The following is a 140644-nucleotide window of genomic DNA, read 5'->3' as shown; positions in this document are numbered from 1 at the left end:
AATAAAATGAGTGAGTAAAATTGCTGAAGGACTTTTTATATGACCTTCACATATAATATGATTTAAAATAGCCAGCTCATAAATATTTTTATAACTGTGTAATCCGACTTTCCCTTGCAGAAGTTAAGTGCTGCACAAAACATGTATAAATGTAAGATGGAACATTGTGTGCTGAAAACTAAGCTACATTATAACACTTGAAGCAAGGGGTCCTTTCATAAAGCTCTATAGTAATCTGTCTGATAGCTTTGTAGATATATATATATATCTCTTATCATCAGTTCGATAGGGTATAATTACAGGAAGAGACAAAGCGCTAGAAACCTTATATTTCAAGATGTCAAGTGTCACCTTCTTCATCTTTCACTCCGGCTTATTATTGAGAGGCCTCTTGATGGAATATGAAAGAAGTCAATAAATTAAATCAAGACATTTTAGGCATAAATTCATATCTCATTTAATAATCTAGTGAAAGTACACATCTTTTATTTGCTTGAGTGTAGGTTCATTGACTACTGTATATACTCGTATATAAGCCGAGTTTTTCAGCACAAAAAATGTGCTGAAAAAACTCCCATCGGCTTAAACACGAGTCAAGTAAAAAAAAAAAAACGTAATACTCACCCTCCGGTGTCCGGATCGTTGGCACGGGTCCCGATGTTCAGCGCGCCGCTCCCGATCTTTGGTGCGGGTTCCGGCGGCTCCTCTTCTTTCTTCTCTGCTCTCTCGCCGGCAGAGTCGCATCCATGCGATCTGCGGGGCCGCACACTAGGATGCGGCGTTGTGTGTATCACAGTGTGCGCCCGCCACAGATCGCATGGATGCGACTCTGCCGGCGAGAGAACAGAGAAGAAAGAAGAGTGAAGAGGAGCCGCCGGGACCCGCACCGAAGATCGGGAGCCTCGGGCCTCGGGCCAACGATCCGGACACCGGAGGGTGAGTAATAAGTTTTTTATTTTTTTTGGCAGGGGGCTGCCTGGCTGTATACTATATTGGGGGGGGGGGGCTGCCTGGCTGTATACTACATTGGGGTGGCTACCTGGCTGTATACTATATTGGGGGGGGGGGTGTATACTATATTGGGGGGGCTGCCTGGCTGTATACTACATTGGGGGGGCTGCCTGGCTGTATACTACATTGGGAGGGCTGCCTGGCTGTATACTATATTGGGGGGGGGGGGGGGGCTGCCTGGCTGTATACTATATTGGGGGGGGGGCTTCCTGGCTGTATACTACATTGGGGGGCTGCCTGGCTGTATACTATATTGGGGGACTGCCTGGCTGTACACTATATTGGGGGGCTGCCTGGCTGTATACTATATTGGGGGGCTGCCTGGCTGTATACTACATTGGGGGGGGGGGGCTGCCTGGCTGTATACTATATTGGGGGAGCTGCCTGGCTGTATACTACATTGGGGGGGCTGCCTGGCTGTATACTATATGGGGGGGCTGCCTGGCTGTATACTATATTGGGGGGCTGCCTGGCAGTATACTATATTGGGGGGGCTGCCTGGCTGTATACTACATTGGGGGGCTGCCTGACTGTATACTACATTGGGGGGGGGGGCTGCCTGGCTGTATACTACATTGGGGGGGGGGGCTGCCTGGCTGTATACTACATTGGGGGGAGCTACCTGGCTGTATACTACATTGGGGGACTGGCTGGCTGTATGCTACATGGGGCTGGCTGGCTGTATACTACACCCTCGGCTTATACTCGAGTAAATAGGTTTTCCCAGTTTTTGGTGGTAAAATTAGGGGTTTCGGCTTTTACTCGGGTCGGCTTATACTCGAGTATATACAGTAATACACAGTCAATAATCTGTTGTCACTTTTGTCTCAGGTCTTTCTTAGTATATAACATTTCCCATTCCTAAACCTCTGCAGCTTGGAGTCCCCTTCATAGCGTATCATAGCCTTCACTTGTCTTGGAAAACTTACCTAATAATTTTATAGTGTGTCAGTAAAAATGTGTCCTTTAACCCCTTATAGGTATTTAGTTCAGCCACCCAAATAGCTTCATAACTAACATTTCCTGTATGTCTGATTTATGAGGACACAGTTTTTGTTCATCCTCTCATTTTTCTAGGTGTTATGAGGCTGAGAATTTTAGGCGCTATTTTTCTCATTTTCATTAAAATCCCTCACATTTTGAGGGACAACTCAGCTTTCAAGTGAATTTGAGAGGCCCAAATATAATATACACTACACACATAAAAACAAAACCCCTTAACATATGTAAAACAACCATATGTTTGGTAATGCAAACATATGAGGACTTATTATTCACGGAATGAGATATACTGTTTAGATCATTCATTTTGGGGGTCTAAAGCATATTCATGGAATTTCATTAACTATTTCCAGAAAATCATTAATAATATAAAAATAATATTTTATCTTTATTCTCTGATTCACTACGATTACAGTTATAGCTCATTCTTATATTTGATCAATTTTACTGAGCAAAAACCAATATTGGAGAATTTGTTTTTGTATCAGGAATAACTTCCGTAAACCAGTTGAGGGCTTTTTTTTTGGAAAAAGGCTTTTTTTCAGTAGTACCATTTTGGGACACGTAACTTCTTTTATCTGCTTTTTAGGACATTTTTTGTAAGAGTATTTGATGAAAAATTATATATTACAGGAAGTTTTTTGTGTTTTTTTATGCTGTTCACTAGAGATGAGCGAGCACTAAAATGCTCGGGTACTCGTTATTCGAGACGAACTTTTCCTGATGCTCGAGTGCTCGTCTCGAATAACGAGCCCCATTGAAGTCAATGGGAGACTCGAGCATTTTTCAAGGGGACCAAGGCTCTGCACAGGGAAGCTTGGCCAAACACCTGGGAACCTCAGAAAAGGATGGAAACACCACGGAAATGGACAGGAAACAGCAGGGGCAGCATGCATGGATGCCTCTGAGGCTGCATAATCGCACCATTATGCCAAAATTATGGGCAACAGCATGGCCATGACAGAGTGACAGAATGAGGCTAGATAGCATCTAAAACATGCAATAATTGACCCTGACACTATAGGGGACGTGTTGGAAATATGACATGATGTGGCTTGAGACAGTGTTAGGGTCTTTGTGGACAGAGGAAGAACTAAGCCATAAATGCCTACATTGCCCCTAATAAAGATTGTAGAGACAGCTGCATGTGATTACAATGGACTGTGCTATTACACCTGGAGGCTGGGGCTATCCTGACAACACTGAGGACAGCTGCTTGTCATTGCCCCTGGGGATTCTTGCAGATCTTGTGGGAAACAAAGACTCAAGTTACTTGTCCTGCAAGTTTGTGTGATAAGAATATATTGACTCTACATCATCATTGGATTGGCCAAGACAGTGGTGGAGGTGGGATGATGGGCAAGTGTGTGTGGGATACGTTTGTATGTATATAAGATGGTATACAGATCTTAAGTTAGAGCACTTCCTCCCCTACCATCGCTCTGTCCCTTAATTAGTTTACCCTCTATGTGTATCCCCCTGTATTGTACCCTTAATAAATCCCCTATAAAGATCCATTGAATATTGTTGTTAATTTAATATTAACTGGCACCCCAAAACCAAGAAGATTTTACAGGACGGCATGCAGAGGCAGCGGCAGCAGCCGCAGGCTAGAGAGTGTCATGGCGACACACCCTAAATGGACTCAGGCTTCAAACGAATGGGTGGCAGAGAGGAACCAAAGGAGGTGAGCAAGAAGCGCTGAAATGATTTCCTATGTGAACAAAAGGTTGACGGTATATTTAGTCGATAACACAGCATGGTGGCGACATAGTGACCAAGTTCCATAACGTATCTGGTGAAACACCCGAAAAATGAGCCTGACACAGCTCTTTTGATAAGGGGACGACATGTGGAGGCAGCCATGGAGACGACTTCCATGATTAAGAGCGACAGTATGGGGCATCCATATTGCGCTGCTATGACTGCAACTTCAGGTCTCCAGCATGGCGGCGACAGATGGGCCGAGTTCCACTATGTATCTGGTGAAACACCTGAAAATTCTGCCTGACACAGCTCGTTTGATAAGGGGACGATGTATGGAGGCAGTGAACTAGTAGTAGATTAAAGGTGCTGCAGTTAAAACTATGTTAGTTGGATCTGGGGATGGAGCTGGCGCTCCGCTGCCAGGCGAGCTTGCACCTATCCAAGCCCCTGTCTCTCGGCTACTCCCCAAACAGCACTTCTAAGAACCTTTTGTATAAGATCAAGTGTAGTAGCGTTCTTATAAATTTGGGTTATGGCGGGTGAGGGGAATGTAAACAGATGCGCAAGAAGTGCTGAAATAATATCGGTAAATGATAAAAGTTTGCCAGTATATTTTGTGGATTACACAGCAGGGTGGCGACAAAGTTAACAAGTTTGATGTGGAATCCATGAAAACAACCCAAAATTCTGCCTGACACAGCTCGTTTGATAAGGGGACCATGTATGGAGGCAGTGAACTAGTAGTAGATTAAAGGTACTGCAGTTAAAACTATGTTAGTTGGATCTTGAGATGGAGCTGGCGCTCCGCTGCCAGGCGAGCTTTCGCCAATCCAAGCCCGTGTCTCTAGGCTACTCCCCAAACAGCACTTCTAAGAACCTTTTGTATAAGGTCAAGTGTAGTAGCGTTCTTATAAGTTTGGGATATGGCGGATGAGGGGAATGTAAACAGATGCGCAAGAAGCGATGAAATAATATCGGTAAATGATAAAAGTTTGCCAGTATATTTTGTCGATTACACAGCAGGGTGGCGACAAAGTTAACAAGTTTGATGTGGAATCCATGAAAACAACCCAAAATTCTTCCTGACACAGTTCGTTTGATAAGGAGACCATGTATGGAGGCAGCTATATGGACGACTTTTGGAGGCAGCTATGGCGGTGACGTGTGGAGGTAGCAATGGAGACAACGTGTGGAGCCAGCTAAAAAGACGACATGTGGAGGCTGCTATGGAGACAATTTAATTTGGATAGTGCCTGTATGTGGCCATCCAAAAAAGTTTTCAAACCAGAGGAGCAGGTAGGTGGTCCTCCAGAAAAATTAAATAAATTGAGTGCCTGTATGTGGCAGTCCAAAAAAGTTTTCAAACCAGAGGAGCAGGTAGGTGGTCCTCCAGAAAAATTAAATAGATTGAGTGCCTGTATGTGGCACTCCCAAAAATTGCTTAAAACAGAGGACCGGGTAGGTGGCCCTCCAGAAAAATTAAATACATAGAGTACTATAGCTAGAGCCAGTTGGCCCTGGCAAAAAATAGCCAGTTTCCTCTGCTTTAGTGTACAAAGAGGAGGAGAAGGAGGACAATGAGGAGGATGAGAAGAATACATTATTCAGGTTGAGCTTCTTTCACCTGGTGGAGAATGAAAATCCGGAGAAATCCAGGCTTTATTCATCTTGATAAGCGTCAGCCTGTCTGCGCTGTCAGTCGACAGGAGTGTACGCTTATCGGTGATGATGCCACCAGCTGCACTGAAAACCCACTCGGACAACACGCTAGCGGCAGGGCAGGCAAGAACCTCCAAGGCGTACAGCGCCAGTTCGTGCCACATGTCCAGCTTTGAAACCCAGTAGTTATAGGGAGCTGTGTGATCATTTAGGACGATGGTATGGTCAGCTACGTACTCCCTCACCATCTTTCTGTAAATATCAGCCCTACTCTGCGGAGACTGGGGACAGGTGACAGTGTCTTGCTGGGGTGACATAAAACTGGCAAAGGCCTTGTAAAGCGTACCCCTGCCAGTGCTGGAAAAGCTGCCTGCTCGCCTACTCTCCCTTGCTACTTGTCCCGCAGAAGTACGCCCTCTGCCGCTAGCGCTGTCAGAAGGGAAATACTGTTTCAGCTTGTGCACCAGGGCCTGCTGGTATTCATGCATTCTCACACTCCTTTCCTCTCCAGGGATGAGAGTGGAAAGATTTTGCTTGTACCGTGGGTCCATGAGAGTGAATACCCAGGAGGCATAGTATGCCTTTGAGACCTGGACCGAGGTAGGCCCCGCAATCCTCGGCCTCGGCAGTATATGACCAGCCCCAGAGTCAGACTCAGTCCCAGCCTCCACCAAGTTAACCCAATGTGCCGTCAGCGATATATAGTGGCCCTGCCCAGCAGCACTCGTCCACGTGTCCGTGGTCAGGTGGACCTTGTCAGAAACGGCGTTGGTCAGGGCACAGATGATGTTCTCTGACACGTGCTTGTGCAGGGCTGGGACGGCACATCCGGAAAAGTAGTGGCGGCTGGGGACCGAATACCGAGTGGCGACCGCCGCCATGAGGTTTCGAAAGGCCTCGGTCTCTACCAGCCTATAGGGCAGCATCTCCAGGCTAAGCAACTTGGAGATGTGGACGTTGAGGGCTTGGGCATGTGGGTGGGTTGCGCTATACTTCCTTTTGCGCTCCAGCGTCTGGGGTATGGAGAGCTGAACGCTGGTGGATGCTGTGGAGGATCGTGGAGGCGAAGATGGGGTTTTTCGCACAGGAGGTGTTTGGGCCGTGGTCCTGGGCAGGGGGCTGACTAGCAGATGACACAGGGGAAGGAGCAGTGGTGTGCCCGGCCGGATGTGAACGGGCTTGGTGCCATTGAGTGGGGTGTTTAGCATTCATATGCCTGCGCATACTGGTGGTATTTAAGCTAGTAGTGGTGGAACCCCTGCTGATCCTGGTTTGGCAAAGGTTGCACACCACAGTCCGGCGGTCATCCGGTGTTTCTTTAAAGAACCTCCAGACTTCTGAAAATTTAGCCCTCGCCACGGGAGCTTGACTACGGGCAACATTTGGCGCTGATGCACCAGCTCTGGCCCTGCCTCTCCGTCTGGCCCCACCACTGCCTCTTCCAACCTGTTCTGCTATAGGACTCGCCTCCGTCTCAGAAGCACTGTGTTCACCCGGCCTATCAACCCAGCTTGGGTCTGTCACCTCATCATCCTCCGATCCCTCAGTCTGCTCCCCCCTCGGACTTCCTGCCCTGACAACAACTTCACCACTGTCTGACAACCGTGTCTCTTCATCGTCCGACACCTCTTTACACACTTTTTCCACTAAGTCAATAATGTCATCATCACCCACAGACTGCGACCGGTGGAAAACCTGGGCATCGGAAAATTGCTCAGCAGTGGTTTGTGACATGTGGTTTGTGACAGTGGGAAGGGTCCAGAAAACAGTTCCTCAGAGTATGCCGGTTCAAATGCCAAATTTTGCTGGGAGGGGGCAGACTGGGGGGAAGGAGGCTGAGGTGGAGGAGCTGGAGGAGTGCTGATTTCGGTGACATGGGTGGACTGCGTGGAAGACTGACTGGTGGACAAATGGCTAGAAGCATTGTCCGCAATCCACGACATCACCTCTTCGCACTGTTCTGGCCTCAACAGTGCTCTACCACGAGTCCCAGTAACTTGAGACATGATGAACCTAGGGAGTGTAGCTCTGCGGCGTTCCCCTGCTCCCTCATCAGCAGGTGGTGTCTCAACCCGCCCAGGACCACGGCCTCTGACCCCTGCAGTAGTTGGACGCCCACGTCCACGCCCTCGTCCTCTACCCGTAGCCCTCGGGTTAAACATTTTCAAAATTAAAGTGTAAACTTCAAACTTTTTTTTTTTTGTGTTTTTTGTGTTTTTTTTTTAAACAAAACGATGCTATCCTATTGCTATGGCTAGTTTCTAACCTACATTGACAGCACACAACTGGATTTTGTGCTGTGCCAGATGACTTTGAGTTATAAGAGAAATAAACGTAAAAAATAAATAAATCAGCAGACTGTGCCTAATTCAAATCAAACCCCTAATAAATTGTCCCACTTCGATGTTTGAGGTGGATATGTGTGTCACTTAGAGCTAAACACAACGGTCGCAAGTCTCCCAGCAAATTCCTCACAATATGGTACTAGCTGCACTAGTAATGCCAGCAAGCCCAGCCACAAGCAAACCAAAAAAAAAGGAAAATATAACGCTATTGTAGGCCTAAGTAAGCCGTTGGGGTTCTCCTATGGCTATTTTCTAGCCTACACTCAAAGCACACTGCTTTGACAGATAACTTTAAGTTCTAAAAATAAATAAACGTAAAAAAAATAAATCAGAAGACTGTGCCTAATTCAAATCAAACCCCTAATAAATTGTCCCACTTCGGTGTTTGAGGTGGATATGTGTGTCACTAAGAGCTAAACACAAGTCTCCCTGAAAATTACTCACAATATGGTACTAGCTGCACTACTAATGCCAGCAAGCCCAGCCACAAGCAAACCAAAAAAAAAGGAAAATATAACGCTATTGTAGGCCTAAATAATCCGTTGGGGTTCTCCTATGGCTATTTTCTAGCCCACACTCAAAGCACACTGCTTTGGCAGATTACTGTGAGTTCTAAAAAGAAATAAACGTAAAAAAAAATAAATCAGCAGACTCTGCCTAATTCAAATCAAACCCCTAATAAATTGTCCCACTTCGGTGTTTGAGGTGGATATTTGTGTCACTAAGAGCTAAACACAAGTCTCCCTGCAAATTCCTCAAAATATGGTACTAGCTGCACTCCTAATAGCAGCAAGCCCAGCCACAAGCAAACCAAAAAAAAGTAAAATAAAACATTATTGTAGCCCTAAGAAGGACTGTTGGGTTCTTGGAGAATCACTCCTGCCTAACACTATTCTAATAGAACACCCTAACGCTTTCCCTGACCAGCAGCAGCTCTCTCCCTAGCGGCATTTAGACACAGAATGATCCGAGCAGCGCGGGCAGGGGCTAGTCTATTCCAGGGTCACCTGATCTGGCCAGCCAACCACTGCTATCGACGTGTAAGGGTACCACGTCATGCTGGGTGGAGTGCAGAGTCTCCTGGCTTGTGATTGGCTCTGTTTCTGGCCACCAAAAAGCGAAACGGCAGGAGATGCCATTTTCTCAAGCTGGCGAAATACTCGTCCGAGCAACGAGCAGTTTCGAGTACGCTAATGCTCGAACGAGCATCAAGCTCGGACGAGTATGTTCACTCATCTCTACTGTTCACCATACAGGTTCAGATTTATAGTACAGATTGACTATATATACCAAATATATATATACCAAATATGCATGTTTTTTGTGTTTTATATACTTTATTTGGTTTTTAAAAGTAACTGGGGTGATTAGGGGACATTTTTATATATTTATGTTTTATTATAAAATGTTTTTTCCTTTTTTTTTGTAATTTTTAACTTCCACATATGGGCTTTAACAAGAAATTCATCTGGTTGCTTGTTCAAGCCCTTGCACTGCAATACACTTGTGTTGCAGTGTAACATAAGTAATTCTGAGCATGATCAGGTAACTACAGCCTGGTCCTACAGAATGCAGAACCCTGTGTGAAGAGGAGCCAGCAGCCTGAGGGCACAAACCGGACTCCGGGGCTGCAGCATAATGGATCGGATTCTATGGTAAGCTCACGGGGGGGGGGGGGGGTTGTCCAATCCACTCGGCATACATTTACTCTTATGGATTATTTTAGCTTTTGTCTATTACAGATGAAAAATAATTACAATAAAGATTACTGACCTATCCATTCTTTGTAAGTACAAAATTGGCAGTGTAGAAAATACTTATTTTCCCCATTGTATGTACTGCACATTTCTATGAAAAATTTACTTAAACCACAAACTTGGTGTACTTATGCTTACTACATAAGCAGGGAGAAAAATGTGGATTTCCACAAGTCTGGTTCATCCTTGGGTTCAATTTCCAGAAGCCTCAAGGTGCCTTGTTCATCTGTACAAACATTTCTAAGTAAGTACAAACTAGATGGGAATGTCCAGCCATCATACTGCACAGGAAGTACAGGTTCTCTGTCCCAGAGATAAATTCCCTTTGGGCCAAAACGTGCATATCAACCCAAAAACAAATGCAAAATCTGTATTGAGACATCCTGTGGTCTGACAAAACTAAAACTGACCATCATTATGTTTGGAGGAAAAAGGGAGAAGCATGCAAGCCTTAGAACACAGAGTGCAGGAGTGACTGGTGCACTTCACAAAATAGATGCATCGCGAGGAAAGAACTTCATGTGGAAAAACTGAAGCAACATCTCAAGAGGTCTTGAAAATTGACAATGACCAGAAGCATACTGCCAAGCTGGTTTTAAAGTAGCTTAAGGATAACAAAGTGAATGTTTTTGAGCGGTCATCACAAAACCCTGGTCTGAATACTATTGGAAGTCTATGGGCAAAGGAGCAAGCAAGGCAGCTACTAAAATGGCTCAGTTACACCAGTTCTGTCAATACAGTACCAAATACTAATGTACTGAAATGTATGTAAACTTTTGACTTTGAAAGAAAGTAATAAAAATACATTAAAAAGTATCTCTCTCATTATTCTGGAATCTGGAAAATATAAATAATTATAGGGTGGAATTACACCATCTATCCCAAATTTTACCAAATTCTTTTGGACGTTTTCTATTTTTGTATACAAATTTTTCATAGGGGACTATGCCATTAACCATTTTTTCCATTGGGAGCATTTAGGAGGGTGTGAATCCATCCATCTGACGGCTTTGACCTTACGAGCCATGAAGAATGTCTCACGAAGGAAAATTATCACCACCTAGTACATCAAATAGACATATTGCAGGGGTAAAGTCTATAGGGGCCTCCACAATATCAGATAATGTGGATATAATTTCTGACTAAAACATTTGCAATAGCGGACAATCCCACATCATATGCCAAAGGTAGCAAGGGTGGTCCTACATCTATGGCAACTAAAATCTGTAAAAGAGTCCATTTTAAAGTAAAATTAATAGTAAAATGGCATTCACCAAGTTATTCCTTCTTAATCCATTTATTGCTGTATACTCACAAAAGTTTTACAACAAACACGTCCATGTTGGGGAGGGACAACATGGACCTGTTCGTTGTAAAACTTTTTTGAGTATACAGCAATAAATGGATTAAGAAGGAATAACTTGGTGAGTGGCGTTCTACTACTATGCATATTTCTATTGGGACTATCTGCTTATTTTCAAAGAACCAGAGCACCATCACATTTCCAATATACACAAGTTGGCGACCTACAGTATATGAAAACAACAATATTCACATATGCCATATGTCCAGAGTAGTGCCACACAGTGTATTCACTCTTTGTATTGTTACAGGGTGAGATCACATTGGTTAACGATGAACAATTGTATGAGTTTATTATTAACGGCAGGTGACACGTATCAGTGGGACTCCAGTAAATCAAAGAAATCCTCCTCACGTAGTGCTGGAATCAATGTTCTCCAGTCCTCAAGGGCTTTAGATACTTGAGAATTAGGTTTGACCTGGATAAGGAATTAGTAGTGACTATGCCATGCCTATGTTGGTTTTAGTGTTGTTTTAGTCTGTTTTTGTAGTCTACTCTTTGACGTGTTAAACTTTGATCACTGGAAGAAGCACTTTTATCTATTTCCGTTGTATATCTGTCTTTTGCTCCTTTAATAAATGAGTTAAAAAATATAAATCATTTTGGTAATCCTAGTTGTCCTAAAGTGGGAAAGGTTTATTCTAATTTCATGTCAGAAAAACCTGCAAATGTGTCTATTTATATAGTATATAAAAACTTCTGGTTTCAGTTGTATGTTGCAAATAGGCGCCCACCACAATGAGAAAGTTGCCCCCTCTAACATAATCTGCCAAGGACATCCACCAGCTAGCATTTGCTATGAGCAGTAACAAGCTGATGAAAAATAAACATGATGGTGTCCGGATACCTTTTTGGCACTCATTGGTGTCATTTAGCATCATCCATTCTAGTTTACTGAACATGCCAGATTTATTTCAAATGGTGAATTAACATATAAATTACTGAATTACAAGATAATAACATTTCTTTCTAAGGGCTCTTTCACTTTGGCTTTGTTTTTCACATCCGTGGTGTAGTGTTATTTTCCATGGATGCCACACTGAGCCATTGATTTCCATGATTGTTTCCACATTGGCTTGTATTTTCACTGATCCGCTGTCCTTGGAAAAAATTATGAAACATGTCCTATTTTTTTCACTGTTATGGATCACAGAAGTCTACAGGTCCACAAAAAACCTAAAAAAAACAGGTTTGATGTTTTCACAGCAATGTTAAACCTTCAGTTCTTTTTGCGGACACGGAGACAAATCTGATGCATCACGGAGACAAAGCGAAAAAAAAACAGACACAACGGAGAAAAACTGCAATGGATAAGCAACTGAAGCTGATCATCAATGCCAATGTGAAAGAGTGCTTAATTTTGTATTTCACAAATCGGAGATGTAAACAAATCAAACCATGGCATGACATTATGATTTGGCAGCATATTTTATCCATGAATACTGCCTATGTATACTGTTTTTAAGCAGCTTGGCAGCATGGGAGAATTTCACTCCAGCAACCACCCTTGGATGCTTTTTTGTATTCTCTACGGAGGCACATACAGGCCAGTTTTGGGAGGGGTGTTTTTTATTCAGGTGCAACAGAAGGCATTATTAGTACTGTAAATACTCGAGTATGAGCTGAGTTTTTCAGCATAAAAACATTTGCTGAAAACTTCCCCCCAGAGGTCCCCTTCTATCCATCGCGGCTCCGGCATCGGCTCCGTGTCCCACACAGTCCGTCGCAGGCATTTTGAAGTTAGACGCACGCTGACATTCTACTATGTGCACCGGCGGCTGTCAGTGAGTGGCTGATGTCATGGTGCCTGCGATGGGCCATACGGAACAAGGAGCCGATGCCAGAGCCACGATGGATAGAAGAGGACCTGCCTGAGTATACTTTTTGTCTTTTTCCTACAGACATTATATTGGGGGCAGAGGCTGGCAGGCTATATAATACAGGGGGCTGGCAGGCTATATACTACAAGGGGCTGGCAGGCTATACAATACAGGGGGCTGGAAGACTATATACCGCAGGGGCCTGGCTGTCTATATACCACAGGGGTTGTCAGGCTATTCACCACAGGGGCTGGTAGGACTATATACTCCAGGAGGCTGGCAGCCTATATACCACAGGGGCTGGCAAGCTATATACTGCAGGGGCTGGCAGGCTATATACTACGGGGGCTGGTAGGCTATAAACTACAGGGGGGTGGCAGGCTATATACTACAGTGGCTGGCAGGCTATATACTACAGAGGCTGACAGGCTATATACTACAGGAGGCTGGCTATACACTACTGGGGGCTGGCTGGCTATTTACTGGGGAGGGGGGCAGTGACCAGTGCATTTCCCACCCTCGGCTTATACTCGAATCAATAGGTTTTCCACTTTTGTGTTAAAATTAGGGGTCTCTGCTTATACTCGGGTCAGCTTATACTCAAGTATATATGGTATGTTTAAGCAACATTATTGAGTGTGCAGGGTGCAGCAGATTATTGAAGACTGGCACATGGTCTTCAATATTCTGGCTCATGCTGCAGTCTTTGGGAAGTGTGCACCATAATTTTTTAGGTGCACCTTTAATATACAGTGTGCAACACAATTCTATTGAACCACTGTATTAAATGTGTCACATACTTCGACTAAGCACTTACATGCCCCTTTTAGAGCACATTTTTTCTGCCTTGTCGGCACAGCGCAACACAAAACCGGTGCAAACACTTTATACAATGTGCAAGCTCCAAAGACCTTCTTTCTAGTGTAAAGTAGGAAATAAAACTTGTGCAGCCACTTTAATAGATCTGGGCCAATGGGTTCTTGTTGTAACTTGACTGGATTCTATTAAAAAAGATACAAGGTAATCTCTTTCCCCAGCCTATTTTTGAGCCTCCCTTGCGAACACTGGTTCAGTTTCTGAAAGGGTCTACAGCACAGTGTCCATAAATCTGACATCCAAAAAAAAACAATTTATATGTGAATCTAACATTCCAGTTATTAGAACATACAATAGGAAAAAAATGAATACAGCTCACCAAATGCCTAATAGGAATTAATGTCAAGGACACACATGGCCTGTCAAACACATGGGGGCACATTTACTTAGGGCACTAGTTTTATGATGGACTTTGCATGTTCTTTTAGGTGTAAACTGCTTGCACAGGTATTTAAGAAGTGTCTGCTCCACTTTTGCGTCGCCCATGACCTTTTTGTGGCGCAGGTGCGCTAGTCTCCATGCGACACAAATTAGGTCGGACCGTGTGCCGTTTTTAACATGCACCCCCTATATTAAAGATGCAGCACAAAAAAGTTGGTGATTTCTGCCAGGCCACTGCAGGAAAGCGACAGTTTCATGATTTCTGGCGCACGTTCTTAATGAATTGGTCGCACCCAGCATTATACATGGGCAGAGCACATTTAGTGCAGTTTCCCTCATTCTCAGTAAATGTGCCCCATGGAGAGAGGAAGGTGGGTGGTCCAGGAGTAGTATGCTGTGCTTTCTCTGAAGATTGGTTGGATTGTAACATGGGATATATAGACATTTTATTTATTTTACAATCTTGTTTTTGAAAAAATTGTAATTCTGCAAAAGTCCTACAACCCATAAATTACATTTCCCATTTCACTAAGTAGTAATACAGTTGAAAAGAGAAATATAAATGTGTTCAGATGAAATTTTGATGTTTGCAAGAACGAAAGTTATTGTTCTTTACTATCAGGAAATTTCTTTCATGATAATTCATAAATAATTCATGTAGAATTTTCTTTGATGTCTCTGAAGAATGAATTTCCGAGTTTTATGTGACCCTGGAGAAAGAAGGCTGATCGAGTCATTACTTCACATTTTTTTATTTCCTAGACCTTACTGAAGAGCATCCTCTTACACTGCAGTACATCTCATTATGCAGTTAATTTCTTCACCATTTCATCTCAGAATTTTTACCTGCGGTCAGAGGTTGGAGCTATTTCCAGTCTATTCTGTTAGTTTACAATTACGCTATAAAAGATAATAAAATATTCAGAGCTTCAGAGAAAATTAATGTCAAATTCTAGGAAGTTTTGCCCCTTGAACCCTTTCAGGACCAGGTTTTTGAGTTGACGGTTTTCACTCTACCCTTCCATAAGCCGTATCCTTATATTCTGTGCACTGTACCGGGAAGCTGAAAAAATAATTGCAAATATTTTATGATTGACAAAAAACTTGCAACATACTCTTATGGGCGTTGTGTTTACAGCTTTTAATTCTTTATTCTTTTATTCTTTGGGTCAGCGCAATCACAGAGATATCAAATTTATATTGTTTGGTTATGGCTTAATACCTACTTTTTAAAACTTCCAACTATGGCTTGTCTGGTGCCTGGCAATAGGCCAGCACTTGGTGAGGTAGAGATCCTCCATGGTTAGTTAGTGCTGAGAGGCTTAGGCTTTATTTAGGTAATTTTGTTTATTTTAAATTACTGCTGAATAAAACTGGCTGAGGTAAGTTGTACCCAAATTGTATAGTGGGGACTGAATTGCCTGTATGCTGGTGAATTGTGCTTGTCTACCCAAGAAGATGACAATAGATCCTGAGCCTAATCCCTTACACTATATTTATTGGCCTATGCCACAATCAGTAGAGGACTGTAATACAGGCAGTTTGGGTGGTAGCCCTGGCCCAAGCCTGCTAGGGGGCACCATGGCCCCCAAACCACCTCCAAATTTTATACTGATAAGGACCTTCACCAATGAAAACCTTGTACAGCTGATTCTGCTCTCAATACACATGTACACAAGAGCCATTTCAGGACCTTTTAAGGTTCTCCAAAGGTCCTGAAACTGCAGATTGAATGCATTCTCCATTACCATTCTAGTACCAAATGTAGGAAGGGATTCCAGAATTGTAGGGGCTACAATATACAGCCCAGGGCCTATGGCAGTTATAATCTGCCCCTAAACTGTCATAATCTGTATCCTCTCCTGACCAGTTACACTGCCAAAATAATTTTAGATGCAACTTTTTTTATTATAGTCTATATTATATTATTGTTCTCATGCATATCACCACTGTATGGCAGTGCTAAGATAACACTATGGCACAGAATCTGATAGCAAAAAACTTTTTGCCTTCCAATGAAATTAGTGGGAGTTAAAGTATAGGGATGGCCAACCAGGGGACAACTTCCGAAGTTGACCAGGGGACACTTCTGTAGCTGACCAATCCATGAATTGTATCACATCAGCCCCTTCATACAACATAACAGTCAGGACTATTAGTATACAAAACAAGAGAAAAAAAAAAAAGGAAGAACAACCGGAGGACGGCGCCTCGTGTGATACCGTTGGTGTAAAGTATAGGCAAAGATAAGCAATACTGCTCACCTGTAAACCACTTGGTGGTATGCAATGTATCTTTCCAGAGAGGAATCCTCAGGGTCTTGCAGCTCCACAGTCCCCAGAGAGGCCGGTATCCATGGAGGTGGACCGGTATGGTTCAAGTAGTGAAAGCAAAAAAGGGGGGAATGGGACTAAGGGTGGGCGCTAGACTAGCCTTATCTCGGTGGAGTGTCTACACCAGAAATGCCAAAAATTAACTAGTTCGACTCACACCATAAGGTACAGGAAACTTTAATTAAAATGAAGTTAACAATTACAATAGATAAAATGGAATACAAATATAGAACTAAATGTCCAGAAATGACGCGTTTCGGGAGTAATCCCTTCATCAGAATAAAAAATGAACCATTTTTTATTCTGATGAAGGGATTACTCCCGAAACGCGTCATTTCTGGACATTTAGTTCTATATTTGTATTCCATTTTATCTATTGTAATTGTTAACTTCATTTTAATTAAAGTTTCCTGTACCTTATGGTGTGAGTCGAACTAGTTAATTTTTGGCATTTCTGGTGTAGACACTCCACCGAGATAAGGCTAGTCTAGCGCCCACCCTTTGTCCCATTCCCCCCTTTTTTGTTTTCACTACTAGGACTATTAGTACGTAGTTATGGGGTCCTGGGATCCTGTACATACTATGTTTTCCCTGCTAAAATGTATTAGATTTAATCTGAGTATAGCAGTGTGCGTGGGGTTCTCATCTCATGTATACTAATGGCCTAGTCAGTGTACAGGATAATAAATCATACATAAACATTATAGCATTAGAAACATAGCTTCTATGGGCAGCATTAATAAGGAACAGCAAACTCCTATATAATTAACTCATATTTAATATATGGAGAAGTGGGAAGAGCTGTAATGAATTAACATTTTGAATTTGATTTTTTCTCATCAGTATTATTAGTGGTCCACTTTCCTAATTACACGCATTAGAGGAAGAAGAATGGGAGGAAAAGACAAAGTCAATGAGAAGACATGCATGAAGTATTATTAAACCCGATTAAGCTATTTACATATCACAGACAGAAAAGCCCAAATATATTTTACCATACAACCAAGGCTGCTTTTACACTACCGTATGGAGAACCCCATAGACGGCAATGGCCACACAAATCAATATGGCATCGAACTGCTACGTACACGAGGAAAAGATAGGACATGTCCTATCATTCCCTGTGTTACCAGCCCATACACAATGCATTTGCATCATCTCTACTGCTCTCCATGGCGCCGGACGTATGCCATAACCATAGTCATGCAGACATACATTCTTGTGAATGAAGTCTATCCATGTAGTATGATACATGTCATCATGTTTCTGTTTTCCCTATATCAGTGGTGGCGAACCTTTGGCAAGGGTGCCCAAGGTGGCACTCTGAGCCCTCTCAGTGGGCACTCAGGCTGTTTCCCCAGCACATAATTCATCAAATAAGACTTAAGAGATCTTCCTACAGGCCCATGACGTGGCACACTCAACGTTATTTTAAAGGGTGACAGCAGGAAGAATAGATGTGGACATGGTCAGATTTTTATTGGAGCCTTTGAAGCTCCTGCTCTTGGCCCTACAATTCTTCCTGTTCAGTGGGTTGTCAAGGGAAGCTCCAATGCCAATCCGAATTTTCCCTCCTTCTGTCAACGATATTGGTGTCCTCAGGACCATTGAAAGCTGTGCTACAGCACGGAGCAAGAAGACTTTAATAAGTTAATGCTAGAATTGCTGTGTTGGCACTCGGTCTCTTAAAGGTTCGCCATCACTGCCCTATATACAGTATACTGCACATTCAATGATAACAACGTTTTCTAGACAAGCAGCCTCCATATTAGTGTGATGTGATACTGTTGATGTTGTTTTCCCTTTATGTAATAGTAGTGTTTCATTCTAAGAGCTACACTAACAATAATATACATAACAAAATACATTATTAGGCCTCATGCACATGACCTTCACAAACAATGGCTATTCAATTCAGACACCATAGACTTCCATTGTGCATGTTCAGGGTGTGGTGTGGCCCAACAAGATTTAGGATTTTTTTTTGTGCAACTGACCATAGTTGTAACAAGTTAAAGAAAACCTGTCAACAGGAATGTAATTTTTAGCTCCTGACAAGTTCCAATGACCTATGCATGCTGATTTTAAAAATGCCTTTGTCAGCGTTGTTAATACTTCCACTACTTTATAAAACTTTATTTCACATTATACAAGAAAGGATCAAAAAGCGATCCTGGAAACTACAGACCTGTGAGTCTAACTTCTGTGTTGGGGAAAATATTTGAGGGGTTTGTTAGAGATGCTATCCTGGAGTATCTCACTGTGCATAACCTTATAACCCAGCATCAGCATGGGTTGATGAGAGCGGTCCTGTCAGACTAATCTGATTGGTTTCTATGAGGAGGTAAGTTCAAGAGTGGATCTGGGGGATGCTGTGGATGTTGTATATCTGGACTTTTCAAAGGCATTTGACACCGTGCCGCATAAAAGGTTGGTATATAAAATGAGACTGCTGGGAATAGGGGAAAATCTGTGTATTTGGGTAAATAATTGGCTTAGTGATAGAAAACAGAGGGTCGTCATTAATGGCATATTCTCAGATTGGGTTGGCGTTACCAATGGAGTGCCACAGAGGTCAAATGATACTAAGCTGTATAAAGTAATAAATACTGAGGTCGATTGTTTAGCATTACAGAGGGATTTTTGGTAGCTTGAGGAGTGGGCAGAAAAATGGTTGATGAGGTTTAATGTAGAGAAATGTAAAGTTATGCACTTGGGCCGTGGAAACAAAAAGTATAATTATGCTGTAAACAGTCAATTAATTGGTAAAACTGGAGCTGAAAAGGACTTGGGGGTATTGGTGGATGGTAAACTTAATTTTAGTGACCAGAGCCAGGCGGCTGCTGCTAAAGCAAATAAAATTATGGGATGTATCAAGAGAGGAATAGATTCTCATGATAAAGACATAGTTTTGCCCTTATATAAATCACTGGTCAGACCACACATGGAATATTGTGTACAGTTTTGGGCACCAGTGTATAAAAAGGATATGGTAGAGCTGCAAAGGGTGCAGAGGAGAGCAACCAAGATTATTAGTGGGGAATGGGGGGATAAGAATACAATGACAGATTACAAAATTTGGGATTATTCAGTTTAGAAAAAAAGACGACTGAGGGGAGACCTCATTACAATGTACAAATACCTGAAGGGGCAGTAGAATGATCTCTCCAAAGATCTTTTTATACCTAGGCCTGTGACCAGGACAAGGGGGTATCCTCTACGCCTACAGGAGAGGCGATTCTACCACCAACATAGACAAAGGTTCTTTACTGTAAGAGCAGTGAGACTATGGAACTCTCTGCCGCAGGAGGTTGTTATGGCAGACTCTATGTACATGTTCAAGAGAGGCCTGGATACCTTTCTGGAGAGAAAAAATATCACGGGTTATGGGGATAAAACATTTATTTAATTCTTAAAGGTTGGACTTGATGGACTTGCGTCTTTTTCCAGCCTTATATACTATGATACTATGATTACCTGGGTCCCTGCCAGCAGCATCTGGTGAGTCCCGCAAGGGTGGATTGAGGAATTGTTTTGTAGAATTGGAATTTCGTTCCTTCATCAAACTGCAGTACAGTAAAGTAGGGACATGTCTATTATTGCAATTACATGTTTTGGTTGATTAGTGAGGTCATAATAAGTGATATACGGTTCGCACTCCTGTAGATTAGGGTGCCTGGGATAGGGATCCTACCTCACAAGTATTGAAAAATCAATCCTGGCACTCCCAGGGTAAATTGCTTGTGCTTTTTATTTTAAAGGGGTTTTCCCATGAGGGCCTAACTTGCTGATAGTCGCATCCCTCGCCGCTCAGACTAATTGAGCAAACGGCCGCGCATGGGCGGTCTGCTCCATTAACCTCTATGGAGCTGGCGGAAATTGCTGAGCAATTTCTGTACGAAACACCGGAAATTGTGATAATTCTTTCCGTTAAGCCACCTCCACGCTAAGGGGCTGTGGAATGGTTTTGAAGGGGTGTGGTAAGTGGTGGATGGGGCTGGAGTTGGGCATTCCTGCCCCTCACCTGCGCACTCATAATAACCTGTAATGGTTGCAGATAGGGCCAGATAGGGCCTGGTGTATAATTGTACACCATCACAGCATCCTGATGTATCCTGGTGCATCGGAGGGGCAGGGCTTTCATCATGCGACAGCACACAATGCACTCTCTATATGACTTCTCTTAATGAAGCCATGCCTTACAAATGCCCCAGTGTTGATATGTGTGCCTATATAGTCATACCAAAAGTATCGGCTAAAGCTTAAACATCACATTTTTTACAGTGAAAAGGTTGGTCCATTCAGAAACACAGAATTGATCTGATTAATAAAGTTGGGGGTAGGGGGAATCCAGTGCCGCTGAACCTTATACTTTATTACCTTTCAAATGATTCTCTCACACCCTGGAACTAAATAGATGAATTTGTATTGTTTGTATTGTATTTTATTCAGTTGATTATATATCTTTTTCTATAGGTATTTCTTTATCTGGTATAAATGTATCGACCAGTTCACTGCAAAGAATGAGTTAACTTAGAGAAGATGAACTGTGAAAAAATACTGGAAGAAATTAACATTTTGCAGTTATATTTGGGAGATGTAATGATATTGTGTATCTGAGCTAATTTTCCTGCCCTTCAATAATTCCACATTGCTTCTATTACCCCAGTGCCCTTTACATTATCTTGCCTTTCCCATTGTATTTCTTTGCATCGCTGCCATGACTGCTTTGAAAAGCCTGTGAAAAATGAAAAATGACGTACGGCTCCCAAAGCATTGAACAATTATTCCATATACAGTATGTCAGAAATGACAAAGATATCTTTACATGTTGCAGGAACAACAATTTTCTACAATTCTAGCTATAACAATATTTGTGAAATATTATGAATAGTCTTGACCTACAGAATATAACTGATTTGTATTTTATAAAAAAAAAATTAGCAAGTCGCATCTATGAAATGAGTCACATAATGCCGTAACCAAAATGAAATGCATAGCGATACATTCATCAACAATTTGCTGGTATGACACGTTCATTCCTGTCGAAATATCAAGTACAGATTTTGTCTACATTAGTTGTAATTGAAACAAGACAGAGCCAGACATGCTCTGATAGACAGACATTTTGGTGGCAAAAAATGATTGCTATGCCGTATTATACATAATGGGCAGTTTGCCTGTTTATAGTGCAGAGTGTGCCAGATTCAGGAATCCTGGTGCCTATTTTTCATGAATCTGGCACTTCCTGCACTGCCCCGACAGAGTGCACTTTTTTTTTTGGTGCACCTTTAACATAGGGCATGCAACACAATTCTTTGCATGTTAAATATGACGCACGGTTCACCTGAGCACCGGAACATCCCCTTATTTGTGTCACATGATGACTAGTGCAGCTGCTGGGCCACAAAAGGGTCACGTGTGTACTGAAATCACAACGTTCGCTGGGTAATTAGCATAACACTCAGTCCGGCCCCCACTCATTGATATTCAATTTCTTCCCCTCCCACATCCTCCCTGCGACTAACCCTCCCGTTCTGACGTTGGCTCACCGAACAGGCAACCTCGCGTCTGCGCGGTGAGCTGTACACTCTGACAGCAAGCCTTGTTAGAAAGCTCAGAGATGGTGCGCATGCGCAGTTACCTGCGGGGCACGTTGAGTCACTAAGCAGCTCACTGGGAGGGTGTACGGTTCACCGTGCAGTGGCGAGGTTAGTCACAGGGAGGATGTGGGAGGGGAAATAATCGTATATGATCAAGCAGGGGCCGGACTGAGTGTTATGCTAATTACCCATCGAATGTTGTGATTTGAATAGTGACATCATTCCAGGAATTCTTGGCAGGGAGCCCGGTCAGCCTTAGCCATGGATATTACACGAATGGAAGGGAACTGAGCTTGGCACATCCTGGGCTGTATTGGACCACAGGAGAAAGCCTTGAGCCGTATCTGGCAAACTATGTGTTGGGGTGAAGGCCGGGGTGCCCACAGAAAGAGCTCTGGAGTGCCATCTCTGGCACCCGTGCCATAGGTTTACCACCACTGTCCTATACCTTCCTGGAGTCAAGCTCCTCGCTTCAGGGCCTGCACAAGGTATAATTTAATGAATCAACTGTGACTGCAGTGTTCCCTATCATACACACAGTATAATTGCTCCCTGTAAGCTGTTAAAAAACAGCTTGTATTTAGTTATTTTGACCATTGGCGGACCTTTTCTGTGTATGTTGTCTTTTAAAATGGATGTGTCATTTTATGCTTTCTACATTTTGGTTTTTGTTTCCTCTTTTTTGTGGTGCTACCGTATGAGATGAAAAACAGAAAAAATAGTTTTCTGGGATTAGAAACACATTTTAGACACACAATCTGGACTTTATGGAAGAAAACATTTGTAACATAGGCTGATAGTTGTATCCTTTGCTTTCAATGGTTTAGATGTTGCAGACTTTCAGCTCTTATCTTCCTTATATAATAAAATACAGCATTTACAAAAAAGAATTTGGTGTATGTATCATAAGGTTTGTTGCTATCTATCTCTAAGGTTTTGGACCTAAATAAATGACATCTCTTATCTCACAATGCCAGACATCTTACACTTCGGGAACCCTCTTTACAGTATTATGATTCTTTGTCTACAAAGGCAAATCCTGGTTCTACTGTAGAGCTACAGTATATAAAAAAGACATAAATGATATATTTGTGTGCACTAGTTTCTACACCACCTATAACATGTTGTCTGTGCCATTCCTTGCACCCTGCTATGTGTATATATAAAACCTATAGGGCCATTGTAATTATATAAATGTATTGTTTTTCTTTAGGGGTAATTTACTAGAAATAGGACTCACACTGAGAGGTAGACATTTCTATGGCCTTGATTTACACTTACAAGTGTATAGCAGTCAGTGGCAGCGTCATCAGATTTTTCAAGGAAAATGGATTTGTTAAAGAAACACTCTCATCCCTCATCTTGTAGACAGCACAGTGCATATTCCATCTATTGCCTGACTGTCCCCTCTGGATGAGCTGTAGGACTGGTCTGGAATCACAATCCTATGCATCATTATTTCACAGATAGGAGTGTAAATAATGTATCCTGTTATACGGGAATGATACTATTAGGAAGCGTTTATCAATAAGATTTATATAAACTCTCCAAAAGGGCTTGTCCCAAGTTAAGAAGTTATCACTTATCCACAGGTTGATCAGTATAGGGCCCCAGGGACTGCTAGGACCCCTGTGATCCAGAGAACATAATCACTTCATGGAGTAGTTACCATATTTTTCGTACTATAAGGCGCCCTGGATTATAAGGCGCACTTGATTATAAGGATGAATGACCAGCAGGTGGCAGACCTGTGCACAGTTCAAGGCAGCTGTTGTCTGTAAGTACAATTCATATATCAGGCGCACTGGACTATAAGGCGCACCTTTGAACACAACGGGTAGTTGTGTTCTTGATTATTTTATGCTCTACGTACAGCTTTGGAAAAATAATGGGACATGCATTTGCATCCCATGTACTTGCACTTTTTTATATTATATTGTAGATACATTTAACTTTAAAGAAAATCTACCATCAACATCCATGATGAAAAACTAGGGACACTTACTCATAGATCCAGGCACCGGGACTGTAATAATCTTCTTATATTTGTTAATCATGCCCTCCTTCCTTCTAAAAATAATTTATACATTATGCTAATGAGCCTGAAGGGCTCCTGTTTCACTCTATGTTTTCTGCTTGGCAACCAGAATGCAGGGCTGAAGGCGGAGAGGCTGAGGCAGGCAGAACATTCATTTTTCAGCTATTGTAGCTATAAAAAAATATTTTAAATTTTATGGTTATGCTTTAAAGGGAAGCGGCCATCAGGAACAGGCACTATAAACCTTACCCCTTACTGTGCCTTTGTTGAAAAGTTTAGTAAAGTCATCCTTGCCTAAATCTGCCTCTTCTCACCAGCAAAATCGCTTCCCAAACTTTTTCTTCCTTGGTCTATGTTGGCTCCGCCAACTGTTGTATTATTGTACGTAGGCTCAGGAGGTAAATTCCATCATATATTAACCCACAAAAAAGAGACATTCCAGAGGCGCAGGTACACGTTTGTATTTGGTCCTTTATTTAGAGTTAAAAACTTTTGACAACGCATGTTCATAAAGCTGAATGGTAGATCCAGAAACGTCAAACCATAGACCCGATGAAGCACCCTTTTATGGAGGGCCCTGTATATAAGATCATTAGGTTGTGGTCTATGTAGATATCCATTAGTATGGAGGGGGAGGGGGTAAACAGAAGCATGCACATATATATTAAAGGACACCTGTCATCAGGTCTGTGTCACTTGTCCTGTCACTACTACCTGTTGGAGCAGCTCACAAGGATCCCATCACAGCCTTTATCTAGTTATTTCATACATTATTCATTGTAAAATCATCTATTTTTTATCATGTAAATGAGGCTGGTCACATGGTCAGAGCAGTGATGTCACCCCTGTTAACCCTCCCCTCTCCCCCCCCTGCTCATGTCTGTGTGTAATGTATAGTAAAGCATGGCTAGTGTATGCATCTGCTGACATGCTGCATCCTCCTAATACACAGAGACACAGACATCAGCTACACATGAATCTGACATGTTCTGCTGTAACATGGCTGCCTGGAGCTGCTGTATCTCTCCTATATAAACACAGGCTGCAGGGGGCGTGGCCACCAGCACCAGGAAGCACATCATTATACAGGCTGTCAGTGATGCACTGGGGGTGTGGCTGTGCCTCCCACTCATGAATAGAGTGGACAGCTTGAATATGCTAATGCTTCATTGGACATTTCACAGGTCATTTGCATACAGCTTTAGGACCTCATTGCTTAGGTTTACAGGCATGTAGAGGGACAATGAAGGGATAGAGGCAATGCTCTCTAATGGCAGTTTATGAAAATATATTTAGTTTAGGGGGGTTATTTTGCATGACGGGTTCTCTTTAAGTAATGGAAATAGAAAGTTTGCTGTAAACCATTAGTTTTTGGTTTCAGTTATTGGAGTAAGGGATACCACTAGGGGCAATGTACAATTAGCCTTTCAGTAGTGCTCCATTTAAAAAAAAAATAGAGGGCACTGTATATAAAATGACTGAGGCGGAGGTTTATTTTAATTAAAGGGAACCTGTCACCAGGGACATCATTTTCACTAAAGACAGGTTACAGAAGCCCATTACAGCTGTATTGCAAATATGTCTTTCTGCCTTATCTTAGCATTTGCATTACAATATAATTGTGTGTTGTCACTTACCTTGCACCCTGACAGAATCCTCTGTGTAGTCCCTGGGTTTGGGCTTTGGTTTGGATACTTTTCAAAAAACAAAAAAATGATTTGTCTGTCCTGCAGACTGCTCAGCTCTTGACCCCCACCTGCTCAGCTCTCAGCCCCCACCTTTGTGCTCCTGTACAGGAGCACAAAGGTGGGGGCTGAGAAATGAGCAGTTTGCAGCACAAACAGGTCACATGTTGTTTTTTGAAATGCATCCATGTATGTATTTAAATAAGTAAGAGACGCACTATATATATTAATGCTAATTTAGTTGGTAGAGTATATTGATAGTCAGGAGAGGGAACTATATACTAATTTCTCAGGACACTGTCTATGTTGTGGGGATCAGCATGAACATTTGTGTTGTAATGGGTACAAATTATTTAGAGGTACAATATGCAACACAGTTGTTATCCAGGGGAAACTTTGCTGTAAGTGAATTAAATATTATTAGAGGCGTTCTATGGAGATGTGCAAGAAAACTAGAAAACATCTGAAGTTCTGCAGTGATAAACCGTGGCTGCGAGAAGTCATCTGTATCCTTTGGCGCAAAAACTTTACCTTTCCGTTGCAAGATGCCACTTCTATGTGAGTCTTATCAGTACTGTAGTCAATGACTGTCATTCTAGTAGCGTTCATTGTTATAAATATACTAAATATGAAACAAAATTGTACAGTATACTATTTCTATGTGGTTTCTAAAAGCCATGAAAAAATTCAGTTTTTATTGACCCAAATCACCTATTAAATTGAACATGTCCATGATAAAGCAGAACTCCAAACTGGCTGATTTCTAGTTGTGAAAAACATTGCTGAGCTTTTGTGATGGAATCATAGGGAGAGGCTTTATAATCAGTGGGGAGTACACAATTTCTATGCTCTCCAGGGTCTATTGTAGCCTTACTATGCCACTGGCTGTACATGTCTGATAGATCTTGGTTTTATCTCCTAGTAAATGAATGAAATTCTCAATAAGTTAGATGTGTTACATGACCCTCTTTCCATAGGAAAAAAAAAGTCGGATCTAAAATCACTGACTTCAAAATGGCCATCATGGTCAACACCCATCTTGTTGCCACAAACAGGAAGTTGATATCACCAACCATTCCCATTTTATTTAGGTGTATCCATAAAAATGTCCCACCCTGTAGTTACAATTTTATGCACATCTTGGTTTGAAAAAGGGTTCCCCTAATGTACGACAGGTCCTACATCAGGGGAAACCATGACTATGGTCTAAGGCACTGTGACTATGGTAGTCTTCTTATAATTGTTACCCATGGCCTCCTTTTCTCCAAAATCAACTTTTAAAATTATGGTAATGAGCCACAAGGGATCTGGTGGACATTACAAGAGCTGTGCTATGGCTTTGCAGGTTGTTACACTGTCTTCCCTTCCCCCTGCTTTCTCAGCACTTCCCCCCTGCTGTAATCTTACTGCAGCAGAGGAAATTTCAGCACACAGTGGGAGGGGAAAGTGCTCCCTGCACACTGTAACAGACTGTGAAGCTAGCGGAGGGGCTCTGGTCGCACCCCAAAGCCCATCTGGAAGAAGATAACCACAGTCACAGTGTTTGGATGTGCATGTGCTTGGTTTTGATGGTAGACTTCATTTAAAGAGGTTGTTTGGTTTTAGCAAATTATGTTACTGTTTCTATAATGGAAAGTAATACTATTTTACACTATACTTTCCTTTAACGAATGCCCTTCCAACATCTGCTATGGGTTATGATGGAGAGGAGGGAGGTGCAATCATTGATGTCTGCATGGTCCCCTCCATCCGCTGGAAGGCAGTAGGATGCTGGATGTCACAGGAAGTTGTAATTACTATGTGGGTGACCAAATTAGGGTCTTATACTTACCTTAATAAAATGTTGCAATTCTAACCAATCCCTTTAAGTTGTTTACACAAATGTAAAATATCATATTATGGTATTGACGGACAACCCCCATAACGTATACTTGGAAACAAAAGCTCAGCTAACTGAAAATGACATTTTATTAAATTAAAGAACATATAAAACACATAAAAACAACATTTCTGATCATAATAAAAATATTACTACAAATACAATTTCATAGAAAACAAAATAATCCCAGTTGAAATTCACATCACATATTATTAACAAGCAGTCACATGCCTAAAAGTCCTGCTTTTTGACATCTGGAGGCCATTTTCACCAAGTTTGGGATATTTCGGATAGTGATACTCGCAGTGATCTCCCAGCTGCCACTTACTAGGAACTGAAGTCACTGGTGCAGTGGTTATACAATAAAGTGGCAGTGATCTAGGTGTATCCATAAAAATGAAGTTCACTTTGAGAAGTGTAGATTTAGGTTTCATTTGAAACATAATATCACTTTTTTTAATGACGGGAATACCCTTCTTGGATCCAGGCTTCTGGCTTTGATCTAGTGAAATTCCCAAAATTGTAGGTTTGTTCTATAAAAACAAGTACATGATTATAGGTAATCGTAGATTTCAAGATGAATTTTTACAGAAATTTCAAAAATACTCAAAGTATTAGTTTTAAGGGAGATGTCAATTTTCTTTTTGAAATGGAAGACTATGGCCGAACACGTGGGTCGGAATTGGAACAGGTCAGTCCATCTATTTGCTTCTCTAAAAATGTCAACTGCTTTGCATCCTACGTGTCATTGGCTCATGAATTTTAGAATCCATGGCAATGAGCCTATATAAATAAATGGGGACCTGTGCTAGTTGTAGAAAAAAACATCTGGCACCCTTCCTCTATTACTAGTCGTCTGCATGGGCCCTAAATCCGTAGACTTTCCAAGCCCCTAGAAAACTGGCCATTTTGAGCGTTTCTGCAGTGGGATGTTCACACCTATTCTAAAGCAAATATTACTGTACACTGCTGACACAACCTGTTTGTCCCAAGCCTAAAAAAAAATCTATAAAACTGTAATAACCCTTAGCCAATATTGTATATTTACAGATTTCAGTCCCATGGACAAAAATTTCCATGTAAAAGCCTATAGTATTAAATAATCATGTACGCAACCCAGGGACTGCCTGTATATCTTATCAGAGCAAAGGGCCTCCTTCTTCCATCTCTGTCTCTCATCCTTCCACCTAATCTGATTTTCACTCTTGATTCCTTGCTGAATTCCATCTTGCTAAAAGATGGATAGAAACTGAGGTAATGATGAGTTACAGCAGCTAGGTCTCTGTTCTAGGTCGTCATTCCTTGTACACAGACTGCATGACTGATTTCAGGCTTCAGAGTTTCAGAGTTTACCTCCTGCAAAAGTGCATTTTTTTGTTTGTCGCACTTACAGACCCATTTTCATGTCAATTTTATCTGGATACGTTGAGTTTAGACTTAGAAATGTAAACCGATGCATTCTGAGGCAAATCTTCAGCATTTTCACATCAAATCCTAATGCTATAAATTTTATTTTTCATCCATATAGAAGCATCAGCTAAGTATTTTTAACCATTTTTATAAAGAGGGGGCTGTATAAAAGGGTGCATAATAATAGGGGGCATTATGAGAAGGAGCATTATAAATGGGGCTGTAAGAAGAGGGGGCATAACAAAAAGGGGTATTATTAAAGGAGGTGTGGATTATAAGAAGGAGTATTATAAATGGGGGCATAAGAAGAGGGGGGTATTATGAGAAAGAGCATTATAAATGGGGGCATGAGAAGAGGGGGGCATTATGAGAAATGGAATTATAAATGAGGGCATTATGAGAAAAAGCATCATAAATGGGGGTATAAGAAGAGGGGGCATTATGAGAAGAAGCATTATAAATGGGGGTATAAGAAGAGGGGGCATTATGAGAAAGAGAATTATAATTGGGGGCGTTAGAAGAGGGGGCATTATGAGAGGGGGCGTAATAAGAGGGGGCATTAGGAGTGGAGGCATTATGAATAGAGACAGAACTAGAAGGGACATTATGAATGGGGCATATTGAGAGGGGCATTAGGTATTGAGGTAAGTATATTAGACCTTCCCTCAAAAACCATTACAATTTCTCATGTGGCCCCTTGTGTAAATTAATTGCCTGCACTAAACAAAAGTCCAGTAATTGTGGAAATGCTACAAAATGCAGACAAACTGCAGTGTAAAGTGTGAAATCTAGCCATGTTTTCTGTGCAGAATTTCTGTAATTTGTAGCACTTCAGCTGGACATGTGAATACTGTTATGGAATATATGAATAAAAACACTCTGAAACTTCGCCTGCCAGAGGTCTCTATTTCTTATATTAGAAAATGGAAGACAGGTCCCATCAGCCACTAATATTGTCACACATCATTTACAATTTTGACTCCTTAGCAAAAGGAGCAACTGAATATTCAATATCAAATCTTGGTTAAAAGGGAACTCCACAGCTCGGCCAATGCCACATCACCACATAGTGCAGGAAAAATAATAATATAAAGAAAAACTGTGACTAATCAAACAAAACTGTGTACTGCCCCAGAATACAGTAATAGTGTAGTGGTATCAATACATGTAGCAGAGCTGAATTTGTCATCTGGTCTGATTTCACAGTCTAGTATTCACTGAGTTAAGACAACAATAACCTGAAATGCTGTGAAAATGACTGATAAAATACTGAAATACTGTAGAATGAAGACATGTGGCAAATGATAACCTCGCTCTGCTACACAGCAGAGATGATCTGGTGTACAGAACCCATAGATACAAGCTTGTTACAATGAGTTTAGCCAATGTCTGCCTGATTATAAATAGAAATTTAAGTGTCAATTTATTCACGTTCCAGGAAAATAATACCTTCTCACAGTGCAATTACATCCACATCGAGCAAATGCCACATTTTTAGATTAATACCATAAAAAAAGATTATAAAATGTCAGAATAAGTGGCACTTAACGTGATGTGACATAAACAGTGATAGTGCCGTAGTGCCATCTACTGGACAATGGGAGACATTGCAAGTTACTCAACAGGAATACTTTCTTAATACTTTGAGAGTAGCATATTTGGTTAGGTGGGAAAGGCCTAAAATAGCAATGAAGACAGCTTAAAACCACTCCCAACGCAGATTTACTAATGTATCTGCAATAAGAAAGTGGCGTTAAATGCGCAAAACTCAGTCAAAATGTCAGAGCTAGTCTGAAGCTATTTTGTGCCATCACAACAGAAAGGTGTGGCCTAATATAAAAGGGTGTGGCTTAATACATTTGCATCATGATGTACCTTTGTCATTTTAACATGGAGGAAATGAAATGTAGTTTTACTTCAATGGACACGAGTGCTGGATCTATTCTTCACATGGTTTGTCTCATTTCGCAACATAAAAATGTAAAATTTTGCACACAACTAGGCCAAACAACTGCAAGATCATCAAGTGGATACCATTCATATGTATGTATATATATTAACAGGACGATATGGCCCATCCAAAACACTACCAGACACACACGGACTGTAGGCCCAGCTACTCTCCTATACTTGTTCATTGTGGATATATTATATGCCGCAATAATAGGAATCCGTCAAAATGCAGAAATAACAAAATACAGCATTCTTCTGGACCAATTCATGGATCCTCTGAAACAAAGGTGTTAATTTTGGAGGGGTCTGAGTCATCCCGGCAGCGAGACCACTGCAGCCTCAGATCCTTTACTAATCACTCAGGCTTCATTCCAGCAATGTGTGGTAAATCATAATGACCCCACACCATAGACGCAGCCCGTCATGGATATGTACCCAGTACTGCTTTCCAGGACCGCAGGCCACTACTGACTGAAATGTGAGCAGATTAAGGCCAAGGCGTCCCTGCGCTGCAGTCTCTGTAGGGTCTGCACCAGGTGCAGCAGTGTACATGAGATGTTGGAGGACAGGTGATCATGCAAGGCCCTAAATCCTGGCATGTGATCCAAAAGATTTGGCGGGACCCCTAGGGCAACTCCGATATCCCTGAAATCCTTCACTCCGGGGGTTGTAATGTCCAATTTATGTGCAAGTAACACAAGTAGAGAATCTGGAATTTGAGAGATGGGAAGACCTGGAAGAAAAAAAGGATTCAATATCATTTTATTTCTTTAGATTCACAGCTTTTTTTAGAAAACTGAGGGAAACATTATGCTCTCATTTATAGGCCAAGATCAAATTTCTCCTGCTGTATGTAAAAGTGCTGTGACACAGGAGACAGAAAACTACTAGGCCCCTGAAGTGCACCATTAGGAATAGACTTCATGAGGCATACATCCCAACCGTCCTGGATCTATTGGGACCGTCACGGATTTCAGGCTCTGTCCGGCTGTCCTAGCTGGCCAGAGGTATGTATCGGTGTCCTCTAGGTGCCAGGGGGGAAGGGGGAGCATGGTGAGGTGAGTATCTGTGTCTGATATATAGGTAATATAAGGAGGACCTTCTATAGGTGTGTGTGTGTGTGTGTAGAGAGGGTGGGGGGGGGGGGTTATATGAGGTGATGCTGTTTGGGGAGGTTAATATGAGTGGGAAGCTGCTGGGAGGGGTTAATGTAAAGGAAACCTCTGGGGGGGGCATAATATGATCAGAGCTGGTGTTTGGTGCATAAAATGAGGGGGAAATGTCAGGGGGCATTATTTAAGGGGGAGTTTCTGTGAGGGAGGCATAATATGAGGGGGAGTTGCTGTGGGGCATAATATGAAGTGGGCTGCTGGGGTGATAATTTATGGAGGCCCCTATCGAGGAAGAAATGGCAGAGGCACAATGTGACTGAAAGCTGTGGGGAGGGCACAATGTGGTGCGATACACGTGGCACATCTTTTGTCCCTCTTTCTACACTGCAGAAGTTGGGAGATATGCAGGAGTTATTACCCAAGCATCAAATAATATAGTCTGAAGGTTATAGATATAAATGAAGTACCCAAATACCCAACTTACCCAAAGACGCACTGTTCAATCTGGCAACCAGGTCATCACCAGTCTATGGAAAGATAATAATTGATAATAAATTTGTTGAGGCCTTTATAAATAAAATCAACAATTCTTTATCTTCCACAAGGTAATAGCCTAAAGTGAGAGGCGCTATTGTGTCCTGTAGGTATAAGACATCTTCATGTAACCCCAGCCTAGAACCTTCCTCGGACTGAGGCGTTCTACCTTCAGGTGACACCACATTTGGCTTTTTTGAGGACATAAAAACCAGTGATAGTATAAACTATTGTATGTAATTAGAACGCAACTTTTTTTCATTCAAAGCCCCTTCAGAAAATGAAAGCAGGGATCTGATTGGTTGTAAGAGGAAACAAATTTTCTTTGTACCATCAGTGAAAAACATCAACCAGTGTTCCATACAGTACAATATCACACAGAATACTGTGACACTTCTGGTTTACAGATGGCACTGTATAGGCAAATAGAAACACATACATCATAAAAGCCCTTTCTTAAATTTTTTCTTGGCTTGGTTTACCCAAATATGTGTCCTACTATTTTTATTTGGGGATGTACAAAGCAGAGACCTAGCGGTTCCATCCTATTAAGGTTACATGTCTTGGAACCATAATAACTCCTTCCAACGGTTATCCTGTAATATAATTCACCCAACCCTATTCACTAATCTAATCTTGGTTACAAATATGGTTAAATAATAGAATAGTACAAGATCTAAAAGACTGGAGTCAGCAATTTCCTAAGTATATTATTTTAGGCTTTCTTACTGAAGTCAGTTTTACATACTTCATCCATCCATGACAGTAAAATCATACATCCATGACAGTAAAATAATCGGAAAAAAAAAATTATACCATCACTTTTATTAGTTCCCATTGTTAGATTAAAGGGGTTTTCAAGCCCTAACATAGTAATAGGATACATTGTTATTATGTGATTGATGGAGGAGATTGTAGCTTATAGCAGAAGTGTTTCTCCTCACTGTATAGACCAAAAGTTTGGACACACCTTCTCATTCAAAGAGTTTCCTGACTATAAAAATTGTAGATTGACACTGAAGGCTTCAAAACTATGAATAAACACATGCGGAATTATATGCTTGCTGGAAATGTCTTAAATTCTAGGTTCTTTACAACAGCCACCTTTTGCTTTGATTACTGCTTTACACACTCTTGGCATTCTCTTGATGAGCTTCAAGAGGTAGTCACCTGAAATGGTCTTCCAACAGTCCTGAAGGAGCTCCTAGAGATGCTTAGCACTTGCTGGCCCTTTTGCCTTCACTCTGCGCTCCAGCTCACCCCAAACCATCTCGATTGGGTTCAGGTCTGGTGACTGAGGAGGTCATCTGGCGTAGCACCCCATCAATCTCCTTCTTGGTAGAATAGCCCTTAGAATTTGAAGGTGTGTCTAAACTTTTGGTCTGGGCTGTATATGGCAACAGACAACTCCCTTTGTATTGTACAAATGGGGCCAATGAGGTGAATAAGTAATGTGTAGCAATGCTGCCATCAGCTTACCTCATCCTGAGAACTTGTGCTGGAACCAGCCGGTGTGTTGCAGGAGCAGGTATGGGTCCTTAATCCCTTTTGGGGACTCTTGGCTATTCTTAAGTGAGTCTGGTTGGCACTTTCTGAAGAAAAGTTTTCTAAGTCCAGCTCTGTGCACTCAACGGGTGCGTGGGACCAGTGCTGCTTCTCTGAGGCACAGGAATGGGTTTGTGTTGGTGGTGGTTCTACTAAACCCTGGTTGGGCTCAGAGGTAGGTGCACAGCCAGAGAAACAGTCACTGCAACCTGAGTTTCGTATCAATGGCTGAGTTTCTGATATACTACGGGCATAGTGAGGCTTTACAGGTGGCGGAGGTATGGCGCAGAGCTCCACAGATGGCGGCAAAGAAGATAATGCAGTGGAAACTGTGCTGGTAGTGGAGGTAACACTCTTGGAAATCACATGTACTTCTTCTGGTGGCCCTGCTGGAGAACACACAGATCAAATAAGATGCTATCATCAGATTGCAAGCTAAAATTATTATCTATAGGACTAAAACTCATCACTGTCATGCACGAAATGTCAAGCGTTTGTTGCATTGGGCTCTTGGATCATCTAATCTTCATGGGGAAATCTCAAAAACCTCCCAATTGTCAAGAATGAGGGTTTACTGCTTGTGCACCAGGGATGCAAAGTCTGGTCAGGGTGCGATCAGGGTTTGGTCAGTGAAAAACTGTCATTTTTCATCAGAGTTCAATCAGTTTTCAGAGTTTGTTCAGTGTCTCAGTATTTCATGTGCGTTTTTTTGGTGTTTTCAATGCATTTTCAGTTCGTTTTTCACGCACAGATAACGCAAGTGAAAAGGACTCAGGACTGAGGTCTATCTTTCTATGGCAATTGATCAGTGAAAAACGCATTGCACTTGCGTGTGTCTCAGAGTGCAATGCGTTCTTGATGCATCTCCATAGACTTGTATGGTGCATTTTTCATGTGCGTGACTTGCGAAAGTAGAGCATGCTGAGATTAAAACGTGCGTTTAAAAAAACGCACATGTGTGCCTGAAAAAACCCATTGAATACAATGGGGCACATTTACTTACCCGGCCCATTCGCGTTCCAGCATCGGCTTCTCGGAGGAGCGTTCGGGTCTTCCGGCGATTCATGACGGTCCTGCGCCCTTTGTCCACCAGGTGTCGCTGCTGCGCCGAGGTCCGCCGAGTTGCGTCGGAGTTCACTGATCTCTTCCTGGTGCATGTGAGTATGGCCCGTGCAACCAATTTTTTGTTTTAAATGCGGCGGTTTTTCCGAATCCGTCAGGTTTTCGTTCGGCCCGGCCCCCGATTTCCGCCGCGTGCATGCCAGCGCCGATGCGCCACAATCCGATCGCGTGCGCCAAACACCCGGGGCAATTCATGGAAAATCGTCGCAAATCGGAAATATTCGGGTAACACGTCGGGAAACCGCGAATCGGGCCCTTAGTAAATGACCCCCAATGGGTTACAGTGCAGTGCAAGTTCTGCACGTCAAAAGTATGCGCAGAACACGTGCGTGAACAATGCAAGTCTGAAAAGGGCCTTACTATTGTAACAATTAAAATCTTACCTTTTATTTTTTCAGAAATAGCAGTCGATCCAAAACAGCATGGAGGGACTTGTTGCTCCCTATGGGAAGGGTGTACCATCTCCCTTCGTCTTTCATCTACCCTACCAGGCTGACCTTCAAAATCTTGTGATCTTCGGAACGCTGCAAAATAATTTATTAACTCTAAGATTGCATGTTCATAAAGGTTACTCAATATAAAAATAATTCTATAAAAGAAGCAAATCATATAGTAATGGAGAGGTCATTCTGGAAGGATTTAGAGCTCAGCTTCTGTGTCTCTGCTTCCACAATATTCAATATATGTCGCTACTCACCTCTCTGGAATTGGCTTTTCAAAAACCGTCCACAGCAAATGACAGAGAAGGTGACTACGGTGACTAAAACTAATGACAGGGCCACCATAATAACAGCTACTAGAAGTACGGGATCCCGAGGAGGGGCTGTTGTACTGCTCGGCTGCCCGGGCCTAGGGTAACCTGCAAAATCAGAAGAATATTCAGAATTCAGTATGTAAACGGAATTAATTTGTATTCCCTTATGATTAGAGAACTTACACTGACTCTCCGTCCGTGGTGTGTGCGCTGTACATGGGAAGCACTCAAGCTCACGATATCCTCCTATCTGGGTTTTACTGTAATACCTGAAAAGAGGAAACAACCTTGAAATTGAGACCATACAAATAATTCAGGGCCTGCATAGTTTAATCACCTAATATGACATTACCAGACCATTATTCATACCTTATTCAGAAATTCTGTACAGAATACTAAATGGATAGAAAACTATAGGTGTTTAATATTAATAATTCTTTATTTATAGAGCGCACACAGATTACACAGCGCTTGCCAAATTGGTCCCTGTCCCCAATGGGGCTCTCAATCTAAACAGCCTACCAGTATGTTTTGGAGTGTGGGAGGAAACCCACTCAAACACAGAGAGAACATACAAACTCTTTGCAGATGTTGACCTGGGTGGCACTCAAACCCAGGACTCCAGAGCTGCAAGGCAGAAGTGCTACCCACTCAGCCACCGTGTATGACGGATCATCACCCATTTATTACTTCTGAAAGCATTGCTGTTACCCTGTTTCCCCCAAAATAAGACCTAGTATAATTTTTTTCAAACTAAGAATATAAAGTCTTTGCTACAGCTCCCGCCCCCACACCATACATTAGTATTCGGAGATGAATTAGATACTTCAGAAGGTTGTGACATGGGGGAAGAATTCATGGAATAAATTCTGTGACTGTTGTGTTGCAAATATGATACAAGGAGCTACAGGAACAAGAAGTTTCATTGAGCTAAAGTGCTATTGCTAAACATGAGAGATTGGGGCCAATGATTCCAATGGAAATGTAGTCACAAGAAATTCAGCATAAAATTCAGAGTTAGGAGAGTTATTTGGGTGTTGGCTTTTTGTTCATAAATACAGGGATCATTAAGTGTACCATAGATTGTTAACCATCTGAATAGAGTCTTGTGGCAGGAGCGCTAGCGTATGAAAGTGGCCACTCCCCTTTTGCCGCACCTAATGCATCACGAGCAAAACATGCGATTAAAATTGCTAATGCTCATTTTCAGGAATGAAATGCCACGTGTCCTTTGGAGAATGTTGTATGAGTAAAGGGGAGCTGGGTGCAAAATAAAAGAACAGAATTGATGCTGATTTTTGGTTAACAGGAATCAACCACCGAGAAAAACAAGAAAAGGCTAGAAATGTTGCTGTCCTTCGCTAAGCTTGACACGCTGGGATTACCTAGAAAAGAAACTTATAATTATCAGCATAGAGAAGAGGGACAAGATGTACGGCGCTCCAGGCTGCTAATTATGCATTCCCCCAGGCACCTCCCTCTTTCATTCTGGAAGATGGAGGTGACGTCACGTTGCTCTCCCATGCTTCCAGCATTGGAGAGGGAGGTGTGTAATTAGCAGCCTAGAGCGCCAGACATCTTGCCCCTGAGCTCCGTGCTGCTAATTCTACATTTCTTTTCTAGGTGATCCCGACGTGTCAAGTTTAGTGACAGACAGCGCCAGGATGAAGGTGAAGAGGAGCAATGGTGAGTATTTCTAGCCTTTTTTGGTTAGTTTCGGTGGTTTATTTCCTTTAAAGGAGTTTCCATGAATATATAAAATACTCACTGTGCAAGAAAAAAAAAAAAAATACTTAACACACTCCAGCTCCTGGTACCCAAATCGCTCCCGTACTACTGATTTCAGGCCCTGCACCCTACTAGGTGTTTGGGGAGGTGTGTATGTCATGGAAGTGGGGCTTGGTACAAGAAAACTTCAACCATTTATTGGCCTCCTTGAAGATGTAGCATCATTCTGTTGTCCTCTGGTCTAAGTAGTGGCACTCATTGGATGAAGCAGGTTTCTGGACACCCCAGAATTCTGCTTGGGTACAGGTTGCAAAGCAATGAGAATGGGAGCCAGAACAGGGTAAGTATGTGTTATTTCGGTGTGTTGTTATATAAAAAATGTTCAATAAAACTATCTGATTAAAAAAAAGGATGTGTTATTTCCCCAGCCCTCGTTCCCTGGAGGTTTGTCACATTCAAGGAAAACTCCTTTAACTATACATCTCTAAGTTGTCCATACATATGTTCCCCTCTGCAAAAACAGGTATTTAAATGATATGGGAATATGAGTCACCAATAAAAGTATTACATTTCACATGAACACATACCCAGGCAGACAATCGCCACATATGGCATTAGACGTCAAAGTGCAGTTAACTTTTAGACTGCGGTTTATTACTGCACAATTGAGGCAACGTGGGCAGTGATGGTATCCTCTGTCTTCTTTGTATCTCCCGGGTCTACACGGCAGACACTGACTTTTTCTTCCACTGCCGCAGTCCTACAAGGAGACAAGTTACAGTAATGTATTAAAGTAAAATATTAAATATACAACTTACAAAGGAAATGCAACAACAAACAAATATACATACAAATTGTAATTCATTCATTAATTATCATGAAATGTAACTGAAGACACAATCGGGATACAAGATAAAAAGACAAATACATATTTTAAGGACCCATTTGTATATGGATTATGGTTATTCCTGGAATACCCCTTTAACTGTAGGTAGATCTAAATCAAGTATGTAGCCAAACAGCCTGCACTCATATGTAGCACATTAGAGAGAATTAAAAATCCAGCAGAATGTACTAGTCCCATAAATAAAACGTAACTTTTAATAATTACTGACAAAATAAGTTCACAGTGAACCACAATAATATGCACATAAACCATCTAGTCAGCAAAAACACATCAGAAAGGGAGCTCGTTCAGACCTCCAATAAGTCTCGTCTGACACGGTCCCCAGTAATACCTCACCGTGCCTTAGTGCATTCCTGTATAGCATATGACACGGTGCGTCATCTCAAAACCACAGACCAACATTAATCCGGACAGTAAGGAATAACGGGCCACTGCTTGTTTTTGATTCATTAAAGGGGTTGTCCGAGTTCAGAAAAAAAACTAAGGGAGGCCGGGAGGGGGCGCTGCTTAAAAAAATAAAGTTCTACTTACCTTCCGGTGTCCTCCGGTATCCAGCGCTGCTGTCGCTCCGGTCCGGGCGCCATGTAAACAAACATGGCCGCCGGAGCAGCGCTGGATTCAGCTTCCGGCATCCTATTCACAGCATTGCGAATGCGGGCCGGAAGGTTGTCGGGTCGAGTCCAACGGAGGGCACCGGAAGGTAAGTAGGACTTTATTTTTTTTAAGCAGCGCCCTCCCGGCATACCTTAGTTTTTTTTTCAGAACTCGGACAACCGCTTTAACCCCTTGATGTGTAACTTTTGCAGCCATACGAGACTTATTGGAGGTCTGAACGAGCTCCCTTTCTGATGTGTTTTTGCTGACTAGATGGTTCATGTGCATATTATTGTGGTTCACTGTGAACTTATTTTATCAGTAATTATTAAAATTTACATTTTACTTATGGTACTGGTACATTCTGCTGGATTTCTTACCGATTTTTGGATGTATTTTTCTTGACTTGGAAAGTGAGTTAGCCAACTAGGCAACCTTTTTCTGTCTTGTTTGGATTTAGAATGATTAGAGAGGATTATAATGAAACTTATTGGAAAACATATTTGCATATTTTCCAGAATCCACTAGTCCTGCATCATTGGCTGTAAGTCTCCACACGCCTGCAAGGCAGCCTTAACTGAGAGTCTTCATAAGGAGAACTCTTAGGCCCTTTCACACATGTACGTGTTCTGCACAGAAATTGCATTTCATTCTGACCCTTTGTATTCAATGGGGCTCATTTACTAAGGGTCCGTGGAGCGCATTTTCTCCGAGTTACCCAAGAATTTCCGGGTTGCGCCGCATTTAACAGGGGTTTTTGGCGCACACGATCGGATTTTGTCGCCGGCTTTCACGCGACACAAATCGGGGGCCGGGTCATCGGACAATCCGACGGATTAGGACAATGCGCAGGATTTAAAATTGTAAATTGTAAATTGCAAGACATGCACCGGGAAGAAGAAGGTGAACTCCGGTGGACCTGAGCGGGGAAGCGACAGATGCAGGAACTCGGGAGCACGATGTTGGTGAATCGCGCCGGACTTCATCTTCGTCGGACCGCGAAGGGGATCGCGAAAGGCCCGGGTAAGTTAATGTGCCGCACTGTGCGTTGTCACACTTGCACTTTTTTTTCCACGTACACAAAAATTTTTTTAAACGCGGGTTAAAATCTCAGCATGCTCTACTTTTGAAAAACGCAACATGCAACTCTATGAAGACGCATCAATAACGCATTGCACTCTAAGACACCTGCAAGTGCAGTGCGATTTTCACTGATCAGTTGCCGTAGAAAAGAAAGACCACAGTCATGAGGCCTCTTCACGCACATTATTTGCACATGTAAAAAGCATTGAAAACACAAAAAAAATATGCGTGGAAAACCGAGACACTGAACAAACTCTGACTGAAAACTGATTGAACACTGACCAAACCCTGATGGCTCTCTGATGCTCTCTGGCGTGATCTGCAACGCAAGTGTGAAGGGGGTCTTACACCCTGACCCCATTTCCAGGCTTAAATGTTTATGGTCCATGAGTCTGCTATAAAGCATATCTCTTAGAGGCAAGCAAGCATTCATACTTTGCTCTGGCTCACTTCAATACCTCCAGTTTTTGGTCCTATGCCAAGCTGGAAGTTTCGGGAGGAAGGGGTCTGCTTTGGGGGACTACCGAAGCGACACATGAACGGAAGCATGGGAAGCGCCCCGGCCCCCATATGGTTATACAAAATTCCTAAAAAATGTATATTCTGACAATAAAAACATATCCTAAAAATATGTTTTACCATATGGTTTATACGTTGTAGTAAAAGGGTGAAATACTCCATAAAAAAAAGGTAACAGCAACTAGTTTAGTGTTGTTTGTTAAAAATGTTAACCTCTGCCTTAAATTTTATATTTCCCAGATAATATTTCCATCATCTGCTGCATGTAATAACTCTTGCCAACACCAGTGATAAATGAACACTGGCTCTAAAGACACGGGAATGTCCCTAACAATATCACACTGGTATTGAATTTCTCATGCTCCAGCAAGAAGAACGCTGAACACTTCAACATTTCAAATTTTTCTTATCTCAATGATTTATAGTATGAATAAAAGAACAACAATATAAATAGGTCTTGTACAGTGAGATACTATGCAATTCCATCATTTACCTATGAAAAATCGTTTCTATAGACACTTTCAAATGAATTGAAAAAAGTCACTTTTTATCTGAGCTGAGTCGCATCACTATTCTGGTGGTTCTGTGTCCAAGGAAACTATTGTCCAAGCAATTTTACCTCCTGTGTCCTCAATTCAGAAACAGGATCCTCATGCCTATAGTTTCAAACTATAACTATGTCATTATTTGGTTTGTATATGTACCCCATGAGCTATAAAGCAATGCAGAATATTATAGATGGTTTAGTAAAATTACTAGATCCAGGCAGCTTGAATTCAACTGTATCTTTAAGTGCATGTATCTCCAGTTCAATAGCCCAAAAAATCACAAACTAAATTTTCTTTGAAAACTCATCTTAACTCAACTGTCACCACATTTGCACATATACAGCCTGTGACAGGTTCCTATAGAGCTCTATTAACTGATTGACCCCCTTCGTATAGCTAAATATTGTTTCGCTTCCATCCACATGAATCACCTTTTATCCTATATTACCTTGCATCAGAGGGAGGGGGGGTTACCTGCTCGGCCGGCCCCTCCCATCTAATCCTCCCTATGCTTTATGCCTCCTTACTGGTCACACTTCATGTCATGTGACCAGAGTGACATCTCAGGTCCTTTGGACTCTTAATAACAGCAAACCGTACCCCATGCATGTATCTGACCACATGGAGTCACAGCTGCCTATATGGACTTCTACTCCTCTCCATCCTCCATAGCAGCTGCTGTGATCTCATGTGATCACATGGTGTACATTTTGCTATTCTTAGAAGGCTAAAGGACCTGTGATGATGTCACTGGTCACATGTCAGGAATATAACACAAGGCATCTTGTAAAAAAATGTACACAATGTTTCTCATCTGTACATAGAGCTTTATATGTCTGTAGTTGAATATTAGCAGAAGGTCCATGAGTACAAGGAGGCAGAGCAGGGATTTCAAGAGCAGAGCAGTCGGTCAGAATAATGGGGTGTGGTTCACTGCCAGTCTGAGAGAGAGAAGAGCCACAAACACCAGACAGAAGTCACAAAAGCTAATTTGCATATCAAAAACGTCCGGCGGCTAATTTTAGGTGATGGGGATGACATGTAACCCTTTATCAGCAGGCATTGTTACTCAGGGTGGTCAAAATCTGGTGACATGTCCTCTTTAAACATCACAGCAGCAGCATGGTTCTAGGTGCTGCAAATAAAGGGCATCCTGTTGCTCAGCCTGACTCATCTCTGACTGACTAGAATCTTTACCTCAGAAAGCTCATAACCGGGTCCACATTGTTTGCATGGAATGCAGTTTCCTTGTTCATCCTCAAATTCACCTTCTGAACAGTTTGAAGATCTCACCAAGTCCAACTGTAACAACACAAGAAGTAGGTAGTAAGCTTTGCTTCTCTTCTGACTATTCAATGAACCCCACTGTGCCTTTGATGAAATGTGTAGGTGTCTCAGCTTAAGGGTACATTTAAATATGCGGCAAATTTGCGGCCGCATATACGTCCCCATAGACAGGCGTCTGAATGTACCCTAAATCTGCCTTCTCCAAATCGTTCCCCAAATTTTTTGGCCTTTGTCTATGTTTAGTCCGCCCCCAACTGCATGGCTCCACCCACCATCACATGGCCCTGCAAAGTGCACAACAATATACCCTAAAATACTTCAATATTTGCAATCCTACCCCTGAATTTGCACTTTGTTTCTGTTCCACGGTTCCTGATACCACATTTGGATGCTGATACCACATTTGGATACCACGACAACTATGCCCATTTGAGCTTCCTTATACCCACTGAATGGTATGTGCTCCATAAATGAATGTCTAAAAGATTGCATTATAAGAAAAGCGACATTGGAAAAACAAATGTGCTGGATCCATTATTGCCCTTACCCAAATTGTAGACATTGTAAACCTTTTACATCAGTACTCCATGATCATACCTTAACAATGAGAAGAATCCAAAACAGATGACAAAAATGGGCCATCATCCTAGGAGATAGACAGATGGGAGGAGCCAGTTGGAAACTCGGTAAAGGAAATCTGGATTGATCTAAACCTGTAAATATGACAGAACAATACGTTAAGACAAATTGCACTTATACAACCCACACAACTTATACCACATATCAATGATGATGGCCATCTAAGGGTTTATACAGGTGCAGAACCCATGATACATTTATTTAACACCTCGGACATATAACAGGTCCATCGGGTTTGATGTTTTACCTAAATATCATGGCCAACTACCCTGTTCAGACTAATAATAGAAAATAGTATATACTATATATATACGGTACTGTATAAACTTTATAATAGTATAAAGTGTTGATACTACACTATTGATACACAATGCTTGGCATCAGTATAGTTGGTAGACTGCGGCATAATATTGGGCATATAACTATGCTTGATGGCCTCGAAACACATCTCCAAATATTCACTTTTAAACCGACCAGGGGATTGTACCTGTAACATATACTAATCCTATGCTCTCTGGTTGCTGGGTCTCAATGTTCTGGCCTCACAACATGACAAGAGGGGGCAGTGGAAAGCTGAGATAGAGGTGAAAGGATTGCAATGGATATGTGTGTTATAGGATTGTGTGGGCAACACAGGCTGGGTACACTTTAACTCTACACTGCTAAAGGCTTAGTCCATACAAGCTCACAGTTTATCCGGACATCCAAGGACACTTATAACTACGCATAAGGTGGATGGGCTGTATATTGTACTGCTATAAGTACTGTGACTGGCCGCTAAACGAATGGTACAAGTGTACACTGCAGACAGATTGTGGGGAAATCACAAAGCAAAGGTATATTTAACATGTTATAGCTATTCTCCCCCTTAACCCCCCCAACCACTACCACAGGTTGGAGGCACCGTCTCGTCCTGCAGATGGCTGAGCATATGTACTTTTTCCACTCCCCGGGACACCAACCAGCAGGAGTCCAAAAGATCCCGACCAGGATTCTTAAAATATATGGGCTGAACAGGCCCCATTTTCGTCCCTTTTTCCGTATCACCATCAACTCCAAGGACCCCCTAACCTGCCTACGCCGCTGTAACGCCAGCTAACCAAATTCCTACTTCACACCTATCCATATAGACGTTTTTTTAACCCCTGCCTCTGACCCATCAAACCCCATAATAAGGAGGGTGGGCAGGCTAACTTTTGGTAACCTAAAATGGTGTCTCCTTATGCCTACACTATCCTTTTTATTTTCTCCTCCACCCTCCATGCCGTATCATGACGGCTTCCCCCTACCCTCTCCTGTCAATCACAGCATAAAATGACTTCCCAAGTTACTCAATTTTGACTGGTTGTGATGCGTGCGAAATGGCTGCGAAATTATTGCTCAGCAAATTCTGCAGCTGTTCCACTACTTGTGCAGCCAAGCTTCAGTCACGTCTAGCAGAATCCTAAATCTGCAGCAAAAAGCTGTCTGCCTAATGTTTCAGCTGTGTGTGTATGGTATATGGATAAAACCCATACACTATACTGCACTGCTACTGTATTACATTGTCACATACACAACATGTGTGGGCACCTTAAAAGGGAATCTACCATCAAAATCAAGCACTTACTCATTAGCAGGGCTGGATTAAGGGTGGTGGGGGCCCCTGGGTGCAAATTGGTGGGGGCCCTTCCAACAATGTTTTTGGCAGTATATAGCCTGCCACCCTGTAGTATATAGCCTGCCAGCCCCCTGTAGAATACAGCCGCCAGCCCCTTGTAGAATACATACACCAGACCCCTGTAGTATACAGCCCCCATTAGTATACAGCCCCCAGCCTCCTGTAGAATTTAGCCGCCAGTCCCCTGTAGAAAATGGCCACAAAAAAATAAACTTCATACTTACCTCACCTTCCCTTACAGTGATCCCACAACGCTGCAGGCTCTTCCTCGCTCTTCGGGCAACCGCCGGCCACTGAAGACACAGCTGCCATCGCTGGGGGAGATCGCCAATGCACTGTTTTGGCGGCAGGGCTTAGTCGCTGACTGACGGAAACTGGTGGGGGGCCCTTAAAAAGTGAAAGTGGTGGGGGCCCCAGGGCTCGAACCCCAGAATTCCTTTAATCCGGCCCTGCTCATTAGATCCAGGCACTGTGGAATTCATGGAATTTGTGTTATTCATGGCCTAAAATAAGCCTTTAGAGTTATACCAATGACCCAGAGCTCCGTAATGTAGCTTCACAGCCTGTCCTACTATGTGAGATTACATTTGACAGAGGAAGGGGGGAAGTGCTGAGGGAGCAGCGAAGAAGGGTACAACAACCTGTGAAGCTACAGCATTACTGGGCTCTGGTAATGCACCCCAGAGCCCTTCTGTCTCATTAGCATAATTTTAAAAGTTTATTTTAGGAGGGCATGGATAACAAAGATAAGAAGATTACCACAGTCACAATGCCGGGATCTATGAGTAAGTGTTCCTGGTTTATCATGATGGATTTTGATGGTAGATTTTCTTTGAATGTCCTTATTTTTAGAAATGTAAAGTTGATATATTATGTATATTATACTGTCACCATGATGAGGCTGCATGCTACAGAGCAGGAGAAGCTGAGAACATTGATACATAGTTGTGTGAGGAAAGATTGAATATAATAGGGCTTATTTACTAAGGGTCCCGCGGCCACATTTCAGTCGGGTTTTCCAACGTTTTCGTGGAGAGGGATTTGGAAGGGCATTGTGTCGCACGCGACCGGATTTTGACGCATCAGCGCTGGCTTCCATGTGACAGAATTCGGGGGGCGGGCCGTCGAACGATCCGACCGATTCAGACCGAGCGCGGGATTTAAAAGTAAAATTGTGTCGCAAGCCATGCACATACATACACCAGGAAGAAGAAGGTGAACTCCGACAGACCTGATCGGGGAGCGACACATACAGAGTTCATTCTCGTCAGACACTCCGGATCGGGAAACACGCAGGACCGGGTAAGTAAATGTGCCCCAATGTTCTGTACTTAGAAGCAGTCATCTAGTCATGGGGGTGGGGCTATCAGTGATTGACAGCTACCTGTGAGTATGCGCCAAGGGAAAGAAATGGTTTCCATTTACAGCGTCTTCTTACGCCATTCAACCATCTTATGAGATGACTGTATTCTATATGAGAAAGATATCTGTTGTGTTCCCTACGTACTTTATGTCCTTAGTGGGATTTTGCATATAGGATCGGCTGATCATCAAATAGAGTGAGTTGGGTGCCTTTAAGGTGCGGCACCAAAGTTTGTTTTAGTTTAGTGTTTAGTTCAAGAAAGGGTGGGCAAGTATGATAAATATACATAAGAAAGTAAGAGTCTGAGGAAACCAAAATGCAAGAGGAGTAAAAGCCTGGGAAGCGTCCGGGAGCACAAGAGCAAAACTATTAGTATGAGAAGTGCGGAAAGTGGAGAGTATGAGGTTTTTTTTTATTTTTACTGCCCCCAGCCATGTATAAAAAATGTATTCTCAGACAACGACTTTTATTCTTCATCCATTTGGGTCTTTTCTAATTCAGGTGATCCTTTTGCTTGTTTATACAATGAAATCTTGGAATTCTGCAGGAGGACTGGGATTTTTTCTATACATTCCACAACACACTCTATAAATGTCACTTTAGGCAGTGAAGGAAATGAAGGTCTATATAGCAGACCTGTGCAGACACGCTGAGTGTTCCTGGGCTACAATCACTCCTTGTATACACTGGCATGTAATATACTGTACACATATACTGGAATGTTCACAAACAATATGCCAAAGTACTGTATGGCTATAGACATACAGAACTCTTCTATGAACTAAAGGGCGTATAGACAGACATTTCCAATTTAGATTTCAGTTTTTTTGCTCTACACCTTCAAAACTATTTCATTTTTCCGTGGGCTTGTTTTCTGCATAACAAATTGTACTTCCTATTGAGGGTATTTTATATTCCATGATATGTACTAGGAAGCTGGAAGAAAATTCCAAATGAGGTGATAAAGACGAGAAAATGCATTTGCCTCCAGCTTCGTTTTTACGTCTTTCACTTTGCGCTCCAAATGGCACCTCCCCTTTATTCTTTAAGTTAGTAAGATCAAAGGGACAACATGTATATAGGTTTTATAAATTGCTTTGTTTCGCCTTATTGTAACTTTATCACACTTTGTAGAATAAGTGTAAGGTGTCATTTAATTTGAGACAAGGTGGAGTCCTTATTGATACCCTTTTTTGGGACTGTACGACCTATTTATCACTTTTGTTCAAATGTTTGTGTTTCCGAAATGGCGAAAAAGTGGCGATATTTGGATCCTTTTTTTAGATTTTGATAGATCATGATTTTTGGGACATGGTGATACCTAACATTGTGTTCAAGGGAAAGATTTTGAAGTTTTAGGTTTTTAAAAAAATGTTCAATGTCAGTATTCAAAAAGTCCACCTCCACAAAAACATATAGGGGGATATTTATCAGGACCTCTGTGCCTTTTCTGTCATTAATTTTGCTCCACTTACCATTTCCTGTGTATTTTACATGGTCATAACAAATATAGCACTTTATTTGCACTTTTGCCAATGTATATTGTGGTTAAATTGATTATGCTGCTACTTAGCACTTACTGTTATTAGGATTCTCCCATGTTCATAAATTGACACCCGGGGTAATGTGTAATTTCTTGTCTGTGTGTTGCTTTTATGTGTTTGCCAATTTTATTATTATGTAAACTTTTTTGATTGACTAAATAAAATAATTATTATTGTTATTATTATTTTTATTTCTCTTTGCTTCATGCACTGTTTTTGATAGGTGTGTATTGTTGAAATTGGGAGGTACTAGTTGGCCCAACTACCCATCCTAATAAAATTTATTGGTGCATTATTATTATTATTCCTTATTATAGAGGGCCTCAATAATTGGGCCTCCTCATCACCTAAGGGTGATGGCACACATGGCGTTTTGAACGCGTTTTTGGCCCGTTTTTAAGCAGTCCGTTAAAAAACGCATCCGTTTTTGACAGGTTTGACCAATTATCTTAATTCAAACTGGTCAAAAATACAAGCGTTTTCAAAAATGCATGCATTTTTTGAAGGACTGTTTAAAAAACAGGCAAAAAACGCATTCAAAACGCCACATGCCATTACCCTCAGGGTGCTGTCACACAGTGTGTTCTTGGTCTTTTTCAAAACGCATGCGTTTTGGTATGTTTACCATGCGTTTGGCTGGTTTGAATCTGTTTATCTTCATTTCTTGAAGTGTAGGCAGCTGTGAAACAGATTAAAACCAGCCAAACACATGGGAGCATTCAAAAACGCATGCATTTTTAGTTCATTTAAAAATGGCCAAAGAACGCACTGTGCGACAGCACCCTTGTCCTATTTTTCGCCGGAATACGGCGCCATGTATTACTATGGAGAGGGCGGGGGTGAGCGGCGCTCATCCCCTCCTCCTCTCCCCGCCGCTGATGTATGCCCGCCGTACTACGGTACTGGTCACACATTAGTGTGAATGTAGCCTTAAACTGATCCTGACAATAGCCCTGCAGTAAGTTCTCAATAGCTTTATTATCATTACTATGAAGGGGGACTATAATGCATCATTATTCACAAATGTCTTAAAGCCCGAAACAAATATGTTTTCGATGGATGTGGTCAATTTTAGTTTAAATTGTCAAGTAGAATTTCAAGCAAAGGGGAACAGTTGTCAGGTCAGTGTCATCTTACAATACTTATCACATTGCAGACGTCTGCTATTAACTGTGCCGTGTGCAAGACATGATGTCACCTTCCAACATGCCAGGACAAAAGACTGCCGGCCGCTGTGTCATCTGCTTGCTCCAGTAATGGTAGTCATGGGTGAATGGCATCATCCCCTGCACTTCCATCCCGAATCTCAAGAGTGCCTGGAATGACTACATATGTATATATACTGTATGAGGTTCATCTGGCCAATAGTAAGGTGCGGAGCACTGGAAACTGCACTCATTTGTAGAAACTTATCCCCTATACGCACCAGCTCATTTCTGCTCTGAAACTGAATTTATCTTTGTTCAAGTTTTAAAAGCTAAATAAAACATCAGCAAATGTAATATAAGTAAATATATTAAGACAAATGCTCAGTGTGCTGATCGTAAAGGGGTTTCCAGGAATAGAAAAAAGGTTCATATAAGGCTGGGGGGAGTGAGGGGGGTGTATTAAAACATGAAACATCTTAGGCCCCATACATAAGACCATATGGAGGCCTGTGATACCGCTTCATAATTTGCCCGCATCATTGCCACCATATAGGTCTCATGGTGCGGTGAGCACACATGCGCAGATTTACTTATCCGCTCCGTTCGCGATCCAGCGGCGCGTTCTCTGCGCTGGATTCGGGTCCGGTCGGGATTCATGATGGTAGTTCCTCAGCCGTCCACCAGGTGGCGCTGCTGCGCTGAAAAGCATCTGAACGCGCTGGAGTTCACCGGGCTGGACCAAGTGAAGGTAAGCGCGTCCCAAGTGACACATTTCTTTTTTTAAATGCGGCGGTTTTTCCATATCCGTCGGGTTTTCGTTCGGCCACGCCTCCCGATTTCCGTTGCGTGCATGCCGGTGCCGATGCGCCACAATCCGATCACGTGCACCAAAATCCCGGGCAATACAGGGGAAATCGGCGCAAATCGGAAATATTGGGGTAACACGTCGGGAAAACGCGATTCGGGCCCTTAGTAAATGACCCCCACAGTATCTAAGTGCACCGTGACTGAGCCGCTCAGCTTTCTGTGGAGAGGGAAGGGATGATAAGCGCTCACACCTCCTCCCCTGGACGGGTGCATGAAGATTAACCCCTTAAGGACGCAGGGTTTATCCGCTCATTTCTCGCTCTCCAACTTCAAAAATCCATAACTTTTTAATTTTACATGTACAGACCTGTGTGAGGGCTTATTTTGTGCGTAACAAATTTTACTTTCCTGTAATGTTATTTATTTTAACATGCCGTGTACTGCGAAGCTGAAAAAAAATTCCAAATGTGGAAAAATTGGGGGCTCAGTTTTTTCGACTTTGACTGTGCACTCAAAATAACACCTCAGCTTTATTCTTTGGTTCGGTGCGATCGCGGTGATACCAAATTTATATAGGTTTTATTGTGTTTTAATACATTTTCAAAAATTAAACGAATGTTTACAAAAAAGAAAAATTTTTTTTGCCATCTTCTGACGCTAATAACTTTTTCATACTTTGGCGCATGGAGCTGCGTGAGGTGTCATTTTTTGCGAAATGAGGCGACGTTTTCATTGCTACCATTTTGAGGTCTGTGCGACATTTTGATCATTTTTTATTTCATTTTTTATGTGATGTAAAAAAGGTGTAAAAGTCGCATTTCGGACATTTAGGCGCCATTTCACCGCCGCCCGTAACCGTTTTTATATTTTGATAGATCGGGCATTTTGGGACGCAGCGATAACTAATATGTTTGTGATTTTTACTGTTTATTATGTTTTATATCAGTTCTAGGGAAAGGGGGGTGATTTGAATTTTTAATATTTTATTATTTTTTTTTCTTTTTTAAACTTTTTTTTTCTTTTTTTTTTTTCACTGTTTCTTAGACCATCTAGGGTACATTAACCCTAGATGGTCAGATCGCTCCTACCATATACTGCAATACTTCTGTATTGCAATATATGGCATTTTTGCAGGTTATTCATTACAATGAGCCACTGGCTCATTGTAACGAATCTCCAGAAGCCATGTAGCCTCGTGTCAAAAGAAGACCCGAGGCTACCATGGCAACCGATCGCCGCCCCCTGATGACGTTCGGGGGCGCGGCGATCGTAAAAACACAAGCACCAACGGCGGTTATTAGCGGTGGGGGTTTGCTGCAAAATGCAAAAACCCCCACCTTTGTATGAAGAGGACTCAGCCCGTGAGCCCTATTCATACACTCCTTATACCTATATATACCTATATAAGCGTTAAGGGGTTAAGGGTGGTGGCAGACGTGGCGTGGCCATGTCAATAAGCCCTCTCTGGGGGTTTCCTGCAGCAGGTGCTTGAATTTCTGCGTACAGCATTTAGTATTCTTGAGAAAACTTAAAGTCAAAGAAATATGCCATGTGAGAATATCCTGTAATCTTAAAGGGGTTATCTGGTTATAAAAAGTTACTTATTGCCTGGCTAGGGTGGACTATTTAAAAATAATAAACGTGTACTTACCTCCTCCGGCGCCACCGATGTCCCGCGCCGCTCTCCGTTTGATCCATGCCCCTGTTTGTTTACAGGGGCACAGAAGCCGTGCACAGGGAGCTTCTGGACTTCGATGTGGCCGGCTCCTCCCATCCGTCCCTATCTCTCAGCGTTGTAAGCAGCCGGCAGGAAGCTCCCTGTGCACCCTTGTAAACAAACCGGCGCACAGATGAGAAGGACCGCGGAGTGGGACGATGTAAGTACACGTTTATTATTTTTAAAAAGCCTAAGTTTTTATGCCCCGATAACCCCTTTAACACTATAGCATAGTATGACAGAGGTTTTTTTTCTAAAATGATGCACATTATCTAATTTTTGCAAACCTTTTGTGTTTTTTTTCCAAATAAAATGTCACTACCAACTTCAATAAAGGCACAAGCAATAAATGGATGTGGACATTAAAGACAGAGATGCAGGAGTAGGTATCAGCCCTGGTGTAACTACAGTGGTATCAGCCATAACAGCTGCGATAGGGCCCGTAATGTCAGGGGGCTGCAGCATTCAGAATATTATGTGTATATGTGCTGTATGTCTATATATGGCATTGTATGGATTTCTGTATTGTATATTGCTGTATGTATGTATGTATATATGGTGTATAAGTACTGTGTGTGGTTGTATACATATATTTGTTTAGGGGGAAGGAAGGCCCCGTTCAGAAGTATGTTATGGGGCCACACCTCTTCTAATTACACCCCTGGCCAAGGCCTATGTACCTCAAGGGGTTCAAAGACACCTCTAGCTGAAAGGAATATCTTAATATAAGGCTGCATTCACACGATCAGCAGTACATATGTCCCCTATACACGGCAATAGATGCACAGAACTGTTTAGTGAGCACAATGGGGGTCATTTACTAAGGGCCCGACTCACGATTTTCCGACGTGTTTCCCGAATATTACCGGTTTTCCCTGAATTGCCCTGGGTTTTTGGCGCACGCGGTCGGATTGTGGCGCATCGGCATACACGCGTTGGAAATAGGGGGAGTTTTTAAATGTGTCGCTTGACACACACATACCTGCTGGGTGCAGGTATGTGTGTGTCAAGCGACACATTTTTTAAAAGCCTAGCTTGGTGAACTCCAAACGAAATCATCAATTTTTATTTGGGATTTTTAGCACTTTTTTCCCCCCTGCTGATCATAATGTAAAAATAATAATGTATCTTTATTCTCTGGTTCACTATGATTACAGTATTTATATAGTTTTTCTTATCTTTGCTCAATTTTACTGAGCAAAACCCATATTGGAGAAAATCGCATTGTTTTTACTATTGACAACTTTTCAGGGCCATAACTTCTGTATTTTTCTGTTGACAGATCTGGTTGAGGGCTTATTTTTTGTGAATTCATTTGTATCATTTTCAAGCGCATAACTTTTTTTGATCACTTTTTAGAACATTTTTTGTAATGGTGTTTGATGAAAAATTGTTTTTTTTTTTGTTTTACGTCGTTCACCGAGCGGGTTCAAAATTGATTTAGATTAATTGTACAGATTCATACGGATGCGGTGATACCAAATATGTACGTTTTTTGGTGTATTTGTGTTTTATATACTTTACTTGCATTTTATGTGTAACTGGAGAGATATAGGACTTTTATTTAATTAATTAATTTATTTAATTATTATTATAAAATTATTTTTACATTTTTTTTTACACTTTTTACATATTTCATACTTGGGTTTTGTTCATCTGATCGCTTGTTCAAGGCCTTACACTGCAATACACATGTATTTCAGTGTACAGTGTAACTGCGCATGCTCAGTTACATACAGCCGGGTCCAGGAGGCAGAACTTGGCGAGAAGTGGAGCCGACTGCCTCGGGGCACTCACCGGATCCCGGGGCTGCAACAGGAGACATCGGATCCCCCGGTAAGCTCCCAGGGGGAGTCCGAATCAAGGGGGACATTCTTACACAGACTTAGCAGACTTGGCAAAAATACAGCCACTTAAAAAATGAAAACATTAAGGCATGAAAGCATCAATAGCTAATACTATGATAAATAAAACATACAAAATAAACAATCCACACCCCTCACCAAATTTTTCAAAACATGTTCCCACCATTTTCCCACCACTACATGCATGTAACTTTCTCCAAAATCCATACAATAGTCCTGCCTCCAAACTTCACGCACTACATTTACACTGAGGATACAGAGTTGTGTGACAAAACATTGTCAATGTTTCACTGCTACATGAAGAGTCGTGTTATGATTTGTGAGATGCCACAACCAGGTCCTGACAGCTGGCAGACACCCAACCCTCGCAGTAACACAACAATCCCAGGAAACATCCAATGTATACGATGAATCCATTACACATGGGGCTCATTCAGACGGGCATTATGCTATCTGTTCTTTTCCGGTTAGCATTCTGACCCATTAAGTTCTATGAGTCAGTACACATTTCAGAGTTTATGGCAAAAAGTATCTTTTGAGTGGAAGTGAAAATAACAGATGGCATACTGTACGGATGTGAAATATCGGATGCAGATAAAATATGGACTGTACACGGATATCACACGTCCGCATTTTTGTGGACACGCCCTGTCTGAACGAGCCCTTTTATTGCAGCCATCTTAAAACCACTTGCAAAAAAACACAGCACTACCAACAAATTGCTACAGCACTTCCATTGACTGGTGAAGCACCCACCTGAGTACCAGCCATCAGGTCCTGCCATCATGGGCTCCTCCAGCCTGGTTCTTGGCACAGTGGTTTGTGCCTTATCCTCAGTGCGATGCTTTGCAGCTGGTTGCCCCTTGTCCTCCTGTAAGTGGCACAGGATGGCATGTAGCCCCTGGCATCACCCTGGCCCCTCTCTCTGTGACATGTGACTATATATATCTGCAGAGCAGCTCCTAATGTCTCCCACACAGGACCCCACATACATGACACGAGTGCCCGGCCGCCCACCACTGGCATAGCTGGGCACACATGGCAGCGCAGTGCCGGAGCCGCTGCTACAAGCCCTGACTTGTCCGCGAGCACATGTCCCGCCGCCCCCTCATCCTAAAAATACCCCCAGACGCCTGACACTGGAGGAGCGTGCCCCATCACCCTGGCCAGCCTGGCATCATATAGTGCAGGGTGTACCATACACCAGCAGCCCGTGCCCGGTGACTGCCCGCCTGGCACTGTGCCCAGTACACAACACTGGCACACACATACATATACACTACCACACCGGGGCACACATACACACCACCACATCGGGGCACACATACACACTACACATCGGGGCACACAGGTCACCGGGTGATATAAGCTGCTCATCAATGACGGGCACACCGCTGGTGCCAGGTCCGGGCATGTCCTCTCACCCTGCCCCGGCCAGTGTCTCTCTCACAGCACGACTGCCTGGCACTGCCCGGGCACCCTCTGATGCCCCTTACCTGCCCGATGTCGCGGCGATTTGCTGACACTTCTATGTGGGTGACACCGGGTCCTGGACCATGGAGGTTGATGAAATCGCACGAAATTTTCATACATTGGATTCACTAAGACGGACACAAGCCCCGCCCCTCTCCTGTGGTTGGTAACAGGGCGGGGTTATGTAAATACAGTCTTTGATATTTGTAAACAAAGCAGCGTGGTGCAGCGTGTGCAGGGGGCGGGGTGTGAGGACAGCGATATACACAATGCCCAGCTACAGAGGGCACAGCTACAGCCAGGTGTACAGAGAGCTGAGGACAGTGATATACTCTATACCCAGCTATAGAGGGCACAGCTACAGCCAGGTGTACAGAGAGCTGAGGACAGTGATATACTCTATACCCAGCTATAGAGGGCACAGCTACAGCCAGGTGTACAGAGAGCTGAGGGCAGTGATATACTCTATACCCAGCTATAGAGGGCACAGCTACAGCCAGGTGTACAGAGAGCTGAGGGCAGTGATATACTCTATACCCAGCTATAGAGGGCACGGCTACAGCCAGGTGTACAGAGAGCTGAGGACAGTGATATACTCTATACCCAACTATAGAGGGCACGGCTACAGCCAGTGTGTACAGGAAGCTGAGGGCAGTGATATACTCTATACCCAACTATAGAGGGCACGTCTACAGCCAGTGTGTACAGGAAGCTGAGGGCAGTGATATACTGTATGCCCAGCTATAGAGGGCACAGCTACAGCCAGGTGTACAGAGAGCTGAGGGCAGTGATATACTCTATACCCAGCTATAGAGGGCACGGCTACAGCCAGGTGTACAGAGAGCTGAGGGCAGTGATATACTCTATACCCAACTATAGAGGGCACGGCTACAGCCAGTGTGTACAGGAAGCTGAGGGCAGAGATATACTGTATGCCCAGCTATAGAGGGCACAGCTACAGCCAGTGTGTACAGGATGCTGAGGGCAGTGATATACTGTATGCCCAGCTATAGAGGGCACAGCTACAGCCAGGTGTACAGAGAGCTGAGGGCAGTGATATACTCTATACCCAACTATAGAGGGCACGGCTACAGCCAGGTGTACAGAGAGCTGAGGACAGTGATATACTCTATACCCAGCTATAGAGGGCACAGCTACAGCCAGGTGTACAGAGAGCTGAGGGCAGTATTATACTGTATGCCCAGCTATAGAGGGCACGGCTACAGCCAGGTGTACAGAGAGCTGAGGGCAGTGATATACTCTATACCCAACTATAGAGGGCACAGCTACAGCCAGGTGTACAGAGAGCTGAGGACAGTGATATACTCTATACCCAGCTATAGAGGGCACAGCTACAGCCAGGTGTACAGAGAGCTGAGGGCAGTGATATACTCTATACCCAGCTATAGAGGGCACGGCTACAGCCAGGTGTACAGAGAGCTGAGGACAGTGATATACTCTATACCCAACTATAGAGGGCACGGCTACAGCCAGTGTGTACAGGAAGCTGAGGGCAGTGATATACTGTATGCCCAGCTATAGAGGGCACAGCTACAGCCAGGTGTACAGAGAGCTGAGGGCAGTGATATACTCTATACCCAGCTATAGAGGGCATGGCTACAGCCAGGTGTACAGAGAGCTGAGGGCAGTGATATACTCTATACCCAACTATAGAGGGCACGGCTACAGCCAGTGTGTACAGGAAGCTGAGGGCAGAGATATACTGTATGCCCAGCTATAGAGGGCACAGCTACAGCCAGTGTGTACAGGAAGCTGAGGGCAGTGATATACTCTATACCCAACTATAGAGGGCACGTCTACAGCCAGTGTGTACAGGAAGCTGAGGGCAGTGATATACTGTATGCCCAGCTATAGAGGGCACAGCTACAGCCAGGTGTACAGAGAGCTGAGGGCAGTGATATACTCTATACCCAGCTATAGAGGGCACGGCTACAGCCAGGTGTACAGAGAGCTGAGGGCAGTGATATACTCTATACCCAACTATAGAGGGCACGGCTACAGCCAGTGTGTACAGGAAGCTGAGGGCAGAGATATACTGTATGCCCAGCTATAGAGGGCACAGCTACAGCCAGTGTGTACAGGATGCTGAGGGCAGTGATATACTGTATGCCCAGCTATAGAGGGCACAGCTACAGCCAGGTGTACAGAGAGCTGAGGGCAGTGATATACTCTATACCCAACTATAGAGGGCACGGCTACAGCCAGGTGTACAGAGAGCTGAGGACAGTGATATACTCTATACCCAACTATAGAGGGCACGGCTACATCCAGGTGTACAGGGAGCTGAGGGCAGTATTATACTGTATGCCCAGCTATAGAGGGCACAGCTACAGCCAGGTGTACAGAGAGCTGAGGGCAGTATTATACTGTATGCCCAGCTATAGAGGGCACGGCTACAGCCAGGTGTACAGAGAGCTGAGGGCAGTGATATACTCTATACCCAACTATAGAGGGCACAGCTACAGCCAGGTGTACAGAGAGCTGAGGACAGTGATATACTCTATACCCAGCTATAGAGGGCACAGCTACAGCCAGGTGTACAGAGAGCTGAGGGCAGTGATATACTCTATACCCAGCTATAGAGGGCACGGCTACAGCCAGGTGTACAGAGAGCTGAGGACAGTGATATACTCTATACCCAACTATAGAGGGCACGGCTACAGCCAGTGTGTACAGGAAGCTGAGGGCAGTGATATACTGTATGCCCAGCTATAGAGGGCACAGCTACAGCCAGGTGTACAGAGAGCTGAGGGCAGTGATATGCTCTATACCCAGCTATAGAGGGCATGGCTACAGCCAGGTGTACAGAGAGCTGAGGGCAGTGATATACTCTATACCCAACTATAGAGGGCACGGCTACAGCCAGTGTGTACAGGAAGCTGAGGGCAGAGATATACTGTATGCCCAGCTATAGAGGGCACAGCTACAGCCAGTGTGTACAGGAAGCTGAGGGCAGTGATATACTGTATGCCCAGCTATAGAGGGCACAGCTACAGCCAGGTGTACAGAGAGCTGAGGGCAGTGATATACTCTATACCCAACTATAGAGGGCACGGCTACAGCCAGTGTGTACAGGAAGCTGAGGGCAGTGTTATACTGTATGCCCAGCTATAGAGGGCACAGCTACAGCCAGTGTGTACAGGAAGCTGAGGGCAGTGATATACTGTATGCCCAGCTATAGAGGGCACAGCTACAGCCAGTGTGTACAGAAAGCTGAGGGCAGTGTTATACTGTATGCCCAGCTATAGAGGGCACAGCTACAGCCAGTGTGTACAGGGAGCTGAGGCAGTGATATACTGTATGCCCAGCTACAGAGGGCACAGCTACAGCCAGGTGTACAGGGAGCTGAGGGCAGTATTATACTGTATGCCCAGCTACAGAGGGCACAGCTACATCCAGGTGTACAGGGAGTTGAGGGCAGAGTTATACTGTATGCCCAGCTATAGAGGGCACAGCTACAAACAGTGTGTACAGGAAGCTGAGGGCAGTGTTATACTGTATGCCCAGCTATAGAGGGCACAGCTACATCCAGGTGTACAGGAAGCTGAGGGCAGTGATATACTGTATGCCCAGCTATAGAGGGCACAGCTACAGCCAGTGTGTACAGGGAGTTGAGGGCAGAGTTATACTGTATACCCAGCTACAGAGGGCACAGCTACAGCCAGTGTGTACAGGGAGCTGAGACAGTGTTATACTGTATACCCAGCTACAGAGGGCACAGCTACAAACAGTGTGTACAGGGAGCTGAGGGCAGTGTTATGCGCCCGGCCTGACTCCACTCAGGAACACTTGGCTGATTTAATTGACAGGATTACAGAGCGCAGAGTGTGAAGGTTCATTTTATGATTCCAGGAGCCACTGAGTCATTTCTATATCATTGTCTCACTACAGTGAATGAGGTAAGACCATTGGTTTGGAGGTCTAGATGTGCCTGACAGGTTCCATTTAATACAGAAAATATTTACTAGAAAAGAAATGTCAGATTTGGGTTCACTTTAAAACATACTGCACTAAAAGGGTTAGTAAAAGTTCACAGTAGGACCCAAAATATTGCAACCGTCCTGCATAAAAGAACAAGACCCAAAACAGCTATAAAAAAAAGTTGTATCTTGTAAAAGGCATGGCCGGAAAAATAACTTGGGCAATGGAAAATAGGGGTTGGAGATAAGGGGTTAATATACTTGGTGGCTGATGTGTACAGAGTACTTGTTGGCCCATCGTAGCCAACATGCAATTTCAAGGTCCAAACCTTTTCCTTAAGATGAGTAATAACTTAAATCTGTAGGCCCAATTTTGAGTTGAGTGAATAATTGTCTAAAACACATTCTTCATCTCATTTTGTTCATTTTTACACATATTTTCATTTTCCTTGACCATCCTCCCTTGTCTAAGCTCGGGGAGGAATGAAGGCAGTAGTTAGCCGCCATTTCACAAGATCTGTCTGAAGTGATGTAGGAAAGGTTTGCATCAGTTCATTACATGAAAAATGGCAGAATGGTACTGAATTTACAAACCAACAAATAGAATAGCTTGTTATCTCTATTTGTCCGTCATGAGATCATACCCTTAGGCCTCATGCACTTGGGGGGCCATGAGCTAGCAGCATAAATGGTGGCTAATTCATGGCCCTCATTGATATCTATTTTGCATATTCACAGTTCACTATAACAGACTCTATAGCAGGGGCGTAACTACAGTGTCAGGGGGCCCCGTCATCCGACCTGCCACTAAAGAATGAAGGATGTGCACCATTATATACATATTACGCTGCACATTGTGGTATATATATATATATATATATATATATATATATATGTGAAAAAATTTGGAGCAGCACCGCAATGCTGGTGGGTGCAAAGTCCAGATGCCCTCTGGCCCGAGAGCCTCAGTAATAAAGTTTCAAAAACTGGCAGCACTCCGGATTGGGGATTGGTGTTAAAAAGGTGACGGGGTGTCTTTTATTCCATGTGCAACGTTTCAGCCCACAAGGAGCTGACAAAGGCTCCTTGTGGGCTGAAACGTTGCACATGGAATAAAAGACACCCCGTCACCTTTTTAACACCAATCCGGAGTGCTGCCAGTTTTTGAAACTTATATATATATATATATATATATATATATATATATATATATATATATATTGTTTATGTGTGCGTATCTGTGATGTGTATATGCTGTATGTGTATATGGTGTGTATAAATACAGTATGTTATGTGTGTATGTAAGCTGTATGTCTGTATATGGCACTGTACGAGGTGTATATGCTCTATATGTGTGTAACAGTGTATAAATGTGTATGTATGAGTGATGAACTGTATGTTTATGTATATAGGAATGTAATATATATAATGTATATTTTTAAGACGGCAGGGGGTCCCCTTCAGAAATCTGCCCTGCCTCTCCTAGCTACGCCACTGGTCTATAGAAGTACAGGCAGTCCCCAGGTTACGTACAAGATAGGGTCCAGAGGGTTGTTCTTAAGTTGAATTTGTATGTAAGTCGAAACTGTATATTTTATAATTGTAGATCTAGACAAAAAAAAATTTTTGGCCCCAGTGACAATTGGAGTTTAAACATGTTTTGCTGTAATGGGACCAAGGATTATCAATAAAACTTCATTACAGACACCTCACAGCTGATTATTGCAGTCTAAGACTATAGTAAAGCATCCAGAGAGTCACCAGAGGTCAGAGGGGTCTGTCTGTAACAATAGGTTGTCTGTAAGTCGGGTGTCCTTAAGTAGGGGGCCGCCTGTAATGGAGAGACAGAATGGGACCCCAAACACTACTGTCAGTGCCAGTCCCAGACTGCGAGGCATATTTATAACACATTCAATGGCACATCCTGGCACCACGCCACATCATATCATAAGCAATGGGGCACATTTATTTAGAACAGGGCAAACTGTACTAAATGCAGTTTGTCTGAGTATAGTGAAGAGTGCGCCCTGCACTGCCCCGACCGAGTGCACCAACTTTTCTTTGGTGCACCTTTAACATGCGACACAATAATGTTGGACTTTGCATGATAAATCCGGTGCATGGTCCAACTGATCACCGAAACGTCCCCTAATGCACCTAAAAGAACGTTCAAAGTCCGCCAGAAGACTGCACAGCAAATGTGCCCCAATGTGTTACACTGAGAACTTATGTGAGCATTATTAATTTTTGTCTATAGTGACATATTTCTCAGTCCCTGGACTGCAATTTATACATTTCTAAAAAGAATAAAAGTGTTAAATGAGTTAATGATCTGTTATGCAGGGGAAGGGATGAGAACTGCTGCTTGCTATGCTTTCTTGGCAAAAAGGACTAAAGCCTGGAAAGCAGATGCTAGAGGATATTCCAAAAATTTATTTTGTAGACCATCCAAAAGAAATTGCATTCACCATGATTTTCAATATAAAAATAGTATATGTATGCACGCAGAGAAACCTATGGATAATATTTGATACTGTCCTGGTGTCCTGGGGGAGTCTGACACATGTTCTGATTTATTTTAGAGACAGATACTGTGCCACTGCATACAAGGGGGTGAATGAGGAAGCCAAATTTACTACCATAATTTACTATTTACCCTGTGACCTTAGCTATCAGCAGCATGGCACACACGGGAGAGAAACAGTGATAAACAAAGAGGCATACGCACTGGGGCTTATTTACTAAGGGTTTGCAGATCATACTTTCATCGGATTTCCGAAATTTTCGGGATTTGCCCTGCTGTGACAGGTATTTAACTGGGGATTGTGTCGCATGCAATAGTATTTTGGAGCAGCGGTGCCGGCTTGCATGCGACAGAAATCAGGGGGTGGGCCGACGGACGATCGGACTGATTCGGACTGAGCGCAGGATTAAATATTCAAATTGTGTCGCAGCCAATGCACTTACATGCACCAGGAAGAAGAAGGTGAACTCCAGCGGACCTGAGCTGGGAAGCGACACATTCAGGAAATCGGGCACATGATCTTTGTGAATTGCGGCACACTGCATTGACGTCGGACAATGCACTTCAGGTGAACTCCGTCGGCCGGGTAAGTAAATGTGCCCCACTATGTGTTGGGGCTGGATCTGGGAAAGAAGGTCTTAAAGGGTTGTCCAACTGTTATAAAAAATGTAGCAGCCGGGCTTGGGAGGGCTTTTTGAAAAGGTTTACTCACTTCCTCTGGTGCTTCCACGTTGCAGTCTGTCAGAGCCATGCTCCTGCTTGTTTACAGGGGCACAAAAGCTCATTTCCGACACCTTCTGTGAGGCCTGTCCTGCCCAACTGTCTCCTGTCCTAGTGCTGCATCAGACATTGCCAGGCCTGAAAATAAACAGGGGTATGGCTCAGACGGAGGAGGTGAGTAAACTTTAGTTTTTTCAAATATATAACAGTCTGACAACCCCTTGGTGCTCAGAGTGGAGATGAAAAATGATCACAACTAGAGATGAGCGAGCACTAAAATGCTCGGGTACTCGTTATTCGAGACAAACTTTTCCCGATGCTCGAGTGCTCGTCTCGAATAACGAGCCCCATTGAAGTCAATGGGAGACTCGAGCATTTTTCAAGGGGACCAAGGCTCTGCACAGGGAAGCTTGGCCAAACACCTGGGAACCTCAGAAAAGGATGGAAACACCACGGAAATGGACAGGAAACAGCAGGGGCAGCATGCATGGATGCCTCTGAGGCTGCTTAATCGCACCATTATGCCAAAACTATGGGCAACAGCATGGCCATGACAGAGTGACAGAATGAAGCTAGATAGCATGTAAAACATCCAATAATTGACCCTGACACTATAGGGGACGGCATGCAGAGGCAGCGGCAGCAGCGGCAGGCTAGAGAGTGGCATGGCAACATACCCTAAATGGACTCAGGCTTCAAACCAATGGGTGGCAGAGAGGAACCAAAGGAGGTGAGCAAGAAGCGCTCAAATAATATCGGTACATGATAAAAGTTTGCCAGTATATTTTGTGGATTACACAGCAGGGTGGCGACAAAGTTAACATGGAAGCCATGAAAACAACCCAAAATTCTGCCTGACACAGCTCGTTTGATACGGGGACCATGTATGGAGGCAGTGAACTAGTAGTAGATTAAAGGTGCTGCAGTTAAAACTATGTTAGTTGGATCTTGGCATGGAGCTGGCGCTCCGCTGCCAGGCGAGCTTTCGCCAATCCAAGCCCCTGTCTCTAGGCTACTCCCCAAACAGCACTTCTAAGAACCTTTTGTATAAGATCAAGTGTAGTAGCGTTCTTATAAGTTTGGGATATGGCGGGTGAGGGGAATGTAAACAGATGCGCAAGAAGCGCTGAAATAATATCGGTAAATGATAAAAGTTTGCAAGTATATTTTGGGGATTACACAGCAGGGTGGCGACAAAGTTAACAAGTTTGATGTGGAATGCCCTGTAATAGCTCTTGGGCGGTGTGCCTTTTATCGCCTAGGCTCAGCAGTTTGAGCACCGCCTGCTGTCGCTTAGCGACGGCACTGCTGCTGTGCCTAGAGCTACCGACTGATGGCGCCATGGCCACGGATGGTAATTCGGAGGAGGAGGAGGTGGAGGAGGGGTGGGAGGAGGAGGAGGTATACTAGACCTTTGAGACCTGGACCGAGGTAGGCCCCGCAATTCTCTGCGTCGGCAGTATATGACCAGCCCCAGGGTCAGACTCGGTCCCAGCCTGCACCAAGTTAAGTGTAGTAGCGTTCTTATAAGTTTGGGATATGGCGGGTGAGGGGAATGTAAACAGATGCGCAAGAAGCGCATGATGCGCATGGAGCTGGCGCTCCGCTGCCAGGCGATCTTTCGCCAATCCAAGCCCCTGTCTCTAGGCTACTCCCCAAACAGCACTTCTAAGAACCTTTTGTATAAGATCAAGTGTAGTAGCGTTCTTATAAGTTTAGGATATGCCGGGTGAGGGGAATGTAAACAGATGCGCAAGAAGCGCTGAAATAATATTGGTAAATGATAAAAGTTTGCCAGTATATTTTGTGGATAACACAGCAGGGTGGCGACAAAGTTAACAACTTTGATGTGGAATCCATGAAAACAACCCAAATTTCTGCCTGACACACCTCGTTTGATAAGGGGACGATGTATGGAGGCAGCTATATGGACGACTTTTGGAGGTAGCAATGGAGACAACGTGTGGAGGCTGCTATGGAGACAATTTAATTTGGATAGTGCCTGTATGTGGCAGTCCAAAAAAGTTTTCAAACCAGAGGAGCAGGTAGGTGGCCCTCCAGAAAAATGAAATAGATTGAGTGCCTGTATGTGGCAGTCCAAAAAAGTTTTCAAACCAGAGGAGCGGGTAGGTGGCCCTCCAGAAAAATTGAATAGATTGAGTGCCTGTATGTGGCAGTCCAAAAAACTTTTCAAACCAGAGGAGCAGGTAGGTGGCCCTCCAGTAAAATGGAATAGATTGAGTGCCTGTATGTGGCAGTCCAAAAAACTTTTCAAACCAGAGGAGCAGGTAGGTGGCCCTCCAGTAAAATGGAATAGATTGAGTGCCTGTATGTGGCAGTCCAAAAAAGTTTTCAAACCAGAGGAGCGGGTAGGTGGCCCTCCAGAAAAATTGAATAGATTGAGTGCCTGTATGTGGCAGTCCAAAAAACTTTTCAAACCAGAGGAGCAGGTAGGTGGCCCTCCAGTAAAATGGAATAGATTGAGTGCCTGTATGTGGCAGTCCAAAAAACTTTTCAAACCAGAGGAGCAGGTAGGTGGCCCTCCAGTAAAATGGAATAGATTGAGTGCCTGTATGTGGCACTCCCAAAAATTGTTTAAAACAGAGGACCGGGTAGGTGGCCCTCCAGAAAAATTGAATAGATTGAGTGCCTGTATGTGGCACTCCCAAAAAATTTTTAAAACAGAGGACCGGGTAGGTGGCCCTCCAGAAAAATTAAATGCATAAAGTACTATAGCTAGAGCCAGTGGGCCCTGTCAAAAAATAGCCAGTTTCCTCTGCTTTACTGTACAAAGAGGAGGAGAAGGAGGAAAATGAGGAGGAGGAGTGGATAAATTATTCAGGTTGAGCTTCCTTCACCTGGTGGAGATTGGAAATTATGAGAAATCCAGGCTTTATTCATCTTAATAAGCGTCAGCCTGTCAGCGCTGTCAGTCGACAGGCGTGTACGCTTATCGGTGATGATGCCACCAGCTGCACTGAAAACCCGCTCGGACAAGACGCTAGCGGCAGGGCAGGCAAGAACCTCCAAGGCGTACAGCGCCAGTTCGTGCCACATGTCCAGCTTTGAAACCCAGTAGTTGTAGGGAGCTGTGTGATCATTTAGGACGATGGTATGGTCAGCTACGTACTCCCTCACCATCTTTCTGTAAAGATCAGCCCTACTCTGCCGAGACTGGGGACAGGTGACAGTGTCTTGCTGGGGTGACATAAAGCTGGCAAAAGCCTTGTAAAGCGTACCCTTGCCAGTGCTGGACAAGCTGCCTGCTCGCCTACTCTCCCTCGCTACTTGTCCCGCAGAACTACGCACTCTGCCGCTAGCGCTGTCAGAAGGGAAATACTGTTTCAGCTTGTGAACCAGGGCCTGCTGGTATTCATGCATTCTCACACTCCTTTCCTCTCCAGGGATGAGAGTGGAAAGATTTTGCTTGTACCGTGGGTCCAGGAGAGTGAACACCCAGTAATCGGTGCTGGAATAAATTCTTTGAACGCGAGGGTCACGGGATAGGCAGCCTAGCATGAAATCTGCCATATGCGCCAGAGTACCAACGCGTAAGAATTCACTCCCCTCACTGGCCTGACTGTCCATTTCCTCCTCCTCCAACTCCTCCAACTCCTCTTCTTCTGCCCATACACGCTGAACAGTGAAGGACTCAACAATGGTCCCCTCTTGTGTCTCGCCAACATTCTCCTCCTCTTCCTCCTCATCCTCCTCCACCTCCTCCGATATGCGCTGAGAAACAGACCTAAGGGTGCTTTGGCTATCAACAAGGGAATCTTCTTCCCCCGTCTCTTGTGACGAGTGCAAAGCTTCCGACTTCATGCTGATCAGAGAGTTTTTCAACAGGCCAAGCAGCGGGATGGTGAGGCTGATGATGGCGGCATCGCCACTGACCATCTGTGTTGACTCCTCAAAGTTACTCAGCACCTGACAGATATCAGACATCCACGTCCACTCCTCATTGTAGACTTGAGGAAGCTGACTGACCTGACTACCAGTTCTGGTGGAAGTTGACATCTGGCAGTCTACAATGGCTCGGCGCTGCTGGTAAACTCTGGATAACATGGTCAGTGTTGAATTCCACCTCGTGGGCACGTCGCACAACAGTCGGTGAGCGGGCAGTTGGAGGCGGCGCTGCGCTGCCCTGAGAGTGGCAGCATCTGTGCTGGACTTCCTGAAATGCGCACAGATGCGGCGCACCTTCGTGAGCAAATCAGACAGATTGGGGTATGTCTTGAGGAAACGCTGAACTATCAGATTTAACACATGGGCAAGGCATGGCACATGTGTCAGTCTGCCGAGTTGCAGAGCCGCCACCAGGTTACGGCCGTTGTCACACACAACCATACCTGGCTTCAGGTTCAGCGGTGCCAGCCACAGATCAGTCTGCGCCGTGATGCCCTGTAATAGCTCTTGGGCGGTGTGCCTTTTATCGCCTAGGCTCAGCAGTTTGAGCACCGCCTGCTGTCGCTTAGCGACGGCACTGCTGCTGTGCCTAGAGCTACCGACTGATGGCGCCATGCCCACGGATGGTAATTCGGAGGAGGAGGAGGTGGAGGAGGGGTGGGAGGAGGAGGAGGCATAGTAGGCCTGAAACACCTGGACCGAGGTAGGCCCCGCAATCCTCGGCGTCGGCAGTATATGACCAGCCGCAGGGTCAGACTCGGTCCCAGCCTCCACCAAGTTAACCCAATGTGCCGTCAGCGATATATAGTGGCCCTGCCCGGCAGCACTCGTCCACGTGTCCGTGGTCAGGTGGACCTTGTCAGAAACGGCGTTGGTCAGGGCACGGATGATGTTGTCTGACACGTGCTGGTGCAGGGCTGGGACGGCACATCGGGAAAAGTAGTGGCGGCTGGGGACCGAATACCGAGGGGCGGCCGCCGCCATGAGGTTGCGAAAGGCCTCGGTCTCTACTAGCCTATAGGGCAGCATCTCCAGGCTAAGCAATCTGGAGATGTGGACATTAAGGGCTTGGGCGTGCGGGTGGGTTGCACTATATTTGCGTTTCCGCTCCAGCGTCTGGGGTATGGAGAGCTGAACGCTGGTGGATGCTGTGCAGGATCGTGGAGGCGACGATGGGGTTTTTGTGGCAGGGTCCTGGGCAGGGGGCTGACTATCAGCTGACACAGGGGAAGGAGCAGTGGTGTGCACGGCCGGAGGTGAACGGGCTTGTTGCCACTGAGTGGGGTGTTTAGTATTCATATGCCTGCGCATACTGGTGGTAGTTAAGCTAGTAGTGGTGGAACCCCTGCTGAGCCTGGTTTGGCAAATGTTGCACACCACAGTCCGTCGGTCATCCGGTGTTTCCTTAAAGAACCTCCAGACTTCTGAAAATCTAGCCCTCGCCGCAAGAGCCCTCGCCACGGGAGCTTCACTAGTTGACACATTTGGCGCTGATGCACCAGCTCTGGCCCTGCCTCTCCGTCTGGCCCCACCACTGCCTCTTCCAACCTGTTCTGGTCGAGGACTCTCCTCTGTCTCAGAAGCACTGTGTTCACCCGGCCTATCAACCCAGCTTGGGTCTGTCACCTCATCATCCTCCGATCCCTCAGTCTGCTCCCCCCTCGGACTTCCTGCCCTGACAACAACTTCCCCACTGACAACCGTGTCTCCTCATCGTCGGACACTTTTTTAGACACTTCTTCCACTACGTCAAGAAGGTCATCATCACCCACAGACTGCGACTGGTGGAAAACCTGGGCATCGGAAAATTGCTCAGCAGCAACCGGACAAGTGGTTTGTGAGTGTGGGAAGGGTCCAGAAAACAGTTCCTCAGAGTATGCCGGTTCAAATGGCAAATTTTCCTGGGAGGGGGCAGACTGGGGGGGAGGAGGCTGAGGTGCAGGAGCTGGAGGAGTGCCGATTTCGGTGACATGGGTGGACTGCGTGGAAGACTGACTGGTGGACAAATTGCTCGAAGCATTGTCGGCAATCCACGACATCACCTGTTCGCACTGTTCTGGCCTCAACAGTGCTCTACCACGAGTCCCAGTAACTTCAGACATGAACCTAGGGAGTGTACCTCTGCGGCGTTCCCCTGCTCCCTCATAAGCAGGTGGTGTCTCACCCCGCCCAGGACCATGGCCTCTGACCCCTGCAGTAGTTGGACGCCCACGTCCCCGCCCTCGTCCTCTACCCCTAGCCCTCGGGTTAAACATTTTGAAAATGAGAGTTATAACTTTAATTTTTTTTTTAACTTTTTTTTGTGTTTTTTTGTTTTTTTTTTGTGTTTTTTAGTTTTTAAAATCAAACGATGCTATCCTATTGCTATGGCTATTTTCTAGCCAAGTATGAAAGCACACTACTATGCCAGATGAGATGACGCTGAGTTATTAAACAAAATAAACGTAAAATAAAAAAGGAAATGGCAGACTGTGCCTAATTGAAATCCAACCCCTAATAAATTTTCCCACTTCGGTCTTTGCAATGGATATGTGCGTCACTAAGCGCAAAACACAGCGGTCGCAAGTCTCACTACAAATTGCTCACAATTTGCTAGTAGATGCACTGCAGCAAGTACAGCCACCAGCAGATCAACCAGAAATCAAATATATATAACGCTACTGTAGGCGTAAGTAAGCCGTTTGGATTCTCCTATGGCTATTTTCTAGCCAAGTATGAAAGCACACTACTATGCAAGATGAGATGACACTGATTTATTAAAAAAATAAACGTAAAATAAAAAGTAAATGGCAGACTGTGCCTAATTGAAATCCAACCCCTAATAAATTTTCCCACTTCGGTCTTTGCAATGGATATGTGCGTCACTAAGCGCAAAACACAGCGGTCGCAAGTCTCACTACAAATTGCTCACAATTTGCTAGTAGATGCACTGCAGCAAGTACAGCCACCAGCAGATCAACCAGAAATCAAATATATATAACGCTACTGTAGGCGTAAGTAAGCCGTTTGGATTCTCCTATGGCTATTTTCTAGCCAAGTATGAAAGCACACTACTATGCAAGATGAGATGACACTGAGTTATTAAAAAAATAAACGTAAAATAAAAAGTAAATGGCAGACTGTGCCTAATTGAAATCAAACCCCTAATAAATTTTCCCACTTTGGTGTTTGAGGTGGATATGTGTGTCACTAAGAGCTAAACACAACGGTAGCAAGTCCCCCTGCAAATTCCTCACAATATGGTACTAGCTGCAAATAAAAAAAAAAAGTATAACGTTATTGTAGCCCTAAGAAGGGCTGTTGGGTTCTTGGAGAATCACTCCTGCCTAACAGTAAGCTAATAGAACACCCTAACGCTTTCCCTGACCAGCAGCAGCTCTCTCCCTAGCGGCATCCAGACACAGAATGATCCGAGCAGCGCGGGCAGCGGCTAGTCTATCCCAGGGTCACCTGATCTGGCCAGCCAACCACTGCTATCGACGTGTAAGGGTACCACGTCATGCTGGGTGGAGTGCAGAGTCTCCTGGCTTGTGATTGGCTCTGTTTCTGGCCGCCAAAAAGCAAAACGGCGGGAGCTGCCATTTTCTCGAGCGGGCGAAGTATTCGTCCGAGCAACGAGCAGTTTCGAGTACCCTAATGCTCGACCGAGCATCAAGCTCGGACGAGCATGTTCGCTCATCTCTAATCACAACATGATTAGGTCTCCTTGAATTTTATTGAATGAATAAAACATTGCATTTCAATATAGAATGTAGTCTTCTTCAGGTCAGATAGCCTTGAGGTGATGAGTCATTACACTGCAACCCAAATAATTGTTTTCAATCAAAAGGAGGATATCCTAATAGACAACCAAAGCATAGCCAATCACAATGGCAGCTCTTACTCCTGTAGGGAGCAGTGTATCTGAAAGCTTTCTGTAGTCCATCCACTGCAGACAGATAATGGCAAGAGGCTAATTATAAACTCTTTCCTACAGAATATTTCACTTGATAATTTAAGCTTTGTAAGGAAATTGGACTATCCAGAGACTGACTGTGAAGAGCAAAGTCATTACACACTTTATTAGATTCCTTTATCTCTGAGATCTCAGTGATGTACAGGACAGAAAAATGATTTACACAAACTTCATAAAATGGCAGGGGGGAAAGGAAACAGAAACATTTTACTCTAAGGGTACATTCACACAGCGGTATGCCCGCCGTGCGGGCATACCGCCGTGTGCTGGAGAGGAGGAGGAGGCGGCCCCTCCTCCCTCCATAGAGAATAGTGGCGCACGGCCGCACACACGCCAAAAGATAGAGCATGCTCTATCTTTTTGCGGTGTGCGGGCCGGATCGGTGCCACACATGTGTGGCACCGTATCTGCGCCGCGCCGCTATTGCCGTCTATGGGGACGTACATGCGGCCGCAAATTTGCGGCCGCATGTACGTTCCCGCAGACGGCCATGTGAATTTGCCCTAATAAAGTATTTAACAATGTTTACTATTATCATCAGCACTATTGACTTATACAATGTTAATGGAAGAGTTGTTACCATTTTATGGTGTCGCAGCAGCCAAGGAACTTCACAAGTGTCTATGCAAGTTGTGTCTTACCTCTCACAACACCATACAGTGAGACAGTGAGTGTATATTACTCTTTAGTACAAAGCTTCATGGCCTTAGGGTAAAGTCATACATGACGGTTGTCTTAATGGTTCATTACATCTTGTATATATTCTGAATCACTACTGCTGCAGGTTTTTATGACGAAAATTATAACATGGATAAAAATTGACCATTTACCTATATTTCAGCCTTCAATGCCCTGTTTCTTGTAAAATGTACTTGCATTGTAGACACTTAAGCTTATGATATCATACAGTTGCCCTTGATTTGAGCGCTGTCTGCTCGCTCAGCATATACAGTAACTGAATAGGCAGCTGAAAGGAAATCATAGTGATGTGTGGGCCTACTCTGCATTTCCTTCTATAATCCCTACAATACCTTCTCACCCACCCAGCCCTCTTCCTGCAGGCATGCTTCTGGACACTATCCAAAATATTTCTCTGATATAGTAACTGTGCCCACACAGTACTCATTTACACTTTACGTAGGACACAAAGTTGTGAGTATTAGATTACATGTCTATGACTCAAGCCCGGATCCTTGTGAAGTTTAATCCAAAAGAGACAATTCAGAAGAATTGTAGCGTCACATGTCCTAGCATAGGGGTCAGCGACATTCAGCACTCAGCTGTTGTGAAACTACAACTACAAGTTCATTTTATATGAAATTCCTCAGTATGCGGCTGGGAATAAAATTCTCCTGGCTAACAGTTGTCCACACATCCTTTAAGGTTTTTTTTCGTTAAAATATTGTCCATAAAATAAGAAGTAGACAACTGTGCTCTCTCTTCAATGGTCAGACAAGGTCACTGCAGAATAATTTATTTTATGGTATTCGGATAGTATTCTGTCCATAAAGTTTACTACTGCTCTGCAGAGATAACAAGGAGAAAGGCTGTCAGCCCTGCACTTCTCAAACACGTAAGGTTGATGTCACACGTGCCGCTTTGTCTGCATTTGCAAACGCAAACGCAGGCAAAGCCGCACCCACCGGGGCGGGCCGCGGCACGATTGCATCAGTGTTTCTATGGAAACGCCTGCGATCGGGAACGAGCCGCCGGTGTTTTGCGTTAATTTAATGCAAAACACCGGCGGCTCGTTCCCGATTCCAGGAGTTTCCATAGAAACGCTGATGCGATCGGGCCGCGGCCCGCTCCGGTGGGTGCGGCTTTGTGTGCATTTGCAAAAGCAGACAAAGCGCACATGTGGCATCACCCTAAGTGGGGAGGAGGGAGCAGCTGAGAGAGGGCAATGAATGAGGATGAAGAGAAGAGACGTTTAGGAGAAGACTAGCGCCATTTGAACTGCCCCTTTAAATCAACCTTAGCCCCTGTGCTCCCCCGCAGCTCCTCTCCCGCTGGCAGCCGCATGATGTGTAGTGACACAGGCCAGCACGTCTGTGTCCTGCAGAGTGGTGCGCACAGGCCCGATTTGCTGCACCACTCTGCTTATCAATTACGTTGGTGCCTTAAATGTACCGAAGACTTGGCAGCGTTTGGTGAGTCCATACTACCAGCGGCGATCATGCCAGATGCTGCTCTGGATCTCATCATCTCTCATCTCTGAGCTGTCTCATATCTCTTTCCAAGTGTCAGATACTAGTAGAATGTTCAGAAGCTAAATGAAAGTGTATATAAACCTGTACCCTGATAATCTAACCACAATTTCAGCACACAGCACCTCATAGAACTAGAGAAATCATGAAGTATCTACTCACAGAGTCCCCGTCCACGCTCTGTAATTTTACACTGACCAACCTAGGGAGCTAAAACAGCAATGAACCTTGTAAAGTTGTAAAACTTAAGTAAAATTGTAAAGTAAGGGGTTAAAAATCATCTTTATTGTGTATTGTGATAGGGGATTGAAATTTGAGAATTTTCTTTCTTGGGCATACCCCTTTTACTTTGACAACTAGATTCAACTCATGTGCCATGCAGGGGGCATGGGTCAGCCCTCTTTGACACAGCACAGAAAGAATGTTACTCCTGCAAGAGCTGCAACAACAGCAGCATGTTAGCCATGATTTTAATGAAAAATGAATTGCCATGATTTGCATTGGAATTTGTATTTGTTAAAAACCAAAGTTTTCCTGATGTTCTAATCAGTTTCTACTTTAGCCAAATCGCTTCTCTCAACCCTGGTCCCTACCTCTCCTGCTTCCCCTTAATCCGAAACTCCCGCTGATGTCATCTGAGTGGCTCCAATTCTTTGGAATGCCCTATCCTATGCCCAACTACCAAGGTTTCAAACGTGCCCTAAAAGGCCATCTATTCAGATAGGCCTATCACTCTATACATAAAGGTGGTGGCTGGTGATGGATAATGCAGCATAGTCTTTGTTGAAGATGATCAAATCTATGTGGACAAAGTGGAATTATGGCTTATGTTGGTCGAACAGACAACTGCACCACTGTTCCGAAAACCGCTCCGGGGGCGGGAAATGGCTCAAGTGCCAGATAGCACTTGTACCTGTACCTGAGGCAGCAGAGCACGGGAGCTCTCAGCTCCCTTGCTTCGCTGCTCCCTGTCAAACAGACTGCAAGTGTGGGTTAATAGCCGATGGCTGGAACTGACACAGCGCAGACTGACACCATCATAAGTCACGTGCACTGGAGGTATGATGAAAGTGAAATTTTTTTTTTCAATTGGCATGGGGGTATTACTGTGACTACAGGGGGAAGGGGAGAGCACTGGCTACTAAGGGCATAACTGTGACTACTTGGTACAGCACTGTAAGTAGAGGGGGCAGCACTGGCACTATTTGGGGTTGCCCTGTGACTACTTGGGGCAGCCCTGTGACTACTAGGGGCAGCACTGTGACTATGATGATTGGCTACTGGTGCAGGCACAGTGACTGATGGCTACATGGGGCAGGAACATTAACTATTGCCAGTGCAGGGCTATATTTACACACACACAGTGGGGAAGCTGTAATAACAAGAAAGAAGTGGTACTTACCCCTGTGTTGTGCTCCAGACCAGCGCTGTGCATCACCCCCAGAGATGCAGCAGTTATGTCACAACCACAGTACTCCCTATGCAGCCTCTGCCTTGGGCCAGTGTAAGCCTCTGCAGCAGCTGCCACTCTGGTTGTGATATCACTGCTACTTCTCTGTATGCCTCTGGCACATCACTAGACTGGAGTGCTAGTGGGGGGTGTAAGTACTGCTGCCTTGACCCTCCTAGGTCAACCCCTTTAATTAGGGATGGCAATGTATTTGTTAGCCACTCGGTAGCTTAGGGTTAGTGGGGCTAGCTTTAGTTGGCTTAGGGCTCACACTTAGATTCCCTATGGTTCCGTTCACACACTGCGTTTGAATTCCATTTATGAATACAATTCAAGCACAGTGGAAAGGAAAGTCTCCCAATTTTATGTGCACAATGCAAAACACATGGTGCACATTCCCGATCGCAAGCGTTTTAGTGTAAACAAAGATGTGATAGGGAGAAACTACTCCCCACTGTGCTCAGATTGCATGAACATAATTAAATAGCATCGTGTGAACGCAGCCTAAAGGATTTTGTGCTTAGCATCTGATGCTTGTAGTGGTTCATTGGAGAGACTCCTCCTGGGTCCAGCTCTGCTCTCTTCTAGTAACGTGGTGAGGGTTATGGGCAGAGGCCTTAGCTTGGCATCACCAATAGAGGGCGTAAGCACTGAGGGTGCCTAGGGCAGCATCACAACTGAATATGGCCCTGGTGATGACCTGAAAATAGCCACTAGGCTGCTAGCCAGCTCCTGTTATGTCTAAGACCCCTTTCACACTTGCGTTGCAGATCGAGTTTCATCAGAATGCAATCAGGGTTTGGTCAGAGAAAAAATTACATTTTTTTAATCAGTTTTCAGTCAGAGTTTGTTCAATGTCTTAGTTTTTCATGCGCTTTTTTTTGGTGTTTTCAATGCATTTTCAATTGTATTTTTCAGGCACAGACAACGAGCATGAAAAAGACTCTTGGCTGTGGTGTATATTTTCTATGGTAATTGATCAGTGAAAAATACATTGCACTTGCATGTGTCTCAGAGTGCAATGGCAAAAAAAATTAAGTGTGAAAGGGGCCCTAGGCTTTGACAGCCCCCAAAAATGCTTGGTTCCAGTCCAGACAAAATCCATAATTTGCTTGCTTCATAATTTGTTAGCTCTGTAAGAAGCCACTGATCAGGTTATAGGTACAATGTAGAGATAGCAATCGAGACTACTGGGAATTCAAACTAGAATGGTGGCCGCAACTAGATGAGTTTGCTCTGTGCAAGCTGACCAACCAGTAGTATGGCACCAAAGAGGGTTTTGTGCGGCAGTAGACATTGTTACCCCCAAAAAAACACGCCTTTCTACACAAGTTTGGAATAACTAACATTCATCAAGATAGATCAAAAGTGAATTCAGCAGGATATCAATATACCTCTGCTCGATGCCGCAGATTTCTGCCAGTACAATTTGCCCATTATTTCTGGACATGTACTGTACAGTAATGTTATTATTCTGCCACACGACTGCTGCCATCTGCTCCTACTTTTATTTGTCAGACTACCACCAATTTGTCATGATGCTGCCTCCCATTCCACTGGGCCACTACTGTTTGTAACACCGGCCTAAAATTGGCTTTACTATCCAAATTTCTTATTTTGACACAGTGCTCAGTACTGATTTCACATTCTCTCAATGACCCCTTGCTGCCTATGGACCCCTTCGCACCCCCATCTTCAAAAGTCCATAACTTTTTTTTTTTTCCATATATCGGGGCTTGTTTTCTGCATCATAAATTGTACTTCCTAGTGTCAGTATTTTATATTTCATGTGTACTGGGAAGCTGAAAAAAACACATTTGCCATATTGCGCCCTATTCCTGTGGGCTCTGTTTTTACTGCTTTCACTGTACACTCCAAATGACACCAATAATTTATTCTTTTGGTCGGTACGATATAAATGTTTAGAGGTTTTAATACATTTAAGAAAATTAAAACCTTTTGTACAAAAAAAGTCTTGGTATTGCCATATTCTGGAAACAATAACTTTTTCATAGTTTGGCATATGAACCTGTGTAAGATGTCATTTTTTACTAGATGAGTTGATGTTTCATTGCTACCATTTTTAGGACTATTTAACCTATTTATCAACTTTTATTTAAATTACTGGAGCCTAGGGGGTGTGATACTTCAGTACTACTGTATTACAGTATGTTGTAAAATAATGGGATCTTTAAAAATGCCCAACAGCCTGCTCCTTTACAGATCTTGCTATTACAGACACCAGACCTCCTGTAAGGTTCCTGGCTGTCATAGCAACCAGTCAGTGCTCCTGATGATGTCACAGAGGGTGCCAGCTAGGTCAAAGATGGCTGCGTCTATGTACGCAGTCATTTAAATCCTGCCATTGCATTTGTTGAAAGCACCTAATGGGTTAACACACGCTGGGACCAGTCAGACTATTAATTCAAGATGAGTGATGAATATGGAAGTTCAGGTTCAACTAGTTCTGCCAAACTTCAGGAGAAAGTTTGGTTACCTGGACTTTCCCGAACTTGACCCTCAACCCACAGCCCATTGAAATCAATGAAGACCTAAACCTTAAGACCCTAAAATGGGGATAGTGAGGGGTAGAGGGCTGCAAAATTGCTGTAATATTAGGACATTTGTCCTACTATTAAAAAAAATTATATAAGATACAAAAAAGAAATTAATTAAAAGCAAATAAAATGCTGTTGTTAAATATTGTTGAGTGGACTCGTTAAAGAACTTGAAAAATCTGTTTGGGTCCCGAACCTGGACCCAAACCATAACATGCAATTGATGCTGGCACCGATTGTTGGTGTTAATTGTTTAAATGTGGCCGCCAAAACCGCTTGAAGCATTTGTCTCAATGGGGCTCATTTACTAAGGGTTGTGCTGTGCACTTTTGTTGGACTTTGCGTGTTCTTCATTGCTAAAACGGCTTGCACAGGTATTTAAGAAGTGTGTGCGCTGGGATTGTGGCGCATGCGACCCTTTTGTGGCACAGCTGCGTTGGCTTCCATGAGACACAAATTAGGAGGTGTGCCGTCGGACTCTTTGGACTGCGCCCTATTTAACTTTCAAATCGTGTCACACCCACTATATTAAAGGTGCGCCTCAAAAAATTCATGATTTCAGACGCGCAATCTTAGCATCGCTAAAAAACCTACTCAACACACAAAACACCAGATATGCACAAACACTATGTTGTTAGGAAAAGTATGTAGCAAAAAGAGTTTTATTGATCAAATGAAATATCATAAAAACATACATAATCAAAAATGTAAAGCAGACATTCTTTTTTTGGGAGGGGGGTAACAACTAATGCTGGACAAGTAACATAAAAGCATCAGGTGGCATAGTGGTGTAAAATTGTCAATGCACAATAGCATGTGTTCTATCTCCTGGGCCTATGGGGAGACTGCAATACAACACAGGCACAGACATGATAACAAAATCTGGTAAATAAAAAACTGTTAAATGGACATGACCCAGGCAATTGCTGACTCGGTACGATTAGAGAAGAAAGGAAAGTAAAAGAATTCTGCCTGACCAACCCCTTCTAAATAAACATACATACAACTTTTTTGAGTTGGAAGGTGATTGGTCACAGCCTTTATTGAAAATGTTTACAATCTGTAAAAAACAAACTTTATTAAAAACACAAAATATAACAATTTTTTCAAATTAAAATGATGGGTGAGCAGAGTCCTTGACAACAGCTTCCAAAAATTGCCACCAATATTTCCATAATCATATTCGTCCGGTGCCTTTATATACCATTATATATATGCTCAGAAAGCACGCTCGGCGTGCGATGTCACAACTACCAAAACCACTAGCCGCCAACCTCCTAGCAAGTGGCGTGAGCAGAGGTGACTAACCATCCAATTTAATAAAACCAACCAGGTCCTAAAAGGGGAGGCCACCCCCCTGAAGGATCCTGGCATAAATCCTCTTAACTTCCGGACTTAAAAATAACCACACCATCTTTTCCTCAACTTGTTATCCACTTTACCAGTTGAATTAGCTGTTGCCAAGAACCCCGCCCCCGCCACACATCCTAAACTCACCTGACCCTACCCAACTTGACAAAGGAATATATAACTACTTGTATCCCGTCTCCCAGAAACCACATGAGTGACCCTGATACAAACAAAACTAAGGGAGGGTGGGTGGGACAATTTTCTCAAACCAAAAGATGGCTACCCTTCCTGAACCTCCTATATAAACCCCTCACTATCTCCTCCCCCCATTTCAAACCCACCTATCAACTTAGTACTAAAATCTCCACCCCCCAAGACCACTCCACCCATCATTTTTCTCTCCTCTCATCCCTGCCTGTCATGGCCGCACTGCGCCTACTTGCAGCCAGCTTCGTGCTAACATGACCCAGGCAATTGCTGACTCGGTACGATTAGAGAAGAAAGGAAAGTAAAAGAATTCTGCCTGACCAACCCCTTCTATCTAAATAAACATACATACAACTTTTTTGAGTTGGAAGGTGATTGGTCACAGCCTTTATTGAAAATGTTTACAATCTGTAAAAAACAAACTTTATTAAAAACACAAAATATAAAAATTTTTTCAAATTAAAATGATGGGTGAGCAGAGTCCTTGACAACAGCTTCCAAAAATTGCCACCAATATTTCCATAATCATATTCGTCCGGTGCCTTTATATACCATTATATATATGCTCAGAAAGCACGATCGGCGTGCGATGTCACAGCTACCAAAACCACTAGCCGCCAACCTCCTAGCAAGTGGCGTGAGCAGAGGTGACTAACCATCCAATTTAATAAAACCAACCAGGTCCTAAAAGGGGAGGCCACCCCCCTGAAGGATCCTGGCATAAATCCTCTTAACTTCCATACTTAAAAATAACCACACCATCTTTTCCTCAACTTGTTATCCACTTTACCAGTTGAATTAGCTGTTGCCAAGAACCCCGCCCCCGCCACCGCATGGCGGCTTGACCCCTTAAGCCGGCATGCCCCTCCACACCCGAACAGAAAAGCCAGCCGCTTCAGCCAAACCGTAGTTGAACACATCCAATCCCAAATCCGTCAGATGTACACCATCCGGGCCCGTATAACTCACTTCCTCCTCAAGCAAATCATGCCGCACCACTAAACCTCCATTCAGGCGCACAAACTTCGACACACTTTTATTGATCTTTTTCCGGGTACGGTTCAGTGCTGGCACAGACACTGCCTCTCTCCACCTCAATCTGCGGACCATCTCAGACCAAACCAACAGACATTCCGCATGCTCGTCCAACATCCATAACAAAACCCTTTTTATCGTTTTAATCAATGGCCGCATCGAAAACTGCCAACATCGTTGCCCCCCACATGCAACACCAACACATCTGGCACTCCCCATTTCTTAAAAGCCCCCTCTAATCGGAACCTTACCTTGTCCCAGAACAATCCCCTAAAGCCAAACCATGGAACACTTACCATTTCCTCATCCAGCCCCAATGACCTACCACCTAAGCGCAGCTGCGCTCGCTTCTCCGCCCAATAGATAAAGGAATGGTCAAACATCCAAACCACGCACTTGCGTGAACCTATCCGTGATGAACAAACAATTAAACACAATAACCCACACCCAGCCAGATAGACGCACCTGCCTCTCCCTACTCCTGCAAAGCCTACCCCCTAACGCTCTACTCTATGCATACGCACATATGACCGGAAGCGCCGCGACTCCCACCTACCGATGCGCTTTACCTCGTTTTCAGACATACCCCATCTAGCCGCCTCCGTAGCTGCGCCTATACGGAAGGAATGTGAACAATATTCCCCTTCTCTTAACCCCAATCTCCTTATGCATGCCCGAAATACCGCTACAAACTGATATCTAGTCAATGGCGACCCATCAGCATGGATAAACAAGGAGCCGGCTGCTCCCCCGCGCACCTGCACGAAAGCCTCATATTTTGCCACCGGGCAAACCAACTGAACCTCCAATCTGCGCAATGAAACCAAAAAACCCTTACCCAGCTTATCAGTTTTTGACCCCACCAATGTAATCCGCAACTCATCCATCCCCATTACCACATGATGCACCTGTATCCCCCCCGGGCTACTTTTTCTGGGACTAACCAACTCCCCCACCCGAAAAGCCCCAAAAAATGCCCAGGAAAAAACCACGCTAAACAAAACGCGCTCATACTCTGACACGCACACCGCCGGCAACATCCCCAACAGTTTGTGCAATAAGTTAAATGACACAGGCCTCCTGCCATCAGGGAGACCACCCTGCTTGACGTACCCTTTAACCGCCTGCCTTACCATGAACGACTGTGTATCATCCACCCCTCCCCAAAGTTTAAACAAAAATGATAGTGCCGCCAATGACCTCTGAACCCCAGCCCTAGATACGCCCTTCTCTAACAACTCCGAAATGTAACAAATAACTGCCTCCCCTCTGACCCAAGGCAACCCTCCAGCACACCAGTCATCCTGAAAAAGAAACCACGCCTTCCATACCTTCTGATACGCCAACCATGTGGCTGGCGCCAACGATCTCTGAATCCAATACAAAATCCTTAAGTTACCAACTCCCAAACCGCTTCCGGGCACAACTTCGGCTCCTTCGCCGCCCCCGGCACCAGTTCCCTGAATTTTTTCAGCTGTAGGCGAGATAGAGCATCCGCTATAGTGTTATCCACTCCTGGAACATGAACCGCCCTAAACATCACATTCCAATCCAGGCAGCGCAACACTAAGTGTCGCAGCAAGACAATCACTTCAGGAGAAGATGCCGTCTGCTGGTTGATTACCTGTACTACCGACATGTTATCGCAATGAAACACAACACACTTGTCCGCTAGCTGGCACCCCCACAGCTCAACTGACATAACAATCGGGAACAGTTCCAACAAGCACAGATTAGCCGTCAGGCCCTTTTCCACCCACTGCTTGGGCCATTGCCCAGCACACCATTCTCCGTCAAAGAAAGCCCCATAACCAACCGCTCCAGCTGCATCCGTGTACAGATGCAATTCCAAGTTAGAGACTGGTGCGGACATCCACAATGTCCGGCCATTGTACTGTCCCACACCATCAAATCCGCTCTATGTTCACTTAGCAGCCTGATAAAATGGTCCGGCCTACGCTGCAATTGAGCCCCCTTTCTCTTAAAACATCTGGAGAAGGGGTGATTACTTCCCCCACACCCTGAGCACTCATGCCGGAAAGTGCATGAGACCCCCCATGTGCAGGAGCCTTCGTTAAAACGCAAGCACACACCCTTTCTAACCCCGCCCGACGGGCTCCCAAGCTTCCCCCCGTCGGGCCCTGGCTGAAAAGGCGATCCTGCCACCTGTACCCCCCCCAAAATACGACCCTTTCCCTGGAACCTTGGGCAACGTCATCAATCGCATCCACAGATCTATATCCCTGTGATCCCATTCTAATGACGGCTGCACTGACATGCGCTGCCGAAACTGCTCATCATACTGTAACCATGTTGTGCCCCCATAGTTTTTATACGCATCCCACACCGTCACAAAGTAACACCACAGTGCTGAACAGCATTCAGGGCGCTTCTCGCCCACCATGCTCGCTAATATAGCAAACGCATTTAACCAGTTCGTCCTCCTCTTTCCTATGCTCCTTTCCCTTTTCCCACCTTTCAACACTAAAGCGCTCCAACGGCAACAACGTGAAAATGTCCAGGTTCTCTTTTTTCCATATCTTTTCTTTTACCTCTGGTTTTAAATGAGCCCCTAATGGCCCCCTCATACAAATGTACAGACTAGCTTTTGCCCCATCCGACACCGGCAGCGGCTTAGAAGCCGCATCCTCCTTCTCCGTCTGTACCCCCGTCTCTGCCGAACCGGTGGTTACTCCCTGTTCCTGCCTCACAACCACCCCAGTCCCTGTACTCGTACCTGAGCTAACGCCCCCAGTCCAAACCGCTAATGGCCCAGCCCGCTGTGACCCCTGAACTTGCTCAACTACTTTCGCTAACCGCTGTACTCCCTGTAATATCTCCTGCAGCGCTCCCCCCGAGGCCATTTCAGCCCCCCCCCAGCACAAGCTCGCTGCCTTGCCCTACTGGTGTATGTGTAATTCCTTGTATCAGTGTATGTGTGCCTGTAGACCCACCTGATTGAGCAGCGCTGAAGACACCTGCTGCTCCTGTGGAGCTGGAAGCTCCTGCGACCATCCCGGATCCTGGCAGAGAATGTTGTCCAACTGCCGCAACTCCTGGCGAGGCCGATACCCCCACCGCCACGGGCAATGGCACCGGTGCGACTCCTGCCGTGTTGGAAACCACCGGAACCCCTGCCGAGACCGCCATCACCGGAGCCTGTTCTGGCTGGGCCGTGCCCAAAGCCTGCCGCAATGTCTCCAGAATAGCCGTCTCAGCGCCGCCGCGAGCCTGTAATGGAAAAAGAACAGAGGAGACACCGCGCACCACAGACTGATCCCCCCCCTGACCCCCCATACTGCTGCTGAGTGCCGCCGAACTCGGCTGACACCCCCCAGCAGCCCTATGCCCGCCCTCACTATGCATCCCCGGCTCTCCAATGTCTCCTAGAGGGGGTGCACTGCCCCCCCCCCCCGCTGCCACACCTGCTGCGTCCAACGGTGGCCGCCCGCCTAGCACCCGTTCTGTGCACTTCAGGACTGGAATTATATGCTCCGCTGCCAGCCCCCTGCCGCCTGATGGGAGAGCTGTCCTCACACTCCCCCACCGCAACGTCCTGCTGACCTCGCCTAGCCGCGGTTCCCAGCCGGCTCCTCCTCCTGCCCTCCAACACTCGGCGACCGCTCCCCACTTCCACACTCCGCCGCCTCTTTGCTGTGACGCCGCCCCCTGGTGCTCCCCTGGCCTCCCTGGCACTCACCGCTGGCCTGGTGACGCCGCCTCCGCTCCGCCTCCGACCTCTCACTTCCGGCTCCTCCTCTTCCTCCTCGTCATCGCCGACGTCATCCTCGACCTCCTCTGCCTCGCGCGTCACCGCTCCTGCTCCGCCCCTCCTACCGGATCCTCCACCGCTCCGCCTCTTCACCGCGCTGCCACGTGTAGGCGCCATCTTCGCTGTCCTCGCCTCTACCCGGGCTCTGCCTCCGACCTCCGTGCTGGCCGGAACCTGCTGCGCCTCTTCTCCTGCCGGGCCCCGCGACCTCCTCCGCTGACCACCGCTGACGCTGCCGGCCGCAGCACTCGCCCTCCGCTGCCCCCGCATCGGAGAGACGGAGGGGCTCAGTCGCTCTGGAGGCCGAGAGCGTCTGGAACTCGCCGGGCGCCCAGGTATGTCGCCACCAGCCATCGCCAACATCTGGCTCCTCACCCATTCTGGGCCCTTCGCCCTGGCCTGCTCCCTCATTTTTTCCAAAAAGGCCTCCACCTCCGCCATCTTCAAATGCCCCTGCACTACCTAACCTAATCTTGGCCCTAACTGACCTATCCTGCCCCCCCTCTCACGTACCCCTTACTAGGCCCTAGCCCCTAAGCGAGGCAACTGACAACCTCCTCTGACAATTTTCTCAAGCCAAAAGATGGCTACCCTTCCTGAACCTCCTATATAAACCCCTCACTATCTCCTCCCCCCATTTCAAACCCACCTATCAACTTAGTACTAAAATCTCCACCCCCCAAGACCACTCCACCCATCATTTTTCTCTCCTCTCATCCCTGCCTGTCATGGCCGCACTGCGCCTACTTGCAGCCAGCTTTGTGCTAACAATATAAATGTATTACCTAGGTGCCAGGATACACGTAACCACCAAGATGCACAAGTACCCCGACGCGCATTTCGGCAAGCTGCCTTCGTCAAGGGGTCCTCAGCCCGGACTTACATTTCCTTCTTCAGCCTGTAACATAGCCACAAAATTTATCATTTGTCTAATGAAAATTAACCATGACTTTTCTTTGTTTTGGGGTTGAAATACTCTTTGGTCTGTGAGTAATAACCACGGAAAATTTTGCATCAGTTCCATGAAGTGCTGTGTGACTGTTGTGCATGGCTACTGGAGTCTGTGTGACTATTGTTCACTAGGGTCTGTGTCACTATTGGCTACACGGATACCAAGGACTGTGAAGCCAAAAAAGTATGCCCCCTATAATCTTCAGCATCAATCACAAAACTCAAAACAACCACATTACATTCCAAAAAAAGATATTAGGAGTTTGTCTAAAAATATCCAAATCTTATTGATGTGCAAATAGCATAAATTCATAGAAGTAATTCATATCATGTTATGCAATAATTGGGACAATCTGAACTCAAGGAGAAGATGAAATGGGGCAAACACAGGATAGATAAGCCCCCTGATATCATATTAACCCTGGTTTTGGGTGGCTGTACAGCGCCCTCTAGATTAAAATTTTACATAACAAAGAAAAGTTTGAATCTTCTTATGTTGTATTGTATGGGCATTGCACAGCACTGCTGCTTGTTACGGATGCTCCCGCGATCATTGTCACGGATCGTGGGCACACCCGTGCCTCTCTGTGTGGTGCGCCGTCCACCCCCAGCCCGGACTTACATTTCCACAAGTCTGCATCCGTCCGACTAGGCTGCGCATGTCCCCGCTCCTAGGGCTCGGGCAAGCATGCTCTGCTATATTTAAAGGGCCAGTGTCCGCCTGATTGCCGCTGGGTAAGCTGTCTTGGCCTTATAATCCTGCACCTCTCTTCCTGCCTTGCCTGATCTACAACATCATTTCCTGCTAAATGAAAGCCCTCCCATGTTCCTGTGTTTCCAGTGTTCCTCCGTGTTTCTGTGTTTCCATTATTCCTCTGTGTTCCTGTCATTGTTCCTGCCTGCCTGTACCGTGTGCCAGTTCCTGCGTTCCTGTTCCGTGTGCCAGTCCGTCCCTGCCTGTCTGTTCCGTTTGCCAGCTCCTGTGTAGGAACACAAGAGCTGGCACACAGAACAGACAGGCAGGGACAGCAGGAGCTGTGAATTCCAGCTCATCCTCCAAGCTGTTCTCCTTCTGTCACCCCAGGCTTGGACTGCATCTCTGTACTACCTTGGCTGTCACCGTGGGCCTAGTGGCACCCTGCTGCAGCAAGACCATCCCGCTTTGAGGCGGGCTCTGGTGAAGAACAGGTGCCACTGAGATTCCGGTCCGGGGTGTCGACTAGTACCATCCAGGACCGGTTCTAGACAAAGTGGGACCCTGGGCAAAACTAATATCGGGGCCCCAAAATAAAACTATTTTATGACCAGTCACAGTCAGTAAGAGGCTCCTTTAGTATGGTAAAACAAACTGTAATATGGGAGAATTTTATAGGAGATAGATGATAGGGAGATTGATGGGCAGCACGGTGCCTCAGTGGTTAGTACTACAGCCTTGCAGCGCTGGTCAACATCTACACAGAGTTTTAATGTTCTCTCTGTGTTTGCGTGGATTTCCTCCGGGTCCTCCGGTTTCCTCCCACACTCCAAAAAATTAATGGTAGGTTGAATAGATTGTGAGTCCCATGGGGACAGGGACTGATCTGGCAAGCTCTGTGCGGCTCTGCGTAATCTATGTGTGCTATATAAATAAAGGATTTATTATTTATAATTATTATGTTAGAAGATAAATATGAAAGATGTTAGAGATTTCTAGAAGCAGATGGCTAAGAATCTGGAGGGGGGACACCTCAGGGGGCTGTAGAAAAGAAGAGAGTCTCCTCTTTTATACTAATCTAAATTTGTGATTCCAAGTGTCAGGAAAACGGAGATATTAACTGTTAAACTGGTGCCATATAATAAATGGCACCTGATATTCTCACTTCAAACCTGAATATATCTTGCCCACACTACTGGGCCATATTCTGGAAGGGAACCTGTCACTAGATTATAGCATTTAAACCTGACAGGTTTCTTTAGCATCTTCATAACTGACCTCCCCCCTTCCCCCCCATGCTCTTTTTGTTTAAATCCATAGTGTGATTTAAATAAAAATTGAGTTTTAAAATCTACCTGGCATCTTGCCTGAGTAAGCCCCCAAATCTTCTGTTTTTCACTGACACATGTATCTATTTTTGGCTTGGCTTTTTCTTCTTTATTTGTGATTTTCCTTTTGCGCATGTCCACCATTGCAACTTTTTTTTGCATCTAAGACAAACTCCATTTAAAGTTTGCCATGGTTTGAGACTTTTATAAGACTTTCTGAAACTTTTGTCAAAAAAGTTGCATATTCACTACAAACCTTAATTCCTCAAATACTGGATGTATGAAATAGAAAAAAAACACTAAGACCAGCACAAAGCCAGAGTTAAAATACATATGCCAGGGGCGTAACCACAGAGGTAGCAGCCACATAAGCTGCTATGGGGCCTGGAGTACCAGGGGGTCGGCCAGCTGATCTACCAGACTGTAAATGTTATGCTGCACATTGTACAGTGCACATCTTTCACAGTACACAGCTGAGCTGGGAAAGCAGATAAGAAATGTTTGGGGAGAGCAGTACAGCAGCACCATACTTATACTTCATTCATGCTACTGGGCTGTATGAAGGCAGATCTGTGGCCTCTGACCCTCCGGAATAAGTAATAGACTGCCTGACAGTGAGTATATGCATATTTGTGTATAAATGTATGGATGTGTATGTGTGCTGTATATATGATGTATGTGTGATGTGCATATGTGTTTATATGCTGTATGTGTATATATATACATATATGAATGTTTAATTATTCGATGTCTATATAGTATATGGATGTGTGTATATGATGTGTATATACTGTATGTATATGTGTATAAATGAGTTTATAAGTGTGTGTATATAAGTATATAAATGTGTGTATATAGTGTGTATAAGTTTATAAATGTGTGTGATTGTATAAACTTCTGTGTACAAATATGTTTATCTTTGGAGTGGAAGGGGGGCCCCATTCAGAATTCTGCTATGGGGCCCAACCTCTCCTAATTAAGCCTCTGACATATGCCTCAATGTGGTGATAAATCAGGAACCTGTCATTAGGTTTAAATGTCAAAACCTGAAATTTTCATACAGTGCTGGGCACTTAGCAGTCTTCCATCAGTCACTACACTGAGAACAGAAATGCCTGCTTCATGTTCCATTCTCTGTGTATACACTGTTGTGAACACCTGATCCTTAGGATAGGTCATGATTATTTGTAGACTGGAAAACCCCTTTAATCCCTTCACTACCACACTGTTGACCTTTATGTTCCAGCTTTTTTTCATCCCTGGTTTGCGAAACAATTTTTTAAACAACTTTAGAATTTTTCGTCTTCTGGCTTCCGTGCCTGTCTTCTTTCTTCTCTGACGCGGCGCGTCATACTATGCGGCTGCCGGCCGGGAGAGAGCAGTGGCGGCGCCCAGCACGATGTTAGAGAAGAAAGAAGACAGGCACGGAAGCCAGAAGACAAGCCGCGCTGACATCAGGGGAGCAGCGCTGCACATCAGGGCCACCAGAGGGTGAGTATATAAGTTTATTTATTTTTTTTTTATGTTTTTAATGTTGGGCTGGCTGTATACTACTGGGGGCAGGCTGGGCTGGCTGTATACTACTGGGAGCAGGCTGTATACTACTGGGGGCAGACTGTATACTACTGGGGCAAGCTGTATACTACTGGGGACAGGCTGTATACTACTGGGGACAGGCTGGGCTGGCTGTATACTACTGGGGGCAGGCTGTATACTACTGGGGACAGGCTGTATACTACTGGGGGCAGGCTGTATACTACTGGGGGCAAGCTGTATATATTATGGGGACAGGCTGTATACTACTGGGGGCAGGCTGGGCTGGCTGTATACTACTGGGGGCAGGCTGTATACTACTGGGGGCAAGCTGTATACTACTGGGGACAGGCTGTATACTACTGGGGGCAGGCTGGGCTGGCTGTATACTACTGGGGGGCAAGCTGTATACTACTGGGGGCAAGCTGTATACTACTGGGGAAAGGCTGTATACTACTGGGGGCAGGCTGTATACTACTTGGAGCAGGCTGTATACTACTGGGAGCAGGCTGTATACTACTGGGGGCAAGCTGGGCAGGCTGTATACTATAGGGGGCTGGCTGGCTATATACTGGGGGGGTCTGTGACCAATGCATTTCCCACCCTCGGCTTATACTCGAGTCAATAGGTTTTACCAGTTTTTGGTGGTAAAATTAGGGGTCTCTGCTTATACTCAGATCTGCTTATACTCGAGTATAAACGGTAACTAAATATCTGCTTTTCAGCTACACATTTTGAGAAATTCACAACCTGCAAAATGTAGGAATAAAACAGATTAAAAAGCAAAGACACCCCTAAAACCGATATATATTTTTGAAAGCAGACAGCCAGACAATTGCATTTGGCTTGATTAACAGTTGACAGCATGTCCTCCCCATCCTTCATTGCGGCATGGTGTGATTTCATGTGGTCAGATACATTCATGGGGTAGACTGTGCAAATGTAACAGGGCCTTAGATGACATCATGATGGTCACATGAAGTGTCCAATGACATGAAGTGGCCAATAATGTAACAGAGCTCTCTCTCAGTGTTCCACATAGTAGCATGTTCTGTAGCAGTGAGACCTGTCAATCAGGAACAAGAAGGAAGGGTAACATAAGTAGAATTTAATATGCAGAACTCACTTGGTGTGATAGACTCACATGGTGGCTTAGCGGTTAGCATTAAAGCCTTGCAGCGCTGCGGACCTGGATTCAAGTCCCAGGGTCAACATCTGCCAAGATCGAGACAAATTAAATGTACCTGCTATAGTACTAGCATGTTTTTTCTACTGAATAAAAAGAAGGAAGCACGTATATATCTCCAGCATGGTCAAGTGTGCTGAATTATCTACTCTTTGATGCAAATTGTGGACTTCGGACGATCTTTTGTGCACCTGCCATTAACTGGATTTTGTGCTCCAATGAGAAAAGGGTGAGCTGTCTAATCCCCACGAACTGTCTTTTTGGTTTGTCGCTATATTTCTTCCGGGTCCCCCGGTTACCTTCCAGACTCCAAAACATACTGGTAGGTTGATTAGATTGTGAGCCCGATAGGGACAGGGACTGATTTGGCAAGTACTGTGCAGCGCTGTGTAATCTGTGTGCGCTAAATCAATTAATTATTATGAAGGAATTATTATCAGGTGAATTGCATATGAGTTTACAAACAGATTTTTCAACATTGCAGCTGCAACATCCCTCACCGGGGCCTAGCCTTATCTCAGGGCATGGAGGCAGCCAGGGCCCAGATTACCAGAGTGGCTGGCGGTTGCGGCCTAGGCACGCTAATGTCACGGTGCTTGGTATGGGAACCGGACGGCTGTCCTACAGAAGGTGGTGTGTGCAATAAAGATGGAGGGAAAGGCTGATGTACTGGTTTCCCCTGGAGCAACCCCTTTGTTTTCTGTAGTATGAGTCCCTGAGTAATGGATGAGGCGCCCTTGGTGTTACAGCCTTATCCAGGGAACAGACGGAGGCTACGTTGTTACAGTTGGCGGAATATTGGAGGATTCCGGATTACTGGAGTGGTCTTGGAGAGTGATCCTCAGGAGTTGGTTCACCAGCCTGGTAGTAGATGCAGGCTGGGATGTAGCTGTGTCTAATACTGGAAGCTGCAGCTTTGTCCTGGGTGTTCTGTGTGTAGCACTGACGGTGTGCTACACTCTATCTCTCTGGTCACTGACAATCTGTAAGGTGTGCTTTCTAGAGCTGGATTCCAAGACGTGCTCCTCTGTCAGGAGCTGGATTACAAGAGCTTGTGCTCTAAGAGATTTCTGGAACACAAGAGAGCCTGCCCTTTCCTGTCCAGGGGTTTTGTCATTCCCTGGTCAGGTGGTGGCTCACACTCCAATCACACTCCAGTTCACATGGAATAATATCATTGGATAAGAAACATCACATACCTTAACCCTTGCTGTACAGACAGGGTCTAAAACTACTGAGGCCTAACACTGACTGCATTCTCCCTGAGGCAAGTTGCGCAGGCTCACCTGCTGGGGAGATACAGATGGAGGGCCTCATTCGCAACACTCCACTGTGTGTATTTTTATTACATTTTTATAACAATTATCTGCACCTTTTTTATATAATTTTTCTATCCTGGGCTATCCTTATAAAATTATTAAAGGGAATCTGCCATCAAAATAAAGAATGATAAACCAGGAACACTCATATATCCATGTTACCCTCCTTCCTTCTAAAATCAACTTTTAAAATTATGATAATAAGCTGGAAGTCCTCTTGGGTTACCCCAGAGTCCATCTGTTTCGTAGCTTTCACAGGCTGTTACACTGTGCAGGAGTACTTCCACCACCCACTGTGTGAGATCACAGTAAACAGAGGGGGAAGTACCAAGGGAGCAGCAGGGAGGGGAAGACATGCTTCTGCACAGTGTAACAGTTTGTGAACACAGAGTTCAGAGGGGCTCTGGTAACAACCCCAGGAAAGCCTCGTTTATCATGCTTGATGTTGATGGTAGATTTCTTCCAAATATGCTGTAGTGTAGGTGTCTGAATTCATGTTGGTTGTTTCATAGTTTAAGCACAGAATTTACTGCGTTTTTCTTCTTTTTAAATTGTAACATGATGTAACATGTACAGCTTGTACTTTTGTAAGATGTCATTGACGAGATTTTCAGTGGCATTTCAATTCATGTGTATGTTTATAAATGTCTCCACTAGGGGTCACTGCCGTTCTTGTTTTCACCACAGCAATGCAGAGAATGTTCACTTTTCACCTTCTCTGATCACAAACATTCTCTCTACTCATGGCTTCACTTTTTGGTATCACATGAGCTCTCTCTTTCCTTTGTGGTTGTGACAAGCCTATTTTCTTATCTGTTGTTTAACCAGCCAAAAGTAGAAGTGTTTATGGACCTGTAGGATTACTTTAGTTTCTTTTCTTTGCTGCCTTCCAAGAAACATCCGTTTTTTATTTCCTGTCAGCGCAGTTGTGCGCGAACATGTGATATAGATAAAGTTAATAATATTTATTGTCCTAGTTATTATTATATGTATAGTTTATTTCGCATATAGTTTATTTCAGCATTTTTTATCAGTCTGGCTCTATAAGGGCATATTTTTCTTATTTGTGTTTATGAAAATTAGCAAAAAAAAATTAAGCATAACTTATTAAAGAGGTGGTCCAATTATGTTATTGTGTGTATTCTAAAAATGATAATGCTTGATTTATATAGCGCCATCATAGCGCTGTTCAGGTCATAGGGTACATATTCAAATAAAACAAATAAATAAATAGATAAACAATGTTGAATAAACCAACTGCTATCAATATTTACAGAAACCAAGGTGTGTCGTCCTGAAGAGAAACCTGTTTAGTGGTATCATGTGGTAGAGGTATCATAGATAGGATGAAAAATCAGTGAAGGTTTTCATGCAGTTGGGGAATGTCATAGATGTTGAATGTTTGGTAGTGAGATATTAGCCTGATACTTTGAGGTAGTGCATTCCAGAGAATAGGTTCAGCTCAGGAGAAGTCCTGGGGAAGACTGGCAAGTTTGAATTAAAGAAAATCTACAATTTGATTTCATGCATTATGAACCAAACATACCTTGAGAATGCTGTAGCTACACTGATACAGAAACATATCTAGTTTAATCCCTGAGCCTCATTATCCTCAATTATAAAATTATGGATAGTGACGCTTCTCCTCTTGTACTGCTTCAGAGAATAATGTCATCACTGTGTTGTGCCTGACAAGCACAAGTAATCAATCGCTGCACCATCCCCCAGCTGCTGTGTATCAGTCATCCAGCTGAGATTGATTAGTCCTGTCTGGACAGTCCAGAAAGCTCTGTATAATGTGTTTATGAACGGCAGGCAGCATGCAACCCAGCTATCCCAAAATCCACAATTTTATAATAGTTTTTTCAGCACAACCACTCAGCTTAGGGATTAAACAAGATATGTTTCTGTATCAGTGAAGCTACAGCATTCTCATAATGCATGAAATCAAATGGTAGATTTTCTTTAAGGAAAATCCCTGGAGGATTGAAGAACACTGACTGGATGATAGAGTGAGAGTGGTAGGGAGGTGCAGCGCTGTGCAGAGCTTTGTGGATGAGGGCGATTCATTTGAATTAAATATGGAAGGTGATGGGTAGTCAGTGCAGTGACTGACACGGAGTAGAGGCATCAGTTTAGTGGTAGGACTAATAAACTATTCTGGCTGCTGCTATAAGAATAGATTGTAGAGGAGAGAGTTTAGTAATTCAAAGACCGATTACTAGGGCGTTACAATAGTCGAGAGGAGAGTGAATCAGTGCGACATAGTCAAGAAAGGACAGATTATAGAAATGGCTTTGAGGTGCAAGCGGCAGGAACGTTCAAGTGATTGTATGTAAGGTTTAAACAAGAGATCAGAGTCCAGAAAAACCCTAGTGGATCTGCTGCTTTTGGGGTCATGTAGATACCACCGATGGAAAAGGAGATGTCAGGGTTAGGTTAGTAGATGGTGCAAAGACAAAAAGTCTGTCAGTCATAGAAAGATTAAAGGGGATTATCCCATGAACTAAAGTTAGGCCTAACTTGCCGATCAGTGAGGGTCTCAGTGCTGAGACCCCCACAGATTGCGAAAACGAGGAGTCCATCGGACTCTTCACTCCTTCAGACTAATGGAGAAGATGGCCATGCATGACCGTTCTTCTCCATTAATCTCTGTTGGGTTGCTCAGCAATTTCTGTCAGCTCCATAGAAATAGCAATTCATGAATGTGTGTGATATCACATGACCACAAGCTGAAATGTATCCACAGGAAGAAAGAATGACGGCAAGCAGAGCTCTAGAAAACTATGAGGAATTGGTGCGGAATATATAGCAGAAAATTGTATACATTTTTATCATACAAATAATATAAATTATAAAGGATGATGAAAAACAACAAATGTGCAGTTCTTTATTTTTTAATCAATCATTAACCTCTTCTTGCTCATGCCCTTTTTCATTTTTACGTTTCGTTTTTTCTTCCTCTTCTTTAAAAATCCATAGTTTTTTAAATATGTTTTTCTGTATAAGGGCTTGTTTTCTCATAACAAATTTTACTTCCTTGGGACATTATTTCTAAGTCATGCCATGCCATATATTGGGAAATTTATACAAAACTTCCAAATTTTTCTTGTGGGCTTTGCTGTTAGGGCTTTCACTGTTCGCTCCAAATGACACCTCTCTTTTATCCTCTGGGATTGTGCTACCACGAGGATAACAAAATTATATAGGTTTTATTATGCTTTAAAAGATTTAATGAATTCAAAAGCTTTTGTACAAATCTGAAAATACAATATTCTGACGCTTACTTTTTTTTTTTTATAAAAAGTTTTTTATTGAATAAACTCAATTATTACAGGTAAATTCAAGAAATAGGAGATGAGGAACGCGCAGGTACCCTCTCCCGGCATCAAGCGACTGTTATACACATGGATCATATAGTAAATGGACAATCTTCAAGAATGACAACATTTGTTTACAATTATTATTATTATATATATATATATTTTTTTTTGATAATGCAATAGTACCTATACAAGATATATAGGGGGAGGGACAACTAAACATAATAAGAGACCATATTATGAGAACTCCATTCCTTTTAGGAGTGTCTAACATATAACAAACAAATGCCCCCCCCCCCCCCCCAAGCCCCCCAATCCCTCCCTACCACCCTCTGCCCGTGCTGGAGATGTGAAAGGAAACCAAAATTTAACTACCTTATCCCTGACTACCCATCCAGTGGGCACCCCGGGACGAAAGAAAAACTCCATTCTTTCAGATTCTCCACTGGTCCCATAACAAACTCAGTCTACTACCATTCCCATAGCGTTTCTCATACGCGCATTCATATGCTTTGGTGCGTTCCACAAGATTGCTCCATTCCTTCACCACTGGTGATTTATCATCTTTCCAATGTTTGACTAATATTAGTCTAGCAAGGAAAAAAAGCTTCAGCGCTAGGTCACTTTTAGCTTTAAAGTCCATGGGAATCGGAAGCAGGCCCAGTAACCCGCAAGTAGCAACTCGTGGCAGGGAGCATTGAAGCTGATTCTCTATTGCAGGGGTCAGGAACCTTTTTGGCTGAGAGAGCCATGAACGCCACATATTTTAAAATGTTATTCCGGAAGAGCCGTACAATATGCACATGCCCCCGAGGAGATAGGTAGTCTCAGTGTCATGGGTGCCCCTGCGATCTACGTCTCAGATCGCAGGCACACCCGTGCCCCTCTCTGTGGCAACGCCCCTTTCCGAGCTCACTCACGTCTCCATGTGACTGCTACCGTCCTGGCTGCGCGCACGCGCCAGCACTCGCAGATTTAAAGGGCCAGCGCTCTGCTGATTGGGGCTACCCACTTTCTTGGTTCCCCGCTGGATCTTAGTTCTTCATGGATATGAGGAAGCTTCCGTTGACCTCGGACCTGTTCCTGATCTGCCAGCCTTGACCTCTTGCTCCGTCCCCTACCTCGCATCTTTGCCACCTGCCTTGACCGCCTGCCTGTTCCTGAACACAAGACTTTCTAGTGATCCTGTACCTCAACCTTGGCTGCCACCGCAGACAAGTCGTACCTGTGGAACGACCAGGTGGTACCTTACTGCAGCAAGACCATCCTACTTTGCGGCGGGCTCTGGTGAAGACCAGGTGCCACTTAGATTCCGGTCCAAGGTGTCTGCTTATATCATCGTCCATGGCGGTCCAGGGGGTTCACTACTCCAAATCCTGACACCCACCACATGCCTCGCAGTAGATAGATAGGCAGCCCCAGCACATACCCCCAGTAAATAGGTAGTCCCACAGCACATGCCCCCAAGTAAATAGGTAGCCCCAGCATATACCCCCAGTAGATAGGTAATAAAAAATGAATATTCACTTCCCAGCGCTCCCTGCAGCCAACTCCCCATTGCTCCCACGCTCTTATCTTTGACCCAGGCTTAGATGATAGCGGCGATGGCACCTGGGCCGTACAAAGGACGTAGGCAGCGGTAACATCGCTGCCTGTGTCCAGTAATAATTCTAAGAGACACACATGAGCCATCACTATTTATTAAAGATCTGCCTGAGAGCCAGATGCAGCCAACAAAAGAGCCACATCTGGCTCCCGAGCCGTAGGTTCCCTACCCCTGCTCTATTGTCTTAAAAACCTCCTCCCAGTATAAACTAATCTTCGGGCAATCCCATAAAACGTGTAAGATGTCGGCATAGACTCTTTTGCACCTCTTGCAGTTGGAGTTTTCATTTAACCCTATTTTAAACATCAAATATGGTGAATAATAAATTCTATATAAAATATTAAGTTGAGTGCATCTATGATTTAAATTAATTGTGGATCTAACCACATTTTTATAAATATCTCGCCATTGTGCTGCTGTGATCAAACCAACCTGATTTATCCATTTTACTTGACTTATATGGCTGAAGTTCTGATCAATGTCAGATTTAATCAGACGATAAATCCTAGACAGATTCAGAAGTAACGTCTCTAACCCTAAAATTTCAGAGCAATTACCACCTTTGTGTATCGTGAACTTGTCATGATATAATTCTTTCCTAAATGCATGAGCTAATTGACAATACCTAAAATAATCTTTCTCCTCCAAAATCCCCTTCGTACACCAAAACTGAAAGGAGGGTAACCCCCCTGTACCCCCAGATGCTCCAAAGAATTAATCCCTTTTTTTCCCCAAAACCCAACATCTTCCATTTTATATAGTTCTATGAAATTAAGATTGCCCCATAGCGGAGTGAATTTAAGTCCCCCCTTAATCCCATATAACCTCTTAAAATCTCTCCAAGTATTCTCCAATAACACCGCCAGAGGAAATTTTTTGCTAGCATGACATTTCAGTTGACCAGACTCCAGTAGGGCGAGAAAAGACTCAAATCTACGCCCCACCCGAGCACTGATCACCTGAAATACAGTGGAGCATTTATTTTCAAGGATGTACTGAATCTGTGCCGACAAAAAATAGTGGTAAAAGGACGGGAGCGAAAGTCCACCCCTCTCCTTGTTTACCATTAACGTTTCCTGTTTAATACAAACCCTTTTCCTCCCCCATAGTAATTTATTTATAATCGCTCGAATAAAACCGAACCATTTCTTGCCAATCCAACAGGGAGAGTTGCATAATACGTATAACATTTGGGGCAGCAAGATACTCTTGGTAAGAACAACTCTCTCTTCTCGATTTAGGGGTAGCGTATTCCATGTATTCACCTTGGTTTTCAATTTTGCTAATAGTGGGGCCAGATTCAGAGATATATAATCATCCACATTTAGTGTGATTTTTAAACCCAAATATTCACATGAAGATGAAATCTTTAGATCCACCTGAGTCAAATTAAGCTGAGAGTCGCTATCAAGTGGGACCAAAATATAACAGGTATTAATCTGAAAGCCCGAAAACCTTCCAAACTCCCTAATAACCTTCAGGGCTTTTGGAACAGATGTATTGGAATCTTTTAGGCAGAGAAGGACATCGTCGGCGTACAACATAATCTTATCCATCGGTCCAGCTAGTCCTCCGCCCCCTATCTCCCCATCGGCCCTAAGTTTTATTGCCAATGGTTCTATAAAAAAGGCAAATAATAGCGGAGACAGGGGGCATCCCTGCCTAGTACCCCTAGACAGAGTAAAAAAAGGGGAGTAGTCACCATTTATTCTGATACAGACCCTAGGGGCCTGATAGAAGAGCCTAACCCAATCCACGAAACTGCCACCCAGCCCAAATCTATGCAACACTTCCCAGAGGAAGTCCCACTCCACCCTATCAAAGGCTTTAGAAGCGTCCAATGACAGGATGGAGCGCGACTCCCCCCGTCCCAGCTGAAGGCCCGCAAACAACCGTCTTATATTAGTTTTACCTTGGCGCCCGGCCACAAAACCGCATTGGTCTTCATGTATAAGTGTTGACGCGCATTCTTTTAATCTGTTCGAGAGCAATTTGGCCACCAATTTAGCATCAGTATTGAGAATAGAGATCGGACGATAGGATTCTGCCTCCAACGGGTCCTTATTTTTTTTTGGTAACAAGACTATACATGCCTCGTACCAGGACTCGGGTAGTCTCCCCACCCTCTGTGCCGACTCCCATATCTCCACCATAAGGGGAAGGAGAATAGCACCGAATCTGTTATAAATTTCTAGAGGTAGCCCGTCCAACCCTGGTGAGGAGTTACGTCTAGAGGCTGAGAGAAACTCCTCGAGTTCCAAAATAGATATTGGATGGGATAACCTATCCGCTCTATCTGTCAATAGCCTAGGGAACTGGATATTGTCTAGATAGTGGCCTATATCCTCCACTGACGCCTCCAAATCTGAGGAATAAATATTTTGGAAAAACTGTAAAAAAGTATCACTGATCTCCAGAGGATTACCAGTTGCTTCCCCAGAAGCATTTTTAATCTTGGCTATTCTATTTGATTCCTGTTGTTTTTTAACTTTCTGCAAAAGCCCTTTTGAGGGAGAGCCACTCTCACAATGTGTCTTCTGGTCCAGGAAGAATAACTTCTGCATAGCCTTATTAGCGATGCATCTATTATACTCCTCTTCTGCTTTATTAAATCTATCATATGAATCTTGCGAACTGTTTACCTGATAGTCCCTTTCTCTTTTTTTAACTTCCTCTTTTAAGTTCCACTCTTGTCTGGCCCATTGTTTACGCAGAAATATGATTTCTGAATTTATTATCCCTCTAAGGAAGGATTTCAACGCATCCCAGACTAATCCCACATTATCAGAGGTCCTGTTAGCAGATATAAAACTGCATATTTCTCTCTTAATTTTGTCCTCATCTGTTAATAGGGACAACCAATGCGCATTAAGTTTCCAAAACCTAACAGCAGGTTTAGTTGAGGCAGACAGCTCAAGAACCAATGGGGAATGGTCAGAAATGGACCGATTATCGTATTGAATTTTCCGCACCCAACCGATGGCATAGTCATTGGCCAGTGCCAAGTCGATCCTAGAAAAGGAATTATGAGAGCGATTATAACATGAAAATACTGGCAAATCCCCATTTAAGGACCTCCACACGTCTCTCAAGCCTACTTCCTGACAGAACCTGGAGAAGGGGGTGTCCATCGCGATTGTACCTGCCAGCTTCCTTTTCCCTAGGCGATCCTTCTTCTCTGACATAACAGAGTTGAAGTCTCCCAGAGCCAATACGGGACAGTCACCAACCCTCTCCAGGAACCGAATCAAACTTATCAGAACGTCATATTTAAAAGGAGGTGGTATATATACCCCTGCTACGACGCATTTAATGCCTTCTAAAATACCAAACAAAAAGACAAATCTCCCCTCTATATCACACAGGGCATCTAAGACTTGAAAACTGATTGATCTATGGACCAGAATTGATACCCCTCTAGAAAATGACTAGTTATAGACCTGACTGGCCCACCTCCGATCTACTAGAACTAAGGAGTCTTTGTCAAGATGTGTCTCCAACAAAATCACAATTGCAGGAAGCTGCTTGGTAATGTAATCAAAAATAATGCAACGCTTCAGACGGTCTTTCAGCCCTCTTATATTCCAAGATATAAACCTAGTGCCCATTGGATAAAGTAAAAGGAAAAGCAAACAACCAATCAACATCTCCAGCAACGAAGCGTCCCTCCCCCCCAACCCCAATCACCTGTCCTACCATGGTAGAACTCTTCCTACTTAGGCCACTTACCCACCCCCGTCCAACCCCTACTCCCCCAAGCTGACCTAGAGAAAATACTTATTACCCATCTTTGTCTTACGGTTCATAGTCCCTTAAGGTCTAACCAATCGGATACTTGGTCTGGCGTGCTGAAAAACTGGGACTGACCTTGAAAAATAATTTTTCATTTTGCCGGGAACATCAGTGAATAAATGATACCCTTGTGTCTCAACCTTTTTTTCACCTCTAAGAAACTTTTCCGTTTTTGAAGGGTATCCCTAGAGAAGTCCGGATAGAGCGACACTTTTATGCCTTGAATTGATAGATCTTTTAGGTCGCGTGCTCTTTGTTATATCATATCACGATCTCTAGAGAGTAATGTTTTGCAAATAAAGGTCCGGGGGTTATTACCAGGAACGTAAGATACTGATGAGATTCTATGTGCACGTTCTATGTCAAAATTAGGGGAGAGGTACTCCTTCCCTATTCTCTCCAAAAGCCACTCTTTAATAAAAGTAACGGGGTCCTCTCCTTCAGCCTTTTCTGGTATCCCTATAACCCTCAAATTAGCTCTCCTTGAGCGATCCTCCATATCGGCCAGTTTACCTTTAAGGGCCTTATTTTCAATTTCGAATGAGGACGTAACTTTTTTTAGAGTGCTTATCTCTTTCTCAATATTGAGAATTTTATCCTCAACAATTTTCTGCTTATCTCTGACCCTATTCAAATCCTCTCTCAAGAGAGAGACATCCCCTCTCAAAGCGCCCACTTGATCTGTGAGATCCAATATGGCAGAGTTGCAGGTTTTTATAGAGTCAAGGATCTCTCTAAGCATAGCTTTTTCTCCCCCACCTCCTGCCTCTTCCCCCTCCTGTTCTTCACCCTCTAGCACTGCAAATCTAGACCCCTGTGATCTATTTTTGGGGTCCTGACCCTCATATTCAGGATTTTTCTGTGTTGTCAAACCGGTGCGTGTTTTCACTGAGGGGGACTTCCATAATTTGTCTAGTTTCGTAGAGTTATCCCCTTTGAACCCTCCTTTCTCTTTCTCCCTAGGTGATGTTGTACCTAGGGATTTTCTTGATGTATTTTTAGGTGGCATCATAAAAGGTCTATAACCACTACTGCCAATCCCCTTGTAATACTATCACAGCAAATGTTACAAATTAACAATATTTGACAATATTTGATACCAGGCTGATGACAGTAAAATTATAACACCTACACAACTCAAATGGCAAGTAACCAAAAAAATGTCTCACAAACTCGTTATTGTCTCATAAAAAAGAGACATTTGAAGATTATATAACGGAGACACAATAAAGGAAATGGTAAGCCGCTAAAGGATTTCTGTACAATCCCTACTAATATCCACACAGCCTAAGACAGTAATTAGGCGAGAGTTAGTATGAAACTGAAGTCCATGTATTGCAAGCTGGTTAGTAACAGATGAATGACGACGGAGAAGCAGTTCCTCGTAGATGAAGTTAGGTTAGAAGAAAAAAAAAGTTTTAAAGCCAATATTAAATTAGCAAAGCAGCCAGACTCAGTTAGTACCAGTTAGTAGCACATATTAGTAGCACATGAAGCACAGCAGAGGGGAAAACCATAACCAGATACATCTCACCCATCCTGTAGAAAGGCTCCAGAAGACTCCAGCAATCAGCAGTCACATAGCGGGGGAAGGTACAAACCAGGCACGGGAAAACTAAAGGATCCGATTCCTGACCACGCCGACACCACGGAGAACGCCCAGGCCGCACCACCTCAGCAGCGACACCCTGAGCTCACTTCGAACCAGGTCAGTGCATCTTCCGAGACCAAGATCCAGCCAGACATCCTGCCTTCTTAATGTACCTCCAGCTATCCACTTCCATGCGCACGGAGCAGGGAGCCCATCTGATGGAAATCGGTGACCGCACACAGCTGCAGCAAAGCGGCCCCCGGATAGCCGACCAGCAACGGAGGAGAGACAACAGCACCGGGAACCGGGAACCTCTGTGCACCGGAAAGCCTCTGCACACACGTCCGCCCGTCCCAGCAAGGGAGCCGCGGAAGCCGAGGAGTCAACAATCAGAGTCCTCCATTGTCCCGGGTCCAGCGTACGGCAACCCGGTCAGCAGGGGAGAGCAGGGAAGGTTGGCAGGGCGGCTGTGCAGCGCGACGTGTCTACGTCATGCCGTTACGCCTCGATGGAATCTTCTGACGCTTACTACTTTTTCATAATGCAGCGTACAGAGCCATGAAAGGTAGAATTTTTTGCAGGACAAAATGTCGTTTTTCGTTGCTACCATTTTGGGGACTGTATGACCTATTGATGACTTCTTATAAAACTGTTTATCTGTTGCAAAATAGATAAAAAGTAGTGATTCGGACATTTGACCAGTATTTTCTCTTTTGTGTCTTCGTGATACCTAACATTTTGTTTGTTGATTTATTTTTATATTTTAAAGAAAGAGGTTTATTTAAACTTTTATTTATTTATTTATTTTACAGTTTTCACCTCCCTTGGGTAATTTAAACCTAATGGGTCTGTTTGTTCCTACCATATACTGGCAGCTTAATTATACATCTGTAAAAATGTGCCTCCGGAACTTTGTTACAGATCTACTTACATGTCAGATCTTGGAGTCTTGTATAGGCAACAGTCTGTCATGGTTACAGATTGTCGCTCCCCAGTGATGTCACAGGAAGTACCATCTGAGCCACCCACTTTTACTTCCCTTTACCAGCATTGCCATAGGCATTTACTGGGTGTTAGCCATGGCACTTTACTGCTGTTGGCATTTCTTCTGTTGCATGGTAATTTAAAGAGACGTTTCTTGGGTCAACAGAAAATAATATATTTATTAATAAAGTTTTGTGTTTAAGGAAATCTGCCATCAAAATCGAGTATGACAAACAAGGGACACGTAGTCATGGATCCAGGCACTGTGACTGTGGCAATCTTGTTTAACATCAACTTTTATAAATATGCCAATGAGACTGAGGGGCTCCTCTGGGTTTTACCAGAGGCCTCCCTTTGACAGATTCAAAGGCTGTTACCCTGTCTCGCCCTTTCTCCTCCCCTCTGTGTGATGTAATCTCACTGCAGCAAAGAAAGTTTCAGTACATGGTGATAGGGGGGAAGTGCTCCTTACATAGTAACACCCTCCCCCCAGAGCCCTTATGGCTTATTTTCATAATTTTAAAGTTGGATTTTGGAAGAAGAATATAATATACTAGTTGTAGATTACGGCATTGCCCCTGATGGTAAATAACTGCTCTTAGCTATAACAAAATAGAATAGGTTACCAAAAGATGTATCTATTTCTCTCTCAGATTTTCTGTGAACATTTCTGTCTCTAAGTATCTCTGACTTTCTCTGTCTGTGTCTATCTGTCTCTGTCTCCGACTGTGTCTGTCCCCACTGTGACTGTCCCCAACTGTATCTGTCTCCGACTGTGTCTGTCTCTAACCATTTCCGTCTCTGAGTGTCTCTGACTTACTCTGTCTGTGTCTCTGACTGTCTCTGTTTCTGTCTGTCTTTGATTGTCTCTGTCTCTGACTGTTTACGACTGTCTCTGTCTGCCTCTGTCTGTTTCTGACTGTGACTGTCTCTGATCGTCTACGTATTTGTCTATGACTGTCATTTTGTTGATGGGATGATTTAAGTCTCTGAAGGCAGAACTGTTTTAGTTGCACATGGCAACCAATCTGAGCTCAAGTTTCATTTTCCCACAGGTAATTATAAAATTACAGCTGATCGGGAACAGTTTTACTTTAGATATTTCTAATAAATCTCCCCCTATCTCTGTAACCCTATCCATCTTACCTCACATGTGAGCTGTCTTATACTCATTGCCTATAGTAACCAATCAAATTCAGAGCTCATATTAATGACCTGTGGCAACCAACCACGGCTCAGCTTCTTACTGCTACAGCAGCAGCAGACAATGACTCCTGTATATGTTGGTTAAGTGTATTTTGGAAAGTGTGGGGTGAAAATTTCAGCTCAAAACCTAGTCTATGACATTCTCTAAGAGCGGCTGTGCAAAATTTGGTAAAGAAATTCAGATTTCTTTAGCAGACATACATACACACACACATATACTCAGCTTTATACATTAGATATAAGAAGATTACCACAGTCACGGTACTTTGATCTATGAGTAAGTGTCCCTTGTTTATCATGCTCGGTTTTGATGGTAAATTTGTAATGATTTTTAATTTAATATTTCCATATATCAGGCTATATTTAATAAAAAAAAGTACTATTGCAAGCAATTCTCACTATAAATAATAGTTTTTCCAAAAGGGATATCTATGCCCCATCTATGTCACGTATAGCATTACAATTAAAGATACTACTTTTAAGCATTTTGTAAATCATGGAAATTGTGAAAAAAATTATCGAAAGGTTGTACAGTCCCCAAAATTCTGGGAATGAAAACTTCAGCTTGCCCCACAAAAAATAAGACACAGGTCTGTACACCGAAGTATAAAAAAGTTATTGGCATCAGAATATAGCGTAACAAAGATATTTTTTTTTGTACAAAGAGTTTTAATTTTTTTATTTTGTATTGTGATCGTACCAACCCAAACATAATGTGGGGGTGTCATTTGGACCACATAGTGTATGCTGCAAAAACAGTGCCCACAGGGCGCAAATGGGATTTTTTTTTTGTCAATTTCACCACATTTGGAATTTTTTTCACACTTCCCAGTACAGGGCATGAAATATTAAATACTAATACAAATATTAAATGAAATTTGTTACGCAGAAAAGAAGCTCTGTACACAGAAAAATAAAAAGAAAGTTATATGGATTTTTAAAGGAGGGGAACAAAATATGGAAATACAAAAAAGGTAAAAGTACATTGGCTTTTTTTTTAATATAAAATGCCTCATACTGTTGAAGCTCTTTAAAAAAAATTGTTTTGAACAACAATTTACAGTGGAAAATGCTTTAGAAGCTGGATCCCTTCTAGTGTATCTACATAGCATATATAGTAGCTGAGAGCAGTGTCGGCTGTCACTGTATTCTCATCATCTTATAATACACGGGGCTTTCTTACTTAGTTACAAAATAGCCATGAACAGCCCCGATTTATAAGTGTCATTTTTTATCACGAAGACTTTTGTATTGTGGATATTTATCAGTTGTAAAATTCGCTATATTTCATGTTCATTGTGATCAATACTCTTTGAAAGAAATATTCCGTTTTCCACCTTCCACATGGAAATGTTTGAGAGATTATTTATGAGGCGACTGACAACAGGAGAAGAACTTGTGAAGCAGCTTCTCGGTGCACACTAATGAATGCCGGCAGACCTTGGGGTGGGATTGAACTGGGGTTAAGATATGTAACAGGAGTCCCCACCTATGTGGGGAGTATTATACTGATACCTTTATATGTGGAAGAAGGGTCTTTAGGTTACCTCTGTCGCTCATAAATTTAGGCGCTGAACTATAAACAGCATCTGCAATCTGTTGATGGTGAGAATCTGCACAGACGCTAGAATGCGCGTCGGGGTAGCAGCTCATCTTGCATGTGAATAAAGGTATGTACATTCCCCAAAAATAAGACCTAGTGCAATTTTTTTCAAGCTTAGAAATATAAGGTCACTCCTGAAAATACGACCTAGTGGCCGTCATATCTACAGCTCCCCCTGTGCCATCCATTAGTATTAGTAGATCATTTAGATACTTCAAGAGGTTGTGACACGGGGGAAGAAAAACACTTGTGTTTCAAATGCGCTACTACCCAGACAAAAAAGGCTCATTGAAGGAAAGTGCTATTGCTAAAGGTGGGGGATTGGGGCAATGATTCTAATAGAAATGGAGTCACAAGGAATTTAGAGTTTGGAGAGTTATATGGATGTTAGAGAAGTTGTTGCCATGATGGTCCTTAAATGAAAAAAATTAGCCTTTTGTGTATAAATGCGGGGATCATTAAATGTACCATAGATGTATGTATGTATGCGATGACATGACTTCAGTATGTATAGTTGATTTTACTGTATGTTCCGCAATAAATGTGAATTCATGTTCATGGAACAATAAGACATCCCCTAAAATAAGACCTACTGCCTCCATAGGAACAATTTATCTTTATTTTTTATCCTGTTTTTTCTGTCTTTTTTTAGACATTTTCTTGCACATTGCAATTTTTGCACCTTTATGGGGACATTTTAAAATTTGCACCGAAGTCTGCCAGACATTTGTTTTTCGTCAGTAAGACACATTTATCTTCTATTCCAGATTTGCTAAATGTCGCAAATGACAATTATCATTTCAGATTGTCTAAAATTTGCCAATCTCCATATTTTGGAGAAAAAAAAAACTCCGGACAAAACCATACTTAAGGAAAACTTAGAAAATTGAAAGAAGTGACTTGAGACATTTGTGTGACATTTTTGATACATTTGTAACAAATGTCCCAAAATGATCTGAAAAAAATCCCCCATTTAACACAAGGAAAAAGTGAGATTGATAAAAAGACAGGCAAAAACAAGCCAAAGAAAACAAAGATAAGATAAATGACGCCCACTGTCTTATTATCGGGGGAACACGGTATGGTTTAGTGTCATTTAGCGGTTTTTTGGTTAATTTTGCATTATTGTACTTTATTATGTGTAAATTCAACCCTTGATGTTTATGCAATGTAAGGGGTTGTGTAATTGGTTGACTCTGCCTGTACATGTGGTCCTCGGGTTACGTACAGGTACCGTAGGTTTGGTGAATTGTATGTAAGTCAGAACTGTACATTTTGTAACCACAGCCAATTTTGTTTGGTTTCTGTGACAACTGGATTTTAAAAATGGATTGTCATAACCAGGGTGAGCAATAAAGCTTAATAGTAGACACCTTTGATAATTGTTATAGCTGTTTATTGTAGCCTAAGGATAAAGTACAGTAAATTACCAATTACCAGAGGTCCGTTTGTAACTAGGGGTCGTCTGTAAGTCAGTGTTATTAAGTAGGGGACTGCCTGTATATTAAAAAAAAAATTCTTTAGGTGTTTAGGTGGTTTTTTTTTTTAAGAAATATTTTATTGTTGTTTGTTTAAAGCAAACAAATAAAATCATTCTTTCATCATGATTTTTTGATGGGGTTTGAGTTGTGTTTTCTAACTTCCCAGCATGTTCTTTGTAGGTCTATTAATCTATTGATAGTAACTACATTGACATTGATCAGCTCCATGATCAGAATCACTCTCACTTTTGTGTGTGTTGCTTTCTATAATAATAATCAGGAAGGTGTAACTAGGATTCAGCTGTAAAGACAGTCCCCGGGTTACGTACAAGATAGGTTTATTCTTAAGTTGAATTTGTATGTAAGTCTAAACTGTATATTTCATAATTGCAGTTCCAAACAAACATTGACAATTGGAGTTTCAAAATTTTTTGCTGTAGTGGGACCAAGGATTATCAATAAAGCTTCATTACAGACACCTTACAGCTGATCATTGCAGCCTGGGACTGGGCCTCTAGGAAAGAATCCACCAAAGATCACAGTGGGCAGAGAGGTCTGTCTGTAAGTCGGGTTTTCTTTAAGTAAGGGACTGCCTGTAGATAAGGTTCACTATGTGACTTCATATATTTTTCAGTCTGATTAAAATGAAAGGGAACCTCTCTGGGGATGTATGCTGCCCTGGGAGAGTAGGCTATGATAGAGAGAAAGTAGTGATAAATAGGTTTATATGACTTGGAAGAGGATAAGGTAAATAACCTAGTGAACCCTAACAACTCATAGGGGTAACAGTCCTGCCATGTTGAGTCCTGCTTACCCTTACACAAGCTAAATGGCAGCTTTCCCTTTATTGCTATTACATCTACATGTCTACACAGTATTGTATTGTCTAACTATGGTCTATCTCATACCTTTAAATTCTATTAATACAATAACTAATTTAGACATTACATTGCTATTACAGAAGGCAATGTGTGACTTGTAAGAATCCCTGTGACATGACACTGGCTTCTGTTCTGAAAGCACTAGAGGCTCAGTTTTCCATTTCCCATCGTGGAAAGTAAATTGCGTACTCCTTTCCCATGATTCCTTGTGGACCATGCACGGCCTTTACAAGCCTTTAGGAGGCTTGTAAAGGCAGTCTCAAGGATCCTCTTTTATGTACTGGACTTAGAAAGTTGCAGAATATCAACTGATGGGTTTACTTCAAGGTACAAAACAAAATGGGAAGTAATATTATATGATAGATATCCTTTGTGCATTCATTTCTCATGCCTTTTTTATTATTTTTTTCTTTCTTTCTGAATGTCTATTTTTACTAAGTGTTTTGGCACATGACGGTGCAATACCTCTTTATCTCTACTAGAGGGCAGCAGAGCTCTTCAGTACAGTAACTAATAAGCCACATTTACATCCATACTGAAATTCCATTTCCAGTAAGTCATGGAAATACATATTGTAAGATTATTCTTATGTTCGTACTTAATGTAAATAAATAAGGAAGTAAATAATAAGTGAATTTCAGCGCCGCTGAGCTACTGCAGGCAATAATGAAGATGTTTCTGCCTAAAAGAACTGCTTGAGAACACAAAATGTAGTTTTCTTCCCGTTTCTACAAACAGAAGTCATAAAATGTATGTGCTACCGCATATTTAAATAGTTAGACTAATTAGTTTATGAGTTCATTTCATATATTAAATGTAAAAAAAAATATCCAAAAAAATGACAAAAATTACTAAAGCTTAAATTGTATATTACAAGACTGTGTAGCATTGCAATAAAAAAAAGTTTAGTAGTGATGTAGACTAGGAGGAGAGGGTAAGAGGGAGAGAAGAAGGTGGGTTTAAAGATTACTGAAAAGAAAATTACTGAAAACATTGTAAAACATCATCTTAAAATATATAGAGGAAACATATGGAGGTACAATGGGAGTAAGAAGAGCCTTTGAAACCTTTTCTCTAAGTCTTCTGGTAGGTAGTACATTTATTTCTACAAAACAAATACGAAACACAAGTATCCAATATCTATTTACTCTATGAATCTATATATCTACACAATATTTGATTGTCTAACTATGGTAGTTATCTCATATCTTTAAAAGCTGAAAAATGCCAGTATATTCTATTCATACAATAACTTATGTAAATGTTTTATAAATAAAGTTATTGTAAAACTAAATGTTTTACAATAACTTTATTTATAAAACATTTAAATGAATTATTGTATGAATAGAATATACTGGCATTTATCTTATTCAAACACATTTATATTTCACATCCAGATCATTTTTGATATTGTGAAGACAATATGATGATCTATAGTCTAATAATTCATTTAGACTTTTGGCTTGGGGCTGCTGTATGAACACTTATCTTAATAGAAACACTTTCTCTTTTAAAATGAAAGTTGGATAGGTCAACTGTATACCTATTGAATCCATATATTCACTAATCCATATATATAATTTTTTTTCATATACATTCTTTACAAACATGTTTCCAAACATCATTTATAAATTATAGCATGTAATATACACATTAAAATTCTCATCTATTAATCACTTAATGCATAAAACCCAATACAGTTCTAATTAAACATAAAACATAACGACACAATTTCACTCAAATTTATGAAAAATATTAATATTGAACACGCTTATTAAAAGAGTATAAACAAAATGTACAAGTAATGTGGCCGACATTGATAAAACTTACAACTGGGTGAATCATATATACTGTATGTTGGTATTTACATTTCTGTAATTCTAAGCATATAAAATAAAATAAAATGATAGTAATAATAATAATACTATGACTAAATTCACAGATCTTTAGCTTTTTTTTTTTTATTCACCCCAAAATTTAATTTATTGAAAAAGGATGCGGATGAGCACCAGCAGAGCAACAAGTGTAGTAGAGCACAAAACGGCTATAAAATAAAGCATATCGGTGAGTTTCAGTAAGCAGTGAGTTTTCTTTCTTTAAGAAAGTTTTCTTTTTTAAACTTTACATTGATGCTGTGTTCGAAAAAAATGGAATGGTTATTTACATGGAGTAGAGAGCTAGAGCGATAATGATAAACAGGATAGATAAAAGATGCACGGATAGAAATGGAATATATAGATAACTATATAGTTGATTGATAGATAGATAGAAATAGAGATAGATAGATGCTGCTATGCACATAGCTGGAAATCTGCTACAAAGATACATACATAGTAGATATATTCCAATTACAGGGAATCCCCTACTTAAGAACACCTGACTTACATATGACCCCTAGTTCCAAACGGACCTCTGGTAAAAGGTAATTTACTGTACTTTAGCCTTAGGCTACAATAAGCAGCTATAACAGATATCACATGTATCTGCAATGAAGCTTTATTGTTAATCTTGGTTCTTATGATAATCCAACATTTTTAAAATCCAATTGTCACACAGACCAAAAATTTTTTGCTGGGGTTACAATTATAAAATATACAGTTCTGACTTACATACAAATTCAACTTAAGAACAAACCTACAGAACCTATCTTGGACTGCCTGTACATAGATAAATTTACTATGGATATATGGATAAATACATGGTTGTTTTACAGATCAGATATGGAATAGATAGATAGATAGATAGATAGATAGATAGATAGATAGATACAAGATATGTACTTTGACAGATTTGGGATGGATAAATAGATGGATATGAAATAGATGGATTGATGAACACGAATCGGACATGTTGCAGATTTTGTTGCAGAAATTTCTGATTCCTCCCAACTAATCTAACAGGAACTCACAGGAAATAAGTATGTGCCGAAGAAACAGCTCCATTTAGATGAATCAAAGGGATTTCCAGTTGCTAAAATTTCTGCAACAAATCTGCAGTTCCTTCCAACAGGTGCTTTACATTTTCTCAGTTCTGTTCTTACTCTCTCATTAAATGGTATCATTACTCTGGCACAAGTAACAGAGACATACCCTCATGCTACTTCTTGCACAGTAACTGCCACAAATTGTTGGAGACAACGTAGGCTATAAATGTTTATGTGATGTGGCCCTGGGGACCACAGCCCATGTTTGATGTCAAATATTAAATGCACTTCATGTTCCGTCTTGAATGAGGCTTCTGGCTTGCTGCTTTGGCAAATGTTGCACATTATATTAATTAGGAAAGTCGTATGTTTCACAAACATTTCAGCTAATTCTTGGTTCCTTTGAGCTTTTACCTAATATGTTCAAAATAATGAACCAGATAACCCGTCAGAGCGGGGCGAGGCAAGACTGTTATTAACCTTCCAGTTATTACACAAGGGTGTGGAGCAAATTTCGATATGAAAAACAGCTGTCCTATTACCAGAGGCATAGCTAGAACTTTCTTTACCCAGGACAACATGCCGTTGGCTTTTCCCGTGGTATACAGATGTGAAAAAGTTTAACCTGAGTACTCGGTTGCCTTAATCTTAAATTTACATATAGCAAGTTGACATGTACTACACATATGTGCCCCTTTCACACGACCGTATATGATGGCTGTATGTTAGCCATATGAACAGCAGCTTGCATATGGCCACCATAGCCCCATATCAGGTTATCTGTGGCAAAAAGATAGAGTATGCCCAGCTCGGTATGTACGGCTTGGCAGCACATTTTGCTATGGAGAGATCACCCTTCACCTCTCCAGCCAAACATATGCTATACCCAGGTCCCAGCCCCATCACGGAATACGTTCATGTGAAAGCAGCCTAACCAGTTAAGGCCGACTGCATCAGAACTTGCTCCCGTCCATGGAAACAGGACCCTGTGCTGGTCAGATCCTAAGGACCAAGCACTGTGAAATGTATGGGAGTCCTCGCATCATAGGGAATTTTCATGCAAGGAGTCTGCTAGCTGAATGGCAGCGCCAACATTGTTGCAGTTGTCGTAGTGTTGGAGCAACTGTTCATCCGGCCGGCAGGGACTCCTTAGCTGGAAGGGACTGTGCATGTTTATGTGCAATTGCCTTGGTGTCAAGTTAACGTATAGTGGCTTGTTGACCCCCGGTGCCGAAGACACAGGGCACATGCGAATTAACATTCAGAAAGTTCCTACTCAAAAGGTTAGAAGGCACAATGTTTACATAAGTCATTTCTAAATAATATTTTGGTCAGTTTTTTGGTTATTGTTTAACTTATCCAGTAAATGTGAGCAAAATAAAGCATCTTTTATTCAGATTTTGCCTCACTTCTCGTCAGCGCCTGCATGTTTCATAGAAAAATAAGGACATCTCTTGTCCAAGTAGCTTGCAAAATGAATCTCATATTCAGCAGATCAGTTCCACAATGAAAATACAATTATCTGTGGCCAGCAACCTGCTGGCATCTCATCCGAAATGACACTATTCCATAGCTGTCAGATGATACCACTTCCAATAAGGTTCTTAGCTGGATACTGAGTAGTTGATACTGAATATTTATGGAAAAAGGAAAGTACAGAACATCAGTACCAATAGCAATCGTGGTGATCGTACATAGGGAATAATTATCCTAAGTAAAAACTTTAATACATCAATGTCTGTCAACAGTTGAATCACTATATTGTAGCCATGTACTTCATGTGACTTTATTGTGAACTGTTATAGCCGTGCGTTCAGATTTTATGGTTTAAAGAGTAATTTATTATCCTTGCTCTCAGCAACACAGTACAAAACAGATGACTGTGAGTGAAATCCACCGTATGTACAAAGTGTTGACAAGTTAACATAAAAATCTTGTATGTATAACGTTGGGCACCCAGACAGTGGATTAATAATTGCTTGAATTTTTACAATTATTCCCTGTGAGAACTCTTAGTGCTATAATGTCATTATGAAATTATGGCAGAGATTGAAAGCTTAGCCTACTACACAGGTATCACATCTGAAACCCACTTTGGGGTCTGCTGTGGATTGCCCGGAGCCATTATGGAAAGTTTTGTTCCTCCTCCATCCTTAAAGGAAACTTACCACTTTAAAATGACACTTATAACCCACAAATACCTTGCACCAGCTCAGGGTGAGCTGATACCGGAGCATATCTTGACTATTTGCAGAAACCGCTGTATTCCGTGTAAAACTGTTTTATTCATTATATTAACCCCCCCCCCCATCGGCGCACCATGATTTATCTGTGCGCACCATGCTCGCAGCCGTTCGAAGCCGGTCGCGATAAAAATTTGATGTTGCGTAGGTGCGAGTGTGCCCGACAGCTTGGTCACCATATTTTGATAACTTTAACCTTTTTATTCCTAAATCTAAAGAGCATTGTATAGGCTTGCTTTTGCAGGATAAGATAGCATTTTGTTGGTACTTATTTGAGGTACATAAAACTTTTGTACTAGTTATGTATTTTGCCATAGTTTAAAAAAAAATGTTATGCCCTCCAAAGTATGGGTATAATGACATAATACCTTCTAGGAAGGAATATAAGGATGGGATTTTGTGGGTTTTTTTAATTACAGGAGGTCCCCTACTTAAGAAGCCTTCACTTACAGACGACCTCTAGTTACAAACAGACCTCTGGATATTAGTAATTTACTGTACTTTAGCTCTAGGCTACAATAAACAGCTATAACAGTTATTAAAGGTGTCTGTAATGAAGCTTTAGTGTTAATACTTGTTCTTATGACAGCCCAACATTTTTCAAATCCAATTATCACAGAGACCAAAAAATTCTGGCTGGGGCTACAATTATAAAATATACAGTTCCGACTTACATGCATATTCAACTTAAGAACAAACCTAAAGAATCTATCTTGTACGTAACTCGGGGACTGCCTGTATTCATTTTTTTACACAATTTATTTTTATTTATGCGTAAAAGGACGATGCAACAGGGGCCATTCTGTGTATAACAACCAGTCTCCTGCAGAAGATCATGATGGTACACTCACAGTACTAATGCAAGAATACCTGTCCTATGTTGTTAACAGGTTAATAATAGGTTATAGATACAGTTGGCGACAGAGCCTAACACTGTTTGCTTCGGGATGATACTAAATAAATAAAAGAGAGAGGAGATGAGTGAGGAGGAGGAGGCATCGAGGAGACTAAGACACAGGTTGGTGCAGCTGCCCCACAAGTCCACACATTGCTGACAGGGAGCCAGGTAATGTGGAATAACTTTTTATAAAGAAATGAAATGATTCAGAATGCAAATGCATTTCTTAAAATCAATATAGCATAGGCCAGTGATGGCTAACCTTTTAGTGACCGAGTGCCCAAACTACAACCAAGACCCACTTATTTATCGCAAAGTGCCAACACAGAAATTTAAATTGTGATATATGCTCTGTGCTCTGCACAGCTTTCATTCATCTCAACACCCTGAGGACACCAATAAAGCAGAAAATAGAAGGAATTTGGATGAACATTGTAGCTTCCCTCCAGGGTCCCATAAACAGGAAGAATTGTCAGGGCCGGAGCAGGAGCTACAATGATAATCTAGATCTGTCCTCACCTTCCCACTCCTCCAGTAGTCCCAGGTAGTGTTGTCACTTTAAAATAGCTCCGTGCACAGCAAGTCCTGGGCTGTGTGGGACAGTGGGAAGATACCTGGAGTCCTCTCTGGTGATGGCCTGAGTGCCCACAGAAAGGGCTCTAAGTGCCACCTCTGGCACCCGTGCCATAGGTTAGCCACCACTGGCATAGGCCATTGGGACCTGTCACAAGCTAAAAATGACATTCCTGGTGACAGGTTCGCTTTAAGGAGATAAGTTCAGGAGGAGAAGTGGCACTCACCATCAGACAGAGATGTAGCAGGACCTCGATATGTGGCTGATTAATAAGCGAAATATTAAACAGGAGCCAAGAAGAGACACATTATTTTGTTAAGAACTGGTACAATGAGTAAAAGAAATATCAGACCTTTGTTCTCTTTTGAAATTGGACTAGTTGTATTATTCATATACAGTAAAGGAAATCTACCACTAGGGTAGACAAGATTTAAACCAAATACTGTACTCTTACTTTGGGGCCTGCTGTCCTGGACGCAGCTAATTAGCATGCGTAAAAGTACATTTTTTTCCGGAATAAAGGTGGTTTTAGAACTATTGAAGATATGTCCTGAAGTCCAGGAGAGCAGACCCACAAATAAGTGTATTTGGTTTATATCTTGTCTACCCTAGTGATAGATTTCCTTTAAGAAAATTGAATAGCAAAACTAAATGAAGAAAACATGCTAAAACATAATCAACATATTCAAGAAACTGTAATATATCTTCCTACAGATACTAAAAAGACTCATTGCCATAAGATCCTCATGCAAGCCATGAAGCTCTTATTCCAAGAATGCAATATAATGGCTCAAGTTTAAAACTGATCGTTTTTAATGAGCGGGTTCTTGAATTGAAACTTAAAGTCCACTATAATATTGCCAAAATAGCGTCACTTCATTCAGGATGATATGAAATGCTAGTATATGAAATGAGGTGTATGAAATGCTGGCTTAGGATTGGCGCTAAATGAGCAGATTCAGAGTCACTTTTGTATTATGAGTAAGTAGGGAGGAGTATAAGGACGATTGTAAGACTAAGAAAAGTACAGAAAGTATAGATTTCATTATATACTAAATGAAAATAATCTGATGAGGGGTTTCTTTTTTAAAAAAATATTTCTGACCTATGCTTAGGATGTCATCAAAAGTAGTTCATTAGGGCTTCAACACCTTACAAAATCCCACCATTCAGATATTGACAAAAGCCACCTGCACCGAAACTAACCCAACTAATGGAGCTTGATGCACAGCGCCCTAATTTCATAGTGGCTGAGGAGGCTAAGAAACTGGCCTGAAACCGTAGGACACACCCACAATATACTAATAATAATAATTATTGTTATTATTATTTATTTATATAGTGCACACAGACTCCGCAGCGCTACACAGAGCTTGCCAAATCAGTCCCTGTCCCCAATGAGGCTCACAATCTAATCAACCTACCAGTATTTTTTTGGAGTGTGAGAGGAAAACGGAGGACCCATAGGAAACCCACGCAAACACAGAGAGAACGTACAAACTCTTTGTAGATGTTGACCTGGGTGTAAACTAATGCCATATAGTATAACATAAACTTCTGAAGAAGAGGAAGAACTCACCATCCAAATGTCTGATTTATTGATAATATTCCATGATACAGAGAGGATTAGAATTGGTCATGTCTATGGCAACTGGCCATTTTGTGCTACATGCGCTTCGTCTACATGTGCTTTCATGGCCAAACAAATCGCATGTATTGCAAAACGGCCAATTGTCGTAGAAATGACCAGTTTTAATTATCCTCTCTGTGTATTATCAATACAGAATACACTTTACATTCTTTGTATCTTTGTATGTTCTGTATTTTCTATTCTATTTTATCTTTATTTTCTAATTGTAGATATTTTTGTATTTTCTCTCCATAATGATGGGGGCAGCAATCTTGCCTAAGATGCAGAGCAGCACAGCCTTGCAGTGCAGGGGTCTTGGGTTCAAGTCCCCTCCAGGTCAACATCTGCAAATAGTTAATATTTGTGTGGGTTTCCTTCAGGTCCTCGGGTTTCCTCCCACACTCGAAAAACATAATGGTAGGTTGATTAGCTTGTGAGCCCCATGGGGACATGGACCGATTTGGCAGCTCTGTGTGCACTATATAAATAAAGGAATTATTAATTATTATCTTATAACAGCGATTAGTACTATACTTACAGCAGCCTCATGACATTTGGCAGCAATATTCTGGAGAGACCTTATGGAAAACTATGCAGAGTTTTCTAGGTGGAGGGGAGAATGGATAACCTGTGACATTGTCTGGAGTGGAAGCAATTATGTTTTTTTTTGTTCTTTTGTAATCCTGTCCGTGATATAAATTAGGGGACTGCTGCAAATAAAAGCCCCCCTATTGTCAAACTGTCATTGGGCCTGGTGAAAATTGCTGGATAATTTACTATTCAATATACAAATGACCTGTAATAATACATTTTAAAATAATATTTTAACATAAAAAGTTGGGTTAACCAAAGGGCATTTTTGTTGCATATTGGGGCTTCTTTACTGAGGGTCCATGGATTGCATTTCCGGCGGACCATTAGGGATTTGCGCCGCTGTGACAGGGATTTACAAGGGATTGCAATTTGATTTTGGTGCAGCAGCACCGGCTTTCATGCAACAGAAATCTGGGGGCCGTTGGTCGATCAGACTGATTCGGACTGAGCGCTGGATTAAATATTCAAATTGTGTCGCATCCAATGCACTTACATGCACCATGAAGAAGGTGAACTCTGTCGGACCTGAGCGGGGAAGCGACACATGCAGGATATCGGTCGCACAATCTTAGTGAATCGCGGCACAGTGCATTGGAGTCGGACAACGCACTTTCGGGGATCTCCAGTGGGCCGGGTAAGTAAATGTCCCCCATTGTCTTTAATTTGACCAAGTGTCATTTTAACAGACAGAAATAAATCTTAACTTTGGACTAAAAATCTTCTGATAAATGGGAGAATGTGATCCATCCATCGTTTTTCAACCTGTTGGGCATATTTCAATTAATGTCACTGAACTTTATGCACAATTACTTAAAATGAAGATAACAACCATGATTTACTTCACAATAGCTATTTGGCAACAATGGTTTAATAATATAAAATGTTTACTAATCTCTAGACAAGTCAGTTTCCAGAATAACACGGGAAGCCTGCTGGGCTCTTGATTCTTCAACTGCCAATAGAAATACAGTAGATAGCACTTTGTGGAACTTTCTTATTTGAGAAGTTTAAAGTATATGCACTTCTGTTGCTTTATTCACAATCTATACATTTTTTTTTATTTTCTATGTACTCCTGCCAATGAAAAATGTATTGATCAATAATATCTTGTACTGGTTGTTAGGATTTACAGTACTTTTATCCCGAAAAGCTGTCATTTTATTAAATGCAACTATAAATTAGTGAATGTTCATATTTCAGAGAAGCTGGTTACATTATTCAAAGCTTCGATCGATAAGGTAAACAGAACAAGTTATTGTGTAAAGGCTTAAATTTACAGCTGGATCTTTTAAATTAAAGTTCAATAAGCCTGGTGGTTGGAACTTTTCCCAATATCAGTACGCAGCATGCTTTTCCTTTGTCTAATGAGTTACAAAAAAAGTGTGCAACTTTAATGAAGGGAAAAAACTATGTTATGACTCTACTGTGTGCATTATACAAGGCTGACACTTCTACTCACAATCTATGGGGAAAGCTCCAAAACAGTGTAGTTACATAAATTTAACCTCTTTGCCCCTCTCCATTTCACCCTGTCTACATTGACTTGTATTCACACCTTTACTATTTGGCAGTATTTTATTAAACAAAGTAGGAAAATGTCTTTTTTTACAATACAGGCGGCCCCCTACTTAAGAACAGCCGACTTACAGACGACCCCTAGTTACAAACTCTGCATGTTGGTAATTTACTGTACTTAAGTCCTAGGCTACAATGATCAGCTGTAACAGTTATCACAGGTGTCTGTAATTAAGATTTATTGTTAATTCTGGTTCTTATGACAATCCAACATTTAAGAAATTCAGTTGTCGCAGAGACCAAAAAATATTTGGCTGAGGTTACAATTCTAAAATATACAGTTCCAACTTACATACAAATTCAACTTAAGAACAAACCTACAGAACCTATTGGGGGTCATTTACTAAGGGCCCGATTCACATTTTCCCGACGTGTTACCCGAATATTTCCGATTTGCGCCGATTGTACCTGAATTGCCCCGGGATTTTGGCGCACGCGATCGGATTGTGGCGCATCGGCGCCGGCATGCGCGCGATGGAAATCGGGGGGCGTGGCCGAACGAAAACCCGACGTATTCGGAAAAACCGCCGCATTTAAAAACCGAAAAAGTGTCACTTGCGAAGCGCTTACCTTCACCTGGTCCGAGGTGGTGCATTCCGGCGCGTTCAGAAGATTTTCAGCGCAGCAGCGCCACCTGGTGGACGGTGGAGGAACTACCTTCATAAATCCCTGCCGGACCCGAATGCAGAGCAGAGAACGCGCCGCTGGATCGCGAATGGGCCGGGTAAGTAAATCTGCCCCATTGTGTCTACGTAACCCGGGGACTGCCTGTAGTTTTATATTTTTGTTATAATATTGTATACCTGTAATAAAGCCTAATGGATTGTCATGGGATTGCCATGCCTTCCGATACAATATATTCATAAAAATGTAGCCACAATTTTGCTGACAAGAAGAAGATACCTATCGGAGGAGCAGCACACCGCAAGAGCGTCCCGATAAAATTCTTTTCTGCAAATCCTTGTATTCGTGGTTGTGCTCAAAGAACTCCTCCACTCACTGCATAGGTAAGAAATCAAAGTGAGAAAGCCAGGAAACAATCCCCAATCCAGGATAGTGAAAGACGATGAACACACCTCTCTTCACATCTCTATGTGGATTGTTCATACACTTAGATGTTTCAATCGTGCAACGTGCAAATCGCCCAAATCCACTAGGTAGAAAACATAGGCAACACCATAGTGTAGATTATCCAAGGGTATAATATCACTCTTTAAAATTATACTCACAAAAGTATTTTGTAAAAAGGCCTATAATTAATACATCTGTTAAACACGACAAACAATCCTAGCCCATATAGTATAGTATACATAGTATATTCATAGCTCAGAGTGTTATACACATACAGGCAGTCCCTGGGTTACGTACAAGATAGGTTCTGAAGGTTTGTTCTTTAGTTGAATTGTATGTAAGTCAGAACTGCATACTTTATAATTGTAGCTCCCTGCAAAACTTTTTGGGTCTCTACGACTATTGGATTTAAAAAATGTTGGCTTGTCATAAGAACCAGCATTTACAAGCCAGTGTGAGTGGCACTTCTGCCCTGCAGCTCTGGGGTCCTGAGTTCAAATCCCACCCAGGTCACCATCTCCAAAGAGTTTGTATGTTCTCTCCATGTTTCCTCTCCGGGTTTCCTCCGGGTACTCCGGTTGCCTCCCACACTCTAAAACATACTGTTAGGTTGTTTAGATTGTGAGCCCCATGGGTCATGGACCAATTTGACAAGCTCTGTGCAGCGCTGCGTAATCTGTGTGCACTATATAAATAAAGAATTATTATTATTATAACAATAAATCTTAATTACAGACACCTATGATAACTGTTACAGCTGTTCAATGTAGCCTAGGGCTAGAGTACAGTAAGTTACCACAATCTAGAGGTCCGTTTGTAACTAGGAGTCATCTGTAAGTCGGGTGTTCTTAAGTAGGGGACCGCCTGTAATTACAATATATACATACAGTGCTTTGCCAAAAAATGCTTAGAAAATTGTGCCAACAAAGAAAAGAATTTGGAAAGTAAGATGCAATTTTGAGGGCTAACCTTTGATCACTGCTGTGGGAAATACACATCCTAATCCCTAGTGGGATCATGACCTTATAATGTGCTTGCAATCTGACATGTTTTACACAACAACCATAGCAGCCAGATGTATGCAACTAGGCAGAGTATGTGGACCGAAACTAGCTGATGGCTTTTGGTGACTTTTATATAATACGATCAGAATTTTCAGATTATAGATCTATCTAACTAATAATCTAATAATATTATAGACATTTTCACTTAGATATAGCATTTCGTATTATGTATTATGTAATGTATTATGACCACAACATCTGAACCCAATAATTAGGAACAAACTTTTGGTTATAGAGCATATTTCTAATATTTTTTTAAGTTGTGGTGTTCATAAATTAATCCTCAAAAATTTGAAATCAGTAGTACAAATAAATATTTTGGACATTTTGTAGGAATAAAAAAATTATAACTGTGTAATATATCATATAAGATAAAACGGAGGAACAACTTCCTGTCTCCTCCTACCAGCAATGGGGCCACTGAGAATTAGGATAGTAGAGTAATCTGCTACAATAACTACAAACACTAATAGCTATAAATGCAGAATGCTAGTTATTAAATGGGCACAAGTAGTTTATCTTTAGTGTTTAGCCGAGCCTTTAACCTCTTGCCGCTGATAGACCTTTTCTGTTTTGTCTTTTCATTTTTCACACCCTACCTTCAAAAAAAACAAAATTTTTTTTTGGTTTTTCCATGTGCTGTATGTGGGCTAGTTTTCCGCATGAAATCTCAATAGTTGTGTAAAGTGAACCAGAACTACAAAGTTCGGGTCCATGAGGGACCTTGGAGGTTCAGGTTCATTATCTCGGCTTCACTCATCAACTGATGTGAGTCCAATGCGAGTCCAATGTGCCAATTAGACACACATCAATATAAGTATGAAAGTTTATTACTGGTATTTTTATTTTTTGTCTTCAAACAGGTCGACTTGGGACCCCAAAAAACAGGATCATAAAGACTTGTAGTTGGTTTAGGGTCTTAAATTGACCTAACAGGTCCTCTTTAATTATATTAACTGTTATATTTTATTTTACTTATGTGATTTTCTTTTAATTTTTAAGACAGATTTTTATGTAAAACAATATACTATAATAATTTATAAAAGAAAAAAATTAGTAATACTTTTGAACACTTCCATTTAGAATGTAAAATTACAAGCAAATTAGAGTTTTATCTGTAGCATGTCAAATGATCGGTGCCAAGAACCAACATTGTTCTAGATTTGACGCCTATTGCTCAGTTAAGATAAGGCAGTTGAGATAAGAAGATGCAATGTTTACTTAAAGGAAATCTACCATCAACAAAAAAACATGGACACTTACTCATAGATCCATGCACTTTGACTTCTTGTATTTTTTATCCTCAGCCTCCTTCCTCCAAATATCAACGCATACAATTATGCTAATGAGCCACTGGGTCCCATTACCAGGGTGCATTGTGCTATAGCATCACAGGCTGTTATATTGTGCAGCATCATTTCACCCCTCCCCCTTCTTGCTGTAATCTCACACGGTGGAAGGGGGAAGTGCTCCTGCACTGTGTAACAACCTGAGAAGCTACAGAACAGAGGGTCTGGTAAAGCAAATAATCAGCATCATTTAAAAAGTTGATTTTAAAATGAAGGAGGCCATATATAACAAATATAAGAAGATTACCACAGTCACGGTTACTGGATTAATGAGTAAGTGTCCTCTGTTTTTCATGCTTGATTTTGAATGTAAATTTCCTATAAGTGTATTCTGGTAAAGTCTTTTTATTGCCTGCGTAAGTTTTTAACTTATTCTTATTTTAAACCACACAAACAGAAACATCATAATCAGAATCCTTTGTGTTATATAATTCTTACTATACACTCATCAGAAGATTTGAAAAACACATCATTTTCTAAAAACACTTGCCTATAATTATGTCCCACACCTGCCTCTCAATAGTCTGAGAAAAATACACTTGACACAACATCTGAAAACTGTAGTTTCTCGCCACTTGACAGCAATGCTAGCGAATAATTAAAATATATACTTATAGAGCTGTCCTGTCCTTAAAACCGCCAAACATCCTCCTACTTCATCCGGTATCCACAATTCTGTTATGTATTAAGGCCCTGGCAGCAAGTACTGTTTATTGTACTTACAAAGTTAGGCTACATTCACACACATGTATGGGGGACGTATATACGGCCGACGTATATACGGCCGATATACGTCCCCCATACACTTCTATGGGCTCACAGCCCTGTACGGGAGCGGTACAGTGCAGCACACGTGCGGCACCGTACCGCTCTGTAGCCGGGGAAAAGTTAGGACATGTCCTATCTTTTCCCGTGATACGGCGCCGTGCGCTGTATCTTCCTATTGAGAGAGCTGCGCTCATCCCCTGCTCCTCTCCGCGGCGCCGATGTATGCCCGCCGTACTACGGTACGGCGAGCATACATCGTGTGAATGTAGCCCAGGGCGTATAGGTTAAGACAAAAAGGCAAGATGGCACTCACCGATGGTGATTAGTCTTCTTTATTAGTGTAAAAGCATACACAGGGAGGCACGCAGTATGAAAACAGCCGTATCCGTACCGTACCGTTTTTTTACGGATTACATACGGCCACATTCATTTCAATGGACAATACGTCTGAGCATTTATATTGCCGTTGTTAACTCCGTTCCGTACTGTACCGTATACTGGCCGTATAAAAATATAGAGCATGTCCTATTTTCTCCCGTATTTCAGTTCCATATGCCCTAGAACAGTGGTGGCGAACCTATGGCACGCGTGCCAGAGAGGGCACGCACAGCCCTCTCTGTGGGCACGCGTACCATCTTCCTGTTCCATTTCCCTGTTAATCACTGCAGCTCAGGCAATGCAGGAAAATCTGCCGCTTGCCGAGAGCTTAAGTAATTAAGCACTACACTGCCCTCACTGACAGCATGGCACAGGTGCCCCCCTCCAAATTGAATTCAACAATCCTTCATATTGCCCCTGATATTTGGTCACTGTATGGGGGTAGTGCTCTTCACTAGATGGGGGTAGTGCTCCTCACTGGATGGAGGTAGTGCTCCTCACTGGATGGGGGTAGTGCTCCTCACTGGATGGGGGTAGTGCTCCTCACTGGATGGGGGTAGTGTTCCTCACTGGATGGGGGTAGTGTTCCTCAGTGGATGGGGGTAGTGTTCCTCAGTGGATGGGGGTAGTGTTCCTCACTGGATGGGGGTAGTGTTCCTTACTGGCTGGGGGCAGTGTTCCTCACTGGATGGGGGTAGTGTTCCTCAGTGGATGGGGGTAGTGTTCCTCAGTGTAGTGTTCCTCAGTGGATGGGGGTAGTGTTCCTCAGTGGATGGGGGTAGTGCTCCTCAGTGGATGGGGGTAGTGCTCCTCAGTGGATGGGGGTAGTGCTCCTCAGTGGATGGGGGTAGTGCTCCTCAGTGGATGGGGGTAGTTCTCCTCAGTGGATGGGGGTAGTGCTCCTCACTGGATGGGGGTAGTGTTCCTCAGTGGATGGGGGTAGTGCTCCTCAGTGGATGGGGGTAGTGCTCCTCAGTGGATGGGGGTAGTGCTCCTCACTGGATGGGGGTAGTGTCCCTCACTGGATGGGGGTAGTGTTCCTCACTGGATGGAGGTAGTGATCCTCAGTGGATGGGGGTAGTGTTCCTCAGTGGATGGGGGTAGTGTTCCTCAGTGGATGGGGGGTAGTGCTCCTCACTGGATGGGGGTAGTGTCCCTCATTGGATGGGGGTAGTGCTCCTCACTGGATGGGGGTAGTGCTCCTCACTGGATGGGGGTAGTGTCCCTCACTGGATGGGGGTAGTGCTCCTCACTAGATGGGGGTAGTGCTCCTCACTAGATGGGGGTAGTGTCCCTCACTGTATTTGCTCCTGCTTAGTGATATTATTAGTGATATTGGTCTGTTTATTATCAGTATGGTGGTATTTATCTTGTTGTACTGGTAATGGTCATGATACTACTTTATTATATGTCCCTTATAGAGGGGGATTGTCGGTAATTATAGGCTCAATAGCCGGGTTGGCACTCTGCAATGATAGCGTAGACTTTGGTTTGCAGTTTGGGCACTCTGTCTCTAAAAGGTTCGCCATCACTGCCCTAGAAGTCTATGGGGACGTATAAAATACGGGTTACATACATGCTGCATACGGATGAAAAACGTCACGTATATACGGTCCGTAAATACGGGACTGGAGAAATCATACGTCCGTGTGAATGTAGCCTTATAGTATAACACTTCTGCACTGATCTAGAGAGTCTTTCAAAATTCTGTAACAAGAATTAGGTAGGTAGCTGATAAAAGACAATGGGGGTCATTTACTAAGGGCCCGATTCACGTTTTCCCGACGTGTTACCCGAATATTTACGATTTGCGATTTCCCCTGAATTGCCCCGGGATTTTGACGCACGCGATCGGATTTTGGCGCATCGGTCCTGGCGTGCACGCGACAGAAATCGGGGGGGCATGGCCGAACGAAAACCCGACGGATTCGGAAAAAAACGCTGCATTTAAAAAAAAAAATCTGTCGCAGAGCTTGCACTTACCTTCACTCAGCCCGAGCAGGTGAAGTCCAGCGCGTTCAAATGCTTTTCAGCGCAGTAGCGCCACCTGGTGGACGGCGGAGGAACTACCTTTATAAATCCCGTCCGGAACCGAATGCAGAGCAGAGAACGCGCCGCTGAATCGCGAATGGACCGGGTAAGTAAATCTGCCCCACTGAGGGAGATTTATCATAAACTGGTGATTGTGCAGTGGTCTATGTTCGATGCCACGCCCACCCATGTCACATCAGATACATCAAAAGGCTTAGGCTAGATTATGCCACATCGAACCTGGCATAGTTTTGCGGAAAAAGCAAAAAGTCACATGAACAAATGAAAGTCACATTGCGTGGAGATGGTGTAGCAACAAACATAATCCCAATTTCTTGCATTACCCTTATCTATATGTTCCACACTTGGATTCTGGATCAGGTTGTATCTCTCTGCGTTGCACAGGATAGTAAATAAATACTCTTAGCTATAACAAAATAGAATGAGTTTATAAAAATTTAATCTCTCTCTGTCTCTGACTGAATGCCTCTGTATGTCTCTTTCTCTGACTGTCTCCGACTGTCTCTGTGACTGTTTCTGTCTCCGACTGTCTCTAACTGCCTGTGTCTGCCTGTCTCTGTTTCCAACTGTCTATGTCTGTTTCTGGCTGTCTCTGACTCTGGTTTTCTCTGACTGTCTGTCTCTGATTGCCTCTGTCTCCGACTGTTTCTAACCATTTATGTCTCTGAGTATCTCTGACTGTCTCTGACTATCTGTGTCTGTCTCTGTCAGTCTCTGTCTCTGACTCCAGTTTTCTCTGATGTTTTTCTGTCTCTGATTGCCTCTGACTGTCACTGTCTCCATCTCCAACTGTCTTCATCTCCAACTGTCTCTGTCTATCTCTGATTATCTCTGTCTGTCTCTGACTGTCTCAGACTGTCTTTGTCTCCGGTTTTCTCTGTCTGTCTCTGACTATCTCTGACATTCACTTTGTCCATGGAGAGATTCATCAGAAGTGTTCTAGTTGCCCATGGCAACCAATTAGAGCTCAAGTTTAATTTTCCCACAGCTGTTTATAAAATTATAGCTGATCTATGATTGGTTTCCATGGGCAACTGGAACAATTTTACCTCAAACATTTCTGATAAATTTCCCTCACTGTATCCCTATCCATATTACCTCACACATTACCTGTGTGACCAATCAAAGCTCCGAACTCATATTAATGACCTGTGGCTCAGCTTCTAACTGGTGGTTAATAAGTGTATTTTTGGAAAGCAAGGGGTGAAAATTTCAGCTCAAAACCTTGTCTATGACATTCCCTGAGTCACAGAGAGCGACTGTGCAAAATTTGAAGATTTGCTGACAATGTTCATTCTTTTAGCGGACATACACTCAGCTTTATGTATTACATCTTAAATTCTAACCCAAAAACACTGGGTTACCAGGCTTATTATTTTCTAATGTTATCCATTATTTTGAGAATTGATCTCCTTTTAAAATTATTAAAATCTTAATAATCTTAATAAATCTTAACTAATAGCGTTCTTATTCTTGTGTCTACCAACAGTTGCAGTCCATTAGTGGTAGTAGGGGATTTGGGAGCAAAGACGAACAGAGGATCTGTACACGGAATAACCTCTTGTTGTTGGTAAACGAGGCCGATCCTCAAAGTTTTATCCAAAGTAAGTGACAAGGTTCTTACTATCTGAACTAATTTCTTTTTCTAATGCATATACACTGAGTAAAGATGATTATACAATGAGGTAGGGTCTACATCTTTCACATTTAGGGCATATCCTGAAGATATGTCGTCAATGTCTTTCATGGGTAAACCCTTTATATATACTAAACAATATTTATACAGAGTCTTTTACAGACACAAAAAAGTAAAGGACACTTGGCCAGACACTTGAATGAAAAAAAACTCGGAGATGAAAATGTTGAATAAAGATAGCAACATGATAGAAAAAAATGCATATTAAGACGTGTTCTTTTCCAAGAACAAAATGCTAATGAAACAATATCACTATATTGGGAAATACTGAAGATATTGTTTTAAAATTTGGCATTGTTTCTTCTTTATTCTGTCTTGTGCTCATGATGTCTATGTGTCTGTGGAGGTGGAGGGTTACAGATTATCTGTGGGGGCTGGTACTAGTACTGCCAAACTCACATACCAGAATTATGTGATTTAGCCATAAAAAATCCCTGCCATTTATTTTTAAAGGTGAAGGCCCTTAAGGAACATGGTAGTATCTGAGACCATGAAAATTCAGTGCAATACCAGGATTTAAGGTAAACTATTCTAAATGAGAAGCTCTACTGGTGTTTGTGCAGCACTTAAGGGCTATAGACAAGGGGTTCCTTTTGCATGTCAAGACACTTAAAGCTTAAGGCTACATTCACACTAACGTATGGGGGATGTATATACGGCCGACGTATATACGGCCGATATACGTCCCCCATACACTTCTATGGGCGCACGGCACCCTACGTGCGGCACCGTACCATTCCGTACCCGGGAAAAAGATAGGACCTGTCCTATCTTTTCCCGTAATACGGCGCTGTGCGCCATAGGTTGCTATGGAGAGGGGCGGGGGTGAGCTGCGCTCACCTCCTCCTCCTCTCCCCGTACACTGCCGTTGCCCGGTACGGTACGGGCGGGCAACGGCAGTGTGAATATAGCCTAAGTATTTACAGACTCATCTCATGGCAAACATCTACAAGGTCTACTTGGGTTACATTGTTTCCTTAGTTCGCAATTATACTGATTCTAAGTCAAATACTGCGGAGGCCTAAGATTGCCGAACTTAGACTATTACAATCTAGCTCCTATCTTTGATTAAATAGGCAAACACTCTATTTGTATTAATTACTAAGTAGACTTGGGGATTTGTGCTCCATCCACTTAAAGGATTATTCCCATAAAGACAAGTTTATTAAATTACTCAGTACAAAATAACACATTCTCTAATTCAATGTTATTAACAAAAATATAGCATTTCATAGATATAATTCCATCCTGGCTCTATCAGTCGTGGTGTACACAATTTCAGTTGCCCCTGGTTTCCGACCCTGGATGTTCTGACTTTAGGGTTGGCAGCCATCTTGTCTGAGGCTGTGGAACGAGCTCCCTTCTTTTCCCTGCAGCTGCCCCTCCCTCCTGCATTCCAGGACGAGCTCACACTGATACACAGACACTGATTTCCTGCCGGCAAACCACAGCAGCAGAGTGAGGAGAGCTACAAGCTACAGGCAGATAGGTTCTTTATCTGGGCTCTGGGAGGGAGGCACAGCAGATCTGATGTAATTGAGCAATAGTCAGTGAATGTTCAGAAGGAAAATGAAAGTGTATATAAACCATGTAAACTGATAATCTAACGACATTGTCAGCACACAATCAGCCTAGGGAGTGATAGGAGCTAGGGGATTGAAATTTGACAATTTACTTTTGTTGGCAAACCCGTTTAAGCTGCGTGGCTTCATTCACATACTACAGATATTGATCAAAATTCCTTTGGGACAACTCCTTTATGTGTACCACATGTCAATCATGTGTTCTAGCTTAATAAATGGGAGACTGTATCATTGGTACCTGTTTGGGCTTCAGAACTATCCTCTGCCTGTAAAGTATGGAAGAGGCTTACTGTGATTATGTACTTGGTTTGCATTCTTATCTTGCACTAGTTTGAACACCGCCTTATTTCACACTTGGCTGTCTTGCACTGTCCTCTTGGTTTTGACTTGTAATTTATTATTTTTATTGTGCTTCTCATAGATTTTGATTTTGAAAAATAGATTAAGCTACTAATGACAGAAATAGATTAATAGAAATTGTATTTACAAGATAGAATTTTTTAAACAGTCTAAAATACTCAAATTCTGCTAACAATCAGATGAAAAATGCTATAGAATGAAATGTGGCATACCACGTGTCACAGGTGCTCCTGCTACCAATGTCCTGGGTCGCAGGCGCACCCATGCCCTTCCGTGCTCCCCAGGACCTCCGTTGGCTCACTTACCTAGCCTCAATTTAGCACAGGCTCCAGTGGTCCGGCGTGCACTTCCCCACCTCTTAGGACTTGCGCGTGCCGGCTTCTGGAGATTTAGGCTACATTCACACGGACGTATGAAAACGGCCGTATCCGTACCGTACCGTACCGTTTTTTTACGGATTACATACGGCCACATTCATTTCAATGGACAATACGTCTGACCATTTATATTGCAGTTGTTAAATCCGTTCCGTACCGTACCGTATACTAGCCGTATAAAAATATAGAGCATGTCCTATTTTCTCCCGTATTTCAGTTCCGTATGCCCTAGAAGTCTATGGGGACGTATAAAATACGGGTTACATACGGGTTACATACGTGCTGCATACGGATGAAAAACGTCACGTATATACGGCCCGTAAATACGGGACTGGAGAAATCATACGGTCGTGTGAATGTAGCCTTAAAGGGCCAGCGGGCTTTGGCGGGCTCTAGTGAAAACTGGGTGCAGCTTAGATTCTGGTCCCTGGTGTTGGCTTATGAAATCGTCCGCTGTGGTCCAGTGGGTCCACTACCCCTGGAGCCTGACACCATGGTTAGAGATGAAAAGGACTTTAAATGCACAGCTTTGAATACAGTATGATGACAAATCTATATGTATCTATTCAATCTACATAGAATACAGAAAGCTTTACATGAATTCATAGAGTGACGGTGTATGCATGCTATACTCTTTACTGTTGCCGTGGCATTATATATGTAAGCCAGACCATCAAATATTCAAAGAACAGTTTGATTCAACATTTGATTATTATTAACCATTGATGAAATAAGCAAAATGTTCCAATAAGTTGCCTTCAATGTGGTTCCTATTAGCAATTTTATTGGGATTGAGGAAGTGTATCTGGATTGTCATGGGTGAGCACTATCCAGTCATTTCTACAATTCTATCCATATGCCTTGAAATAATAATGTCAGATGTACGTACATGGTTTGTCTCTCTTAGATACTTACAGATTTAAAATTTTTAGTTTTTTACTTTTTGTTTAAAATTCTTTCTATCAGCGGATATATATTATCCATTGCTTTACTTTCCTCTTGACTGGTTTAGATATGCATGTCACACAATGAACACCTTTTCAAAACAACATGGTTTTATGGTCTCATAGGGTGTATGTGTTTATGTGCAACTACTAAATGGTTGTGTTTAAAATGAAGCCTGTTCAAGATTTTGCTATCATATAACAATATTATATTGTTAGTTCTATGGGAAAAATTCGGATTGAAAAATCTACCAGTAGGATCAAGAACTGTAAATCAAACTCACTGGCATGCTTGTATGTGCCCCTCTAGCAGGATCTGTTCTTCTTTTAGCTCCTTATGTCCTTAATTATACAAAAAAATTATACAAATGAGCCGGAGGGGCTCTAGACTCCATAGTTATTAATTGAGCCTGGAGCCCATCATGCTTATTTACATAATTTTAAGGGAATAAGAAGCTAAAAGAATAGCAGATCCTGCTCGAGGGGAGACATGCCTGCATGTAATTGTGCTTGGTTTACAATCCTGGTGGTGAGTCATTAGAAGAGAATAAATCCAGCTACCAGGCAGATTTGAGAAAATGGATGTATTAAAACGTCACTTTATTTAATTTCCATTAAAATTATTAAAAAAGATACCATGGTAATGTGGATGGTCTGGCACGTTTCGTACTTAAAAGTTCTTAATCATAGCCATATATTGTAACTAATGACATGCCATTGTTGGATTCATATATAAATACTAGGATTACATCATTAGATGAAAATTGATTATTTACAATTACATTTTTAAATGTAAATTTTTATCTTGGATGTCTGAGTAACAGTTTTCGTTATGGTGAATTAAGGCCGCCATATAGGCATATGGAGACTTACAGCCATTGACGCTCCACTAGGGGATTCTGGGAAAATATACGAATAAGTTTTCCAAGATGGGATAGGGTAAACCATGCTTCTTTTATCTACCTTGCTAGGCCGTTCCCTTGACATCAAGCATGACCTTCAGGAAGCCAGTACCAGGGTAAACCATGCTTCTTTTATCTACCTTGCTAGGCCGCTCCCTTGACATCAAGCATGACCTTCAGGAAGCCAGTACCCTATGCTGTATTGAAGAGACCAGATGGAAACAGTGCTGTCTACAGTTGGGAATATTTTCCTTCTGGAATAGATATACTGGTTTGGTTTTAATCCTGTATCATGTGATTAGGCTTCCTGAAAGTCATTTTTGATGTTATGGGGCTACCTTACAAGGTAGTTAAAAGGGGTGTGGTTTTCCTTATCCCAACCTGGAAAACCTGTTTGCATATTTTCTCATAATAATTAATATTTTCTTTTATTCTGTTTTCAAATTGATTCAAACAAGAATACTGGCCTTCATAGGGCTTTGTTGAATTCTCCATCATCATTTGTGGGTTCAATTATGGCATTATCTCCAAATGGCTAGAAAGAAATTTCTTCCTACGCATCTAGATCTGGTATGAGAAATGAAGGCTGTTCAAGTGAAAAATTGAAAATAAATTAACCTCACTGTGTGGTGATCTATTTACAGAATGATACGGAGCAGTTTTGGATAGAAAGTAATAGATATATTGGTTTCAGCTAATTCAGTTGACAAAGGCTTAGATACAAGCCGAAATGTGTTCTGCCATGTTATATGTAGCTATTTGCTAATAAATTTAATTTCAAGCAAGAAGAACTTTTGTGTGTCGAGACATCTTTATATTGGATTCTTATAGCGTTCAGCCGCCTGCCCACGTGCACCCCACTTCGGAGTGCCGTCCATGTATTTATATTGAAATCACTGCAAAACATACTGTGATAATTGATCCTTAAAGGGGTATTCTCATCTGACCATTCACATTTAATTAAATTCATTTGCCATATGCAAACATTTCTTCAATTGGATGTTATTAAAAAAAAATGTTCCTGTGTGAAGATAATTTCTCATAAATGTAGTCAATGAGTCCCTTAGAAATGAGATGGCTTCCCCGGATACGACCACGTCACACTCTGGCAGCGGTGGCCAGACATGCGCTAATGAGCTCTGCCTGACCACCTGGGTTCAGTGATCATTACCACAGAGCGGCTGTAGGACATGCAATAACTCCCAGACATTTAATATTCAGAAACTTTTTGTTTCTTTGTGCAATCTCTCCAGCAGACGTGGCCGTAACCAAGGACACAGTCTTGTTTCTAAGGAATCATATGACTACATTTATGATAAATTATCTTCACACAGGAACATTTTTTTTAATAACATCTAATTGAAGAAATGTTTATATATGGCAGATTAATGAAACTGAAAGTGAATGCCCAGATGAGAATACCCCTTTAATCCTTTCTACCCAAAAACATGTTTCCCATTGGTGCTGCTTCTCAGTTTGATATCTCCGATAGAGTTTGTTTGTCTCTTACTTGTTTAACCAAGAGTTGTCCATTATCAGAAAAAAAGTTAATATACACCTGGGGTAAACATTTATTACTTACCTCTCTCCATACTCACAACTTCATGTGGCAATAGCTGTCACTGGTGCCCTCTGTTTGTATCCAAAGTGAGCATGCATGCCGCTATATAGCAGGAAATTCTGGGTGCAACGTCATGTGCACTGTTGACATCACATCTTTGTGATACAGAGACCAAGTCTCAGACATTTAAGGTCAATCCTCGTCACTCTTTTGTCCACCAAACCATGTAGTTCCCTTTTTTTAATGCTACTTATTAACCCCTTAACTACATAGCCCTTTTTAGGTTTTTCACTTCCATTTTTCACTCACCACCTTCAAAAATCTATAACTTTTTAATTTTTCCACATAAAGAGCTCCGTGACGGCTTATTTTTTGCGTAACAAATTGCACTTCATAGTGACAGTATTTAATATTCCATGCCATGTACTGGGAAGCAGGAAAACAATTCCAAATGCACTGAAAATGGTGAAAAAACATATTTTTCTTGTGGGCTTGGATTTTACAGCTCTCACTGTGCACCCCAAATGACATGTCTACTTTATTCTTTGGGTGGGTACAATTACCAGGATACCAAATTTGTATAGGTTTTATAATGTTTTCATACAAAAAATAAAACCTCCTGTACAACATTTTTAAAATTTTGCCATCTTCTGGCACCAATTTGAATTTTTTGTTTTTTTTATTAGAATTTTTTTTAACTTTTTTTTATTTTTACTATTTTTCAGACTCCCTAGAGTACTTTAACCCTAGGTTGTCTGATTGATACTATCATATACTGCCATGCTACAGTATGGCAGTATATGGGGATTTTCCTCTTCATTCATTACAATGTGCTGATTTCACATTGGCTGTCATAGCAACAGATTGTTGCTCCCCAATGACATCATGGGGAGCGACGATCCGCGCCAAGATGGCGGCACCCATTTGCTAGCACCGATCGTGGGTGTTACCGGTAAGCCTTTGTCCCGCGAGCCCTCTCCATGCACCAGCACCTGGCTTGGACCATACTAGTACGGCGCAAGTCGGGAAGGGGTTAAAGACTACCTGTAAAGGTTTTTTATTTTTCACAAATCAATAGCTCTTGGGATGTAAAACAACTTTGCCTATTATCTTTATTACCTATATGCTGTAGTTTCCTTGCTATAGCCCTTACATTACCTCATTGCTGTAATGGCTGCCTCCTCTCCATGTGCTGATAAACCTTATGAATCCATAGTTTGGTCTGTTGGTTTCCTCTGAGGTGGGGAGGAGCTGCTGCTCCCTGCTCCAGATAAGCTATTAACCCTTGTTGATCAATCACGGGGTGCACCTGCACTAGGGAGTCTCACAATTTAGCCCATAAAGCCCTTCCCACCTACACAAGATGTCATCTTAACGGTAAATTCTACTACCCTAGCACCCAGCACACAATTTTGTCAGGGAAACCAAACGCATCAGAATCGCTGACCATACATACCAAACATGCGCAACCCAGAGGGCGCACAACCACACTATGTAAGTTTAAGTGCCTATGGAAGAGCCACTCTACTCCCCGATACTGTCACAGACTCATTTCATACACTTCCTCACTGCCACCACTCGCAATTATGGCTTACGAGATGCCTACATCAGGACAGCACACATACACTAGGATACATATTCTTCCAGGTGCGTACAGTTCACCTGGAGACACACTGCTTATAGCTAACTTCTAGCAAACAGCCGCTCACAGGGTAACACAGCTTAGTGGTAATTCACCTCTCCAGAGGTATGGGTCATATATAACATCAAGGAATACACTTATAAAAAGACCATTTAATATGCAAAAGGCAAAAGGTACAATGATTATAAGTTTTTTCTGAAATAAACAAATGTACATAAAAGCAAAACAGTTAAATAAAAAGGGATAAAATAAAGAAAAACAGACCCCTTACAAATAAGAACCATTGGAATTCTGGACAGCTCTACAAAACTGACAATGAATGAATGCTGGCATGCTGTTTTTGAAAAACCCCCTAATCTGCCCCATTGTCATGTGAGAGGGGCGTTGGATGGGTCTCATGAGAAGAAGAGAAACTCAACGCATTTCTCAGCACAAATTAAGAAATCCATCACTATCAAACAACATTTCGAAATGTTGGGCCAATTGTTTAATAACTTTTTTCTTGGCTTCCCGACACCGCAAATCCTTCATGCGCGACACCCAAGGAATATCTGAGAATGCCGATTACAGATTCATTGACAAAATATTGGAATACAGACAGTCCCCTACTTAACAACACCCGACTTACAGACAACCCCAGACGACTTACAGACGACTTACAAACGGACCTCTGGATGTTGGTAATTTACTGTACTTTAGTCTTAGGCTGTAACAGCTGTAACAGTTATCAGAGGTGTCTGCAATGAAGCTTTATATTGTTAATCCTGGTTCTTATGACAATCCAACCTTTTTAAAATCCAATTGTCACAGAGACCAAAAAAATTTTGGTTGCGGTTACAATTATAAAATATACAGCCCCGACTTACATACAAATTCAACTTAAGAACAAACCTATAGAACTTATCTTGTACGTAACCCAGAGACTGTATGTGAGGTATGGCCAGGTTTGCTTTGAAGTATCTTAAGCAGCCATTTTAAGGAACATGGCACACACACATGTGACCTGGAGTCTGCATTCATTAACATTTCTTTTTATGGGACAAAGGAAACACAGAGGGCTGTAAAGGAAACTGTTTGTTCAGGGATTATGGGGCACATTTACTTACCTGGTCCCATAGAGTTCACAAATTGCATTGTCTGACCATGTGTCGCGATTCACTAAGATCGTGCCTCCATGTGTCGCTTCTGTGCTCAGATCCGCCAAAGTGCAAACCCCTGTTAAATACCTGTCAAAGCTGCGCAAATTCCACAAACCGCGAACAGCCCGTCGAAAGTACGATCCGCGACCCTTAGTAAATAAGCCCTTATGTGTTAATTAGGTGCTGTCTCATAAGGCAGAGGTGATATCCTTTCAAAATTTAGCTGGGGGAGATGATGCTTCATAACCCATAATTTATTATAGTTATGTTTACAGCATGCCAGGTTTTTTCAATACTATCTGCAATATGGTATTAATATGGTAATTTGAAGCCATGTTACAATTTTATGTAATAATCACGGGCCATGAGTTACAGGGTTTTTTTTTGTTAGCAAAATCATATGTACAGAGACTCTATAGTGCAACCACTATAATAACTATGCTAATAAAAGTCATCATCTCGTTTTTCCAGAGTTGAACATTTTGAGCTGCATAATTTTACCCTTAAAACCAACACACAGCACTTCACAGTTATTTTATTTGTACTTCAATGTAAAAATGGTCTTATCTCTTCTATGTAACCTGCTGGGCCTATGAGCTCTGCACTATGCATATCCTTTATTATGTTTCAAAGCAAAAGATCATATAAAAGAGCCTGTTTCATTGAGTTGAATTCCTATTTCTAATACCCAGGACATTTAAACAAATATTTTAAAGAGAAAATTGTTGAAGAAAATCCCAGAAATTGAATTATTTTCCTTCACATCAATTGTTCACCTGTTCATGTGAATAGCATCTCCACAAACCCGGCTTTTCCACATCTAAACAATTTCTTTTAATGCACTAAAAACAGATTTCTGTTCCTTCCCATGCAGTTTGCACACAGAGCAGATAGTGGCTGAAAAACAAGAGTTTACTTTTATCACCTTTACCACCTTGACCACCTTTTGGCAGAGGAAGAAGGAGATGAACAAGGAAATTTAAATTAATAACTAAAAATTGGAAAATTATGGGATGATATTTCTCAAATTTAACTCTATAGAAATCAAATTTGTTGAATGCCAAATATGAGAAATGTAACAAATATGTTAGTTTTTAGCGTGAAGTTATCAGAATTTATTAAATATTAACCACTTATTACCTACTTTGTGGTTCTTTATTTGGTTTTTCATTTTTTTATGGCATAAATTGTCTAGTAAGGAGAAAATGGGATATTTAGCTTTTACCCTGCCAGATGGGACACACAACAGTATGTCAGTGTGCTTGGTTCAAAATCCTTGGATTTCAGTCCCTGGCCTCGCCCCTGTGCTGCCCGTCCTGAACTTCCGCTACGTCCCTGACTCTGACCCTGTGCTTCCCGTCTCGACCTCCTGCCTGTCCCCGACCACAACCTTGCCTTACGATTCTGTACTTTGTCTTGGCCACCACCGCGGACAAAGTCACGCATGTGGAAAGACATGGTGGTACCACACCACAGCAAGTCTAACCTGGTTTGCTGCAGGCTCTGGGGGAAACCAGGTACTACTTAGACTCGGTCCCAGGTGTCGGCTTACCTCATCGTCTGTGGTGGTACACAGGATCCACTACCACTAATCGTGACACCCATCACACAAAATAAGTTGGAATAACCTTACCACACTTCTGGGGTGACTGGTTCTCATATACTGGTTACTCGTTACCCTAACTCCATATATTTGCTCCTTTCCCTGCAAGATCAGTCCCAGTACTGAACCTGCAACATGCTCTACACTTGCCCTATGCGTTTCATCATTTTTAGGTATTCATCAGGGGAATCCTAATGAGCACTGGAGCTAGAAGGTATATTGGTGGGATAAAGATGGGGTATTGGTTTAACCCGTTTAAAATAAGGGAGCTATGACTAGAACTTCAATGACTAGTAGTAATGTGCGTAGCCTATAAAAAGGGGGCATAGCTTCACACCAAAAAATTCTGTTTGCCAAATATAATGCTAAGCTGACAGAATTTTGTCCTATGATAGATTAATTATCCATCATCAGACACTTATATGATTCTTGTGCAGCATAAGACTGTGTAGTCTAACTCAGCACTGTCTTACCTTACCACACTTTTCATAAACCTGGCCTAAAGATGTCACAGCCAATGGCAAAGCAGTACAGTGGTGACAAAACACAGGAAAATACACAGAATGATAAATCAAGGATCTTACACAGAGAAAATAAACACTAATATTTTCTTATATGGCAGAGTATGACTGCAGCCTTTGCAAGCCCAAAAGCTGCGCTTTTCCAAGTTGGTAAATATATTCATTCCTACCAGGTCCCAAAATTGGTCATATATTCGGAAATAACACTTTCCTAATATGTTGTTTTGCCTTGCTTATTGTCTCTTCTGCCAAGAGGAAGGTTTTGTGACCTTTAGTGAGGCGCTTGTTGACTTCCTTCTTGTATTCCTTGGCTTGTCAATTATATCTAATTAAACATTACTTTCAAAATTTCAGCTTAAATATCTGACAATTCTCTGTCAATGATGGATTCATGATTTTACTACTGTGAATGATGTGTGCAATTGTATAATATAATAAACTATTATTAGCTTTGGGATCTAAATTCTTCCAGTGAGAGCTTTTCCAAACAACTTGGCATAGTTTATCAACACCTTGGTTATTATTAATTTTTTATGACATTTCCATTGCATGATTTTATTGGTTTTTGTGGCTTTCGTCTTTGGCAATTGCCGGGCCAAGCTTACTTTTACTTCCAGAAGTGGTCTTATTCTGTATTATTATTAAATGTCTTAGATCTTTTCTGTATAGCAACTTTATTTTCATTTCATCAGCTGTTTTTTTTTTTTACATAATTTTTTTTACAGTCATTAAAATATAGGAGCATCACATTTTAGGGAGTATTATTGCATAAGAGATAGGTGGTCCAATGGCTGTGCTCAGATATTGTTCTGGGTATTAGGAGTATGGGTATATTCTTCTTCACCTTTTACCCACTCCTCAATTTGGATTTCTCTTACTCTAAGGCCTTATTTACACAGCCATGTGCTCGCCCGGGCTGGATCACAAACAAGATAGGAAAGGGAGTGCTCTTCATCTTTCCCTAGTGCCAACTCCATATGGTCACTGCACTGTTGTAAGGTTCCAGGGGTAGTGGACCCACTGGACTACCACGGACGATGACGTAAGCCGACACCTGGGACCGGTATCTAAGTGGCACCTGTTTTTCACCAGAGCCCGCCGCAAAGCGGGTTGGATTTGCTGTGACGTTGTACCACTATGTCATTCCACAGGGGCAACTTTGTCTGCGGTGGCGGCCAAGGAGAGGTACACAAAATCGTAGTCTAGGACAGATGGTCAGGACAGGCAGCACGGGATCAGAGTCGGGGACGAAGCAACAGGTGAAGGCAGACAGGAGAGGATCAAAGTCAAACACGGAACCGGGGTCACAACAGAAAATCAACAAACCGGCACAAGGCAAGGGTACAAGATTTTTCAAAAGCGTATAGTACGAACATCCAGCAAGGAATGCTGGGAGTGGCCGGCTTTCAACTATTTCCTGGATTGGCCAGCATCAATCAGTGGTGTGCTGGCCCTTTAAATCTTCACAAGCTGAAGGCACACACGCCCTCGGAGTCTGGGACACGCTCACACAGGATATGGCTCCCTTGACAACTGTGACCAGGTGCCATAGACTTCTATTTTGCCCATGATATGGCTGAAATTTGTGCGCCCACATCAAGCCCACAATTATGGGCATGTAAATGGCGCCTTAGGCGCGGTAGTTTTGTACATCACTGTTATTATTATTATTATTGTGAGCATGGAAAATAATTTTATCCATTTATGTTTGGATTGTGTATTAGAAAATTTTAAGTTAATCATTAAATTCTGTCCATGCAAGTTTGATCACTTTAAAGATTGTAATATTAATCAGTAGAATAGGTATTAGCTGGGGTCAAATACATAGTTTAATATAGGCAGTCCCTGGGCTCTGAACCTGTTATGTTGAATTTGTATGAAAGCCAGAACAGGTGTATTGTGCAGGTGTGACTCCAGATAAATATTTTTTTTTATTCTAATAGCAGAGGACACTGTGGAAGACTCTGTAACATTTATTTTGCTGCCTGTGGATCTCACTTTCTGTCCCTGTGATAACTATATTTGAAAAGTAATGGGTTTTCATAAGAACAAGGAGTAAAATAGAGCTTTGTTAAAGGGGTTGTCCGAGTTCTTTAAAAAACGCTAAAAGTGGCCGGGACAGGGCTGCTTAAAAAAATAAAGATGTACTTACCTCCCGGTGCCCTCCCGTATCCAGCGCTGCCGTCGCTCCGGTTCGGGCGCCATGTAAACAAACATGGCCGCCGGAGCAGCGCTGGATTCAGCTTCCGGCCGGCCGTGGCCGGGCACGCCTATCCGTCCCTATACACAGCATTGTGTATGGGGGCCGGAAGGTTGTCGGGTCCGGCCGGAACTGAGTCCAGCGCTGCTCCGGCGGCCATGTTTGTTTACATGGCGCCCGGACCGGAGCGACGGCAGCGCTGGATACGGGAGGGCACCGGGAGGTAAGTACATCTTTATTTTTTTTAAGCAGCCCTGTCCCGGCCACTTTTAGCATTTTTTAAAGAACTCGGACAACCCCTTTAAATACACATTTCATAACTCTGACAGTTGTGATCTCCCAGTTCAGTATCCTCATTTGCATAATTGTATGTGCATATAAGCATATCTTTTTTCATAGAAACTGACAACCAGACCCTTAACCTTTTTTGTAACTGAGTGTCATTGATGTTTGATGTTTTGCTCTTCTTTAAAGGAAACCTGTCACCAGGAGACCCATTTTTAGCACTCCCCCAGTCCCCACAGAGCATAGTACATACACTGCCAAAGTGTTTTTGTATTAAAAATTGGTTTTACAGAAAAAAAGATATGTTATATTGTACCTTTCATTAGCATCTGCTGTGTGACTAGGCAGTTGTCTATTGGGAGGGGCTGGAAAGGAGCAGTTCCCCCCACCCTTGGGGAACAGCTCCTCCATGTGACCTTTTCAAATATATGAAAACACCCATCACTGGGCTTAGCGACACCCTCTGCTCCTCTACAGCCAATCCCGAGTGTTGGAAGTTATTCATATATTTGAAAAGGTCACATGTTTCCCACGGGGGGGGGGGGGGGGACTGCTCCTTTCCAGCCCCTCCCAATTGGCAACTGCCTAGTCACACAGCAGATGCTAATGAAAGGTACGATATAACATACCTTTTTTTCTGTAAAACCTATTTTTTTATACAAAAACACTTTGGCAGTGTATGTACTATGCTCTGTGGGGACTGGGGGAGTGCTAAAAATGGGTCTCCTGGTGACAGGTTCCCTTTAAATGATGATATCTTTGGAAAAACTATGTATAACAAAAAGAAATTTGACTTCGTTTTTTTTACATGTGAGACTTTTAATTGGATATTCTCATTAATTACATATTTTTCTTTATAAAATTAGCCAATAAATGACTAAAAATGTGAAAAATAAGCTTTAATTAAGTTTTTTTCAATAACTGAATAGCCTTTAACCAAAATATGTTATACATATGTACAGCATCATTCCATCCCCCTTTCCCCAAGTTCAGCTACAGATGCAGAGGGTGCATATACTTCTACAAATCTGCAAAGTGTAAGCTAATTATTTTCGTCTGCTTCTTCTACATTCTGCCTTCCGCTGATATGCTGGAGTGGGGCACATTTCAAATGCCTATGTCTCCTGATCCCTGCAACAGGAGAATCTCCCCTTTAATCTGCAATTTAGATTGTACATGGATGCTTCACAGAACCAGAGATATTCACTCTTAAAGTTACAATTGAAACTCTTGGAAATAGAAAACTGTATGTAAAAATTTTTACTACTAAATTTTCTTGTTTGATATGTCACCAGAATTTCTAGTTTCTAGTGGCCACTGTCAAGACATTTAAAAACATCTTTTCTGCACCAGGCATGTGCTAATAGGACGCATACAGCGCCCCATGAAAGGGTTAAATATTGATTTACATTTAGGGACCCAAACGCTCTACTTTGTCCATCATAGGGCATTGAGCACACATCATACATTGTCGGTTTGTTTCCCCTTACACTTAAAGGGAATCCCCAGATTTTACTCCATTGAAATATTAGCTCCCTCTAGTTGGGGGGTTCTGAAATGTCCTTTCTAGAATTGTGAAATTTTGCTGGTTTAGCTATTAAAAAACTCTTCTCCAAAGGCATGTGTAAATGAGCAGAGAGGAGTCATATGAGGTTAAGACACTTTTAGAGGCTGCAGGGGGGGGTTGTCAGGTCTGATACCCCTACTTCCTGTTTACAGTACTTAGAAACATAGGCAGAAACTGGATATGCATGTGATGAACCCATTACCCTCAGGTCAAGGGGTGCATTTGCACTAGAGTACCTCACAATTGCAAGGTGGCATTTTTACTGTAAATTCTACCCTAGCACCCACAACCCAAAATTTCTCTGCCACAACCTATATTTGCATAGCCACCCAGGTCAACATCTGCAAAGAGTTTGTACGTTCTCTCCGTGTTTGCGTGGGTTTCCTCCAGGTCCTCCGGTTTCCTCCCACACTCCAAAAACATACTGGTAGCTTCAAATCCAAGAGGTGAAGGATTTGTTTATTCCTGACTGGCACAAGCTAGTCGGCATCAGTCTACACATGCATGGTGAGCTGAATCCCCCGTGGGGTCTTTTATGACGTTATGGGGACCCTATAGTAGTAAAAGACACATAAACATTTTTTAATAAATATCCATAAAAATACATTCACATTCCTGCCAGACAAAAAACATTGGCATAATCCACCAAGAAATTTTAAGGTAGCACACACAAAAAAAAGAAGTTAAGGCCCTTAAACTGCCAAGTACGAAAATTTGCTAAACATACCCCGGTCATGAAAGCCTTTTCAGGCCACATCATTATGGGGTTAATATATAATAAATAGCCTCCTGTCCACATCCCTCAACAATTTGGAAACCCAAAATACAGACAACCTTATTAGCTACAAGATTATTTAACACTGATACCTGTAAAATTATCTCTTCAGGAACTTAAGTTCTTTACTGCTACAAGTAGAGACTTATTAAGTTTTAATACAGAAAAATGCAGTGCAAAACATAAAAATAATTGTCAATTAAAACTACAAAAATTGTTACGTAGAGATCTACATCTACAACATAAATGCAAACAGCTATAAAATAAAAAGGATAAAAATGAATAACCCTTACCATGGAGATAGAAGACTCAACTGACCATGAGGTTCACCAGAGTAAATTTGGATAACCTCTAGTTGATATGGTCTCCCAAAGACTGACTGACTGACAATATTAGTCTAATATTTTAAGCCCCATCTCCTGGGGAATGTTCACATGCTAATGTTGCTTGTTATTAAATCTAAATCCCAGTCCTCCATTGCACTAAACCAAACGTG

The 140644-nt window shown here is 42.7% G+C and overlaps 2 protein-coding genes across 4 annotated transcripts; both read right to left on the bottom strand.

The window, feature by feature from the left end:
* Positions 1-27530: 27530 nt before the first annotated feature.
* EDA2R (ectodysplasin A2 receptor) lies at positions 27531-54918 on the bottom strand. Of its 3 annotated transcripts, none has more exons than XM_072123588.1 (10): positions 54795-54918; positions 43153-43268; positions 42466-42570; positions 38205-38377; positions 36073-36158; positions 35833-35994; positions 35519-35659; positions 33948-34402; positions 32419-32461; positions 27531-31555 (listed from the first exon to the last, which is right to left on the bottom strand). In XM_072123588.1, the coding sequence occupies exons 1-10, from the start codon at positions 54889-54891 to the stop codon at positions 31287-31289; spliced, it is 1647 nt and encodes a 548-aa protein (XP_071979689.1). In that variant the 5' UTR covers positions 54892-54918; the 3' UTR covers positions 27531-31286. The 3 variants fall into 3 exon arrangements, with proteins under 3 accessions (XP_071979689.1, XP_071979691.1, XP_071979692.1); XM_072123590.1 differs by having other exon boundaries at positions 33948-34399; XM_072123591.1 differs by lacking the exon at positions 54795-54918 and adding an exon at positions 54055-54366.
* Positions 54919-78349: 23431 nt separating this feature from the next.
* LOC140077248 (uncharacterized) lies at positions 78350-81979 on the bottom strand. Its single transcript, XM_072124237.1, has 2 exons — positions 81579-81979; positions 78350-80098 (listed from the first exon to the last, which is right to left on the bottom strand). Exons 1-2 carry the CDS (start codon positions 81919-81921, stop codon positions 79122-79124), a joined length of 1320 nt encoding a protein of 439 aa, XP_071980338.1. The 5' UTR covers positions 81922-81979; the 3' UTR covers positions 78350-79121.
* Positions 81980-140644: the final 58665 nt, after the last annotated feature.

This window comes from Engystomops pustulosus, chromosome 9 (assembly GCF_040894005.1).
Source record: "Engystomops pustulosus chromosome 9, aEngPut4.maternal, whole genome shotgun sequence".
NCBI classification, from domain to species: Eukaryota; Metazoa; Chordata; class Amphibia; order Anura; family Leptodactylidae; genus Engystomops; species Engystomops pustulosus.
This window is presented reverse-complemented; position numbering and strand designations above follow the sequence as displayed.

Coding starts and splice junctions, on each gene's coding strand:
- EDA2R (XM_072123588.1), bottom strand. CDS start 54,891: ATGTATGAAAATTTCGTGCGATTTCATCAACCTCCATGGTCCAGGACC. Junction 43,269..54,794: donor ATCGCCGCGACATCGGGCAG/GTAAGGGGCATC, acceptor TCATATTTACAG/GTTTAGATCAATCCAGATTT. Junction 38,378..42,465: donor CCGGTTATGAGCTTTCTGAG/GTAAAGATTCTA, acceptor GTCTCCTTGTAG/GACTGCGGCAGTGGAAGAAA.
- LOC140077248 (XM_072124237.1), bottom strand. CDS start 81,921: ATGGGGGGTCAGGGGGGGGATCAGTCTGTGGTGCGCGGTGTCTCCTCT. Junction 80,099..81,578: donor CTTCAGCGCTGCTCAATCAG/GTGGGTCTACAG, acceptor TCTCGCCTACAG/CTGAAAAAATTCAGGGAACT.